The sequence below is a fragment of the Dermochelys coriacea genome, chromosome 16 (genome assembly GCF_009764565.3).
Source record: "Dermochelys coriacea isolate rDerCor1 chromosome 16, rDerCor1.pri.v4, whole genome shotgun sequence".
Lineage (NCBI taxonomy): Eukaryota > Metazoa > Chordata > Testudines > Dermochelyidae > Dermochelys > Dermochelys coriacea.
Window position 1 is genome coordinate 57,080 of NC_050083.1, and position 144,179 is coordinate 201,258.

At 47.7% G+C, this 144,179-nt stretch overlaps 1 protein-coding gene and 1 long non-coding RNA gene across 6 annotated transcripts; one reads left to right on the forward strand and one right to left on the reverse strand.

Moving 5' to 3' along the window:
• Positions 1 to 19,765: 19,765 nt before the first annotated feature.
• Positions 19,766 to 106,347, reverse strand: LOC119844263 (zinc finger protein 436-like). 5 transcript variants are annotated; one of them, XM_038374871.2, is made up of 14 exons: positions 106,218 to 106,347; positions 104,056 to 104,144; positions 103,243 to 103,369; positions 67,216 to 67,325; positions 66,428 to 66,554; positions 55,005 to 55,121; positions 53,972 to 54,670; positions 47,123 to 47,236; positions 46,266 to 46,802; positions 33,818 to 33,925; positions 33,027 to 33,446; positions 26,142 to 26,258; positions 25,131 to 25,769; positions 19,766 to 20,065 (listed from the first exon to the last, which is right to left on the reverse strand). In XM_038374871.2, the coding sequence occupies exons 2-13, from the start codon at positions 104,125 to 104,127 to the stop codon at positions 25,138 to 25,140; spliced, it is 3,180 nt and encodes a 1,059-aa protein (XP_038230799.1). In that variant the 5' UTR covers positions 104,128 to 104,144; positions 106,218 to 106,347; the 3' UTR covers positions 19,766 to 20,065; positions 25,131 to 25,137. The 5 variants fall into 5 exon arrangements, with proteins under 5 accessions (XP_038230799.1, XP_043355058.1, XP_043355057.1 ...); XM_043499123.1 differs by lacking the exons at positions 46,266 to 46,802; positions 106,218 to 106,347 and adding an exon at positions 105,556 to 105,779 and having other exon boundaries at positions 33,818 to 33,916; positions 53,993 to 54,670; XM_043499122.1 differs by lacking the exons at positions 46,266 to 46,802; positions 106,218 to 106,347 and adding an exon at positions 105,556 to 105,779 and having other exon boundaries at positions 33,818 to 33,916.
• Positions 94,650 to 107,574, forward strand: LOC122456941. Its single transcript, XR_006276122.1, has 4 exons — positions 94,650 to 95,124; positions 95,490 to 95,499; positions 100,393 to 100,397; positions 107,565 to 107,574. It is a non-coding gene; the product is annotated as an uncharacterized LOC122456941 (long non-coding RNA).
• Positions 107,575 to 144,179: the final 36,605 nt, after the last annotated feature.

Sequence of the window (144,179 nt, forward strand, 5' to 3'; positions counted from 1 at the left end):
CACCTTCCCTGCAAAGGTCTGTCTGACAAGTGTAACTGTTGGGATGGCAGGCTCTGCCCCATCCCCTATTAAGCAGAACAACACTATGGATTCCTGTGACCCCCACAGCCTGCTGTGAGCTGTTGGGCTCTAGGCCAGCACCGCAGAATACTGTCGTGTTTAATTATGGCTGACAGTGCATGTCCCCCTGGAGCGGCCTGAGCGAGAAGCTGTGCTGGGATATGCACAGATGGCAGCAGGACAGGTCTTAGTGCAGCAAAAGACAGCCAGGTGATTGCTTAATTATAGCAGAACCTCTGTTCTCCTCTGTGCTGCTGAAGGAGATCATTCACTTCCCTTGCCACTGTCAGCGCACAGAGGAACTGAGGGGACCCTCTCCAATTTATCAACATCCTTCTTGAATTGTGGACACGAGAACTGGACACAGGATTCCAGTAGCAGCCATGCCAGTGCCAAATACAGAGGTAAAATAACCTCTCTGCTCCCTCCCACGTAAGATCCCCCTGTTTATTGCATCCCAGGAATGCCTCAGCTCTTTTGGGCATAGCATCATAGTGGGAGCTCATGTTTAGCTGGTTATCCACTGTGACTCCCAAATCTTGTCAAAGTCATTGTTTCCAAGGAGAGAGTCCCCACGTTGTAAGTATGGCCTATATTCTTTGTTCCTTGATGAATACAGTTACCTTAAGCCGTATTAAAATGCATATTGTTTGCTTGCGCCCAGTTTACCAAGGGATCCAGAGGGTTCTGAATCCGTCACCTGACTTCTTCAGCATTTACCGCTTCCCAAGGTTTGTGTCATCTGCAAGCTTTATCTGTGATGATTTTAGGTTTTCCAGGTCATTGATAAAAATGTTACATAGCGTTGGGCCAAGAACTGATCTGTGCGGGATCCCATTGGAAACACATCTGCTTGATAAGGATTCCCCATTTACAGTTACATGTTGCAACCTATCAGTTCGCACCCATTAAATGGACTAAAAAAATGGCTATCTTAAATTTATAGTGTTCTAGGTTTTTGTTTTGTTTTATTTTTTTTAAATCAAAATGTCACCTGGAACCAAATCAAATACCTTACAGAAGTCTATGTTTATTATATCAAGACTATTATCTTTATCAACCAGACTTGTAATCTCATCCAAAAAGATATCAAGTTAGTTTGACAGGCTCTATTTTCCTTAAACCATGGTGATTGGCATCAATTACATTCATTCATGTTCCTTTCCGCCTCTGGCATTTAGGGCAGTGACAAAGCTCCTCCACTCCTGTCTGTTTCTGGCAAATCTGTCAACGGTTCCCCAGCTGTGCCCCAGGTTTTTCAGCTCAGGTTCCACAGCTCTTCACCATGTAGTTTTTGGGCGACCTTGTTTTTGCTTGCCGTCAGGTGTCCGTCTTATTGCTCCTCTGGTGACGGAATTAGTTTCCATCCAAAGCACATGACCAATCCATCTCCAATGCTCCAGGCAACGGTGGTGCTCAGATCCTCTTGGCTGCACTGTGTCAATCTTGGTTTGAGATTGTTCTGGGCCAAAAGATAGGGAGGATTTTTCTGAGGCACGGAATGAAGACAGTTTGGACATGTCATACTTTCTCCTTCCCCAGCATTCTGTACTCTAAAGTAGTCTTGAAAGTCCACCGCTCTGATCTTCAGTTTGGTTTTGGTGTTTGTATTTTAAGGATTTCTAGACTGTATTTAAGCTCCTGAAGGTGTTCCTGGCTTTCCTGATTTGGTTCTAGATGTCCTGGCTTGTCCCACCATCCTGGCTGATGGGGCTGCCCAAGTATGTGAATGTTTCGACATTGGTGAGAACAGAATCCTCTATCTGTACTGGTGATGGTGAGGCAATATTCAAGGTCATGCTATGTGTCTTCTTGCAGTTGATTTTCAGTCCAATTTTCTGGCTGAATGCGTTGAATCAAGTTGTTGTTTTTTTCTTGTCTATGGTGTTGGGTATGTGATAGGAAAGCGATATCATCTGCAAAGTCCAGGTCTTCAAGGGATTAGAACAGTGTCCCATTTAATGCCTCTTGGCATGTCTTCTGTTGCACGCTGCATTACCCAGTCAATGGCAATATCGAAGAGGATTGCAGATATGACACACCCCTGACGTCCTCCTCTTTTGACTTCAAAACTGAGCTCACTGTGATCAACGCTGCATGTCAAGTTGAAAGAGAAGCTTTGGATAACGTTGATCATCTGGAAAGGAATTCCATATGCCCCTAGAATGTGCCCTAAGGTGGTCCTGTGAATCCTATCCAAAGCCTTCTCAAAGTCCTGGAAATTTATGTCGAGTTGCCGTTGCCATTCTAGCACTGTTCTATGATGTTTTGTAGAGGAAAGATCTGGTCTGTGCATCCACGCCCTTTCCAAAAACCAGCTTGTTCTTTTCTCAGAAGGCTATCAACTGCCTCTGATATACACTGGACTGTGAGCTTACACAATACTTTGCTTGGTACAGATAAAAGTCCCACACCAGGCCAGGTATTACAATGACTGAGAGTTCCTTTTTTTGGTATCTTCACTATAACCCCATTGGTCCATTCATCTGGCACCATGCATGATAACTGAGAAAGGCTTGTTGATTTCTGTAACATGAATGACTTAGTCATTGGCGGAACCCTATTTGAACATTGTGAAATTCACAAGGTGACATGGTATCCTCCAAATGGCCGAGATAAGAACCAGATTGATCATATTATGATCAATGGAAATGGCGACATGCCCTGACAGATGTGAAAGTGAGAAGGGGTGCAGATGTTGGCAGAGACTTCCACCTTGTGACAGCCTCCATCAAGCTAAAACTGAGAAGGGACATAGATGTTAGGATCCTGACAAGCTAAAGTCCTTGAACTGCAGAATGAAGGCTTTCTGTCTTTCAAGGACCAGGTTTCAAGCATTTGCAGAGCGTGATGAAGAGGAGGAGAATGCAGATGAGGAGATCAAGAAGAAGAGGGAGAAAGTAAGAGAATATATCAAGAGAGCAATGAGGCCTGTCTAGGCTACAGGCAGAAGAGAAGGAAGGAGTGGATTACACCCAGCACATGGAACGCCAGAGAAACCGGAGGAGTCCTGAAGAAAAAAGTTTTAGAGACAAAGTCCTAGAAGCTAAAGGACAACTATCATGAGCAAAAAGAAAAGGAGTACTTGTGGCACATTAGAGACTAACAAATTTATTAGAGCATAAGCTTTCGTGAGCTACAGCTCACTTCATCGGATGCATTTGGTGGAAAAAACAGAGGAGAGATTTATATACACACACAGAGAACATGAAACAATGGGTTTATCATACACACTGTAAGGAGAGTGATCACTTAAGATAAGCCATCACCAGCAGCAGGGGGGGGAAAGGAGGAAAACCTTTCACGGTGACAAGCAAGGTAGGCTAATTCCAGCAGTTAACAAGAATATCAGAGGAAGGGTGGGGGGTGGGGTGGGGCGGAGAAATACCATGGGGAAATAGTTTTACTTTGTGTAATGACTCATCCATTCCCAGTCTCTATTCAAGCCTAAGTTAATTGTATCCAGTTTGCAAATTAATTCCAATTCAGCAGTCTCTCGTTGGAGTCTGTTTTTGAAGCTTTTTTGTTGAAGGATAGCCACTCTTCGGTCTGTAATCGAGTGACCAGAGAGATTGAAGTTTTCTCCAACTGGTTTTTGAATGTTATAATTCTTGACGTCTGATTTGTGTCCATTCATTCTTTTACGTAGAGACTGTCCAGTTTGGCCAATGTACATGGCAGAGGGGCATTGCTGGCACATGATGGCATATATCACATTGCTAGATGCGCAGGTGAAGGAGCCTCTTATAGTGTGGCTTATGTGATTAGGCCCTATGATGGTATCCCCTGAATAGATATGTGGACAGAGTTGGCAACGGGCTTTGTTGGAAGGATAGGTTCCTGGGTTAGTGGTTCTGTTGTGTGGTGTGTGGTTGCTGGTGAGTATTTGCTTCAGATTGGGGGGCTGTCTGTAAGCAAGGACTGGTCTGTCTCCCAAGATCTGTGAGAGTGATGGGTCTTCCTTCAGGATAGGTTGTAGATCCTTGATGATGCGTTGGGGAGGTTTTAGTTGGGGGCTGAAGGTGATGGCTAGTGGTGTTCTGTTATTTTCTTTGTTGGGCCTGTCCTGTAGTAGGTGACTTCTGGGTACTCTTCTGGCTCTGTCAGTCTGTTTCTTCACCACAGCAGGTGGGTACTGTAGTTGTAGGAATGCATGATAGAGATCTTGTAGGTGTTTGTCTCTGTCTGAGGGGTTGGAGCAAATGCGGTTATATTGTAGAGCTGGGCTGTAGACAATGGATCGAGTGGTATGATCTGGATGAAAGCTAGAGGCATGTAGGTAGGAATAGCGGTCAGTAGGTTTCCGATATAGGGTGGTGTTTATGTGACCATTGCTTATTAGCACCGTGGTGTCCAGGAAGTGGATCTCTTGTGTGGACTGGTCCAGGCTGAGGTTGATGGTGGGATGGAAATTGTTGAAATCATGGTGGAATTCCTCAAGAGCTTCTTTTCCATGGGTCCAGATGATGAAGATGTCATCAATGTAGCACAAGTAGAGTAGGGGCATTAGGGGACGAGAGCTGAGGAAGCGTTGTTCTAAGTCAGCCATAAAAATGTTGGCATACTGTGGGGCCATGCGGGTACCCATCGCAGTGCCGCTGATTTGAAGGTATACATTGTCACCAAATGTGAAATAGTTATGGGTGAGGACAAAGTCACAAAGTTCAGCCACCAGGTTAGCCGTGACAGTATCGGGGATACTGTTCCTGATGGCTTGTAGTCCATCTTTGTGTGGAATGTTGGTGTAGAGGCTTCTACATCCATAGTGGCTAGGATGGTGTTTTTAGGAAGATCACCAATGGACTGTAGTTTCCTCAGGAAGTCAGTGGTGTCTCGAAGATAGCTGGGAGTGCTGGTAACGAAGGGCCTGAGGAGGGAGTCTACATAGCCAGACAATCCTGCTGTCAGGGTGCCAATGCCTGAGATGATGGGGCATCCAGGATTTCCAGTTTTATGGATCTTGGGTAGCAGATAGAATACCCCAGGTCGGGGTTCTAGGGGTGTGTCTGTGCGGATTTGTTCTTGTGTTTTTTCAGGGAGTTTCTTGAGCAAATGCTGTAGTTTCTTTTGGTAACTCTCAGTGGGATCAGAGGGTAATGGCTTGTAGAAAGTGGTGTTGGAGAGCTGCCTAGTAGCCTCTTGTTCATACTCCGACCTATTCATGATGACGACAGCACCTGCTTTGTCAGCCTTTTTGATTATGATGTCAGAGTTGTTTCTGAGGCTGTGGATGGCACTGTGTTCTGCATGGCTGAGGTTATGGGGTAAGCGATGCTGCTTTTCCACAATTTCAGTTCGTGCACGTCGGCGGAAGCACTCTATGTAGAAATCCAGGCTGCTGTTTCGACCTTCAGGAGGAAAAAAAAGCTTCAAAAACAGACTCCAACGAGATGCTGCTTTTCCACAATTTCAGTTCGTGCACGTCGGCGGAAGCACTCTATGTAGAAATCCAGGCTGCTGTTTCGACCTTCAGGAGGAAAAAAAAGCTTCAAAAACAGACTCCAACGAGAGACTGCTGAATTGGAATTAATTTGCAAACTGGATACAATTAACTTAGGCTTGAATAGAGACTGGGAATGGATGAGTCATTACACATGCTCTAATAAATTTGTTAGTCTCTAAGGTGCCTCAAGTACTCCTTTTCTTTTTGCGAATACAGACTAACACGGCTGCTACTCTGAAACCTATCATGAGCAGCATAGCAAGACAAACCGGGAGGTCAAATGTCTTGTGAGAATGGAGAAACGGCATTCTGTCGATAAACTGGCAACACAAGCGGAGGATGGACTTCATCTGAGTAGGGAAGGAAATAGACTTCTAGGATCGAGGCTGGCACAACTGATCAAGAGAGCTTTAAACTAGGAATTCGGGGGAGATGGTTGGGAGATGTCCACGTAATCTCCATACCAGATTTTAGCCTTGAGAGGGAAGAAGACGAAGTAAGAAAGGATACAGCCGTGGGTAGGAGAATGGATATAAGGAGCGAGGGCGGTGTGGATACTAGTCTAATAGGTTCTACTGGCTGTAGAATGACTGTGCCTAATAGGGTACAAAATATGAGCGAGGCCAAACAGCAAAAATGAAGATGTTTGCACACCAATGCGAGGAGCCAAGGTCAGAAAATGGAGGAAGTAGAGCTACTGGTGCAGGAAGTAAAACCAGATAGTATAGGGATAAGAGAAACATGGTGGAATAGTCGTCATGACTGGACTACAGGTATTGAAGGGGATGTGCTGTTTAGGAAAGACAGAAACAAAGGTAAAGGTGGTGGAGTAGCATTGTATATCAAGGATGAGGTAGAATGTAAAGAAATAAGAAGCGAAGCAATGGATAAGACAGAGTGGCAAAATTCTGATTGTCATTCTGGGCAAAAATGACATTGGGGAAGATAACTAGTAAAGCCTCTCCTCCGATAGTGCTTGGGGTGTGCTCTAGACCTCCGGGATCTAATTTGGATATGGATAGAGCCCTTTTTAATATTTTTAATCAAGTAAATATTAATGGAAACTGCGTTATCACGGGAGACTTTAACTTTCCAGATATAGACTGGAGGAGCAGTGCTAGGAATAAGAATAGGGCTCATTTTTTCCTAGATGTGATAGCTGATGGATTCCTTCATCAAGTAGTTGCTGAACCGACTAGAGGGGATGCCATTTGAGATTGAATTTTGGTGAGTAGCGAGGACCTCATAGAAGAAATGGTTGTAGGGGACAATCTTGGCTCAAGTGATCATGAGCTAATTCAGTTCCAACTAAATGGAAGGATTAACACAAATAAATCTGCAAATAGAGTTTTGGATTTCAAAAGGGCTGACTTTCAAAAATGAAGCAATTAGTTAGGGAAGTAGATTGGACTGAAGAACTTCTGGCTCTAAAGGTGGAGGAGGCCTGGGATTCCTTTAAATCAAAGCTGCAGGAGCTATCAGAAGCCTGTATCCCAAGAAAGGGGAAACAATTCATAGGAAGGAGTTGTAGACCAAGCTGGATGAGCAAGCATCTTAGAGAGGTGATTAAGAAGAAGTAGAAAGCATCCAGGGAGTGGAAGATGGGAGGGATCAGCAAGGAAAGCTACCTAATTGAGGTCAGAACATGTAGGGATAAAGTGAGACAGTCTCAAAGTCGAGTAGAGTTGGACCTTGCAAAGGGAATTAAAACCAATAGTAAAAAGTTCTATAGCCATATAAATAAGTAGAAAACTAAGAAAGAAGAAGTGGGCTGCTAAACACTGAGGATGGAGTGGGGGTTAAAGATAATCTAGACATGGTCCAATAGCTAAACAAATACTTTGCCTCAGTCTTTAATAAGTCTAAAGAGGATCTTAGGGATAATGGTAGCATGACAAATGGGAATGAGGCTATGGAGGTAGATATTACCATATCGGAGGTAGAAGCAAAATTCAAACAGCTTAATGGGACTAAATCGGGGGGTCCAGATAATCTTCATCCAAGAATATTGAAGGAATTGGCACCTGAAATTGCAAGCCCATTAGCAAGGATTTTTCATGAATCTGTAAACTCAGGAGTAGTACCGAATGATTGGAGAATTGCTAATATAGTTCCTCTTTTTAAGAAAGGGAAAGAAAGTGATCCGTATAACTACAGGTCAGTTAGTTTGACATCTGTAGTATGCAAGGTCCTGGAAAAAAAGTTGAAGGAGAAATTAGTTAAGGACATTGAAGTCAATGGTAAATGGGACAAAATACAACGTGGTTTTACAAAAGGTAGATCGTGCCAAACCAACCTAATCTCCTTTTTTGAAAAAGGAACAGATTTTTTAGATAAAGGAAATGCAGTGGATCTAATTTACCTAGATTTCAGTAAGGCATGTGATACCGTGCCACATGGGGAATTCTTAGTTCAATTGGAGAAGATGGGGATCAATATGAACATCAAAAGGTGGATAAGGAATTGGTTAAAGGGGAGACTGCAACAGGTCCTACTGAAAGGAGAAGTGTCAGGTTGGAGGGAGGTTACCAGTGGAGTTCCTCAGGGATCGGTTTGGGGACCAATCTTCTTTAATCTTTTTATTACTGACCTTGGCACAAAAAGGGGGAGTGTGGTAATAAAGCTGGCAGATGATAGAAAGCTGGGAGGTATTGCCAGTTCAGAAAAGGATTGGGATATTATACAGGAGGATCTGGATGACCTTGTAAACTGGAGTAATAGTAATAGGATGAAATTTAATAGTGAGAAGTGTAAGGTTATGATCTTTATCCCACCATGGCACTTGGGCTAACCCTAGCCCCATCTCAAGACCAAGACCGTGGCCTTGTCTCCATGTTAGTGCACAGGCTGAGGGAGACAGTAGCAGCAGTCCCAATGTATAATACACAGTTGGGGGCCTTGGAGCAGCTGGCCCCTGCATTGCCCTTCATCTGGGCGAGCTGGCCAGTTCACGTACAGTGTGTACTGGACAACCATGGTCAGTACAAGGAAGAGCCTGGCTAGGAGACAGAGATGATGCTTTCAGAAGCCCCATAGCACCTCCCCTTAGAGGAACCAGATTGCATGACTCGTCCAAAAGGTAGCACCCCAGCAGCACAGCACCCCCTCCCAGTGAGGGGGCATTGGGAAGAGTGCCACTGACTGAATCACCCATGCACACCTTTTCCTAAAGGGGGCCCATGGAAGTCTCCCACTCAAGTATTAAGACCTAACCCGATTTGGCTGATGAGATCTGATAAGATCACAGTCCTAGGTGCTATCTCCTTAAAGGTGGGGCAAGAGGATCTTACTTTTCTAGCACTGAGGTGAAAAACAGTAACAGGATGTATATCCAAGGCACCAAAGCAATACAAAGCAGACTGAGTACAGGTGATGTGTAGCTCTGCACCCAGAGCTATCTCTGTTCCTTTGTCCCGCTTCTGTTCCATGACAGAAGTACTGATTTTTTTTTCTGATTAGAGATGATTAGTCTTTTAACTTCTTCCTGTCTTGAACAAACTTTTGCAAAATTCAGGCTGAGATTTTCAAAGCTATTAAAGGGTTCAGGATGCCCAATTCTCAATAACACTAGTGGGAACGGAACTGGGCATTCAAATCCCCTGGATGGCTTTGAAACTCACCTGTATTTTCCATGGGCTGGGACAGTCCCCAGTGGAGTTCTGGGCAATGGACAAGCCAGTCTATAACATGCATTACTGGGACCTGGCCACACTTAGTGGGACTCGAGAGGAAGGCTATTGGAAACAAAGTCCTTGAGCAGGTGCACCCCAGAGATATGGAGCTCAGTCAGCAGTGTTCAGCTTCCCAGCAGTGTCCTCAGCCCTGGCCTAAAGCGTGAGGTGAAGTGACTTGCTGAGTGGAGCCCACCCCTTAGCGTTCCATCCCCCTTTTCTTAAATCAAGGTGTGTTTCTGCATGTGAAAAAGACTCCCATATACGAAAGCAGCAGAATCAGTTTTACCTAGGCTCCTCTGGCTGCACCATCCCTGAGGAAACTCCTACCGATGGGTGACAAGTGCTCACCGGGGTGCAGGTGAAGCCATGGGACGGAGAGGGGTGTGTGAGAGGAACTTGCAGTCCACTGTTCATCAGGCTCTTGGATATCCTGTAGTAGTGCAGCAACCTGACGCTGGCAGCGGCTAATAGCTGATGGTTTAGAGGACAGTAAAGAGTCCTCACAATGTACCAGACAGTTGTGCAGGGGAGATGAATTCCTTCCAGACACCTACTGGTGATTAATTTGCTCCCTGGTGAAGTACATCACATTCTGCATCTCTACAGTACAGCTAGTGCCGGCCAGTTCCTTTTTAACATCCTTTTAGATAACCTGAAACTGTGCCCATGTGGCAGGGAGTTTCCTTGGCTGATCTCATCATGCACATGAAAGGACAGTATACTCATTAGCTTCTTACAGTGACCCTCCTTCCCTACTATTCCAACTCTGAACCCTGCAGTTTATTCATTTCAAGGTGCACTGCGGTGTCTGATATACTAAAAATATACTTTATCTATCTAATCTATCACATACATGCACATTACAAACTGGATACCTGAATGCAATGGGGAACATTTAATACATAGTACTGTTGCATAAATGAATTTCTGGAGATGCAGTTAGCTCCCCAAACTAAATTATATCAACAAGAGGACTTCTTGCTGGTATAACTGCATGAGCAGAAGGGTTTTTGATGGCACAGCCATACCAGATGGGGTGTGTGTGATATTTTTACACTTCTTGCTGACATAGCTATGCCAGTACAATTTCTAAGTATAGACCAATCTCAAGTAAATTTCTTGATAATTTTGCTAGGATTTGCTAGTTTCCCCCAGGCAAAAACTTTGTTACTAAGGTTTAGGGTTGTAAATATATATGTATTGAGAAAATAATCTTAGGAGGAAGTTGTACATATAAGAAAAACAAGTGGTTTGAAAGCCAGGAAATTCTACATGAAAATGAAAATAAAAGTGAAATAGTTGAATTATGCTGTATTGATGTAGCCATGGGCCCAGGATATTAGAGAAACAAGGTGGATGAGGAACTATCTTTTATTGCACTAACTTCTGGGGTTGGTCTTGTTGGTCTTTTCCCCAGACTGAAGAAGAGCTCTGTGTAAGCTCGAAAGCTTGTCTCTCACCAACAGATGTTGGTTCAATAAAAGATATTACCTCACCCACCTTCTTCTCTATAATATTTGACAGTCTATTATGGACCCAACCTTAGCTCCCCAAGGCTCCTCACCAACCCTCCATCTAATTCAGGGGTGACCCCATCACCCATAAATTGTACCTCTGCTCATTTGCCAAGATATAGCACCCAACTCACTCTTCTACAGGAACCACCCTCCCACGCTATATTTGCTACATGTCTGACCATAGATCACTCTCCAATTCAGCCTCCCTTGGTAGCCAAGCTGCATCATAATTTCATCTCCTCCCCCATGATCACTTGTCTCATTTCTATTCCACCTTCACACTCTAATAAAGAGAATGCAATGTTTTCACTTCTTATCATCTTCATGTATAGAATCATAGAATCGTAGGACTGGAAGCGATCTCAAGAGGTCATCTAACTCAATCCCCTGCACTAAGATTTATCTAGACCATCCCAGACAGGTGATTGTCTAACCTGCTCTTAAAAATCTCCAATGATGGAGATTCCACAACCTCCCTGGGCAATTTATTCCAGTGCTTAACCACTCTGACAGGTAGGAAGTTTTTCCTGATGTCCAATCTAAACCTCCCTTGCTGCAGTTTAAGCCCATTGCTTCTTGTCCTATCCTCAGAGGTTAATGAGAACAATTTTTCTCACTCCTCCTGGTAATATCCTGGTAATAACCTTTTATGTACTTGAACACTGCTATAATATCCCCTCTCAGTCTTCTCTTCTCTAGACTAAACAAACCCAATTTTTTCAATCTTCCTTCATAGGTCATGTTTTCTAGATCTTTAATAATTGTTGTTGTTCTTCTCTGGACTTTATTCAATTGTCCACATCTTTCCTGCAATGTGGCGCCCAGAACTGGACACAATACTCCAGATGAGGCCTAATTAGCACGGAGTAGAGGGGAAGAATTACTTCCCGTGTCTTGCTTACAATACTCCTGCTGATACATCCCAGAATGATGTTTGCTTTTTTTGCAACAGTGTTACACTGTTGACTCATATTTAGCTTGTGAGCCACTATGACCCCCAGATCCCTAGTCAACATACAGTTCCCTACACCACCTAACACCCAGTTATAAACTTATAGTGACATTCTTCCACTGGCCTTCTCTGGCGATGAAAGAATATCACTGTCTCAAAAGATGGGCTCAGTCACAGCACTGACTTTCTCTGCACTGACATCAATGAGGGGAATGCTCCAGTAATTATTCTACCAAGTTTGCCACAGGAGTTAGTGTTACCATGCTTGCAAACAGTGACACAGGATGTCTAAAAGACCATCTCATGCTCCACGATGAAGACTATGGTCAACAGCTCTGTTCCTCTGACACAAGGGAAGTCTCTTCAATAAGAGTAAACGTTGTTTATGTGGAAGACAGACCTTTCTTGGGAGCTGGTCTGGGACTGGAACTAAGGACAAGGACTGGAACTAAGAATTAAGTTTAGGCTTGAACTTAGAGGAGTGAAGTTCTGGAACAGCCTTCCAAGGGAAGCAGTGGGGGCAAAAACCTAACTTGTCTCAAGACAGAGCTTGATAAGTTTATGGAGGGGATGGTATGATGAAGTTGCTTACAATTGCATATGATCCATCAGTGACTGCTATTATGAAATATCTCCAATGGCTGGTAATAGGACATTAGATGGGGAGGGGTCTGAATTGCTACAGAGAATTCTTGCCCAGGTATCTGGCTGGTGGATCTCACTCACATATGGTTTAACTGATATCCAGATTTGGGGTTGGGAAGGAATTTCCCCCAGGTCATATTGGCAGAGACCCTGGTTTGGTTTGGTTTTTTGAGCCTTCCTCTGCAGCATGGGGCCGGGGTCACTTGCTGATTTGAACTAGAATAAATGGTGGATTCTCTGTAACTTGATGTCTTTACATCACGATTTGAGGATTTCAGTAACTCAGCCAGAGGTTATGGGTCTGTTACAGGAGTGGGTGGGTTACAGTGTGGCCTGTTATGTGCAGGAGGTCAGTCTAGATGATCATGATTGTCCCTTATGGCCTTGGAGTTTATTAGTTTATTAGAGATCACCCCAAGCCTCCCCTCCTCCCACTCCAAGTGCAATACACATTTCTTTTACCTGCCTTCTCTAACAAACACAGAACAATTTGTATATTAAAAAAACAAACCAAAAAACCCCATCCCAACCCTACCAAAACAAGTCATTCCACTGAATACACTTCTTCTTCTTTCGGGAGTATGAGGAGAAGACAATGAGACAGATGGTAGGTTGCTTAACATATTGCAAGGGGGCGCTCAGATGCTATGCTGTGGAGTGGTATAAGAGCTTATGTAGCATAGAATAGAATCTTTAACATCAGCATATGATTTAGGATCAGGCTATATGTCTCAGCTGCAAGTCAGCATCTGCAGCACACTGCACCCCTAATGGTTTAGTGCACTGGCTCAACCCTGACTCATAGGGGAGAGTGCCACCTATTGTGTTGCCCACCTTCCATCACACTGCTCCCTTCAGGTTTTCCTTGAGGGGAGATTAATAAGACTAGGACTTTTCAGCTTGGAAAAGAGACAAATAAGGAGGGATATGATAAAGGTCTATAAAATCATGACTGGTGTGGAGAAAGTAAATAAGGATGTGTTATTTACCCCTTCACATAACACAGGAACTAATGGTCACCAAATGAAATCAATAGGCAGCAGGTTTAAAACAAACAAAAGGAAGTATTTCTTCATACGACACTCTGTCAACCTGTGGAACTCTTTGCCAGAGGATGTTGTGAAGACCAAGACTATAACAAGGTTCAAAAAAAGAATTAAATAAATTAATGGAGGATAGGTCCATCAATGGCTATTAGCCAGGATGAGCAGGGATGGTGTCCCTAGCCTCTGTTTGCCAGAAGGTGGGAATGGGTGAGAGGGGATGGATCATTTGATGATGACCTGTTCTGTTCATTCCCTCTGGGGCACCTGGTATTGGCCACCGTTGGAAGACAGGATACTGGGCTAGATGGACCTTTGGTCTGACCCAGTATGGCCATTCTTATGTTCTTATGTTCTCTCCTATCCAAGGACTGACAAGACCCTGCCTGGTGTGGCTTATGAGATTGGATCAAATCATAGTCTGTGGCAGCATCTGCTCACCAAAGAAACAGAGAGAAAGAAACACTGAAGGGTCCTGCTCTCCTGTTTCTGATATTACTAACATTACAAATGAAAAATAATGCACATGCACCCACGTGCACACACACACACACCTGTACATATATGATGGGGAGCTGGTAGGTACCCCTATACTTCAGTTGCCTAACACTTTCCATCAGAAAGGAGACTTGCAGCCTTTTCTTTGAGAAGCTTTCACACCTCCATTGTTAAGACAAAAACTCCCTGGGCTAGAGAAGTGCCTTATTCTATGATTGGATTGAGGACCCACACTGACGGGGACACTGAAGGGAACATTGGAGAGAAATTAAAACCAGTAACTGAACATGTGCTAAGGTTCAGGAAGGAGCTGGAAGACACAATGTGGGTATTGAACAAACCAGACTGTCTAAATAGAAGATAAAGATACTTGGAAATGCCTACCTGTGATGAACGATATGGTGTTACTATTAAATCTCATGATAAAAGGTTTGATACTAATGGTAAACCTTATGACAAAGAATTTGATATTGATGATAAATCCTATAAAAAGGTGCAATATACACAATTTTTGGGAAAAGCTTTTGGACATGCTAGGAGTGGTAAATAAGAGCACAGCCTTTGTTAAGAAGCTTTATGGTAATGCTGCTTCTCAGCTAATACCTGTAAATAGGCTTGAAGCTTGTCATAGCAGAGAAACCATAATAAACTTGGTCTGCTGAGAAAAAGGGGAAACTAAGGCACTCCACCTCATTGCATTGATGGCTAAATGCCAAGATACACTCTAGAAAACATTAATATCTCGTATTGAGCTAATACCAGTTGGAACAGCAGAAGGGTTAACAATGCTGCACAGATACAAAGAGGTACTTTCTAGCAACCCAGAGAAGGCATACTGGCTACCTTTTGAGATCATCAGATTGATCCAGAAAGTGTTAAAAGGTACACAGAACTTTGCAAGAGCACGTGTGGCAAACGCTACAATGTTTAGCAACACTTGGGAGTTATATGGTCAAAACCTAAGACGGACATTGGGCACACTGCCTCTGCATTAGACTGGCTAACACTCCTGTAGTAAACTAAGGAGGGAGGTGTGACACTCTGGACCCAAAAGCAACACCTTGGCACCCCCCCGTATTTACTAGGATGATATGATTATGATATGCTTTGTACAAAGTATACCTTCGGAGGTTCATTTTGAATGTCTTAATCTGTTGAACATTAATATCCTGTTGGATTGTATGAAGTATTGATATATGAGTTACTAAATACTGTTATGATGTTGGGAACACCCACATTACAGTTACAATAAAGAAGTAGCCATCTACAGCCAGAGAGCATTAATGGCTCATTAACGCACAATCCACTATCCCAGAGAATACTTGGAGAAGGCAAGCAGGCCATGGGGGTGGACTACCACTTGTCACAGTAAGGATCTTTCTAGCAAGCTGGAAGAAGGTATAAAAAGAGAGACAGTGACATCATCACTGAGCCTCTCGCCTCTACCCCATCTCAACATCTGGAGGAAGGCCTGGAAGACAGAGACTTTGAACTGGGGAGTTTGGTTCCAGTCTGTGCATTGAGGAACTGTAACCTGCTCGCACCAGCTGTCAGGGCGAGAAAAGCTGTTTGAACCAACTCTTGCTTAGAATAAAAGTTTAGGATTTACAATGGGTGTTTCTATTTTTATTTCTTAAGATAAGTAACTTTGACCTTTATGCTTACCATTTATAATCACTTAAAATCTATCTTTCTATAGTTAATAAACTTATTGTAATGTTTTAGCCTTACTAGTGAATCTGTCTAAAGTGCTTCAGAAATCTGCCCAGGTCGGCATGTCCACTATCCTTTGACAAAGTGGCAAACTAGGTAATGAACTTACACTGGCCAGGCTTCTGACCAGTGCAAAATTGGACTGTTCTGGGGTGCAAGGCTGGAGAGTTGGGGGGAATTGGCTGGAGCCTATTGATCATTCATGAGTGGCTGGGAGATCATTTGTGTAACACAGTTGGGTGTCCCTGCCTGTGGATGGCTGTGTAAGTGCAGTGCCTATCAGAGGCCTGGAGCTTGACATCAGCATCACAGTGTGAGAGGCAGCCCAGGCAGTGCAATCCACACTAAGGCAGTTGAATATTTCAACATCAAAACCAAAACATTGTTCATATTTAAGCTAGATGATCAGAATGGTTCCTTCTGACCTTAGTATCTATGAATCTATCTATAAATCCCAAAGCCAATTAAATCTTCCTCCTCAGATTTCATGATTGGCTAAATCCTTCTCCTTCCGCCTCCAACACAGATCGAAACCTTGCTGGGGCTTTAATAAGCAGTTTAACAGCTTGTCACTGAATAGTTTACAGCTAACAGTTTAGTTTCTTCAGACTTCACAGAATGGGGAGTACACATTTGAGCATTTCAGAGGACAGAGTTTAGGGGATATTTAGATTTGGAGAACTATTCTATCTGGTGCGTTCCCTGTCTGGATTCCACTGGCGATCACTGGTGCACACACTGACACACTACTATGATAGGAAAGCCAGGATATCTACCAGTCAATAAAAATGAAAGAAAAAAAACAGGACAAGGAACGCTAAAATGACAAGGGGTTGGAACTTGCCAGCTCTCGTAGTGTTTGGAATCACATACAGTAGGAGCAGTAGCTGTAGTCAAGAAACTGGGCAGCTGGCCCAGCACTCCACACTGCTGGGTTTTCTCAAGTATAGGGAGATGGAAAAGGCTGCCAGAGCCTGTCATTGATGACATGACTTCCTTCCTTAGAGGGGATCAATCTTTCTTAGAGAGCTTGTTGACTGGAAAGGTAGAAGATTTCAGCCTTTACTTGGTCTTTATGGTTGACAATTCCAGCTTACTCCACTTTAGGGTGTGTCCCCTGAGATCTCTGGGCAAATCAGGGTGAAGTATGCCTTGGACACCGACAACATGACCCAATGCAGTTGGAATGAGGCAAACTTTGGACTAACATCATTTTGGAAAATTCTTCCCTAATCCAGCAATTTTCTTAAAGTACCTGTTCATGAAAACCACATTCAGTATAGATGTGTGAACCAGAAAGATAAAAATGAAAGAAAAAGCAAGGCCAGTTTTAGGATGGCTCCATAGCCTGGCCTAACGGTTCAATAGCTATGCTTTAATATCTAGCTTTTTCAAAAGGAAAGGAAAGGAAAAGGGTCTGACTAACCATAAAAATAACAGGTTGCAGACGTTTTTAATAAAAAGAACAAAACAAAAAAACTAGTAATGGTCTCATGCTTTTTCCACCATCTTTCTTATAAATATATAAAGACATCTCATCACAGAAGTTGTCTTTCCTTTGCTAACGAGAACTAGAGAAACTAGGTAACCCTAACAGTCTAACTGGGTAAAAGGTTACATAACTGTCTCCTTGAGTAGTTGTGCTCCTAACAGAAATTGACTTTAAAGCTTGTCAGAATAAATTCAGTTTGAAATAGAAATAATTAGTCTATACAGATCTGTATTCTCATGCACATTATTACTCTCTCATATTCCATCACCACAACCTTTGGAGTATGGTTTTATTTCAGAATTCCTTAGTAAGAAGGGGTAAAATTCTTCAAATAAGTTTTAAAGGATTAGCTACTGTTTGCTATTTTAGTAATGAAAAGAGAAATATAATTAGAAATATATTGGAAAGATTCAAGTTATCACATAATTAGTCTCTTGTTCGTTAAAGTAATGAACTTCATGTTTAATTTCATTGTCACTGGTAACAATAACATAATCAAAGATTACAAAATCTTATAATATATGGTACTTTCCTTTAATTCCATTTAACACCCATTTCCATCAAATGAACCCTTCTGTAAACTTGTGGTTTACACCCATATAGGTGCCTTCCATTTCTGCAAGTTAATTTATCTGTGGGTTTTCTGCCATAAGTGTAGGTGGAAAGGGTCTCACACTACATGGGAAGGCTTGCAACATGAGTAAAACCATCTCTATTCTATTTTCTCACTTTTTATCTTTCAAAGTAGCTGGAGATGGAGACATGATGCAAAGGCATAAAATACAAGACCAAAACTAAGAGACTAAAGCATAGAATCAGGACTCATCATTCATATATCTTGCAGTCTGAACCTGGAGCTTAACACAGTATTTCCCTAATGGGTTACCAGCACTTGCACAGAAGGAAAGTCCTTATTGTCCAACAGTGCAGCCAGATTGGGATCCATGAGAAAGGAATGTCCTCAGAAAAAGAGTTGATCCTCCACTCTGCCTCGTGAAACTTTGGATTCAAATGGTAAAGGGCAATTTCAATCTTACCATTGCATCCTTTGGGACTCTAATCAATGCCACTGAATTAGGGAGTTATGTTCTAAACATAGTTTTACTTGGACCATAACTCACAACAGCTTTCATCTCTATGGTGAAAACCAACTACTGGGTGTCTGTTGTTTTTACCTGAGTTCTTGCCAAATCCTTGGTCTTGATGAGAGCAAATTTACATTTCTCTGGAGAAGAATCCTTTACCAAACCATCCAAAATCTCAGAAGTGCTAGTGAAGAATGACTTCCTCAAACATGCCCAGTTTATTTCTTTAATCTGATGGAACAGGTCTAAATTAGAAACTAAATAAACGTCTGGATGAGAATCACTATACGATACAAGACGTGGGGGTTTTAATTCAAAAAGAGTAAACTTCCTGCAGTTGTCCCACATTAAACACTCATTTCATTTTATACACATTGGAAGAATTACAGAGGGTGAGTTCAGCAATAACAACAAGACACTTCTATTTCCTCCACATCTGCATTGCTAGAGACAGCACTTCTCTCTGTTAGGATTAGCTAGGAGATATCTTCAGGAGTAATCACCTCTACAGCCTGGGTAACAACTAGGGTTGCCAACCTTCCCACATTGGCCAGGAGTCTCCCAGAACTGGCCTCAATCTCCCGGTGGCTATTACAAGCCATTCGTGAAATTTTAATAGGTTGTTAAAAGTCCAGTGGGCAGTGCAGCAGGGCTAAGGCAGGCTCTCTGCCTGCCCTGGTTATGAGCGACTTCTGTAAGGACCGGCAAGTCCCTCTGTCATAGGCGCAGGGACGGCCAGGGATCTCTGTGCACTGCTCCCGTCCAGAGTGCTGACTCCACAGGTCCCATTGGCCTGGAACTACGGCCAATGAGAGCTGCAGGGGTGGTGCCTGCTGGCAGGGGCAGCGCGCAGAGCCACCTGTCACCGTGCCTCAGTCATAATGGAGAATACCAAATTCAGGACAAAAAAGAAAAGGAGTACTTGTGGTACCTTAGAGACTAACAAATTTATCTGAGCATAAGCTTTCGTGAGCTACAGCTCACTTCATCAGATGCATCTGTAGCTCACGAAAGCTTATGCTCAAATAAATTTGTTAGTCTCTAAGGTGCCACATGTACTCCTTTTCTTTTTTGCGAATACAGACTAACACGGCTGCTACTCTGAAACCTAAATTCAGGACAAACTCAGAAAGAGGCCAGACACACCCCACAACTGGTGGTTATTCTCCCATAAGATATATCAGACCAGCAACAAAAGTAAACTTCTGTTTCACCACTCTGGCTAACAAAAAGTCAGAAAAGCAGGTTCCTAAGGTATTCCAGTCCTTGTATCACCACCAAAAGCACTAAACTTAATGATGAGTGGTTATTTAAAACCAATTTCATCAACCAAAGGGTTCTTCTGATCCCAAAGGACCAGCCACACACCCAGGTCAATATAGAACTCAGATCTTACCCAATAAACATGCTGGTGCCAATCCTTTAGTATCTAAAATCTAAAGGTTTATTTATAAAATGAAAGAAAGAGATGAGAGTTAAAATTGTTTAAAAGAATGAAATACATACAGTAACTGCAAAGTTCTTGGATCAGGCTTCTAGCAGTGATGGAATAAATTGATGGCTTATTAAGTCTCTGGTTGCTTCCAAATCATTGGAAGGTCCTCGGTCCATTGGTTAGAATGCTCCCATTAGTGTAAGTCCATATTCCAGTGGAGATGTTTCCAGGGCTTTTATAGCTTCTGCGAAGTGAAGGGAAACCCATTGTTCTAGTTTGTGGAAAATTACAGGTAACAAGATGGGGTTTGGAGTCACATGGGCAAGTCACATGTCAATGCCTGCTTCGCTTAGTTATAGCAGAGGCCATTACCCATACTTTAGTTAGAACGTTCACAGGAAAATCCATCAGGCATGGATAGGAGTCTTCCACAGTCCACTGTGAGTTCAGTGTTCTTTGATGGGCCATTCAACTTGAATAGTTCCTTCACAGTGTGCTGGCTAAATATCTTGTGGGAGTTACCACAGGAGCAAACATGTAGTAATACAGGTACATAGTTAATATTCATAACTTCAGGTACCAAGACAATACATGCATAGAAATAGCATAAGCATATTCACCAAATCATAACTTTTCCATTGACCCCTAACTTGACACACTTTGTACAAGATTTGTTGCAATTATATAACAGTACAATGATCTATATGAGCATATTTTAATTATATGTCACAGCCTGGCCGCCCCTGAGCCTAGGAGTCGGACACGTCGGCCGCTTCCGGAAGCTATCTAAGGTAAGTACTGCCCAGCCGGAGCCCGCTCCCCATACCCCCTCCCGCCCCCAAATTCCCTTCCAGAGCCCTCACCCCACACCCCAACTCCCCACCCCAGGCCTAAGCCCTCTCCTGCACCCAAACTCCCTCCAAGAGCCCCCTCCCCCTCCCACACCCCAATCCCCTGCCCCAGTGCTGAGTCCCCTCCCACACTCCGAACCCCTAGGCCCCAACTCCCAGCCCATAGCTCACACCCTCTCCCCCTTCCCAGCACAGTGAGAGTGAGGGTGTTAAACAGTGAGCAAAGGAGGGAGAAGGATGGAGTGAGTGGGGGATGGGGACTCAGAGAAGAGGTGTGGCAGGGGCATAGCCTCGGGGAAGGGGCAGGGCAAGGATGCTTGGCTTCCTGCGATTCAATGTCAGCCTAGCAGTATTCAAGGTTATGTGAATATTTTCATTGGTGTAACTATATCAGGAGATGTAACTAGATTGATTTTTCGTTGCCAAGGTGCAGGCTGTCTCATAGATAAGCCTTAGTCAGATAAATCTTGCAGGAGGATACCTTAAACCACTAAAAACCAATGCAAAACCTTGATATAAAATGTCAAGGAGAAGAGTCCTTGCAAGATTCATGTGAGCAATAATTTCGATAGCAAATCCCATAACTGTGGCATTGTATATCAGTGATGAGGTAGAATGTAAAAAATAAGAAGTGATGCAATGGATAAGACGGAGTCCGTCTGGGCAAAAATTACATTGGGGAAGATAAGTAGTAAAGCCTCTCCTACGATAGTGCTTGGGGTGTGCTATAGACCTCCGGGATCTAATTTGAATATGGATAGAGCCCTTTTTAATGTCTTTAATAAAGTAAATACTAATGGAAACTGCGTGATCATGGGAGACTTTAACTTCCCAGATATAGACTGGAGGACCAGTGCTAGTAATAAGAATAGGCTCAGATTTTCCTAGATGCGATAGCTGATGGATTCCTTCATCAAGTAGTTGATGAACCGACTAGAGGGGATGCCATTTTAGATTTAATTTTGGTGAGTAGCGAGGACCTCATAGAAGAAATGGTTGTAGGGGACAATCTTGGCTCAAGTGATCATGAGCTAATTCAGTTCAAACTAAATGGAAGGATTAACACAAATAAATCTGTAAATAGAGTTTTTGATTTCAAAAGGGCTGACTTTCAAAAATGAAGGCAATTAGTTAGGGAAGTGGATTGGACTGAAGAACTTCTGGCTCTAAAGGTCGAGGAGGCCTGGGATTACTTTAAATCAAAGCTGCAGAAGCTATCGGAAGCCTGTATCCCAAGAAAGGGGAAACAATTCATAGGAAGGAGTTGTAGACCAAGCTGAATGAGCAAGCATCTTAAAGAGGTGATTAAGAAGAAGCAGAAAGCATACAGGGAGTGGAAGATGGGAGGGATCAGCAAGGAAAGCTACCTAATTGAGGTCAGAACATGTAGGGATAAAGTGAGACAGGCTAAAAGTCAAGTAGAGTTGGACCTTGCAAAGGGAATTAAAACCAATAGTAAAAGGATCTATAGCCATATAAATAAGAAGAAAACTAAGAAAGAAGAAGTGGGGCCGCTAAACACTGAGGACGGAGTGGAGGTTAAGGATAATCTAGGCATGGCCCAATAGCTCAACAAATACTTTGCCTCAGTCTTTAATAAGGCTCAAGAGGATCTTAGGGATAATGGTAGCATGACAAATGGGAATGAGGATATGGAGGTAGATATTACCATATCTGAGGTAGAAGCAAAACTCAAACAGCTTAATGGGACTAAATCGGGGGGCCCAGATAATCTTCATCCAAGAATATTAAAGGAATTGGCACCTGAAATTGCAAGCCCATTAGCAAGAATTTTTCATGAATCTGTAAACTCAGGAGTTGTACCAAATGATTGGAGAACTGATAATATAGTTCCTATTTTTAAGAAAGGGAAAAAAAAGTGATCCAGGTAACTACAGGCCAGTTAGTTTGACATTTGTAGTATGCAAGGTCCTGTTAAAAATTTTGAACGAGAAATTAGTTAAGGACTTTGAAGTCAATGGTAAATGGGACAAAATACAACATGGTTTTACAAAAGGTAGATCGTGCCAAACCAACCTGATCTCCTTTTTTGAAAAAGGAACAGATTTTTTAGATAAAGGAAATGCAGTGGATCTAATTTACCTAGATTTCAGTAAGGCATTTGATACCGTGCCACATGGGGAATTTTTAGTTCAATTGGAGAAGATGGGGATCAATATGAACATCAAAAGGTGGATAAGGAATTGGTTAAAGGGGAGACTGCAATGCGTCCTACTGAAAGGCGAACTGTCAGGTTGGAGGGAGGTTACCAGTGGAGTTCCTCAGGGATCGGTTTTGGGACCAATCTTATTTAATCTTTTTATTCCTGACCTTGGCACAAAAAGGGGGAGTGTGCTAATAACGTTTGCAGATGATAAAAAGCTGGGAGGTATTGCCAATTCAGAGAAGGATCGGGATATCATACAGGAGGATCTGGATGACCTTGTCAACTGGAGTAATAGTAATAGGATGAAATTTAATAGTGAGAAGTGTAAGGTTATGCATTTAGGGATTAATAACAAGAATTTTAGTTCTAAGTTGGGGACGCATCAATTAGAAGTAACGTAAGAGGAGAAGGACCTTGGAGTATTGCTTGATCATAGGATGACTATGAGCTGCCAATGTGATCTGGCTGTGAAAAAAGCTAATGCGGTTTTGGGATGCATCAGGAGAGGCATTTCCAGTAGGGATAAGGAGGTTTTAGTACCATTACACAAGGCACTGGTGAGACCTCACCTAGAATACTGTCTGCAGTTCTGGTCTCCCATGTTGAAAAAGGATGAATTCAAACTGGAGCAGGTACAGAGAAGGGTTACTAGGATGATCCGACGAATGGAAAACTTGGCTTATGAAAGGAGACTTAAGGAGCTTGGCTTGTTTAGCCTAACTAAAAGAAGGTTGAGGGGAGATATGATTGTCCTCTATAAATATAGCAGAGGGATCAATACAGGAGAGGGAGAGGAATTATTTCAGCTCAGCATCAATGTGGACACAAGAACAAATGGGTATAAACTGGCCACCAGGAAGTTTAGACTTGAAATTAGACGAAGGTTTCTAACCATCAGAGGAGTGAAGTTTTGGAATAGCCTTCCAAGGGAAGCAGTGGGGGCAAAAGATCTATCTGGTTTTAAGATTCTACTCGATAAGTTTATGGAGAAGATGGTATGATGGGATAATGGGATTTTGGTAAGTAATTGATCTTTAAATATTCAGGGTAAATAGGACTAATCCCCTGAGATGGGATATTGGATTGATGGGATCTGAGTTACCCAGGAAAGAATTTTCTATAGTATCTGCCTGGTGAATCTTGCCCATATGCTCAGGGTTTAGCTGATCGCCATATTTGGGGTTGGGAAGGAATTTTCCTCCAGGGCAGATTGGAGAGGCCCTGGAGGTTTTTCGCCTTCCTCTGTAGCATGGGGCATGGTTGACTTGAGGGAGGCTTCTCTGCTCCTTGAAGTCTTTAAACCATGATTTAAGGACTTCAATAGCTCAGACATAGGTGAGGTTTTTCGTAGGAGTGGGTGGGTGAGATTCTGTGGCCTGCGCTGTGCAGGAGGTCGGACTAGATGATCAGAATGGTCCCTTCTGACCTTAGTATCTATAAATCTACGAAACTGTGAATATTCTCTCCAGTTGACTGAATTGCTTTTGAACTTTCCCATTTCTTCATGGAGCGGAGAGAAAAAACAAAAAATAAGGAAGAAATTACCTACTGAAGCAAATGGGAATTTGTCTCAAAGTCCCCAATAAATCTGCTAGAGAAAACTAATATCCAGTTGTGTAACCAAATAGCCTTTAAGAAAGAGAAAAATCTACCAGAGATATAAGACATTTTCCGTTTCAGACAGAATGAGATTCTACAGTAGGTTTCAACTGATGACTCAGAATCAGGGCCACAGATTTTCCCATTGCATTGTCCTCTGATCCACTCAAACCTGCTTCACTCACTGCAGCCTCATTATTATTGAGTTGCATTATTTGCAAAAGTTTTAGCATCATGATAATGGTTTGTCTAGACTAGGAAATGTGGAGTACATTAGGACAGGACAAGGGGAAATATACTGGCTAACCCACAATAGTATACTTGGGCCATGTCAGTATAGAAAACAGCTGTGATTTTACATCTGGGTAGCTCACTGGAGCTAGCTCACTACAAAAACATGCTAATGGAGAAAAGCCTCAGGTAGATTTTACCACAATCCGACTAACTGACGTCATTTGTATTTCACCAACCTGGTGCTGATGTGCATTCCGAATAAGAAGGACTTATGCTCCCATGACTCACAGAACAAAGAAGATGATAGAAAGGGTCTTTGGGGATTCACCCAAAGAAGGGCAACCTGCAAAAAGCAAAACTGGACAACCCACCTGGGGGAGCAGAGGGACCACAATGAAGTAAACGGCACTAACAGCCTAAATACCAAAAATATTAAAGAAAAAAACCACATTTTGTTAGTCCTAGATAAGGTATTTATGGTGTTTATCTCCTTTGTGGCTTCACTGAAGATAAATAACGTGTGACCTCTGATAGAAGCTTTTGTCCCACTCTCAGAACATGTATAAGGTGTCAATCCTGTGTGGACCATTTATTATCTCCTAAGGTCTGAGTGGTAAATGAAAGTTTTCCCGCATTCACAACATTCACAGGGTCTCTGTCCTTTCTGGAATCTCTGACGATTAATAAGGGCTGATCGAACAGAAAATTTTTTCTATACTCACAGCATTCCTAGGGCCTCTCACAAGCATGGATTCTCTGATGTCTACTCAGGGTTGAGCTCTGAGAGAAGGTTTTCCCGCACTCACAGCATTGAAAGGGTCGCTCTTGGGTGTGGGTTCTCTGATGTCTAATAAGATGTGAGCGTCGAGTGAAGGCTTTCCCGCACTCACAGCATTCATAGGGCCTCTCTCCTGTATGGATCCTTTGATGTACAATAAGCTGTGAGCGCCAAGGGAAGATTTTCCCACACTGGCAGCATTCATAGGGGCTAGTGCCTGAGTGGGTTCTCTGATGTCTGATAAGGTCTGAGCGCCGAGTGAAGGTTTTGCCACACTCACAGCATTCATAGGCTGTCTCTCTTGTGTGGATTTTCTGATGTAAAATAAGGTGTGAGCATCGAGGGAAGGTTTTACCACACTCAGGGCATATGCTTTTTCTCTCTTCCATAAGGATTCTCTGCTGGGCTGTGGTTTCCTTGAGGTCCTTGTGATTTTCCTCACAACTGAAGGATTTACTCACTTTCTCCCCTGGTGGGGACATGTTTCGTTTAATTCCTTGTGATAATCCCCCATGCAGTTCCACATGCTCATCATCTTCCTGCTGTGGATTCTGCTCCTTGTTCTCACTGACCATTCCATCATCTGCAAGGACAAAGAGAAACCTCAGAAGAAGAGATGGAAAAGGGGAGAAGAAACCAAAGGAAGTGCTGGAGAGATGGGGGAAAAAATCAGGAAATTACTTCCCCCAAACTCGTTCCCAGAGGGGAAAGAGGAGGGGATCAACTGTTGTCTGAGATCCAATTCCAATGCTCAGGATGAAGGCAGGTTAGGAACTGAACTATTGCCACGTGTCAGCCAGGATGGGTAGGAAGCCATGAGCGATATCTGCTCTGAGGATACGACACATGCTCGGGGACAATCCCCAACTCAAAGAGCTCTCAAGGTCCTGGTAGGGAATCCCAGCTGTATCCTTCAGGCCCATACGGTATTTGAGTTGGTCTAATGATTCCTCACCTGTGCAGGTTTCTGTCAGGATCTCTTTTTCCTCCGAGTCCTGGAGATCTGAGACCCAGAGCTCTTTCCCTGGTTCCAGCTGAGACATCACCTCAGGTTTGGAGACGGGAAACCCTGCTGAGATGAAAGAAAATAAGTGAGATCAAGTGAATTCATGGGACCTTAGTCACAAAGAATATGGCCTTTTTTTTAAACCCCTGCTCATTTTAAAGCACTGAAAATCTCAAGCCAGCTCTCGAGGTGTTCAAAGGCACCAGACACTCTGCTTATAAGGGGATTTACTACTCACCTCTGCTGGTGCACACACAGCCAGACACTCCTCATCAAAGGGGCTCCTGAAACCTAGAGAAAGTAACTCCAACTTATAGAAAGCCAAGGGGAAGAAGTCACCTTGGAACTGCTTCTTACTTAAAGAGAGACCCCAAGGGAATGAGAAAGTCATAGGGGAACTGGGACTGGGGAGCATGGGTTTGTGGGGCTCAGCACAGTAAGGAATGGGAAAGAATGAAAAATCACTGAGTCCAGCATGTCAGGGGTGTTAGGGATCAGGAAAGCACATTTTGAAAACTTAGGGAATATAGCGAGTCAGGTGAAATAGAAAAGAACATGAAAATCTCATAAAGTATAGGCAAGGTTATAGAATGATAGAATCATAGAGATGTTGTGCCAAAAGGGATTCCAAGAGGTCATTTAATCCAGCCCATGCACTGAGGCAGGAACAAAGAAACCTAGACCACCCCTGAGAGGTATTTGTCTAAGCTGTTCTTAAAAGCTTCCAAGATGGGGATTTCACAACTTCCTCTGGAATCTGACTCCAGAACTTAATTATCCTTGTAGTCACAATTATCTTCTTAATATCTAACCTAAATCACCCTTGCTGCACATTAAGATACAGTACAGTCTTTCAACCAGTTTTGTACCCACTTTACAGGGGGGAGCGAGTGCAGGCTATACATCAACGGGAACTGGGCAGGGATTCTCTCAACAGGCTGGGATCCCCTGCAGCTCTAGATCCCTAAAACCACCCCTCCCTTCCCCCTACTAACCCCACCTACCAGGTGTCCCTTAGGCCACTCAAATGTTAAGCTGGTCCATCACTCGGGGGGGGGGGGGTGTGAAAAATCCACACCCCGAGTGACATAATTAAGCTGACTTAACCCCCAGTGTAGACTGCGCTACAGAAACGGAAGAATTCTTCTATCAACCTAGCTAGCACCTCTTGGGGAGGTGGATTAACTACAGCAATGGGAGAATCCCTCCCCCTCGCTATCGTTAATGTCTACACTGAAGTGCTAATGCGGTGCAGCTGCAGCGCTGCGGCTGTGCTGCTGTAGCATTTGAAGAGTAGACAAGCCCTTAGTCCTATTTCTCCAACCCCCCTGTGGTGGAGTTGGAGCTGCTCTGCAATAATTATGAGTACTGTCAGTTGTCCTGGATACTGGGATATTTACTGTATGCGTATTTTGTAGAGCTGTCGATTAATCGCAGTTAACTCACACGATTAACTCAAAAAATTATCAAAAAGAAAAGGAGTACTTGTGGCACCTTAGAGAGTAACAAATTTATTAGAGCATAAGCTTATGCTCACGAAAGCTTATGCTCTAATAAATTTGTTAGTCTCTAAGGTGCCACAAGTACTCCTTTTCTTTTTGCGAATACAGACTAACACGGCTGCTACTCTGAAACCTCAAAAAATTATCGTGATTAATCGCACTGTTAAACAATAGAATACCAATTGAAATTTATTAAATATTTTTGGATGTTTTCTACATTTTCAAATATATTGATTTTAATTAGAACACAGAATACAAAGTGTACAGTGTTCACTTTATATTATTTTTTATTACAAATATTTTCACTGCAAAATGATAAACAAAACAAATAGTATTTTTTACTTCACCTCATACAAGTACTGTAGTGCAATCTCTTTATCATGGAAGTGCAACTTACAAATGTAGGGTTTTTTTGTCACATAACTGCACTGAAATACAAAACAATGTAAAACTTGAGAGCCTACAGTCCACTCAGTCCTATTTCTCGTTCAGCCAATCGCTAAGACAAACAAGTCTGTTCACATTTATAGGAGATAATACTGCCCACTTCTTAATTACAATGTCACCTGAAGGTGAGAACAGGCGTTCACATGGCACTGTTCTAGCTGTCATCGCAAGATATTTACATGCCAGATACGCTAAAGATTCATATGCATCTACATGCTTCGCCATCATTCCAGACGACATGCTTCCATGCTGATGACGCTCATTAAAAAAATAATGCGTTAATTAAATTTGTGACTGAACTCCTTCGGGGAGAATTGTATGTCTCCTGCTCTGTTTTACCCGTGTTCTGCCATATATTTCGTGTTACAGCAGTCTTGGATGATGACCCAGCACATGTTCTTCATTTTAAGAACAATTTCATGGAAAATTTGACTAAAGGCAAAGAAGATACAATTATGAAATTGCTAAATATATCTACAGCACTTGATGCAAGATTTAAGAATCTGAAGTGCCTTCCCAAATCTGAGAGAGACGAGGTGTGGAGCATGCTCTCAGAAGTCTTAAAAGAGCAACACTCTGATGCAGAAACTACAGAACCCAAACCACCAAAAAAGAAATTCAACCTTCTGCTGGTGGCATCTTTCTCAGATGATGAAAATGAACATGCGTCGGTCCGCACAGCTTTGGATCGTTATTGAACAAAATCCATCATCAGAATGGATGCATGTCCTCTGGAATTGTGGTTGAAGCTTCAAGGGACATATGAATATTTAGCACATCTGGCATATAATATCTTGCCATGCTGGCTACAACTGTGCCATGCTAACGCCTGTTCTCACTTTCAGGGGACATTTTAAACAAGAAGCAGATAGCATTACCTTCTGCAAATGTTAAAAAAACTTGTTTGTCTGAGCAATTGGCTGAAAAAGAAGTAGGACTGATTGGACTTGTAGGCTCTATAGTTTTACTTTCGAATGCAGGGGTTTTTAGGTAAATAATTCTACATTTGTAAGTTCAACTTTCATGATAAAGAGATTGCACTACAGTACTCGTATTAGGTGAATTGAAAAATATTATTTCTTTTGTTTTTTTGCAGTGCAAATACTTGTAATGAAAAATAAATATAAAGTGAACACTGTACACTTCGTATTCTGTGTTGTAATTGAAATCAATATATTTGAAAATGTAGAAAACATCCAAAATATTTAAATAAATGGTATTCTATTATTCTTTGACAGTGTGATTAATCACAATTAATTTTTTAAAATCGCTTGACAGCCCTAATATTTTGGTTTACTTTAATAAGCGTCTGTAAAGAAAAGAAGCAGAAAGGGAAGAAGAATGGCTCAAGATGAGCCACAACATGGTAAACCTTGAAGGATTATTGAAGAGACAATACCAGAATGATTAGCTTTGAATATTCTAAATCCTAGCTCCAACCTGGCTTAGACAAACAGGACCAGAAGATCAAACTGACTGGAGCAGCTAAAAAAGGGAATCCCTCTTGGGAGGGGCATGGCTGTTCAGGCGATTGTTTGGGGGAATAGACAGAGTCAACAGGACCCTGCAGGGGTGTCTGAAGAATTTAGACTTGCCTCACTGACCATGGGGAGATGGAAAGTATTTAGGTAAGACACAGGTGTCAAAACTTTGTTATTTTAAAATCCTTTTACTTTTTTCTTTTTGCTCTGCTGCAAAGTAAAACAGCCTTCTTCAAACTCAAGTGGTGTTTGTCACTGCACACCACTAATCCCAGACTCCCAAAGGTGTCCGCACTCAGCCTGACATGCGGGGTAAGCACAGTGGATATGCTGGGTATGGAAGCCAATGGCCCTGTCTAGGAGAGGGAGAATGGCAGAAAACCACTTCAGGAGACGGAAAGGCATAAGGCTGACACCTTGTGGGGGAAGGGGAAAGAGATATAACTAGCCCTGTCACTCACCAGAACACCCATTCCCCTTTCCTCCCACTGCTCTCAGCCCTCCCTCCTTTGTGGTACCAAAGGGTCACCAGATACCCATCATCTCATCCCCTCCACTGCTCCCTGCTCTCCCTTTTCCCAAGGACTCTTGATAGGAACCCCACGCTGTCTTGTATCAGTTGATGGGCCCAGCTGACGGTCACACCCTCCATGGATGTGGGAAGTGATTATTGCAGAGCACCAGCTCTGACACAATTACAGTTCAGCACTACTTTCTGTTTATAAATTGTCAAATCTAACTGCTCTGAAATCCACATGTGTGCTCAGATTATTTTGGCATTTGCTACTCTCCTTGGCAGTGGTTCTGAAACTGGAGGTGAAAACCCCTCAAGGGGTCATGAAGTTATTTTGTGGGGGCCACGAGTACATGCATGAAACAGAGAGCAACTGCTATAAAATATATAATTTAAATCTTGGGTTTTAGAAAATTACACGCACCTTTCTGTTGCAATGTGTATTTACTTCCAAAAGAATTGTAAATATGTAACACAGAAGCATTGTTCCTAAACAAAATAAATATTTGTATGATCATTATTTTAGAGAAATTGGACTCTGCAGATCGTAGTATCGTGTGCAGGTTTGTTGTCTTGAGACGAAAAAGGTGGGTCTGAGACAACATTAGAGGGATTGAGCGTTCAGCAGTTGAAGACGTGCATTAAATTGCAGACCAATCAGAACACAGAGATGGTAAAAAAAAAATAAAGTTAATAATAATTTAACAGTTGGATAGACAGACAAACATGGCACTGGGGTTTTTTTTTGCAGGGGCTATAGTCACCCCAAATTTTGCCTTGGCTCCCCATAGCCACCCCTTCCAATGAAAAGGTCAAACGTTACTAAGAACTAAGGGTGGCATGGTATGACATTGTCATCCTTACATATGCAGTTTTGCGCTGCTACTTGCATCAGCGCTGCCTTCACAGCTGGGTGACCGGCCACTAGCTGCTGCTCTCCAGCCCCCTGGCTCTGAAGGCCACGCCTGCTACCAGCAGCAGCGCAGAAGAAAGGGTGGCAAAGGGGCACTAAGTCTACTGTGAAAAGTGTTATCGACAAAGTTTCTCCCCCGCAACCCTATTATTGAACAGTAACTATTTAAAAGAGTAACTTTTGGACTTACAACAATAATTCTATATAAATGTGTTTTAGTCTGAATTTATAAACAATGAGAACAGATACATTCATTAAATACAATATGGTAATAAATTTAGCATTTAAAATAGTGTTAAATATAAAAAAATGTGTTTTAAATTTATAAGGGGGGAGGTTGCACTCAGAGGCTTGCTGACTGAAAGGGGTCACCAATACAAAAAGTTTGAAAACCACTGCTCTATGGGCAAGCAGAGTATGGTTAGTGTTTACATTTGAGATTATTTGAGCAAGCAGTTCCTGAGATTCATCCCCCAGAACTCCCCCTCTCAGGATCTTTTTACACAACCCTCTTGCTCTTACAACATTTTGCACACACCTAGGCTGAAACCGTGCTAATGGTTCCCAGACTGATCTCATTTACTTGGCATTTATCTCAGCTAGTACAAGGTAACCTCCTGTAGGGCCTGGCTTACAACTATTTTGGGAACCAAATACATGGATATTTTGCCGAGTTCCAAGTAACTTACTGTGGAACTCTCTCTCCAGACATGTGAGATAATACTGACCTACATAACTGAACAACACTGTGATTATGTCCAGTTATGTAGATTAGTTGTACAGATTGGGATGTGCTGTTGTTCACCATTTCGAACTGGAGAGTTCAAACCACTCCTGTTTCCTTGGTAGCATATCCCATAACTAGGAGGATTCTCTCCAGCTGACTGAATTGCATTTGAACCTTCCCATTTCTTCATGGAGCAGAAGGGAAAAACAAAAAAATAAGGGAAGAAATTACCATTGAAGCAAATGGGAATTTGTCTCAAAGTCCCCAATAAATCTGCCAGAGAAAACTAATATCCTGTTGTGTGACCAAACAGCCTTTAGGAAAGAGAAAAATCTACCAGAGATATAAGATATTTTCCGTTTCAGATAGATTGAGATTCTAGAGCAGGTTTCATCTGATGACTCAGAATTAGGACCACAGATTTTCCCATTGTATTGTCCTCTGATCCACTCAAACCTGCTTCACTCACTGCTGCCTCATTATTATTGAGTTGCATTATTTGCAAAAGTGTTAGCATCATGATAATGGTTTGTCTAGACTAGGAAATGTGGAGTACATTAGGACAGGTCAAGGGGAAATATACTGGCTAATGCAGACTAATATACTTGGGCCATGTCAGTATAGAAAACATAGTGATTTTACATCTGGATAGCTCACTGAAGCTAGCTCACTACAAAAACATGCTAATGGAGACAAGGCCCAGGTAGATTTTACCACAGTGAAGCTAACTGACGTCATTTCTGTTTCCCCCACCTGGGGCTGACGTGCATTTCTAGTAACAGGGACTCATACGCCTCTGACTCAGAGCAAAGCAGTTGATAGAAAGAATCTTTGGGGATTCACCCCAAAGAAGGGCAAGCTACAAAAAGCAAAACTGGACCACTCACCTGGGGGAGCTGAGATCACAATGAAGTAAATTGCTCTAACAGCCTCAAGGGCCACGTGTGCGAATTAGCAAAAATATTAAAGAACAAAACCTATTTTCTGTCACCCCTAGCAAAGGTTTTTATGATGTTCATCTCCCTTTGGCCTTCTCTGATGCTAAATAAGGTGCGACCTCTCATGGAAGCTTTTCCCCCACTCAGAGTGTCTCTGGGGAGTCTAGGCTGTCTGGATCATCTAATGTCTCCTAAGGTCTGAGTGGTAAATGAAAGTTTTCCCACACTCACATTTATAGGGTCTCTGCCCTTTGTGGATTCTCTAATGATTAATAAAGGCTTCTCTATCAGACATGTTTTCTCTATACTCACAGAATTCACTGGGGTTCGCGCCTGTGTGGATTCTCCGATGTCTAATGAGGTTTGGGCGTCGAGTGAAGGCTTTCCCACATTCACAGCATTCATAGGGTCTCTCTCCTGTGTGGATTCTCTCATGTAAAATAAGATTTAAGCGCCGATGGAAGGTTTTCCCACATTCAGAGCATATGTTTTCTCTCTCTCCCTTGAAGATTCTCTGCTGGGCAGTGGTTTCCTTGAGGTCCATGTGATTTTCCTCACAACTAATGGATTTACCCACTTTCTCCCCTGGGTGGTTTCCCTGCTGCCTCTCTTCACAACACCTGGACATGTTCCCTTTAGTTCCTTGTGATAATCCTCTGGGCAGTCCCATGTGCTCAGCATCTTCCTGCTGTGGATTCTGCTCCATGTTCCCACTCACAATCCCATCACCTGCTAGGACAGAGAGGAACCTCAGAAGCAGGGACGGAAAGGGGGAGCAAAAGCCAAAAGAAGTGCTGGAGAAATGGGGGGAAAGATCAGAAAATGAATTCCCCCAAACTCTTCCCCAGAAGGGGTGGGGGCAGGGGATCAACTCTTGTCTGAGATCCAAATCAAATGATCAGGTTGAAAGGTAGGTTAGAAATTGAGCTATTGGCAGATGTCAGCCAGGATGGGTAGGAAGCCATGAACAATAGCTGCTCTGAGGATATGACACCTGCTAGGGGACAATCCAGAACTCAAAGAGCTCTCAAGGTCTTGGTAGGGAATCCCAGCCGTGTCCTCCAGGCAAAGACAGTATTTGAGTTGATCTAATGATTCCTTACCTGGGCAGGTTCCTCTCAGGATCTCTCTTTTCTCTGAGCCCTGGAAATCTGAGACCCACAGCTCTTCCCCTCCTTCCAGCATCACCTCAGGTTTGGAGACTGGAAACCCTGTTGAGATGAAAGTAAACTAGTGATCAGGTGATTCATGGCCTTTTAAAAGCCCCTGCTCGTTTTAAAGCACTGAAAATCTTGAGCCAGCTCTCCAGGTGTTCAAAGATATCAGACTCTCTGCTTACAAGAGGATTTACTACCCACCACTCTGCTGGCGCACACACAGCCAGACACTCCTCATCAAAGGGGCTCCTAAAACCCAGAGAAGTAACTCCAGATCACAGAAAGCCAAAGGGAAGTCACCTTGGAACTGCTTCTTACCGACACAGACCCCCAAAAAGAATGAGATGGTTATAGGGGAACTGGGACTGGTGAGCATGGGGTTGCGGGGCTCAGCATAATAATGAATAGGGAGGAGTGGGGAGATCACTGAGTGCAGCGGGGCTCAGGATAGTAAAGAACAGGAAGGAGTGAGAAGATCACCGAGTGCAGCAGGGCTCAGCATAGTGAGGAATGGGAAGGAGTGAGGAGATCACTTAGTGCAGCATGTGTGGGAAGGGGAAGGATAGCTCAGTGGTTTGAGCATCGGCCTGCTAAACCCAGAGTTGTGAGTTTAATCCTTGAGGTGGGCCATTTAGGGATCTGGGGCAAAAATTGGGGATTGGTTCCCCTTTGAGCAGGGCGGTGGACTAGATGACCTCCTGAGGTCCCTTCCCACTCTGATAGTCTATGATTCTGTGTTAGGGATCAGGAAAGCACATTTTGAGAAGTTAGGGAATATAGCGAGTCAGGTGTAATGGAAAGGAAATCCCCCAGTGCATGGGGAAGGTTATAGAATGATAGAATCTCAGAAATGTGGGGTTGGAAGGGACTCCAAGAGGTCATTTAATCCAGCCCATGCACTGAGGCAGGAACAAAGAAACCTAGACCATCCCTGGGAGGTATTTGTCTAAGCAGTTCTTGAAAGCTTCGAATGGTGGGGATTCCAGAACCTCCCTTGGAATCCTATTCAAGAGCTTTACTACCTTTGTAGTCCCCCTTCCCTCCCCAATATGTAACCTAAATCACCCTTACTGCACATTAAGATATAGTATGGTCTTTCAACCAGTTTTGTACCCACTTCATAATAATTTTATCTAGACCAGATTTCTCTAGTTTCCCTATGAGAATGGCATGTGGGACTGTGTCAAAGGACATACTAAAATTAAGATCTAGCAAATCTGCTGCTTCACTGTAATACCCTAGGCCAGTAACACTGTCAAAGAAGGAAAAAAAATTTTGACATGACATGATTTGCTCTTGAGAAATCCATGCTAACTATTGCCCATAATGCTATTATCCTCCAGGTGCTTACAAACTGATTGCTTCATAATATGTTCCAATATTTTTACAGCTCCCAGAATTAGGCTGACTGATCTGTAATTCCTCTGGTCCACTTTGTTCCCCTTCTAAAAGACAGTCCTGTATTTGTCCTTAACCAGTCCTCCAAGAGTTCTCAAAAATAACTGCTAATTTTGCTGAGATTGCCTCAGTTAGTTCCTGAAGTTCTTAGGATGAGGTTGGGGAATTAGATATTATAACTCAGTAGCAACAGACTAATTCCTCTGGAAAAGAGAATATGAAAAGTAAGATTAACACCATGTGATCTCAGGAGCAACTGCCTCAACTATCCAAAGAGCCTGCAGGGAAGAGAGACTGTGGCTGCTGCAGGTAGTGAGTGGGGAGCGAGACCCTCAATTCCCACAGAAGTTTCATTACCAAGCTAGTACATCACCAGATAAAGAGTCACCTTATGTCTGGCAGGAATGTAAGGAATCAGGAACAGTGGCTATGGTGACAATTTGAAGGGAAGACAGGGGAGGTTTGTGTCATGATGGTAGAGACTGAACATTGGAGAGAGAATGAGAAACGTAATATTTGAAAATTTGTAAAATAAAGCAAAAGTGGATTCTAATTAGAATGGAGAGCAGGCTCTACATGAATGGGGACTGGGCAGGGATTCTCTCAACAGGCTGGGATCCCCTGCAGCTCTAGATCCCCAAAACCACCCCTCCCTTCCCCCTATTAATCCCACCCTTCCCACTTACCAAGTGTACCTTAGGCCACTCAAATGTTAAGCTGATACATTGCTCTGGTGTGTGGGGGGGTGAAAACTCCATACCCCTGAGTAACATAATTAAGCCGACCTAACCCCCAATGTAGACCGTGCTACGGAAACGGAAGAATTCTTCTATCAACCTAGTTAGCTGGATTAACTACAGCAATGGGAGAATCCCTCCCCCTCGTAATCATTAATGTCAACACTGAAGTGCTAATGCAGTGCAGCTGCAGCGCTGCGGGTGTGCTGCTGTAGCATTTGAAGAGTAGACAAGCCCTTAGGCCTATTTCTCCAACCCCCCCCATGTTGGAGTTGCTCTGTAATAATGATGAGTACTGGCAGGTGTACTGGGATATTTACTGTATGAATATTTTCTAGGACTGTCGATTAATCACAGTTAACTCACGCAATTAATTCAAAAAAATTAATCGTGATTAATCACACTTTTAAATAATAGAATACCAATTGAAATTTATTAAATATTTTTGGATGTTTTTCTACATTTTCAAATATATTGATTTCAATAACAACATAGAATACAAAGTGTACAGTGCTCACTTTATATTATTTTTTATTACAAATATTTGCCCTGCAAAACGATAAACAAAACAAATAGTATTTTTTAGTTCACCTCATACAAGTACTGTAGTGCAATCTCTTTATTATGAAAGTGCAACTTACAAATGTAGGATTTTTTTCATCACATAACTCATTCAAAAACAAATCAACATAAAACTTTAGAGCCTACAAATTCACTCAGTCCTACTTCTTGTTCAGCCAATCGCTAAGACAAATAAGTTTGTTTACATTTATAGGAGATAATACTGCCCACTTCTTAATTACAATGTCACCTGAAGGTGAGAACAGGCGTTCACATGGCACTGTTCTAGCTGGCATCGCAAGATATTTACATGCCAGATATGCTAAAGATTCATATTCATCTTCATGCTTCGGCCATCGTTCCAGATGACATACTTCCATGATGACGACGCTCATTAAAAAATGTATGCATTAATTAAATTTGTGACTGAACTCCTTGGGGAAGAATTGTATGTCTCCTGCTCTGTTTTACCCGCGTTCTGCCATATATTTCATGTTATAGTAGTCTTGGATGATGACCCAGCACATGTTGTTCGTTTTAAGAACAATTCCACTGCAAATTTGACAAAAGATACAATTGTGAAATTACTAAAGATAGCTACAGCACTTGACACAAGATTTAAGAATCTGAAGTGCCTTCCCAAATCTGAGAGGGACGAGGTGTGGAGCATGCTTTCAGAAGTCTTAAAAGAGCAAGACTGATGCAGAAACTACAGAATCCAAACCACCAAAAAGGGAAATTCAACCTTCTTCTGGTGGCATCTTTCTCGGATGATGAAAACGAACATGCGTCGGCCCGCGCAGCTTTGGATCGTTATCAAGCAGAACCCATCATCAAGCAGAATGCCCTAAGGGTTAGTCCTGGGGCCGGTTTTGTTCAATATCTTCATTAAGGATGGGGGGATGGTGTGGATGGCATCCTCAGCAAGTTTGTAGATGACACTAAACTGGGAGGAGTGGTACATACGCTGGAGCGTACGGACAGAATAGAGAGGGACCTAGACAAATTAGAGGATTGGACCAAAAGAAATCTGATGAGGTTCAACAAGGACAAGTGCAGAGTCCTGCACTTAGAACGGAAGAATCCCATGTACTGCTACACATTAGGGACCAAATGGCTAGGCAGCAGTTCTGCAGAAAAGGACCTAGGGGTTACAGTGGACAAGAAGCTGGATATGAGTCAACAATGTGCCTTTGTTGCCAAGAAGGCTAACAGCATTTTGGGCTGTATAAGTAGGGGCATTGCCAGCAGATTGAGGGACATGATTGTTCCCCTCTATTTGACATTGGTGAGGCCTCATCTGGAGTACTGTGTCCAGTTTTGGACCCCACACTACAAGAAGGATATGGAAAAATAGGAAAGCGTCCAGTGGAGGGCAACAAAAATGATTAGGGAACTGGAACACATGACTTCTGAGAAGAGGCTGAGGGAACTGGGATTGTTTAGTCTGCAGAAGAGAAGAATGAGGGGGGATTTGATAGCTGCTTTCAACTACCTGAAAGGGAGTTCCAAAGAGAATGGATCTAGACTGTTCTCCGTGGTAGCAGATAACAGAACAAGGAGTAATGGTCTCAAGTTGCAGTGGGGGAGGTTTAGGTTGGATATTAGGAAAAAAAATTTCACTAGGAGCGTGATGAAGCACTGAAATGCGTTACCTAAAGAAGTGGTGGAAGAAGAACCTTCTTCCTTAGAGGTTTTTAAGGTCAGGCTTGACAAAGCCCTGGTTGGGATGATTTAGTTGGGGACTCGTCCTGCTTAGATGACCTCCTGAGGTCCCTCCCAACCCTGATATTCTACGATTCTATGATCAGCATGGACACACGTCCTCTGGAATGATGGTTGAAACATCAAGGGACATATGAATCTTTAGCACATCTGGCATGTAAATATCTTGCGACGCTGGCTACAAGAATGCCATGCAAATGCCTGTTCTCACTTTCAGGTAACATTGTAAACACGAAACAGGCAGCATTATCTTCTGTAAAAGTAAACAAAGTTGTTTGTCTGAACAGTTGGCTGAACAAGAAGTAGGACTGATTGGACTTATAGGCTCTAAACTTTTACATTGTTTTATTTTCGAATGCAGGTTTTTTTGGAATGTAATTTTACATTCATAAGTTCAACTTTCATGATAAAGAGACTGCACTACAGTACTTGTATTATGTGAATTGAAAAATATATTTCTTTTGTGTTTTACAATGCAAATATTTGTAATGAAAAATAAATATAAAGTGAGCATTGTACACTTTGTATTCTGTGTTGTCATTGAAATCAATATATTTGAAAATGTAGAAAAACATCCAAAAATATTTAAATAAATGGTATTCTATTATTCTTTAAGAGAGCAATAATTGTGCAATTGATCGTGATTTTTTTTAAATCGCTTGACTGCCCTAATATTTTGGTTTACTTTAAAAGGGGGGGTGTAAGGAAAAGAAGCAGAAAGGGAAGAAGAATTGCTAAACATGAGCCACAACATGGTAAACCCTGAAGGATTATGAAGAGATTATGTCAGAATGATTAGGTTTGAATATTCTATGTCCTAGCTCCAACCTGGCATAGACAAATAGGACCAGAAGATCAAACTGACTGGAGCAGCTAAAGGGGAGAGGCATGGCTGTTCAGGTGATTGTTTGGGAAAGAGACCATCAACACGATTCCACAGGGGTGCCTAAAGAACTTAGACTTGCCTTGCTGACCATCGGGGGATAGAAAATATTTAGGTAAGACACAGGTGTGAAGACTTTGTTATTTTAAATTCCTTTTACTCTTTTTTTTTGCTCTGCTACAAAGTAAAACAGCCTTCTTCAAGCTCAAGTGGTGTTTAATGTCACTGCACACCACTCATCCTAGACTCCCAAAGGTGTCTTCACACAGCCTGACATGCGGGGTAAGCAGAGCAGATATGCTGGGTATGGAAGCCAATGGCCCAGTCTAGGAGAGGGAGAAAAACCGGTTACTTACTTTCTCATAACTGTTGTTCTTTGAGATGTATTGTTCACGTCCATTCCACATTAGGTGTGTGCACGCCACGTGCCCGAGCATTGGAAAATTTTCCCTTAGCAGCTCCCGTCAGGCTGGCGGGGCCCCCGAGTGGTGCCACTGCACCGTGTATATATACCCCTGCCGGCCTGACCCCCTTCAGTTCCTTCTTGCCTGCGACTCCGACAGAGGGGTATGAGGGTGGATGGTGGAATGGACGTGAACAACACATCTTGAAGAACAGTTACGAGAAGTAAGTAACCGTTTTTTCTTCTTCGAGTGCTAGTTCACATCCATTACACATTACGTGAATCACAAGCTTACCTCTGGAGGAGGGTAGGAGTCACAGAACAACTGCTCAGAGGACTGCTCTGCCAACCATCGTGTCCTCTCTGGTCTGCTGGTTAACGCATAGTGGGTCATGAAGGTGTGCACCGAGGACCAGGTGGCTGCTCTGCAGATCTCCTGGATCGGGACCTGTGCCAGGAACGCCGTGGAAGTTGCTTGTGCCCTGGTCGAGTGGGCTGTGACCGCCGGGGCTGGAACACCTGTGAGCTCATAGCACGCCCGGATGCAGCTCGTAATTCAAGACGAAATCCACTGCACTGACACTAGGAGGCCTTTCATCCTCTTGGCTACAGCCACAAACAGCTGCGCAGATTTGCGAAAGGGCTTAGTGCGCTCCAAATAGAACGATAGCGCTCGACGCACATCCAGGGTGTGCAAGCTGCAGTGACTTAGGTCCGTATGGTCCAGGGTGTGCAAGCTGCAGTGACTTAGGTCCGTATGGGGTTTTGGAAAGAACACCAGCAGACAAATGTCCTGGCCCAAATGGAATTCGGAGACCACCTTAGGGAGGAACTTCGGGCGCGGCCGGAGCTACACCTTGTCCTTGTGAAATACTGCATACGGTGGCTCAGAGCTGAGGGCCCTCAGTTCGGACACCCTTCTGGCCGAGGTAATGGCAACCAGAAATGCCACCTTCCAGGAAAGGTGAAGGAGAGAACAGGAAGCAAGGGGCTCGAAAGAGGCTCCCATATAGCCGTTGCTGCTTGAGGTGCAGAAGATACTCCAGGATGGCCTGCACTGGGGCCTGGCACAGTCGCACCTGTCGGGGTTCACAGCAACACGAGAACCTTTTCCACTTGGCCATATAGGCCGCCTTGGTAAAGGACTTCCTACTGCCAAGCAGAATTTGCTGCACTGGAAGGGAGCACTGGCTCTCCAGGGCATTTAGCCACAGAGCCTCCATGCCATCAGGTGCAGTGACTGTAGATCGGGGTGGAGAAGCCGCCCGCCATCCTGTGTAATGAGGTCACGGTGTAGGGGCAGGACTATGGGGCCGCCACTGACACCTCTAGGAGCGATGTGTACCAGTGCTGGCAGGCCCAGACTGGGGTGATGAGGATCACTGCCACCCTGTCCCCTGCGCATCTTGAGTAGGACCTTGTGCACCAAGGGGAGCAGGGGGAAGGCATACATCGAGCCCCCGCTCCACGGGATCGCAAACATGTCCGCGAGAGAGCCCAGGCTGCAGCCCTGGAATGAGTAGAAACGCGGGCACTGGGAGTTGGCCCTGGTGGCAAACAGGTCTACCCGGGGAAACCTCCACCTGCGGAAGAGTGAGAGCACGATGTCTGCCCTGAGCGTCCACCCGTGCATGCGGTACCACCTGCTGAGGGAGTCCACCAGCTCGTTTCATACCCCCGGGAGATAGGACGCCTCAAGGTGAATTGCATGGGCTATGCAAAGGTCCCAGAGGAGGAGAGCCTCCTGACAGAGTGGCGAGGAATGAGCCCCGTCCTGTTTGTTTCTATAAAACATGGCAGTAGTGTTGTCTTTCAGAACTGTCATGCTGTGACCACTCAGAGTGGCGTGAAAGATCTGGGCAGGTGAGACAAACCGCCCTGAGCTGCTTCACATTGATATGGAGCGACCGCTCTGCTCCGGACCACAACCCCTGCATCATGAGGTCCCCCAGATGAGCACCCCATCTGTGGCCTGATGCGTCCGTCACCAGCATCAGGTCCGGTTCTGGGGGAGCAAAGGGGATGCCTTCACAAACCACAGGCTGGGACTGTCACCACAGCAGGGAGTCCAGCATATCCTTGGGGGCTATCACTACCAAGTCCAGGGGGTCCCTGCCTGGATGGTACACTTGAGCGAGCCACGCCAGCAGAGTCCTGAGCCTCAGTCTGGAATGCCTGACCACGTGCGTGCATGCTGCCATGTGGCCCAGCAGCTGCAGGTAGCACCTGGCCGTTGTCGTTGGAAACTGGCGCAGGGAGGCCACCGATTGCTGGATAGCTCGGAATCAGGATACTGGAAGGCTTGCCCTGACCTGCACCACATCCAGGACCGCCCCTATGAATTCCACTCTCCACATGGGTATGAGCGTGGACTTGGGGACGTTGACCAGGAGTCCCAGCTCGTGGAACAATCTCAGGGCCACCTCCACATGGCCCTGCACTTTTGCCTCAGATCGGCCTGCTAGGGGCCAGTCGTCGAGGTACAGGTACATCCGGATTCTCTGCCTCTGTAAGAAGGCTGCCACCACTGCCATGCACTTCGTGAACACCCTTGCGGCTGCGGCTAAACTGAATGGGAGAACCGCAAACTGGTAATGTTCTCGGCCCATGGTGAAGTGTAGGAACCGCCAATGTGTTGGGTGGATGGCGATATGAAAATATGTGTCCTTCATGTCGAGGGCGGCGTACCAGTCCCCCAGATCCAGGGAAGGGATGATGGTGCCCAAAGAGACCATGCGGAACCGGGCTTGACCAGGAATTTGTTGTACCTGCGCAGGTCTAGGATGGGGAGAAGACTCTCTTTGGCCTTGGGGATGAGGAAGTACTGGAGTAGAACCCCTTCCCCCTTAGGCTATGCGGCACCGCCTCTACCGCCCCTGCCTCTAGCAACGAGGAGACTTCCTTCTCTAGGAGATGCTCGTGAGAGGGGTCCCTGAAGAGCGATGGGGAAGGGGTCTGGGAGGGGGGGAAGGAGGCGAAATGCAGCGAATACCCGTTCCGCACTGTGCGTAAGACCCAAGAGTCTGACGTAATGATGGACCATGCACAAGAGAAAGGGGACAGGCAGTTCGGGAAACAAAGGGACGGATCTGGTGACTGGTCTGGTATGCTGTCCTCGAGTGCACCTTCAAAAGCCTGGCTTAGTGCCCGGCTGGGATTTGTGCTGGCCTTGGTTCTGGCCCGGCGCATTATTGTTATTGCGCCGTTGTCTGTTATCCCTGCCTCGCATATGGTAAGGCTCATGCCTATGGTGAGGCTGGTACTGGCGTTGAGGGGGAGGCTGCGGCTTAAACGGCTTCCTCTGGGTAGCCAGGGTGTGCATGCCCAGAGACTTGAGCGTAGCTCATAAGTCTTTGAGCCTATGCAGCCTCGTGTCTGTCTGGTCCGAGAAGAACCCAGACCCTTCCTATGGGAAGTCCTGGAGTGTATTCTGGACCTTGGGGGGCAGGCCTGACTCCTGAAGCCACACCGAGCGCCTCATGACCACCCCTAATTGCTCTAGCCGCTGCTTCTTCCGAATCCAGGGAGGCCTGGAGAGAGGTCTTGGCTACTGCCTTGCCCTCGTCCACCAGGGCCATGAACTCCTGTTGGGAACCTTGCGGGAGGTTGTCCTTAAACTTCTCCACTGCCACCCAGGAGTTGAAATTGTGCCTGTTGAGCATGGCTTGCTGGTTCGTAATCCTTGACTGAAGGCCCCCAGATAAGTACACCTTTCTGCCAAAAAAGGTCCAGGCGTTTCGCCTCCTTGGCCTTAGGGGCTGGGGCCTGCTGTCCATGGCGCTCCCTGTCGTTTACCACTGAAACCACTAGGGAGCATGGACTCGGGTGGCAGATCAGGAACTCATAGCCCTTAGATGGGGCAAAGTATTTACGCTCCACTCCTTTAGCTGTTGGAGCGCTGGAGACTGGGGTCTGCCATATAGTCTTATAGTTGGATTGAATGGTCTTAATGAGTGGGAGTGCTATTCTGGTTGGACCTTCGGGACTCAAAATGTCCACCATAGGGTCCTCCTGCTCAACCCCCTCCTCGGCCTGCAACCCCAAGTTTTGGGCGACCCTGCGCAGCAATTCCTGGTGGGCTCTATAGTCTATTGGCGGAGGGCCGGACACCTCTGTACCTGCCACCACCTCATCAGGGGAAGACAAAGAGGTTAGCTGCTGCTCGACCCCCTCTGGTTGGTCCTCCTGCTCCCCATCTTCCGTGGGAGGGGCCTCCGGCTCAGGTTGGGGCAGAAGTCCATGGGATGGCATCTGGCTCGGTGCTGGTCTCTCTGGTCTATGCTGGGGAGATGCTGGAGGCCTGGATACCACTGCCTCCAGCACTGTCTGGCATCGGTGCTGGGACCGGGACCACTGCACCGAGTAACTTGCCCTGGACGGGGTCCCTTGGCGCTCCTCATAGGCCCAGGAGGTCCAGAAGGGCCAATGGCCTGGCAGCCCCAACTGGGGTTGCCAGCTCCCCTGAGGGTCCCTGCTGTCCGGGGCCCAGTACAGGTAGCTTATACTCTGGGACCGACAGTCTACAGTGCTTAGCTGGTGCCGGGTCTCTCGATGGCTCCGGGGCACTACACACCAAGGAAGCCTGAGCCGGCGTTGGGCGCTCCGGGCCCTGCAGCTGCAATGCGGCCCATCAACAGCTGCTTTAGGTGAAAGTTTCTTTCTTTCCTTGTCCTTGGCTTAAACGCCTTGCCAATCCTACACTGTTCAGTTTGATGTCTGTCCCCCAGGCAATGTAGACACGAGTTGTGGGGGTCACTAACTGGCATAGGTTTGCAGAATGTGGCAAACAAAACGAGTCGTGGGGGTCACTAACTGGCATAGGATTGCGGCACGAGGGCAAGAAAAATGATTAGAGGGCTGGGGCACATGACTTATGAGGAGAGGCTGAGGTAACTGGGCTTATTTAATCTGCAGAAAAGGCGTGAGGAGGGATTTGGTAGCAGCCTTCAGCCACCTGAAGGGGGTTCCAAAGAGGATGGAGCTAGGCTGTTCTCAGTGGCAGCAGATGACAGAACAAGAAGCAACGGTCTCAAGTTGCAGTGGGGAAGGTCTAGGTTGGATATTCAGAAACACTATTTCACTAGGAGAATGGTGAAGCACTGGAATGGGTTACCTAGAGAGGTGGTGGAATCTCCCTCCTTAGAGGTTTTTAAGGCCCAGCTTGACAAAGCCTTGGCTGGGATGATTTAGTTGGTGTTGGTCCTGCTTTGAGCAGAGGATTAGACTAGATGACCTCCTGAGGTCTCTTCCAACCCTAATATTCTATGATTCTATGTTATGCTTTGACTTGTAATCACTTACAATTTATCTTTGTAGTTAATAAATCTGTTTATTCTACCTGAAGGAGTGCATTTGGTTTGAAGCATGTCAGAGACTACCCTTGGGATAACAAGCCTGGTACATATCAATTTCTTTGTTAAATTGATGAACTCATATAAGCATGCAGCATCCAGCAGACATAACTCAACACTGCAAGATGGATGTTCCTAGGGTTGTGTCTGGGACCGGAGATATTGGCTAATGCTATTCGGTTGCACAATCCAAGGAGCAGTTTACATGCCAGAGGCTGTGCGTGAACAGCCCAGGAGTGGCGGTTGAGTGGGGGTTCTCACAGCAGACCAGGGTAAGGCTGGCTCCCAGAGTCAAGAATGTGAGTAACCTAGCAGATCACTGGTCCACATAACACCAGAGGGCAAGCTGCGAAAAGCAAAACTGGACCACTCACCTGGGGCAGCTGAGACCACAATGAATATTAAAGAACAAAACCTATTTATTGTCAGCCCTAGAGAAGTTTTTTATGGTGTTCATCTCCCTTTGGCCTTCTCGGATGCTAAATATAGCGTGACCTCTCATGGAAGCTTTTCCCACACTCAGAGCATCTATAGGGAGTCCATGCTGTTTGGATCATCTAATGCAGAGGTGGGCAAACTATGACCCGCAGGACTGTCCTTGACAGGCCCTTGAGCTCCTGGCTGGGGAGGCTGCTCCTCTGCTGCCCCCTTCCCCCGCAGCCTCAGCTCGCTCTGCGGAGAGCACAGTTGTCTCCATCCGGGCAGCGGGGCTATGAGCTCCTGCTGCTCTGAGTGGCATGGTAAGGGGGTGGGGTTGGATAAAGGTTAGGGAGTCCTGGGGGGCAGTCAGGGGACAGGGATTGGGGGCAGTTGGATGGGGCGGAGGTTTGCAGGGGGAGCGGTCAGGGGATGGGGAACAGGGGGGATTGGATAGGGTGGGGGAGTCCTGGGAGGGCCTATCAGGGGGTGGAGGTGTAGGCCAAGGGAGGGGAAGTCAGGGGACAGGGAGCAGGGGGGTTGGATAGCAGGTGGGATCCTGGGAGGTGCAAATTAGAGCAGGAGGTCCTGTGAGCAGGCAGTCAAGGAGCAGGGGGGTTTGGATGGGTCGGGAGTTCTGATGGGGGCAGTCAGGGGATGGGAAGTGGGAGGGGGCGAATAGAGGATGGGAACCAGGCTGTTTAGGGGCACAGCCTTCCCTACCTGGCCCTCCATACACTTTCGCACCCTGATGTGGCCCTCGGGTCAAAAAGTGTGCCCACCCCGATCTAATGTCTCCTAAGGTCTGAGCGGTCAATGAAAGTTTTCCCACACTCACATTTATAGGGTCTCTGCAATTTGCAGATTCTCTAATGATTAACAAGGGCTTCTCTATCAGAAACGTTTTTTCTATACTCACAGCATTCACTGGGGCTTACGCCTGTGTGGATTCTCTGATGTCTGAAAAGGTCTGAGTGCCGAGTGAAGGTTTTCCCGCACTCACAACACTCATAAGGTCTTGCATAGGTGTGGGTTCTCTGATGGCTGATAAGGGTTGAGCGTCGCGTGAAGGTTTTCCGGCATTCACAGCATTCATAAGGTCTCTCTCCTGTGTGGATTCTCTCATGTATAATAAGGTGTGAGCGCCGAGGGAAGGTTTTTCCACATTCAGAGCATATGTTTTTTCTCTCTCCCTTGAGGAGTCTCTGCTGGGCAGCAGTTCCCTTGAGGTCGTTTTCCTCACAACTGATCGATTTGCCCACTTTCTCCCCTGGCTGGTTTCCCTGCTGCCGCTCCTCTTGACTCCAGGACACGTTTCCTTTAGTTCTTTGTGATAATTCCCTGTGCACTTCCACGTGCTCAGCAACTTCCTGCTTTGGATTCTCTTCCTTGTTCTCACTCGCTATCCCATCATCTCCTGGGACAGAGAAAGAAACCTCAGAGGCAGGAATGGAAACTGGAATAGGAAACCAAAGAAAGTGCTGGAGAGATGGGGGGAATATCAGGAAATGAATTCCCCCAAACTCTTCCCCAGAGGGGAAAGAGGAGGGAATCAACTCTGTCTCCACATCCCATCCCAACGCTCAGGATGAAGGCAGGTTAGGAAGTGAGCTGTTGCCATGTATCAGTCAGGAGGGGTATGAAGGCATGAGCAATATCTGCCTTGACTATATGACACCTGCTGGGAGACAATACTGAACTCAGAGAGCTCAAAAGGTCTTGGTTGCTGTTTCCTTCAGGCACAGACAGTATTTCTTTGGTCTAATGATTCCTCACCTGTGCAAGTTCCTCTTAGGATCTCTCTTTCCTCTGAGCCCTGGAGATCTGAGACCCACAGTTCTTCCCCTGCTTCCAGCTGGGACATCAACTTAGGTTTGGAAACTGGAAACCCTGCTCAGATGACAGAAAACAAGTAACATGAGGTGAATTCAAGGGACATTTGTCACAAGGAACATGGCTTTTCTTAATCCCTGCTCATTTTAAAACACTGAAATTCTGGCGCTAACTGTCCAGTGATCAAAGGTGACAGAAGCTCTGCTTCTAACGGGATTAACTCTCCACCGCTCTGATGCCGTGCACACAGTCAGACACTCGTCATCAGAGGGGCTCCTAAAATGTAGAGAAAGTAATTCCATATCACTGAAAGCCAAGGGGAAGTCACCTTGGAACTGCTTCTTACTGACAGAGAGACCCCAAGGGAATGAGACTGTCATAGGGGAACTGGGACTTGTGAGCATGAGCTTGCAGGGCTCAGCATAGTAAGGAATGGGAAAGAGTGCGGAGATCACTGAATGCAGCGGGCCTCAGCACAGTAAGGAATGGGAAAGAGTGAGAAGATCACTGAGTGCAGCATGTCAGGAGTGTTAGGGATAAAGAAAACACATTTTGAGAAGTTAGGGAATATAGCGAGTCAAGTGTAATGCAAAGGAACATGAAAATCCCCTAGTGCATGGGGAAGGCTATAGAATGATAGAATCACAGAAATGTAGAGCTGGAAGGGACTCCTAGAGGTCATTTAATCCAGCCCTGGCACTGAGGCAGGAACAAGGAAACCTAGATCATCCCTGAGAGGTATTTGTCTAAACTGTTGTTAAAAGTTTCCAACGATGGGGATTCCACAACCTCCCTTGGAATCCTATTCCAGAGCTTAACTACTCTTATAGTCACAATTATCTTCTTAATACCTAAATTAAGTCACCCTTGCTGCACATTAAAATACAGTACAGTCTTTCAACCAATTCTGCACCCATTATTATAATAATTTCATCTAGACCCCATTTCCCTAGTTTCCTTATGAGAATGGCATGTGGGCCTGTGCCAAAGGAGATACTAAAATTAAGATAAGGCAAATCTGCTGCTTTCCTGTAATAAGCTAGGCCAATAACATTATCAAAAAAGGAAATTAGGTTGGTTTGGCATGATTTATTCTTGACAAATCCATGCTGCCTATTCCTCATAATGCTATAATCCTCCAGGTGCTGACAAACAGATTGTTTAAAAATATGTTCCAGTATCTTTCCAGATCTCAATAATAGACTGACTGATCTATAATTTCTCTGGTCCTCTTTGCTCCCCTTTTCAAAGACAGGTACTATGTTTGCCCTTCACCAGTCCTCTGGGATCTCACCTGTTCTCCATGAATCCTCAAAAATAATTGTTAATGGTGCTGAGATTGCCTCAGTTAGTTCCTGAAATACCTAGGATGAGGTTGGCGAATTAGATATTACAAGTCAGTAGCAACAGACTAATTCCTCTGGAAAAGAGAATATGAAAAGTAAGAATAAGACCATGTGATCTCAGGAGGGATTGCCTCAAAGATCTAAGGAGCTTGCAGGGAAAAGAGACTGTGGCTACTGCAGCTAGGAAGGGGGGAGTGAGACCTTCCAAGTCCCCAGAAGTTTCATTTCCAACCTATGACATCACCAAGAAAATGTGCATTTATGGCAGGGAAGGAGCCACCTTGTGACTGGGAAGAATGTGAGCAATCAGGAATTGCTCTTACTGGTGGCTGGGGTCACAGTGTGTAGGGAATAGGTGGGGGGGGGGGCAGGTAAGCACTGATCAGTGGAGAGAGAAGAATGAGAATCATAATAATGGAAATGCTGTAAAACAAAGTGAAAGTGGACTCTAATTAGAATGAAGTGCAGGATCTACAGCAGGGGTGGCCAACCTGAGCCTGAGGAGCCAGAATTTACCAATGTACATTTCCAAAGAGCCACAGTAATATGTCAGCAGCCCCTCATCAGCACCTCCCCCCCCCGCACTGTTCCCAGAGCCTCCCACCCACTGGCAGTGCCGCTGATCAGCACTTCCCCCTCCCTCCCCACACCTTCCTATCAGCTGTTTCTTGGCATGCAGGAGGCTTGGGGGGGAGAGGAGCAAGAGTACAGCAGGCTCAGGGAAGGAGGTGGGAAGGGGTGGAGTGGGGGCAGGGCCTTGGCAGAGTCAGGGGTTGAGCAGTGAGCACCCACTGGCACATTGGAAAGTTGGCGCCTGTAGCTCCAGATCCGGAGTCAGTGCCTAGACAAGGAGCCACATATTAATGTCTGAAGAGCCACGTGTGGTTCTGGAGCCACAGTTTGGCCACCCCTGCTCTACAGCAATGGGGAACTGGGCAGGGGTTCTCCTCTAACAGGCTGGGATCCCCTGCAGCTTTCAATTGCCCGAACCATCCCTCCCTTCCCCCCATTAACCCCACTCTCCCCACTTACCAGATGTCCCTTAGACCACTCAAATGTTAAGTTGACCCATCATTTGAGGGGTGAAAAATCCACAACACTGAGTGATATAATTAAGCCAACCTAACTCCCAGTGCAGACTGTGCTAGGTCAATGGAAGAATTATTATGCCAACCTAGCTAGCACCTCTTGGGGAAGTGAATTAACTACGGAGATGGGAGAATCTGTCCCATCGCTCTACTTAACGTTTATGCTGAAGTGCTACTGTGGCACAGCTCCAGCACTGCTGCTGTGCAGCTGTAGCCCTTAGTCCTATTTCTCCAACCCCCTCTCGTGGAGTTGGAGGTGCTGTGTAATTATGATGAGTATTGTGTGTTGGCCTGGATACTGGGATATTTACTGTATGACTATTCTGGTTTACTTTAATAGGGGGCTGCAAGGAAAAGAAGCAGAGGGAAGAAGAAAGGCTCAAGATGAGCCACAACTTGGTAAACCCTTAAGGACTGTTAAGAGACAATGTCAGAATGATTAGCTTTGAATAGTCTGCTACCTAGCTCCAGCCAATTTACAGACCTGGCTTAGACTAACAGGACCAGAAGATCAAATGGACTGGCAGTTAGAAAAGGGACTTCCTCTCTGGGGGGCATGGCTCTTCAGGTGATTGTTAGGGTAGAGACAGAAAGAAGAGGACCCTGCTGGGGTGTTTGAAGAACTTAGACCGGCCTTGCTGACCACTGGGGGATGGGAAGTCTTTATGTGGGACACAGAGGTGAAGACTATTTGTTATTTTAAAATCCTTTTGCTCTTTTTCTTTTACCCTACTGCAAAATAAAACATCCTTCTTCAAATTAAAGTGATGTTTGTCACTGCACACCACTGATCCCAGGCTCCCAAAGGTGTCTGCACTCAGCCTGACATGCTGGGGAAACACAGCTGATATGATGGGTATGGTAGCCCAGAGCCCAGTCTAGGAGAGAGAGAATTGCAGAAATCTGCTCCAGAAAAGGCATGAGGCTGAAACCTTGGGAGGAGCAAGAGGCACTCAGAGACACTGGGAAGGCGACAGAGATATAGCTATCCCTGTGACTCTCCAGGACATCCACTCCCTGCTCTCAGCGCTCTCTGCTTTGTGGTACTGCAGGCACCAGCTCCCCATCATCTCATCCCCTCCACTGCTCTCTGCTCTCCCTTCTCCCAAAGACCCCTGAATAGAAACCTTACCTTGTCTTTCATCAGTGGAAGACCCCAGCTGTCACACTCTCCATGCGTTTGAGAAGTGATTATGGCAGAGCGCCAGCTCTGACACTGTTACAGTTAAGCACTATGTTCTGTTTAAAAGTTGAGTATTCTAACTGCTCTGAAATGCACATGTGCTTGGATTGTCTTGGCATTTGCTACTCTCTATGTGCATGCAAGGTATGATTAGTGGTTTAAATTTAGGGTTATTTGAGCAAGCAATTCCTTAGGACCCACCCCCCCATCCCAGAAAACACCTACAAAGAACCTTTTTACAAAATCCCCTTGTTCCTACAACATTTTGCACACACACAAGTTGAAACTATGCTCCTAATTGTCCCCCGACTGATCTCATTTCCTTGGCATTTATCTCAGATAGTACATGGTAATCTGCTGTAGGGCCTGGGTTACAATAGTTTGGGGAACCAAATACATGGACATTTTGCCTAGTTCCAACTCCCTTACTGTAGCACTCTTTCTCGAATTATCTGAGATAATATTGACCTAAATAACTGAACATTATGATTATATTAAGCTACTTAAGTTTGTTGCACAGTTTGGGGTGTGCTGTTGTTCACTATTTCAGACTGAAGATTTCAAACCACTACCATTTCTTTGGTAGCATATCCCATAACTGGGAGTATTCGTTCCAGCTGACCGAGCTGCATTTGAACTTTCCCCATGTCATCATGGAGGGGTGAGAGAAAAACATAAATAAAGGAAGAAATGACTATTGAAGTAAATGGTCATTTTTCTCAAAATCCTCAATAAATCTGAACTACATTTTGCCAAAGAAAACTAATATCCAGTTGTGTAACCAAACAGCCTTTAGGAAAGAGAGAAAAGTTTACATCTCAGAGAGGTACAAGACATTTTCCATTTCAGATACAATAAGATTCTAGGGCAGGTTACATCTGATGACTCAGAATCAGGACCACAGATTTTACCAGTGCATTTGTCCTCTGATCCACTGAAACCCGCTTCACTCACTGCTGTCTCATTATTATTGAGTTGGATGATTTCTAAAAGTTTTAGCATCACAATTATGGTTTCTCTAGACTAGGAAACATGGAGTAGATTAGGACAAGGGAAAATGTGTTAGCTAACCCATACTACTCTATTTGGGCCAGGTCAGTATAGAAAACATAGTTGTGATTTTGTACGTGGATAGCTCACTCGAACTAGCTAATGACAAAAAATGTTAATGGACAGAAGGCCCAAGTATGTTCACCACAGTATAGGTAACTGAGATAATTTGTGTTTCACCCACATGAGGCTAATGCACAATTCTAGGAAGGAGGACTCATACTCCCATGATTCAGAGAAGAAAGCACAAGTCCATGGGGCCGGATGCGCTGCATCTGATGGTGCTAAAGGAGCTGCGGATGTGATTGCAGAGCTATTGGCCATTATCTTTGAAAACTCATGGCAATCGGGGGAGGTCCCGGACGACTGGAAAAAGGCTAATGTAGTGCCCATCTTTAAAAAAGGGAAGGAGAAGGATCCTGGGAACTATAGGCCAGTCTGCCTCACCTCAGTCCCTGGAAAAATCATGGAGCAAGTCCTCAAGGAATCAATTCTGAAGCACTTAGAGGAGAGGAAAGTGATCAGGAACAGTCAGCATGGATTCACCAAGGGCAAGTCATGCCTGATTAACCTAACTGCCTTCTACAATGAGATAACTGGCTCTGTGGATGAGGGGAAAGCAGTGGACTTGTTATTCCTTGACTTTAGCAAAGCTTTTGATATGGTCTCCCACAGTATTCTTGCCAGCAAGTTAAAGTAGTATGCGCTGGATGAATGGACTATGAAGTGGACAGAAAGCTGGCTAGATTGTCAGGCACAATGGATAGTGATCAATGGCTCCATGTCTAGTTTGCAGCGGTATCAAGTGGAGTGCCCCAAGGGTCGGTTTTGTCAATATCTTAATTAATAATCTGACGGATGGCGTGTATTGCACCCTCAGCATGTTTGCAGATGACACTAAACTTGGAGGAGTGGTAGATATGCTGGAGGGTAGAGATAGGATACAGAGGGACCTAGACAAATTAGAGGACTGGGCCAAAAGGAGGTTGATGAAGTTCAACAAGGACAAGGGCAGAGTCCTGCACGTAGGACAGTAGAATCCCATGCACTGCTACAGACTAGGGACCGAGTGGCTAGGCAGCAGTTCTTCAGAAAAGGACCTAGGGTTACCGTGGATGAGAAGCTGGATATAAGTCAACTGTGTGCCCTTGTTGCCAAGAAGGCCAATGGCATTTTGGGATGTATACGTAGGAGCCCTGCCAGCAGATGGAGGAACGTGATCATTCCCCTCTATTCGGTGTTGATGAGGCCTCATCTGGAATACAGTGTCCAGTTTTGGGCCCCACACTACAAGAAGGATGTGGAAAAATTGGAAAGAGTCCAGTGGAGGGTAACAAAAATGATTAGGGGGCTGGAGCACAAGATTTATGAGGAGAGGCTGAGGGAATTGGCATTATTTATTCTATGGAAGAGAAGAATGAGGGGGGATTTGATAGCTGCTTTCAATTACCTGAAAGGGGGTTCCAAAGAGGATGGATCTAGACTGTTCTCAGTGGTAGCAGATGACAGAACGAGGAGTAATGGTCTCAAGTTGCAGTGGGGGAAGTTTAGGTTGGATATTAGGAAAAAAAATTTCACTGGGAGGGTGGTGAAGCACTGGAATGGGTTACCTAGGGAGGTGGTGGAATCTCCTTCCTTTGAGGTTTGCAAGGTCAGGCTTGAGAAAGCCCTGGCTGGGATGATTTAGTTGGGGATTGGTCTTGCTTTAAGCAGGGGGTTGGACTAGATGACCTCCTGAGGTCCCTTCCAATCCTGATATTCTATGATTCTATGACCTTTTGATTTCCTAGATATTAAATATTCTATGGATAAATACTATTCAATACTATATAAATACTATTCATACTATATAAATTAATGAATATAGGTATAAATATTAAATATCATGCTCTTTATCTCCCTTGTGGATTCCCTGATGATAAATAAGATGTGACCTCTGATGTAAGCTTTTCCCAAAATCAGAGCGTCTAGGGTGTCTATCTTGGGTAGATCTTCTGATGTCTCCTAATATCTGAGCAATAAATGAAGCTTTTCCCACACTCACAACATTCATACGGTTGTGTCTCTCCTTTTTTTGATTCTCTGATGCTTAATAAGGTCTCAGAAAAGTTTTTTCAGTACTCACAGCATTCATAAGGGCTCGCACCTTTGTGGGTTCTGTGATGTCTGATAAGGTGTGAGCGCCGAGGGAAGGTTTTCCTGCACTTGCAGCATTCATAGGGTCTCTCTCCTGAGTGAGTTCTCTGATGTCTGACAAGGTCTGATCTCTGAATATAGGTTTTCCTGCACTTGCAGCATTCATAGGGTCGCTTTCCTGTGTGGATTCTCTGATGTACATTAAGGTGTGAGCGCCGAGAGAAGTTTTTCCCACACTCACAGCACTCATAGGGTCTCTCTCCTGTGTGGATTCTCTGATGTACAATGAGCTGGGAGTGCCAAGAGAAGGTTTTCCTGCACTCACCACACTCATAGGGTCTCTCTCCTGTGTGGATTCTCTGATGTCTAATAAGGTGTGAGTGCCAAGGGAAGGTTTTCCCACACTCAGGGCACATGTTCTGTCTTTCTCCCTTGAGGATTCTCTGCTGGGCTGTGGTTTCCTTGAGGTCCTTGAGATTTTCCTCACAACTGATAGATATACCCACTTTCTCCCCCGATTTGTTTCCCTGCTGCCTCTCTTCATGACTCCTGGACATGTTCCCTTGAGTTCCTTGTGGTAAGTCCCCATGGAGTTCCATGTGCTCAGCATCTTCCTGCTGTGGATTCTGCTCTTTTTTCTCACTCACCATCTCATCATCTTCTGAGACAGAGAGAGAAACCTCAGAAGCTGGGATGGAAAAGGGGAGAGGAAACCAAAGTAAGTGCTAGAGAGATGAGGGGGGGAAGATCAGGAAATCAATTCCCAGACACTCTTCCCAGAAAGGGGTCCAACTCAGTCTCCACATCCCATCCCAATACTCAGGATGAAAGGAGGTTAGGAACTCCGCTATTGTTACGTGTCAGCCAGGATAGGTAGGAAGCCATGAGCGATAGCTGCTCTGAGGATATGACATTGCTGAGGGACAATCCTTAACTCAAAGCGCTCTCAAGGTCTTTGTAGGGAATCCCATATGTTTCCTTCAGCCACAGGCAGTATTTGAGTTGGACTAATGATTCCTCACCTGAGCAGGTTCCTCTCAGGATCTCTCTTTCCTCTGAGCACTGGAGATCTGAGACCCACAGCTCTTCTTCCCCTGGTTCCAGCTGGGACATCACTTCAGGTCTGGAAACTGGGAATCCTGCTCAGATGACAGAAAACAAGTAACATGAGGTGAATTCATGTGACATTTGTCACAAAGAACATGGACTTTTTTTAATCCCAGCTCATTTTATATTCTGGAGCTAACTCTCCTGGTGCTCAAAGGTGCAGACTCTGCTTAGAACTCTCCACTGCTCTGCTGGTGTCACACACAGCAAGACACTCCTCATCAGAGAGGCTCCTAAATCCAGGGGAAAATAACTCCGTATCACAGAAAGCCAACTGGAAGTCACCTTGGAACTGCTTCTTACCGACAGAGAGCCAATCGTAATGAGACAGTCATATGGGAACTGGGACTGAGGAGCAAGGGCTTGCGGGGCTCAGCATAGTAAGGAATAGGAAGGAATGGGGAGATCACTGAATGGAGTACATCGGGGTGCTAGATACCAGGAAAGTACATTTTTATAAGTTCAGAAATATAGCAGGTCAGGTGTAGTGGAAAGGAGCATGAAAATCCTCCAGTGCATGGTGAAAGTTTTAAAATGATAGAACCACAGAAAAGTGGGGCTAGAAGGGACTTGGAGAGGTCATTTAATCCAGCCCATCCATTGAGGCAGGAACAAGTAAACCTGGGCCATCCCTGATAGGCGTTTGTCTAAGCTGTTCTTAAAAACAACCAATTATTGGGATTCCACAATCCTATTCAAGAGCTTAACTACCCTTGTAGTCACATTCCCCTTCCCCGCCCTCTCCCTCCCCCCCCCGGTATCTAACCTAAATCGCCCTTGCTGCAGATTAAAATTGAGTATGGTCTTTCAACCAGTTTTGTACCCACTTCATAATAATTTTATCTAGACCAGATTTCCCTTGTTTCCCTATGAGAATGGCACGAGGGACTGTGTCAAAGGACATACTAAAGTTAAGATCTAGCAAATCTGCTGCTTCCATATAATACCCTAGGCCAATAACACTGTTAAAGAAGGAAATTACGATTGATTTGGCATGATTTGTTCTTGACAAATCTGTACTGACTATTGCCCAAAATGCTATTATCTTCCAGGTGCTGACAAACTGATTGTTTCATAATATGTTCCACTATCTTTCCAGCTGTCGAAGTTAGGCCTGATCTATAATCTCTCAGGTCCTCTTTGCTCCCCTTTTTAAAGACAGGTATTGTATTTGTCCTTAACCAGTCCCATGGGAGCTCACTTGTCCTCCATGAGTTCTCAAAGATAACTGCTAATGATTTTGAGATTGCCCCAACTAGTTCCTGAAGTACCTAGGTTGAGGTTGGGGATTAAATATTATAACTCAGTAGCAACAAACTAATTTCTCTGGAAAAGGAAACTATGAAAAGAATAAGATCATGTGATCTCAGGAGGGACTGACTCAAATACCCAAGGAGCCTGCAGAGAAGAGAGACTGTGGCTGCTGCAGGTAGTGAGGGGGGGGAAGTCCTCGGAAGTTTCATTACCAGCCTATGACATTACCAAGAAAATGCACATTTATGCCAGGGAAGGAGTCACCTTGTGACTGGGAGGAATGTAAGGAATCAGAAATGGTGTCTGGGGTCACAGTTTGTAGGGAAGAGTTGGGGGTGGGGGAGTAGACACTGAATAGTGGAGAGCAAAGAATGAGAATCATAATATTTGACAATATGTAAAACAAAGTGAAAGTGGACTCTGATTAGAATGGAGTGCAGGCTCTACAGCAATAAGGACTCGGCAGGGATTCTCTCATAATAGGCTGGGATCCCTGGCACCTCTAGATCCCCCAAACCACCCCTTCCCTGCACTAACGCCACCCTCCTCACTTACGAGATGTCCCTTAGGCCATTCTAACGTTAAACTGACCCATCATTCTGGCAAGTGGTGAAAAATCCACACCCCTGAGTGACATAATTAAGCTGACCTAACCCCAATACAGATTGCACTAGATCAATGGAAGAATTCTTCCATCATCCTAGTTAGCTCCTCTTGGGTAGGTGGATTCATTACGGTGATAGGATAAGCCCTCCGATCGTTCTCGTTAATTTCTACACTAAAGTGCTACTGCAGTACAGCTGCAGCATTGCGGCTGTAGCATTTGATGAGTATTGTGACAGGGTCGGGCCAGATGGCTATCGGAGAGTAATAGAAGGCAGATATATTAGCCCCAGGCTAAGTAGGTCCCTTTTCCCTGGGTAAGGTAACAGGGAAGGTTCCAGAACAATCAGGAACCTTCTGGAGACAATTAAGACAGGCTGATTAGAACACCTGCAGCCAATCAAGAAGCTGCTAGAATCAATTAAGGCAGGCTAATCAGGGCACCTGGGTTTTAAAAAGGAACTCACTTCAGTTTGTGGTGTGCGTGTGAGAAGCTGGGAGCAAGAGGCACTAGGAGCTGAGAGTGAGAACATGGACTGTAGGAGGACTGAGGTGTACAAGCATTATCAGACACCAGGAGAAAGGTCCTATGGTGAGGATAAAGAAGGTGTTGGGAGGAGGCCATGCGGAAGTAGCCCAGGGAGTTGTAGCTGTCGCACAACTGTTCCAGGAGGTGCTCTAGACAGCTGCATTCCACAGGGCCCTGGGCTGGAACCCGGAGTAGAGGGCGGGCCTGGGTTCCCCCCAAATCCTCCCATCTCCTGGTCAGACACAGGAGGAGTCGACCTGGACTGTGGGTTCAGAAAAACGGCCAAGCTGAGGGCTGCTGTGAAGTTCCAAGGTGAGCAAATCCACCAGTAAGTGCAAGACCCACCAAGGTAGAGCAGGAACTTTGTCACAACTGGTGTCGAAAGTGGGATCTAGTGTCCACAGCGCAGCAGAAGAAGGTTGTTTGGGAAAAAAAAAAAAGGGAGAGGGTCTATTTTTATTTTTTTTTTCCCCACAATGGAGGAGGTAGTGCGGGCACTGATACAAGCCACAGCTGCCCAGCAGGAGGCTACTCGTGTCCAGACAGCCGCCCAACAGGAGGCAGTGCGGCTGCAGCAAGAGACTAATCGCCTGCTGATGGACCAGGCTGCTCAAGACCGGGCTATATTGCGGGAATGGGTAAACCAGGTAAAGGCCCTTACAGAGCTGAACTGCGGCCATGATGGGATGCAGATCATGCAGGCCAGCAATTGGCTGCAGAAAATGACACAGGAGGGTGATGTAGAGGCATACCTCCTGGCCTTTGAGAGGACAGCCCTGCGGAAGGCTTGGTCCCGAGAACAGGGGTCTGACATCCTCACTCCATTCCTGTGTGGGGAGGCCCAGAAGGCCTACTATGATTTGCCTGAAGAGGCTGTGGCAGACTACCCCCAGCTGAAACGACTGCAGTGTGGGCTCAGCGATATCATGAGTGGAGGTACCAGGAAAACAAAACCCCGCGGTCCCAATTATATGACCTCATCCATCTCGCACGAAAGTGGTTGCGAACTGAGTCCCGGAATCCGGAGGAGATACTAGAGGTTCTGGTCATCGACCGGTACGAGAGGACTACCGCCAGACCTTCATGCCTGGGTAAGCCAGAACGAACCCTCCACCTACAACGAAGTTGTCGCGCTGGTAAAAAGGCGAAGGACAGCGAGGGAGCTGACCCAACCAGTTAAGGAAGAAACACCCCAGGTTAAATTAGCAGCACCAAGCCCTAGAGCTCGGGTGACTGGGCCACCAGGAGAACCCAGGTGGAAAAAGAAAGGGGCTGAAGGCCCACCCGTAGCCACAAAGAGTCGGAGCACTGAGGGGGAAGAGGATCGTGATGTTAGACTACCCAAACCAAGAGACCGGGGAATGCCTAAGGCTCCATACAGATGTTACGCCTGCGGGGAGTGGGGACACATAGCTGCACAGTGTCCCAATGCCGAGGAGCCTATGCAGTGTAACCTGGGGAACTGGGCAGACCCATGCTCCCTAATCCACTTTGTGGGGGTCTCACTAACCCCACATATGTACACTAGACCAGTGAAGCTAAATGGGGTAGAGACCACAGCACTGGTTGATTCTGGGAGTGTTATCACGCTTGTCTCGGGGAAGCTCGTAAAGCGTAGTCAACTACTGTGGGCTAAGCATACGGGGATAACATGCGTCCATGGGATAGTTGGTTATTACCCTACCATCCCAGTAAAAATCAAGATTTAGGGGAACACTACTGAAGTCCCTAAACTCCCATACCCAGTGCTCATAGGGAGGGACTTCCCAGGGTTTGGAGACTTATTCCCAGTAGGGGAACTGGAGAAAGGGGGAAGTCCTGAAAATAGTGAGGCATCCACAGTAGACTGTCAACCCCCAATCTTCTCTGAAATATCCCCAAATTTGCTCTCCACTCCCAGACAGTGTAGAAAGATGAAAAGGGAAAGAAGGGCAGCTAAGGCCTTCGAACCCGAATACTGGCCCAAAGCCAGAGGGTCACTCTCGTAGGTAGGCAGACCCGAGCAGCTGAAAAGGAGGCCACCCTGGAGGGAGAAGCACCCAAGTCTGACCCACACCCTAACGCCTCTGAACCAGTAAAGGCAACAGAGACTGGCCCCCTAGATCTCGGGCAGATTAGCCCCAGGAGAGGAAATTTTGGACGGGACCAGGCTGAAGACCCAAGGTACGACAACATTAGGAAGGAGATGACTGAAATAGATGGGGTCCCCGTGGAAGGGAAAACCCAGGGACCAGGACTCTACTTCATAATGAACAAGAATCTCTTATACTGGGTTGCACCAGTACAGGGGCAGAAGGTACAGCAGATTCTAGTACCTCAAACACACCAGAATGCTGTATTAAGTCTGGCCCATAGTCATCTTTTCAGGGGGCATCTGGGGGTAGAGAAGACCCTGGCATAGGTCCTGCGACGATTCGTCTGGCCCGGAGTACATGAAGAAGTGGGGAGGTACTGTGCGTCCTGCCCGGAATGTCAGCTGTACAGTCCTCTTCCCCACTTGAGGGCACTGTTAGTACTCCTTCCCATCACAGAGGTCCTCTTTGAGCGAATAGCCATGGATCTAGTGGGACCCCTGGAGAAGATAGCCCGGGGCCACCAATATATACTTGTCGTTCTGGATTATGCTACTTGCTACCCAGAAGCCGTCCCCCTGAGGAACACGGCCTCTAAAACGATAGCTAAAGAGTTGGTGGGGATCTTTGCCCGAGTGGGGCTACCAAAGGAGAAATTAATAGACCAAGGTACCCCATTTATGTCGAAGCTAATGAAGGTAAAAGAAGCTAATGTATGCTTCTCCATATCCAGACCCTGAGAACTTAGTCTATCATCCGCAGACCAATGGGCTGGTAGAAAGGTTTAACTGAACCCTCAAGGCAATGATAAGGAAAGTGGTAAGTCGAGACAGAAAGGATTGGAACACCCTACTACCCTACCTTATGTTTGCAATCCGGGAGGTACCTCAGGCCTCAACTGGGTTTTCCCCCTTTGAATTATTATATGGATGCCACCCCCGTGGCATACTAGATATTGAAAAAGAAATCTGGGAAGAGGAACCCAGTGAAGGGAGAAATATAATCGACCATGTGTTGCAGATGCGAGAACGGATAGCCCGGGTCACCCCTATTGTATGGGAACATTTGGAAAAGGCACAGGAGGCCCAGCGAATCCATTACAATCGCCAGGCAAAAGTCCGACAGTTCCAACCAGGGGATCGGGTAATGGTGTTGGTACCCACAGCGGAAAGCAAGCTTTTGGCCCAATGGCAGGGGCCCTATGAGGTGGTTGAACCCGTGGGGGAAGTAACCTAGTGCGACAGCCAGGACGCCAGAAACAAGAACAAATTTATCAGATTAACCTCTTAAAACCTTGACACCAATGAGAGGCGTGTGTAGTGGCCCAAGAGACCCCAATCCAGGGAAATAAAATGCAGGAGCAGATCAGGATATCGACTGATCTGACACCAAACCAAGAAGAAGGAGGTAACTGAGATGATCAACCGATACCAGGACGTGTTTTCAACCAAACCAGGCCGGACAACTGAATCATATCACCACATTATCACAGATCCTGGGGCAAAGGTAACTTTAAGGCCCTATCGGGTCCCAGAAGAAAAAAGGAGGGAAATCAAGGCAGAGGTAAAAAGGATGTTGGAGCTGAGAGTCATCGAAGAGTCCCACAGTCAGTGGTCAAGCCTGATTGTGTTGGTGCCTAAACCCGATGGCACCACTAGGTTTTGTAATGACTTTTACCGGCTGAATGAGATATCCAAATTCGATGCATACCCCATACCCCCTATCGATGAGTTAGTTGACCGCCTGGGCAATGCCCAATTTTTGACCATCCTTGATTTAACAAAGGGATATTGGCAGATTCCCTTTGCCAAAGATGCGAAAGAAAAGACAGCATTCTCTACACCAGAGGGTCTGTTTCAATATACTGTTCTTCCTTTTGGACTGCATGCGGCACCTGCCACCTTCCAGCATCTTATGGACAAGCTCCTACGGTCCCATACCAGTTATGCAGCGGCATACCTGGATGATGTGATTATTCACACTCCCGACTAGGAAACCCACTTAGGAAAGGTGGTAGCGGTTCTGGACATGCTAAGACAGGCTGGCCTCACAGCCAATCCAGCCAAGTGTGCTATAGGGCTAGCCGAGGCTAAATACCTTGGCTACATTGTAGGAAGCGGCATGGTCAAGCCCCATCTAAACAAACTAGAGGCTATCCAAAATTCGCCCTGGCCAAATCAGAAAAAGCAAGTCCAGGCATTCCTGGGAGTGATGGGATACTACCAACGATTTATTCCCCATTTTGCTACCAGAGCGAGTCTCCTGACTGACCTGATAAAAGCCCGGGATCCAGACATGGTAAAGTGGACAGATGCCGCAGAGAAAGTCTCAGTCCCTGGAAAAATCATGGAGCAGGTCCTCAAGGAATCAATTCTGAAGCACTTAGAGGAAGGGAAATTGATCAGGAACAGTCAGCATGGATTCACCAAGGACAAGTCATGCCTGACTAATCTAACTGCCTTCTACGACAAGATAACTGGCTCTGTGGATGAGGGGAAAGCAGTGGACATGTTGTTCCTTGACTTTAGCAAAGCTTTTGACACGGTCTCCCACAGTATTCTTGCCTGCAAGTTAAAGAAGTATGGGCTAGATGGATAGAAAGTTGGCTAGATTGTTGGGCTCAACGGGTAGCGATCAATGGCTCCATGTCTAGTTGGCAGCCGGTATCAAGTGGAGTGCCCCAAGGATCGGTCCTCGGGCAGGTTTTGTTCAATATCTTCATAAATGATCTCGAGGACGGTGTGGATTGCACCCTCAGCAAGTTTGCAGATGACACTAAACTGGGAGGAGAGCTAGATACGCTGGAGGGTAGGATAAGATACAGAGGGACCTAGACAAATTAGAGGATTGGGCCAAAAAAAATCTGATGAGGTTCAACAAGGACAAGGGCAGAGTCCTGCACTTAGGCCGGAAGAATCCCATGCACCGCTACAGACTAGAGACTGAAAGGCTCGGCAGCACTGCTGCAGAAAAGGACCTAGGGGTTACAGTGGATGAGAAGCTGGATATGAGTCAACATTGTGCCGTTGTTGCCAAGAAGGCCAATGGCATTTTGGGATGTATAAGTAGGAGCATTGCCAGCAGATCGAGGGATGTGATCATTCCCCTCTATTCGACATTGGTGAGGCCTCATCTGGAGTACTTTTTGGGCCCACACTACAAGAAGGATGTAGAAAAATTGGAAAGAGTGAGTGGAGGGGAACAAACATGATTAGGGGACTGGAACACATGACTTATGAGGAGAGGCTGAGGGAACTGGGATTGTTTAGTCTGCGGAAGAGAAGAATAAGGGGGGATTTGATAGCCACTTTCAACTACCTGAAAGGGGGTTCCAGAGAGGATGGATCTAGACTGTTCTCAGTGGTAGCAGATGACAGAACAAGGAATAACCATCTCAAGTTGCAGTGGGGGAGGTTTAGGTTGGATATTAGGAAAAACTATTTCACTAAGAGGGTGGTGAAGCAATGGAATGGGTTACCTAGGGAGGTGGTGGAATCTCCTTCCTTAGAAGTTTTTAAGGTCAGGCTTGACAAAGCCTTGGCTGGGATGATTTAGTTGGGGATTGGTCCTGCTTTGAGTAGGGGGTTGGACTAGATGACCTCCTGAGGTCCCTTCCAACCCTAATATTCTATGATTCTATGGATCTATGAACAGCCCTCTGCAATAACCCTGTGCTTATAGCCCCAGACTTCAACAAAGAATTCATTTTACAAACAGATGCATCTGAAGTAGGATTGGGAGCTGTCCTATCGCAGATGGTCAGAGATGAAGAACACCCAATCCTCTACCTCAGCAGGAAACTCCTCCCGAGAGAGTAGAAGTATGCCGTAGTTGAAAGAGAGTGCCTAGCTGTGAAATGGGCCATGGAAACCCTACATTATTACCTTCTCGGATGACGGTTTACCCTTGTGACCGACCGTGCACCCCTCCAGTGGATGCAGCGAAATAAAGAGAAGAACGCAAGGATGACCAGATGGTTCCTGTCCCTACAACCTTTCCAATTCACCATACAACACTGGGCTGGAAGCCACCATGGCAATGCAGATGGCTTGTCACGAGTACACTGCCTGACGTCCCAAGTTGCCCAACCCTATAGTGTTGAGCGGGGGGGGGGAGGCGGATATGGGACAGGGTCAGGCCACATGGCTATAGGGGAGTAATAAAAGGCAGATATATAAGCCCCAGGCTAAGTAGGTCCCTTTTCCCTAGGTAAGGTAACAGGGAAGGTTCCAGAACAATCAGGAACCTTCTGGAGACAATTAAGACAGGCTGATTAGAACACCTGCAGCCAATCAAGAAGCTGCTAGAATCAATTAAGGCAGGCTCATCAGGGCACCTGGGTTTTAAAAAGGAGCTCACTTCAGTTTGTGGTGTGCGTGTGAGGAGCTGGGAGCAAGAGGCACTAAGAGCTGAGAGTGAGAACGAGGACTTTTGGAGGACTGAGGAGTACAAGCATTATCAGACACCAGGAGAAAGGTCCTATGGTGAGGATAAAGAAGGTGTTGGGAGGAGGCCATGGGGAAGTAGCCCAGGGAGTTGTAGCTGTTGCACAGCTGTTCCAGGAGGCACTCTAGACAGCTGCATTCCACAGGGCCCTGGGCTGGAACCCGGAGTAGAGGGAGGGCCCGGGTTCCCCCCAAATCCTCCCAACTCCTGGTCAGACACAGGAGGAGTTGACCTGGACTGTGGGTTCAGAAAAACGGCCAAGCTGAAGGCTGCTGTGAAGCTCCAAGGCGAGCAAATCCGCCAATAAGCGCAAGACCCACCAAGGTAGAGCAGGAACTTTGTCACAGTATATATACCTTTAGTCCTGTTTCTCCAAACGCCTGCGGTGGAGTCGAGCTGCTTTGGAATAATGAGTGTTGTACAATGATTATAGCACAATTATGGTGAGCGCTACTTTCTGTTTAAAAGCTGACTCTTCGAACCACTCTGAAATGCAGAAGCGCTCTCATATTATCATGACATTTGCTACTCTTTGTGGGCATGCAGGGTGTGGTTTGTAGTTTACATTTGTGTTATTTTAGCAAGGAGTTCCTGAAATTCCCCCGACTCCCTCCAAAAAAGAACCATTTTAGAAAATCCCCACCCTCTCACAACATTTTGCACACACCTAGGATGAACGAGAGGTTCTAATTGTCCCCGAAGGATCTCAGTCACTTGGCATTTATCTCAGCTAGTATAGGGCACCCAATGCTTCTCTGAGGAAGCAGTATTGAAAAAGTGTAAAATTGGGAATTTCAGATCTGTAGGAGCCAAACTGATAAATGAAAGAGACTGAAATGCACATGTGTAGGAAGACTAAGGCTTTTTTAACAGCAGGGTTTCTTGCAATCAGCTGTCACAGTATTTGCTTGTCTCTAGCGGACATGCTGGGGCCATTGCTGAACCTGAGCTACATTTGAATTTGAGCCCTACCATTGACAGCTTTCAGACAATCTGTGTTGAGTTTTATTCTTGCATTTTATAGGGGTCTCCTTTGGAAGATTTGCCCTGATGCCAAAATTTCTGGGGGGAAAAATATTTTAAAATACTCAAATCCAAATGCAGATTTTCATTTTAGCTTTGCCAGCATAGCTGTGTCAGTTAGCTACGTGACAAACCTGTATGTGGAGAGATTTATAAGTCTGGGACTTTTCAGCTTAGAAAAGAGATGGCTAAGGGGAGATATAATTGAGGTTTATAAAATCATGACTGGTGTAGAGAAAGTAGATCAGGAAGTGTTGTTTACTACTTCTCATAAAACAAGAATTAGGGTTCACCAAATGAAATTAACAGGCAGCAGCTTAAAAACAAATAAAAGGAATTATTTCTTCTTACAACACACAGTCAACCTGTGGAACTCCTTCCCACAGGATGTTGTGAAGGCCAAGACCATAATAGGTAAAAAAAAGAACTAGATAAATTCATGGAGGATAGGTCCATCAATGGATATTAGCCAGGATGGGAAGGAATGGTGTCCCTAGCCTCTGTTTGCCAGAAGCTGGGAATGAGCGACAGAGGATGGATCACATGATGATTACCTGTTCTGTTCATTCTCTCTGGGGCACTTAGCACTGGCCACTGTCAGAAGACAGGATACTGGACTAGATGGACCCTTGGTCTGACCCAGTATGGCCATTCTTATGTTCTTAGGTAAACTGAGAATGTATAGAAAGGACACCAGAATATATTTTTCTGAGAGAATGTTCTTGTCAACGAGGCTTCCTTTGTCCAAAACTCTATATAGTGATACCGATATGGGAATTTAGCTGGGGAATGAAAACTGTGCATCCCTTCCAGATGAAGGAGAGACACAGATCCAGCTCTTAGTCTCACAACAAAGGGTGGTAATGTATCTATTAGGGCTAGTTATTGAGCAGAACCTCTCATCAGCTTGGAAGCATGTCCTCTGCAATGGTGCCAAAGCATGAAGGGGCATACCAATGTTTAGCATATCTGGCACACAAATACCTTGCAACACCAGCTACAAAAGTGCCACATGAATGCCTGTTCGCACTTTCAGGTGACACTGTAAGTAAGAAGCAGGCAGCATTATCTCCTGTAAAGAGGTGGCAACATTTTGTAAGTCTGAGCTGGTTTGTATGAAGTAGGCTCAGTGTTTGAGTGGTGGCCAGGCGTAGGCAACTTCTGTTCTTTATGCCAGACCTAAACCCACATTTTGCCTTTGCAAAGAGAAGACCTTAGACTTTGTGCTATACTGCTCCTGTGCTCTGTTCCCAGAGTGTTCTCTAGCAGGGGAGGGAGAGTGCTAGTATGTGTGTCACTGGTATGTTGGGGTGTTGCTGAAACAGGGCAGAGTTGAAGTTCCACTGCGGAGTGATGTGAACCTCAACTCTTCATTTCCCCTTCTAATAATGGAGGGGACAGAAATCCTTACCCAGTAAGGTCACATTCTCACAGTTCTCCTGCATGACATCCCAGTACAGGTCTCTCTGAGCAGGGTCCAGCCGAGCCCACTCTTCCCTGGTGAAATACACCGCCACCTCCTCAAAGGTCACTGGCTCCTGTAAGAGCAAGAGTCCAACACTCAGTACCTTCTGCTCCACTGACAACCCCACGATTCATAGGGGCACAGGGTCCATCAGATGGAAGGGATGCACACAGTCAGCAGAGTCCAATCTGCCCCCTGCTCAGAGCAGCCAGTATACATCAGGGTAAAGGGAGAAAGAGAGCCCTTGTCCCTCCCCTCTCTCTGCTGTGGGAGGATATTGTCTTTCCTCATAGGCTGTCATAGGACAGGGAGCCCCCAGCAGTGTCCAGGGACAGCTCCCTGAGAGGAATCCAAACACCCTCCTCATTGCCATCAGCTGAAGTGAGAGGATGGGCACCTCCCCTAAGCCCCTTCATACCTCCCTGCAGCCTCTGGTCAGTAGGTTCAGGCTGCAGCACTGGCAGTCTGGTAATTTCTCCAGCCCTGTCTGAGGGGGTGTTTCCTGTCCCATAAATTGGGCTGTTTCCTCTCCCAACCCCCTTAGGTTTGTTTCTAGAACCTAAGCCCCAATTTAAACAAATTCCAGCAGGTTTGTCACACCCTGTCTCCCTGCTTTTCTCCAACCTGTGGATTTCATGCCCCCTCCCACCTCCAGACTAAACTTCCCAGAAGCTATGGGTTTACTGCCCGTCAGTGCAGAGGGAACCCATCAGCAACTCCCTGATAATCCCTACCTGAGCCAGCTCCACAGCAGCCATTTTCCTTCCCCGTCCCCTAGGAGGCTGGGCCCATCTGGAGTGAAATGTGGATGTCGTTCTGCAGCCCATCAGGGTGAGAAGGGGGACTGAAGAGATTTCATAACCAGCTTTAGTGAATTTCACAGCACATTCCCCCAGGCTCTTTCCCTGCAGAGAAATGTTCTTCTCTCTCCTATGGCAAAACACTCAGTCACTTTCTTGCAGTGCAGACCCGACCCTTCCCACCAGGGCTAAACCCACTGAGATCCTTTAACACCCTATCTGCTGCTTATTAATTTCATTGGGTGACTCCTGGTTCTTGTGTTATGTGAAGGGGTTAATAACACTTCCTTAACCACTGTCTCCACACCTTTCATGACTTTATAGTCCTCACAGGGGAGCTTTTCCATACCCCTAATCCTTTTTTTTATCCTTCTCTGCACCTTTTCCAATTCTAATGCATCTTTTTTGACATGGGCTGACCAGAACAGCATACAGTACTTAAAGTATGGCATACCATGGATTTATAAAGTGGCATTATGCTATTTTCTGGCTTATTACTTATCACTTCCTGAACGGTTCCTAATATTCTGTTATGTATTTTGACTGCCACTGCACACTGAATGGATGTTTTCAGAGAACTATCCACAATGAATCCAAGATTTCTTTCTTGAGTGGTAATAGCTAATTTAGACACCATACTTTTGTATCTATAGTTGGGATTATGTTTTTCAATGTGCATTACTTTGCATTTATCAATATTAAATTTCCTCTGGTTCTTTGTTGCCCAGTCACCCAATTTTGTGAGTGTCCTTTGTAACTCTTCAGTTTGCTTTAGACTTAACTATCTGGAGTAATTTTGCATCATCTGCAAACTTTGCCACCTCATTTCCCCATGTTTCCACTTCATTTATGAACAACAATGGCCCTAGTATAGATTCCTGGGGGACCCCATGATTTACCTCTCTCCACTGTGAAAACAAACCATTTATTCCTACCCTGTGTGTTTCCTGTCTTTTAATCAGTTACTGATCCATGAGAGGACCTTCCCTCCGATCCCATGACTGCTTACTTTTCTTAAGAGCCTTTGGTGAAGGACCTTGTCAAAGGATGTCTGAAATTCCAAGTACACTATAGCCACTGGATCACACTTGTCCACATGTCTGTTGACCCCTTCAGAGAATTCTAATAGATTGGTGAGGTACGATTTCCCTTTACAAAAGGCATGTTGACTCCTCCTCAACAAATCATGCTCACCTTTGTATCTGATAATTCTATTATTTACTATAGTTTCAAAAATGTGCCTGGTATTAAAGTTAGGCTTACTGGTCACTAATTGCCAGGACTGCCTCTGCAGACTTTTTTAAAAAATGATTGTCATTAGATGCCCCTAATTATCTGGTATAGAGGCCGAGTTCAGTGGTAAGGTACATATCAGAGTCAGTAGTTCTGAACTTTTCATATCCGAGCCCCTTCAGTATTATTAGGTCAATACCATCTAGTCCTGGTGACTAATTAATGTTTAAATTATCAATTTGTTCCAAAACCTCCTCTATCAGCACCTCAATCTGGGACTTTTCCTCAGATTTGCCAATTAAAAAGAATGGCTCAGGTGTAGGAAAGTCCCTCACATCCTCTGCAGTGAAGACTGATGCAAATGATTCATTCAGCTATGCTGCAATAGCCTTGGCTTCCTTGTGTACTTGTTTAGCATCTCAATCATCCAGTGGGCCCACTGATTGTCTGGCAGGCTTCCTGCTTCTGCTGTGCTTCAAAAAATTGGTGTTAGTTTCAGTGACTTTTGCTAGTTGCTCTAATTCCTTTTTTGGCCTGCCCAATTATACTTTTACACTTGATTTGGCAAGTTTATGCTCTTTTCTGTTTTCCTCAGTAGGGTTTGACTTCCAATTTTTCAAGGATGCCTTTTTTGCTTTTAACTGCCTTAGCCGTCATGGTATTTTTTTTATCCTCCTACTGTTTTTTCCCCCTTTTGGGATACACATTTATTTTGAGCCTCTATTGTGGAGTTTTTTTCAAGTTTCCATGCAGCTTGCAGGTATTTCACTTTTGTGAGTGTTCCTTTTCTATGTAACCAGCTCTCTCAATTTGGTATAATTCCCCTTTCTGAAGTTAAATGCTACTGTACTGGGCTTCTTTGGTATTTCCCCCCTCACAAGGACGTTACATTTATTTACATTATGGTCTCAATTACCAAGTGGTTCAGCTGTATTCACCTCTTGGACCAGATCCTGTGTGCCATTTAGGACTAAATCAAGACTCGCCTCTCCCCTTGTGGGTTCCAGAAGCAGCTGATCCAGCCATTAATGGTTTCTAAAAACTTTATCTCTGCATCCCGTCCTGAGGGGACGTTTACCTAGTAAATATGGGGAGAGTTGAATTCCCCAGTTATGGAGTTCTCTATTTTTATAGCCTCTCTCATCTCCCTGAGCGTTTCATAATCACCATCACCATCCTGGTTAGATGGTCAATGGCATATTCCTACGGCTATACTCAAATTATTCAAGTGTGGAATAATCAGTAGAGATTCTGCAGCACAGTTTGATTCATTCAATTTTATTATTATTTTTTTTTACTATATTTGACTCTATGCTTTCTTTCACATTTAGTGCCAACTACCCATTGTTGGCCTGAGACCTGATAACCACCTCGCCCCCATATTAAACCAGCCTTGGGTAAAACTCAGGGTGTTCACCACTAAAATTGAAAAAAAGAATGTTCTGCTACTGATAAAGCACCCCCACCTCAGGAATGTCCCTTAAGAGAGTTATAACCACCAGGTTGTAAAGTAGAGATGCCCAGGTGCTGGGAAATTAGAGAGGATACAGAAAGAGACTCAACAAATGTTAAGATAAGCTCTGACCATCATTTTTATGCTGACTATCTGCACAAATAGAGAAGGTCACAACTAAGTTACAATTGGGGTATGAAAGATACAATGTAAAAAACGTGGTCAGGAATGAGGACAGTGTGTAATTGGTTAAAATCTCTCTTATTTAGGGGTTAGGATAATGTGATATGTTTAATAAATTTGAAGGCGGTAGCTAGTTTTACTCATACAATGTAAATGAAAAATGTTCTTTAGGAATCAACCTCAGACTGCAGTACAACAAGCAGCAAAACATCGTACCCACTACACGACCATGCCATGTATGAGCACTGGGAACCTCCAGATGAGTGGATCCTGACTGGCCATTGGCTGAAATTTGTCTGTATATTGGGATTGGTGAGCATTAAAGATTTTCTTGGTATTTGTGTTCTCTGTGTGTTGCTAGTAAATAGATGTTTAGAGCACAGCTTTGTAAGACACTTTGTAGACCCGTAGAGCCCTGAGGGAAAGGGCAGGCACTTAAATTGACCAGGTTTCTTCCTGGACCCCATAGGTAAGGATAGGTGTCTTACACCCCAAGCCCTCAGTAGGATAGAGGTTGGGTGCCCTAGATTATGCGAATAAAACCACAAGCACAACCTATTCTGTTATTCCTATACATTTTGTATTGTGATATTACCATGTTCCATTGATTATCATCATCCCAAGTTCAATAATGCCTATTATATCAGTATCCTCATTTAAAACCAGGCATTCAAGCACACTCATTTGAGAATTTAGCTTTTCTGCATCTGTATACAAGAACTTATAAATTTTGTCAATATTTAGTTGTCTGCCTTCGTCTGATATAATTAAATAAGACGCTTTCATTTGACAGGTTTCAGAGTAGCAGCCGTGTTAGTCTGTATTTGCAAAAAGAAAAGGAGTACTTGTGGCACCTTAGAGACTAACAAATTTATTTGAGCATAAGCTTTCATGAGCTACAGCTCACTTCATCAGATGCATTTGGATGAAGTGAGCTGTAACTCACAAAAGCTTATGCTCAAATAAATTTGTTAGTCTCTAAGGTGCCACAAGTACTCCTTTTCTTTTTTCATTTGACAGTTTCTCTTCAGCTACTACCTGTACTTTATGAACTTCTATCTTCTCCTCTTTAGTAGGAAATAGAGAATCCCCATTAAGAGATCCTCCCCTAAAGGATGGCTCTGTCCAAACCATTTGTTTCTTCACACCTATTGCCGTTCCCCCAGCCCTTAATTTAATATCCCCTTTATGAACTTTTTAATTTTACATGCCAGAAGTCTGGTTCCATTTATGTGGAGCCCATCCTTCCTGTACAGGCTCATCCTTTCCCAAGAGGTTCCCCAGTTCCTAATAAACCTCAAACCCTCCTCCCTACACCATCATCAAATGACGAGTCAAAGAGACTGAAATTCATATTTGCAGCAAGATGAAGGTCTTTTAAAGCTAGAGGGCTTCCAGCCATCTGCTGTCACGGTAATTGATTGGCTCAAGAGGACATGCTATGGCCATTAAACCTAAGCTATATCATGCATTTGAGTCTGAGCTCTATCACTGACAACTTTCTGAAAAGGTGTGTTGTAGATTTTTCTTACACTCTGCAGGAGTTTCTCTTCAAAATCTTGCCTTGATACCAACATTTGTCATAGGCCTGGTCTATAGTACGCGGTTATTTCGGAATTAGCCGAGTTACCTAGAAATAAAATTGGTTCCATCCACACGACCAAACCAATTTTTTCGATTTAAAGGGCTCTTTACTCCGATTTCTGTACTCCACCTCGGCAAGTGGAGTAGTGCTAAAATTGAGATCACAGTTCGGGGTTACAGGTACTGTGGACGCAATTCGACGATATTGGCCTCCGGGAGCTATCCCAGAATGCTCCCTTGTGACCGCTCTGGACAACACTCTCAGCTCCAATGCACTAGCCAGGTAGGCAGTAAAAGCCCTGGGAACTTTTGAATTTCCTGTTTGGTCACCATCAACACAGGTGACCATAAGCACAGGCAACCATGTAGAGTCCACCATCTCAAGAGACCATGGAATCCTGGACTCGCAGATGAGCTCCAGCATGGTCTGAATAGAAGGTACTGGATCTCACTGCATGTTGGAGAGATGAAGCTGTTATGGCAGAACTACGTTCCAAAAAAAGGAATGCAAATACGTACACTAAAGTCTCCAGGGCCATGACAGAAAAAGGCTACTCCAGGGACACAGAGCAGTGTTGTACAAAAATCAAGGTACTCAGGCAAGCATACCAAAAAGCCAGGGAGGCGAACGGGTGCTCTGAGTCACTGCCCCATACATGCCACTTCTACTGTGAGCTGCATGCAATTATGGGGGGTGACGACAACACTACCCTACCACTGTCTGTGGACACCTGCAAGGGGGGAGTAGCAAGGAGCAAGGAGGATGAGTTTTTGGAGGACGAAGAGGAGGAGGAAGAGGACGGTGCACAGGCGGCAAGTGGGGAATCTGTTTTCCCTCCGAGCCAGGAACTATTCTTAACACTGGAGCCAAAAGCCTCCCCCCTACTCCCAAAGCATGCTCCCGGACCATGACCTTGGAGAAGGCACCTCTGGTGAGTAAGAGCTTGGTCGGAGCCATGCAGTGGGGGGAAACCCAGCCGCGCTGGGCTGTTCGCATTTAGTTTAAAGGGCTCATCCCTGCTCAGAGCCTCATCGGAGCCATGCTGAGCAGTTCGCGTTTAGTTTAAAGGGCTCATCCCTGCTCAGACCCTCATCGGAGCCCCGTGGTCTGTGTGTGTTTGTGTGCTGTGGTGGGGAGGGTATTGTGTGAAGCGATCATCCCAGAGAGCCCACAAGCTGCCTGCAAGCTGAATTCTATTGCCTGGCCGCATGTGATGGTTTACTCACACAAAAGTGGCAAGCACTTCAATATAAGAGGCAAAATGCGACCTTGTACAGAAAGAACATGTGCTGTGTACTATGAATTGCCTGTTTCACTGAGAAACAGTGCCCCCTTTGTTCTCTAAAATGTATCTTTTAAAATACTACTCTCCCTTTTTCTCCTCCCACAGCAGGTGCAAATGTTGCAATGCCGCCTCTATCTACTCCGTCCCAGAGACTGTCCAGATTAGAAGGCAGAAAAAATGAACTTGGGACATGTTTGCGAGCTCATGCACTGATAGGGCCCAGTTAAATGCATGGAGGCAAACAACTGCAGAGTCGCGTAAAACATTACTTGAATATTAAGAGAGGAGGGACGTGCGCGATGAGAGCAGGCAGGATGCTATGGTCAAGCTCATGGGGGAGGAAACTGACATGCTCTCCTGTATGGTGGATCTAATGCAGGAAAGGCAGCAAGACCACAGACTGCTGCTGCAGCCCCTGAATAACCGCCTTCCCTTGTCCCCAAGTTCCATAGCCTCCTCACCCAGATGTCCAAGAACACAGGGCAGGAGGCTACGGGGACCCACACAGTCAACCCCAGAGGATTGCACAAACAGCACAAAGTTGGCATATCCTAAATTTTGATTTGGTTTCTGGACTTGTCCTTCCCTCCTCCTCCTCCACTCCCCTAACCTAATACCCCCCGCCCCCCATCTAGCTTCTGATTTCTCTCAATGTTTTGTGCAACAAATAATAAAGAATGTTTATTAAACAATTGTGACTTTATTTCCTTTCATATGTATATATATATGGGGGGGGGTAACTGTAAGAGAAACAAACACAACTCTCACACCCTATCCTGGCCAGTCATGAAATTGGCTTTCAAAGCTTTTCTGATGTGCAGCACACCCTGCTGTGCTCTTCTAATCGCCCTGTTGTCTGGCTCTGCAAAACTGGCTGCCAGGCAAGTTGCCTCAACCTCCCACCTAACCATAAACATCTCCCCCTTACTCTTACAGATATTGTGGAGCACACAACAAGCAGCAATTACAATTGGAATATTGGTAGTGCTGAGATCTAACCGAGTCAGTAAACTGCACCAGCGCGCTTTCAAACATCCAAATGCACATTCTACCACCATTCTGCACTTGCTCAGCCTCTAGTTGAACTGCTCCTTACTACTGTCCAGGGTGCCTGTGTATGGCTTCATGAGCCATGGAATTAAGGGGTAGGCTGGGTTCCCGAGGATAACTTTAGGCATTTCAACATCCCCAACAGTAATTTTCTGTTCTTGGAAGTAAGTTCCTTCCTGCAGCTGTTCAAACAGACCAGAGTTTCTGAAGATGCGAGCATCATGCACCTTTCCCGGCCATCCCACATTGATGTCGGTGAAACGTCCCTTGCGATCCACCAGTGCTTGCAGTACCATGCAAAAGTACCCCTTGCGGTTTATGTACTGGCGCCCAGTGTCCAGGGCCAAGATAGGGATATGAGTTCCATCTATCACCCCGCCACAGTTAGGGAACCCCAGCACATTAAAAACATCCACAATGGTCTGCACATTTCCCAAAGTCACTACCCTTGATAAAAGCTAGTCAATGATTGCGTTGGCTACTTGCAGCACAGCAGCCCCCACAGTAGATTTCCCCACTCCAAACTGATTCCCGACTGACCGGTAGCTGTCGGGCATTGCAAGCTTCCACAGGGCTATGGCCACTCTCTTCTCAACTGTGAGGGCTGATCTCATTTAGGTGTATTTGCGCTTCAGGGCAGGGGACAGCAAGTCACAAAATTCCATGAAAGTGGCCTATGCATATGAAAAAAGAAAAGGAGTACTTGTGGCACCCTAGAGACTAACAAATTTATTAGAGCATAAGCTTTTGTGAGCTACAGCTCACTTCAGAAGTGAGCTATAGCTCACAAAAGCTTATGCTCTAATAAATTTGTTAGTCTCTAAGGTGCCACAAGTACTCCTTTTCTTTTTGCGAATACAGACTAACACGGCTGCTACTCTGAAACCTATGCATATGAAAATTTCTCAGCCACTGGAAATCATCCCATACCTGCAACACTATGCAGTCCCACCAGTCTGTTCTTGTTTCCCGGGCCCAGAATCAGCGTTCCACGGCATGAACCTGGCCCATGATCTCCCAATCGCCACATGCTGTGCTGTCTGTGTCCATGTCCTCATCAGTATAGCAATCGCGCTGTCGTTGTTTCCTCACCCGGTTTTGTAGGTACTGCACATACTGCTGGATAATGCGGAAGGTATTTACAATGGTTAAAACTGCAGCGGAGATCTGATCGGGCTCCATGGCTATGGCACCTGCACGGGTAATCCTGGAAAAAGGGCACGAAATGTAGGAGAGCAGAGTGGCAGCGGAAGCTGTGCTCTTCGGTTCACGGTAGCTGAACAAAGGCTGAAAATGGTTGTCTTCTGCGGCTTTCACGGAGGTGGGAGCCCAGGACAGACTACCTGGAAAAGCTCGGAAGCGTGGCAATAGTGGGAGAGCAGAGTTGGCAGCGGAAGCTGTGCTGCTTGTTTCACGATGGCCGAGCAGAGTTGGCTGTGCAAACGTTCAATGAGGAAGAGAAAGAGTAGATACTAGAGATTACATACGAAGATGAAAGGAAATGAGAGGTGGATTCATAGTAGCAGGAGAGCAGCGGTGCACCATCTGCTGAAATCAGTATGGCGTCTGCATGCCAAAAAGGCACGAAACGATTGTCTGCCATAGCTTTCTGATGACACACACCCAGAAACACCCGCGAGAATGTTTTTCGCCCATCATGCACTGGGAGCTTAACCCAGAATTCCAATGGGTGGCAGGGGCTGCGGGATAGCTACCCACAGTGCACCGCTCCGACATTCAATGCTAGTCTTGGTACTGTGGACGCAATCCGCCGAATTCACATGCTTCAGTGAAGACACAGAAGACCAAATGTATAAAATAGCTTCCAAAAATTCAAATGGAATAATTTCAAAATAATTTCGTACTGTAGACGTACCCTTAGAAACACTATTTTCAAGTGCTTTCAAATTTACATATAGATATTGGACTGGTAGCTAATTCAGAGTTTTGAGAGCATTGCTGTCAGCTATTGGTGTGGTAAAAAAACAACACATCCCTATCTGACATAGCTTGCTGGCAAAAGGTCTAATGTAGACACAAAAAGAAAAGGAGTACTTGTGGCACCTTAGAGACTAACAAATTTATTAGAGCATAAGCTTTCGTGAGCTACAGCTCACTTCATCGGATGCATTTGGTGGAAAAAACAGAGGAGAAATTTATATACACACACAGAGAACATGAAACAATGGGTTTATCATACACACTGTAAGGAGAGTGATCACTTAAAATAAGCCATCACCAGAAGCAGGGGAGGGGAAAGGAGGAAAACCTTTCATGGTGACAAGCAAGGTAGGCTATTTCCAGCAGTTAACAAGAACATCTGAGGAAAAGTGGGGGGTGGGGGGGGTTGGGGGGAGAAATAACATGGGGAAATAGTTTTACTTTGTGTAATGACTCATCCATTCCCAGTCTCTATTCAAGCCTAAGTTAATTGTATCCAGTTTGCACATTAATTCCAATTCAGCAGTCTCTCGTTGGAGTCTGTTTTTGAAGCTTTTTGTTGAAGGATAGCCACTCTTAGGTCTGTAATCGAGTGACCAGAGAGATTGAAGTGTTCTCCAACTGGTTTTTGAATGTTATAATTCTTGACATCTGATTTGTGTCCATTCATTCTTTTACGTAGAGACTGTCCAGTTTGACCAATGTACATGGCAGAGGGGCATTGCTGGCACATGATGGCATATATCACATTGCTAGATGCGCAGATGAACAAGCCTCTGATAGTGTGGCTGATGTAATTAGGCCCTATGATGGTGTCCCCTGAATAGATATGTGGACAGAGTTGGCAATGGGCTTTGTTGCAAGGATAGGTTCCTGGGTTAGTGGTTCTGTTGTGTGGTGTGTGGTTGCTGGTGAGTATTTGCTTCAGATTAGGGGGCTGTCTGTAAGCAAGGACTGGCCTGTCTCCCAAGATCTGTGAGAGTGATGGGTCGTCCTTCAGGATAGGTTGTAGATCTTTGAGGATGCGTTGGAGAGGTTTTAGTTGGGGGCTGAAGGTTATGGCTAGTGGCGTTCTGTTATTTTCTTTGTTGGGCCTGTCCTGTAGTAGGTGACTTCTGGGTACTCTTCTGGCTCTGTTAATCTGTTTCTTCACTTCAGCAGGTGGGTATTGTAGTCGTAGGAATGCATGATAGAGATCTTGTAGGTGTTTGTCTCTGTCTGAGGGGTTGGAGCAAATGCGGTTATATTGTAGAGCTCGGCTGTAGACAATGGATCGTGTGGTATGATCTGGATCAAAGCTAGAGGCATGTAGGTAGGAATAGCGGTCAGTAGGTTTCCAATATAGGGTGGTGTTTATGTGACCATCGCTTATTAGCACCGTAGTGTCCAGGAAGTGCATCTCTTGTGTGGACTGGTCCAGGCTGAGGTTGATGGTGGGATGGAAATTGTTGAAATCATGGTGGAATTCCTCAAGGGCTTCTTTTCCATGGGTCCAGATGATGAAGATGTCATCAATGTAGCGCAAGTAGAGTAGGGGCATTAGGAGACGAGAGCTGAGGAAGCGTTGTTCTAAGTCAGCCATAAAAATGTTGGCATACTGAGGGGCCATGCAGGTACCCATCGCAGTGCCGCTGATTTGAAGGTATACATTGTCCCCAAATGTGAAATAGTTATGGGTGAGGACAAAGTCACAAAGTTCAGCCACCAGGTTAGCAAAAACAAGTTTCAGAGTAGCAGCCGTGTTAGTCTGTATCTGCAAAAAGAAAAGGAGTACTTGTGGCACCTTAGATGCTAACAAATTTATTTGAGCATAAGCTTTTTTGAGCTACAGCATCCGATGAAGTGAGCTGCAGCTCACAAAAGCTTATGCTCAATAAATTTGTTAATCTCCAGTGGCAAAAAAGTCTATTAAAGAGAAATCAAGACAAAGAAATGCCCATAAACTACATTAAAGCAGAGTTAAGGTTGCCCTGTGCTGCCTCATGCCCTTCCAGCACGTGTATAGTGGTGAAAGTAAAAACAAGGAAATGAAATAAGGATGGCAGTGGGGCACTAAGTATACTGTGAAAAGTGATATGGACAAAGTTTCTTTCCCACTCTTCACCCCATTATTGAACAGTAACTATTTAAAAAAATGCCTTTTGAACTTACCACAGTATTTCTATACAAATGTGTTTTAGTCTTAATTTATAAACAATGAGAACACATCAGCAACACAAGAACAGGGGACAGTTTGACAGTGTGCTTGATTGGTTGTTTGAAAAGTGTGAATTGGGAGTGCTTTGTTCCAGGTGAGCCTTGAGTGGGCCTGACTGTTGTAAAAAGCCAGTCAGCTGCGAACCAGCTGAGCAGCGAGGAGAGGCTGACAGAGGGAGTTTGCCTGGGGAGAGCCCACTGAGGCTTACATCTTGCCGGCTTCTCTGAGTAGTTACTACAACTCCTGAGGAAGCTCCTAGAAGGAAGGTAATATGAATGGGGAGTGCACTGGATGTGCCATGTTTGTCTTTCTTCCACAGGACAGAAGCAACTTTGTCTGTACAAAGTGCAAGCTGCTCTCCATATTGGAAGAGAAGGTTCAAGGTCTGGAGCAACAGGTATCGACCCTGCGTTGCATAAGAGAAACTGAAGATTTCCTGGACAGACATCAGGATATGCTTCTACAGACACAACATTCTGAAGATTCAGAGCAGGCTGCACTGCGGGGACAGGAGGACAGTGAAGAGATTTGGCAGCATGTGACCTCCAGAAGAAGAAAGGGGAGCGTCCATGTACCAGCAACACAGATACAGGTAAGTAACCATTTTCATGTTCTTTCCACAGGTACTAATGCGGAGAGTGGACTAAATGACACATCTGAGGGAAGGGAACAGAAGGAGACTCCGCCAATTGGACAGCATGAGATGCACTGTCCTACGGTTGGGGGTTCCAAGACCACCGCTCACAAGAGCAGGAGGTGGGTGGTGGTGGTTGGGGACTCTCTCCTCAGGGGGACTGAGTCATCTATCTGCCGCCCTGACCGGAAAAACGAAAAAGTCTGCTGCTTGCCAGGAGCTACGATTCACGATGTGGCAGAGAGACTGCCGAGACTCATCAAGCCCTAGGATCGCTACCCCTTCCTGCTTCTCCACGTGAGCACCAATGATACTGCCAAGAATGACCTTGAGCGGATCACTGCAGACTATGTGGCTCTGAGAAGAAGGATAAAGGAGTTTGAGGTGCAAGTGGCATTCTCGTTCACCCTCCCTGTGGAAGGAAAAGGCCTGGGTAGAGACCGTTGAATCATGGAAGTCAATGAATAGCTACGCAGGTGGTGTCGGAGAGAAGGCTTTGGATTTTTTGATTATGGAATGGTGTTCCAAGAAGGAGGAGTGCTAGGCAGAGATGGGCTCCACCTAACGAAGAGAGGGAAGAGCATCTTCGCAAGCAGGCTGGCTAACCTAGTGAGGAAGGCTTTAAACTAGGTTCACCGGGGGAAGGAGATCAAAGCCTGAGGTAAGTGGGGAAGTGGGATACCGGGAGGAAGCACAAGCAGGAACGCGCGAGAGGGCAGAGCTCCTGCCTCATACTGAGAAAGAGGGACAATCAGCGAGTTATCTCAAGTGCCTATACACAAATGCAAGGAGCCTGGGAAACAAGCAGGGAGAACTGGAAGTCCTGGCACAGTCAAGGAATTATGATGTGACTGGAATAACAGAGACTTGGTGGGATAACTCACATGACTGGAGTACTGTCATGGATGGGTATAAACTGTTCAGGAAAGACAGGCAGGGCAGAAAAGGTGGGGGAGTTGCACTGTATGTAAGGGAGCAGTATGACTGCTCAGAGCTCAAGTATGAAACTGCAGAAAAACCTGAGAGTCTCTGGATTAAATTTAGAACTGTGAGCAACAAGGGTAATGTCGTAGTGGGAGTCTGCTATAGACCACCGGACCAGGGGGATGAGGTGGACAATGCTTTCTTCTGGCAACTCACGGAAGTTACTAGATCGCAGGTCCTGGTTCTCATGGGAGACTTCAATCACCCTCATATCTGCTGAGAGAGCAATACATCGGTGCACAGACAATCCAGGAAGCTTTTGGAAAGTGTAGGGGACAATTTCCTGTTGCAAGTGCTGAAGGAACCAACTAGGAGCAGAGCTCTTCTTGACCTGCTGCTCACAAACCAGGAAGAATTAGTAGGGGAAGCAAAAGTGGATGGGAACCTGGGAGGCAGTGACCATGACATGGTCGAGTTCAGGATCGTGACACAGTGAAGAAAGGAGAGCAGCAGAATACGGACCCTGGACTTCAGAAAAGCAGACTTTGACTCCTTCAGGGAACTGATGGGCAGGATCCCCTGGGAGAATAACATGAGGGGGGAAAGGAGTCCAGGAGAGCTGGCTGTATTTTAAAGAATCCTTATTAAGGTTACAGGGACAAACCATCCCCATGTGTAGAAAGAATAGCAAATATGGCAGGTGACCAGCTTGGCTTAACAGTGAAATCCTTGCTGATCTTAAACACAAAAAAGAAGCTTCCAAGAAGTGGAAGACTGGACAAGTACTATAAAAATATTGCTCGGGCATGCAGGAGTGAAATCAGGAAGGCCAAAGCACACCTGGAGTTGCAGCTAGCAAGAGATGTTAAGAGTAACAAGAAGGGTTTCTTCAGGTATGTTAGCAACAAGAAGAAACTCAAGGAAAGTGTGGGCCCCTTACTGAATGAGGGAGGCAACCTAGTGACAGAGGATGTGGGAAAAGCTAATGTACTCAATGCTTTTTTTTGCCTGTCTTCACGAACAAGGTCACTCCCAGACTATTGCACTGGACAGCACAGCATGGGGAGGAGGTGACCAGCCCTCTGTGGAGAAAGAAGTGGTTCGGGACTATTTAGAAAAGCTGAACGAGCACAAGTCCATGGGGCCAGATGCGCTGCATTCGAGAGTGCTAAAGGAGTTGGCGGATGTGATTGCAGAGCCATTGGCCATTATCTTTGAAAACTCATGGTGATCAGGGGAAGTCCCGGACGAATGGAAAAAAGCTAATGTAGTGCCCATCTTTAAAAAAGGGAAGAAGGAGGATCCTGGGAACTACAGGCCAGTCAGCCTCACTTCAGTCCCTGGAAAAATCATGGAGCAGGTCCTCAAGGAATCAATTCTGAAGCACTTAGAGGAGAGGAAAGTGATCAGGAACAGTCAGCATGAATTCACCAAGAGCAAATCATGCCTAACTAATCTAATTGCCTTCTATGACGAGATAACTGGCTCTGTGGATGAGGGGAAAGCAGTGGACGTGTTGTTCCTTGACTTTAGCAAAGCTTTTGACATGGTCTCCCACAGTATTCTTGCCTGCAAGTTAAAGAAGTATGGGCTGGATGAATGGACTATAAGGTGGATAGAAAGTTGGCTAGATTGTCGGGCTCAACGGGTAGTGATCAATGGCTCCATGTCTAGTTGGCAGCCGGTATCAAGTGGAGTTCTCCAAGGGTCGGTCCTCGGGCCGGTTTTGTTCAGTATCTTCATATATGATCTGGAGGATGGTGTGGATTGCACCCTCAGCAAGTTTGCAGATGACACTAAACTGGGAGGAGAGGTAGATACGCTGGAGGGTAGGGATAGAATACAGAGGGACCTAAACAAATTAGAGGATTGGACCAAAAGAAATCTGATGAGGTTCAACAAGGACAAGTGCAGAGTCCTGCACTTAGGACAGAAGAACCCCATGCATCGCTACAGACTAGGGACCGAATGGCTCGGCAGCAGTGCTGCAGAAAAGGACCTAGGAGTTACAGTGGACGAGAAGCTGGATATGAGTCAACAGTGTGCTCTTGTTGCCAAGAAGGCCAATGGCATTTTGGGATGTATAAATAGGGGCATTGCCAGCAGATCGAGGGACATGATCGTTCCCTTCTATTTGACATTGGTGAGGTCTCATCTGGAGTACTGTGTCCAGTTTTGGGCCCCACACTACAAGAAGGATGTGGAAAAATTGGAAAGAGTCAGTGGAGGGGAACAAAAATGATTAGGGGACTGGAACACATGACTTATGAGGAGAGGCTGAGGGAACTGGGATTGTTTAGTCTGCGGAAGAGAAGAATTAGGGGGGATTTGATAGCCGCTTTCAACTACCTGAAAGGGGGTTCCAAAGAGGATGGATCTAGACTGTTCTCAGTGGTAGCAGATGACAGAACAAGGAGTAATGGTCTCAAGTTGCAGTGGGTGAGGTTTAGGTTGGACATTAGGAAAAACTTTTTCACTAGGAGGGTGGTGAAACACTGGAAAGCATTACCTAGAGAGGAGGTAGAATCTCCTTCCTTAGAAGATTTTAAGGTCCAGCTTGACAAAGCCCTGGCTGGGATGATTTAGTTGGGGATTGATCCTGTTTTGAGCAGGGGGTTGTACTAGTTGACCTCCTGAGGTCCCTTCCAACCCTGATATTCTATGATTCTAACCTTTTCCATTTGGCCATATAGGTCGCCCTGGTAGAGGGCTTCCTACTGCCAAGCAGAATCCGCTGCACTGGAAGGGAGCACTGGCTCTCCAGGGCATTTAGCCACAGAGCCTCCATGCCATCAGGTGCAGTGACTGTAGGTCGGAGTGGAGAAGCCGCCCGCCGTCCTTTGTAATGAGGTCCTGGTGTAGGGGCAGGACTACTGGGGCCGCCACTGACAGCTCTAGGAGCGATGTGTACCAGTGCTGGCAGGCCCAGGCTGGGGTGATGAGGATCACTGCCACCCTGTCCCTGCGCATCTTGAGTAGGACCTTGTGCACCAAGGGGAGCGGGGGAAAGGCATACATCGAGCCCCCCCTCCATGGGATTGCAAACGCATCCGCAAGCAAGCCCGGGCTGCAGCCTTGGAATGAGCAGAAACGTGAGCACTGGGAGTTGGCCCTGGTGGCAAACAGGTCTACCCGGGGAAACCTCCACCTGCGGAAGAGCGAAAGCACGACGTCTGCCCTGAGCGTCCACCCGTGCACGTGGTACCACCTGCTGAGGGAGTCCACCAGCTCGTTTCGTACCCCCAGGAGATAGGACGCCTCAAGGTGAATTGCATGGGCTATGCAAAGGTCCCAGAGGAGAGCCACGCGACAGAGTGGCGAGGAATGAGCCCCGTCCTGTCTGTTTCTATAAAACATGGCAGTAGTGTTGTCTGTCAGAACTGTCACGCTGTGACCACTCAGAGTGGCGTGAAAGATCTGGGCAGGTGAGACAAACCGCCCTGAGCTGCTTCACATTGATATGGAGCGACCGCTCTGCTCCGACCACAACCCCTGCATCATGAGGTCCCCCAAGTGAGCTACCCAACCGTGGCCTGATGCGTCCGTCACCAGCGTCAGGTCCGGTTGTGGGGCGGCCTTCGCAAATCACAAGCTGGGACTGCCACCCCAGCAGGGAGTCCAGCACATCCCTTGGGGCTGTCGCTACCAAATCCAGGGGGTGCCTGCCTGGGCGGTACACCCGAGCGAGCCACGCATGCAGAGTCCTGATCCTCAGTGTGGCATGCCTGACCATGTGCGTGCATGCTGCCATGTGGTCCAGTAGCTGCAGGCAGCACCTGGCCGTTGACATTGGAAACTGGCACAGGGAAGCCACCACTTGCTGGATAGATTCACAGATATTAAGGTCAGAAGAGACCATTCTGATCATCTAGTCCAACCTCCTGCACAGCGCAGGCCACAGAATCTCACCCACCCACTCCTACGATAGCTCAGAATCAGGATACTGGAAGGCTTGTCCTGGCCTGCACCGCGTCCAGGACCGCCCCTATGAATTCCACTCTCTGCGTGGGTACGAGCGTGAACTTGGGGATGTTGACCAGGAATCCCAGCTTGCGGAACAATCTCAGGGCCACCTCCACATGGCCCTGCAATTCCGCCTCAGAACAGCCAGCCAGGAGCCACTTGTCGAGGTACGGGTACACCCGGATTCTCTGCCTCTGTAAGAAGGCCACTACCACCGCCATGCACATCATGAACACCCTTGGGGCCACTGCTAGAACGAATGGGAGAACCGCAAACTGGTAATGTTCTCGACCCACGGTGAAGCGTAGGAACTGCCGATGTGCTGAGTGGATGGCGATATGAAAGTATGCGTCCTTCATGTCGAGGGCGTACCAGTCTCCCGGATCCAGGGAAGGGATGATGGTGCCCAGAAAGACCATGCGGAACTGGGCCTTGACCAGGAATTTGTTGAACCTGCGCAAGTCTAGGAAGGGGCGAAGGCCCCCTTTGGCCTTGGTGATGAGAAAGTACCGGGAGTAGAACCCCTTCCCCCTTAGGCTATGCGGCACCGCCTCTACGGCCCCTGCCTCTAGCAGCAAGCGGACTTCCTTCTCTAGGAGATGCTCGTGAGAGGGGTCTCTGAAGAGGGACGGGGAAGGGGTCTGGGAGTGGGGGAGGGAGACGAACTGCAGGGAGTACCCGTTCCGCATCGTGCGTAAGACCCAACAGTCTGACATAATGGTGGACCATGCACGACCATGCGGTTCGGGAAACAAAGGGATGGATCCGGTGACTGGTCTGGTACGCTGTTCTCGAGTGCACCTTCAAAAGCCTGGCTTAGTGCCTGGCTGGGGTTTGTGCTGGCCTTGGTTCTGGCCCGGCGCATTATTGTTATTATTGTTGTTGCGCCATCACCTGTTATCCCTGCCTCGCATACGGTAAGGCTCATGCCTATGGCGAGGCTGGTACTGGCGTTGAGGGGGAGGCTACGGCTTAAAGGGCTTCCTCTGGGTCTCTGGGGTGTGCATACCCAGAGACTTGAGCATAACTCATGAGTCCTTGAGGCTATGCAGCCTCGGGTCTGTCTGGTCTGAGAAGAGCCTGGACCCTTCCAAGGGGAGGTCCTGGAGTGTATTCTGGACCTTGGGGGGCAGGCCTGACTCCTGGTGCCACGCCGAGTGCCTCATGACCACCCTGACGCGATTGTTCTAGCCACCGCATCTGCCAAATCCGGGGAGGCCTGCAGAGAGGTCTTAGCTAGTGCCTTGCCCTCGTCCACCAGGGCCGTGAACTCCTGTTGGGAACCTTGCGGGAGGTTGTCCTTAAACTTCCCCACTGCTGCCCACAAGTTGAAATTGTGCCTGTTGAGGATGGCCTGCTGGTTTGCAATCCTTGACTGAAGGCCCCCAGATGAGTACACCTTTATGCCAAAAAGGTCCAGGCGTTTCGCCTCCTTGGCCTTAGGGGCCAGGGTCTGCTGACCATGGTGCTCCCTCTCTTTTCCTATCCCTTTCTGGATAAGCTGAAACCACTAGGGAGCATGGACTCGGGTGGCAGATCAGGAACTCATAGCCCTTAGATGGGGCAAAGTATTTACGCTCCACTCCTTTAGCCGTTGGAGCGCTGGAGGCTGGGGTCTGCCATATAGTCTTATAGTTGGATTGAATGGTCTTAATGAGTGGGAGCGCTATTCTGGTTGGACCTTCGGGGCTCAAAATTTCCACCATAGGGTCCTTCTGCTCAACCGCCTACTTGGCCTGCAACCCCAAGTTTTGGGCGACCCTGCGCAGCAATTCCTGGTGGGCTCTATGGTCTATCAGCGGAGGACCGGACACCTCTGTACCCGCCACCGCCTCATCAGGGGAAAACGAAAAGGTTAGCTGCTGCTTGACCCCCTCTGGTTGGTCCTCCTGCTCCCCATCTCCCATGGGAGGGGCCTCCGGCTCAAGCCGGGGGGGGAGTCCATGGGACGGCACCGGGCTCGGTGCCTGTCTCTCCGATCTATGCTGGGGGATTGCTGGAGGCCTGGATACTGTTGCCTCCGACACTGTTTGGCAAGGATACGGGGACCGGGACTGCTGCACCAAGTTACTTGTCCTGGACAGGGCCCCTTGGCACTCCTGATAGGCCCAGGGGGTCCAAAAGGGCCAATGGCCTGGTGGCCCCCACTGGAGTTGCCAGGTCCCCCGAGGGTCCCTGCTGTCCGAGGCCCGGTGTGGGTAGCTATAGCGGCCGGAGTCAGCGCCGGACTGCAGTGATGCTGATTGCGAAGACCATGGCGGTGCCAACGATCTGCACCGGGGGGAGAATGAACAGCTCCTGGATAAGCAGAAGTGGTACCAGTATCCCCGGGGCCAGGGCCGAGACTGGGATCTGGACCAGTGCCGGCGTTCCCTGGACTGGGACCTTCGGTGGGAGTCCTCTGGCGAGGGCCCATCTCAACTCCTCCTGTTGCTGGTGTCTGGGTCGTGCCAGAGAGCAGTGTGCCCCTTCTGGTGCTTCTTTGCGTCAACCCGCTGCCGGTGCCGCAACCTCCTTCTGGGCCGCTGGCAAGTGTCAGTCCACAGAGTCGGAGCTCGACCAGGACCAACTCTAGGAGCAGTGCCGGGAGGGTGTCCTCGAGCGGCACACCATTGCCGGTGTACCCCTCAACGGCACCCGAGGCATGGGTGTTGGAGGGTTCTCCCCATACGGGAGGGGGCTCGCCACTGATAGCTCGATGAGGTCCTTTGCAGCCTCAAAGGCGCCAGGCGTAGAGGGCTGATCCGTTATGCCCTCGAGCCCATCGTCCGCACTGAGCTCACTTAGGTCTGGGCTCGGTGGGGCTTGTGCTGCCAGGACCACCAGTGTCAGCGCCGGTACCGCAATCTTACCGCTCTTATCAGTGCTCAGGGCCTTGGGAGGCGCTGGCCTCCTGTATGGGGAACGACCGCGCCTTCCTTTAGGCTGCGCTGGGGGCCACACCGGGGAGGACGAGTGGTGTCGGGGCCTAGCCTGGCACTCCGGGGCCGACAGTTTATGGTGCTTAGCCGGTGCTGGGTCTCTCAACGGCTCCGGGGCACAATGCACCGAGGAAGCCTGAGCCGGCATCGGGCGCTCTGGGCCCGGCAGCTGCAATGCGGCCCATCAACAGCTGCTTTAGGCAAAAGTCTCTTTCTTTCCTTGTCCTTGGCTTAAACACCTTGCAAATCCTACACCGTTCAGTTTGATGTCCGTCCCCCAGGCAATGTAGACACAAGTTGTGGGGGTTACTAACTTGCATAGGTTTGCGGCACATGGTGCAAGCCTTGAAGCCGTGGGCCTGTGGCATGCCCCGCGGCCCGGGGCAGGTGCTGGAGGCCTCCAAGCACCTAATGACTTAAGTGTCCACAATCTGTATGTAAACGAACTGATAACAGCTACTCTAAAGACTAAGGGACTGCTCTTCTATGAGAGAGAGAGAAAGAGGTTGTTCCAACACGCCATGGATGGTAAGAAGGAACTGGAGGGGGTCGGGCCGGCAGGGGTATATATGCATGTTGCAGTGGCGCCACTCGGGGGCCCTGCCAGCCTGACGGGAACCACTAAGGGAAAAAGTTTCCGATGCTCGTGCACGCGGTGTGCACACATCTAATGTGGAATGGATGTGAACAAGCACTCGAAGAAGAATGGCAGAAATCCACTCCAGGAGATGGAAAGGCATGAGGCTGTCACCTTGCAGGTGAAGGGGAAAGAGATATAACTAGCCCTTTCACTCACCAGGAAACCCAGTCCCCTTCCTCCCACTGCTCTCAGCCCTCCCTCCTTTAGTGCAGGGTCACCAGATCCCCATCATCTCATCTCTTCCACTGCTCCCTCTTCTCCCTCCTCCCAAGGACTCCTGATAGGAATCTCACACTGTCTTGTATCAGTGGATAGGCCCAGCTGATTGTCACACCTTCCATGGATGTGGGAAGTGATTGCCGCAGAATGCCAGATCTGACACAGTTACAGTTCAGCACTACTTTCTGTTTATAAATTGACAAATCTAACTGCTCTGAAATCCATATGTGTGCTCAGATTATTTTGGCATTTGCTACTCTCCTTGGCAGCGGTTCTGAAACTGGAGGTGAAAACCCCTCAAGGGGTCATGAGCTTATTTTGTGGGGGCCACGAGTACATGCATGAAACAGAGAACATATATATTTATAAATATATATTTATATATTATTATAAAATATATCATTTGAATCTTGGGTTTTAGAAAATTACACACACCTTTCTGTTACAATGTGTATTTACTTCCAAAAGAATTGTAAGTATGTAATACAGAGTTATTGTTCTGAAACAAAATATGTTTGTATTATCACCACTTTAAGGAAATTGGACTCTGCAGATCATAGTATTTGTGCAGGTTTGTTGTTTGAGACTAAAAAGGTGGATCTGAGACAACATTAGAGGGATTGAGCATTCAGCTGTTGAAGACCTGCATTAAACCGCAGACCAATCAGAACACAGAGATGGGCCAAAAAAAAAAAAGGAAATAATTTAACACTCAGACACACAGACAAGGGTGGTGCTGAGGGGTGGCTAGTGGGGGCTATAGCCACCGCAAAATTTGCCCGAACTCCCCGCTCCCCCGCCCATAGCCACCCCTTCCAACGCAAAGGTCAACCATTACTCAGAACTAAGGATGCATAGTATGGCATTGCCACCCTTACTTATGCAGTTGTGTGCTCCTGTTGGCAGCAGGGTTGCCTTCATAGCTGGGTGACCAGCTGGCAGCCGCTGCTCTCTGGTCCCCAGGCTCAGAAGGCAACGCCTGCTGCCAGCAGAGGCCCAGAAGTAAGGGTGGCAATGGGGCACTAAGTATACTGTGAAAAGTGATATGGACAAAGTTTCTTCCCCCCACCCCACCCCACCCCATTATTGAACAATAACTATTTAAAAAAAATACCTTTTGGACTTATAACAGTATTTCTATACAAATTTGTTTTAGTCTTAATTTATAAACAATGAGAACAGATATATTAATTTTAAACAATATGGTAATAAATTTAGCATTTAAAATAGCGTTCAACATAAGAAAATGTGTTTTTAATTTATAAGGGGGGGAGGTCACAATCAGAGGCTTGCTGTCTGAAAGGGGTTGCCAATACAAAAAGTTTGAGAACCACTGCTCTATGGGCATGCAGGGTATGGTTAGTGGTTTACATTTGAGGTTATTTAAGCAAGACGTTCCTGACATTCCTCCCCCAGAGATCCCCCCAAAAAGAACATTTTTATACAATCCCCTTGCTCTTACAACATTTTGCACACACCTAGGCTGAAACCGTGCTTCTAATGGTTCCCAGACTAATCTCATTTCCTTGTCATTTATCTCAGCTAGTACAAGGAAACCTCCTATAGGGCCTAGGTTTCAACTGTTATGGAAACCAAATACACAGGTATTTTGCCTAGTTCTAAGACACTTACTGTGAAACTCTCTCCCCAGATATCTGAGATAATACTGACCTACGTAACTGAATAATGCTGTGATTATACCCAGTTACGTAGGTTAGTTGCACAGATTGGGGTGTGCTGTTGTTCACCATTTCAGACTGAAGATTTCAAACCCCTCCCAGTTCCTTGGTAGCATATCCCATAACTAGGAGAATTCTCTCCAGTTGACTGAGCTGCATTTGAACGTTCCCCAGTCATCATGGAGGGGTGACGGGAAACCAAAAATAAAAGAAGAAATGACTATTGAAGCAAACCGTCATTTGTCTCAAAGTCCTCAATAAATCTGAACTACATTCTGCCAAAGCAAACTAATATTCAGTTATGTGACCAAACAGCTTTTAGGAAAGAGAGAAAAATCTACATCTCAGAGAGACAGAAGACATTTTCTGTTTCAGATAGAATGAGATTCTAGACCAAGTTACATCTGAGGACTCAGAATCAGGACCACAGATATTCCCATTGCATTATCCTCTAATCCACTGAAATCCGCTTCACTCACTGCTGTCTGATTATTATTGAGTTGTATTATTTGCAAATGTTTTACCATCATGATAATGCTTTCTCTAGACTAGGAATGCGGAGTAGATTGGGACATGTCAAAGGAAAATATATGAGCTAACCCAGACTAGTATAGTGGGGGCATGTCAGTATAGAGAACACACCTGTGCTTCTACATCTGGATAGCTCAATGGCACTACCTAAGTATAAAAACATGCTAACGGAGACCAGGCCCCAGTAGATTTTACCACAGTAAAGCTAACTGATGTCATTTCTGTTTCCCCCACCTGGGGCTGACGTGCTGTGATGTTTGGTACTTCGTGGGAACACTCTACATCCCCATGTTCATCCTTATAAAATGACTGTGTGGTATCCAATGCAAAATTTGTCATGTTGGGTGTCTTGTGAAGGCTCATGATGCACTGAGCATTGTTGTTACGGTGATGTTATAGTAATTGTTGTTGCAGTAATGTATATAGTTATGAGGCTGAAAATGTATCCTCGTGGCTTAAAATAAGACCAGGCAAAAACACGCTAAGAGCAGAGGGGCAGTTCACACCTCATCAAGGCATGTATGGGACAAACCCAGCCCAGCCTCACAGGAATAAAGGACGCTGGCCTAGACAGTAACAAAAGGATCTGTTGGACTCTCGAGTGAGTCACCCCCCTTCCTTTGGTCAGTTTGGGACCGCGAGGAGGTAATGCTCATCTGACTCTGAAGGGGGGGGGGCAAAGCCAAGAGGGAAGAAAGAACATGGTAAAAGGGAGAGATGGTTGCCATGCTCTCTCTCTCTTCCACCTACATCTACAGACACCACACCAAGAGACTTAAGCGCTGATTAAAGGGGACAGCCTAGCTGAAGAGCAACCAGCCAGCCTGTGATGAGAAGCATCGAAGTTTGTAAGGGCACTGGAAGTGTTAAGATCAGCTTAGAATGCGTTTTGCTTTTATTTCATTTGACCAAATCTGACCAGGTCACAAAACACAAGGAGGAGAGTACAAGACGGGGAGCCTCCTGATTCATACTGAGAAAGTTGTGTGGAAGTAAATAAAGGGAATTTGGATGCAGGTCTCTGAAATAAGCAGGAGTCAGGCTAACTCTAGCTTTAATAACGCGAGATTTGTAGAAGCGGGGATAGTGAGAAGCAAGTGGAAAACAACTGTGAAAGAGGCTGTTGTGACCTTGTATTAGATAAGAATAGAATGCAGACTATAAGAGAAATGGTAAGAAAAATAAGATATCATGAAGGAATATGTATAAACAATATGCAGTTGTTGCTTATTATTGTCTGTAATAAAGGCATAAATACTTGCTCAAATTGTTTATCTGGGAGAGACCTGCCTAGGTGGGGGAAACCCTATGTCCTAGTGCACTCTCTCCCTCTGTACAATTGCTTGAGCTAATAAACTGTGTCCGACTTGCTGCATCCAACCTGAGACTGAGAACTGTGTTTTTCTCCGACAATCTGGGGGCTCGTCCGGGATGGCAATGCCTGCAGAGACAATGGCAGCTGCTGCGGACCGTTCCTCTTCGAACCCCATGGCACCACAATAGAGATAAGAAACCTTTTCAAATATGTATTGGGGTATCGGAGGAGGACTGCCCGTGAGGCTGTCTGTCCCTTTTCAGCTTACGCCATCCAAACTTATTGATTGTGCAGCAAGATCAGATACAGAGCGGTGCTGGGGAACTGTTTTGCCACCCCCAATAAGGTTAATGTACTGGTACTGAGGGGTTGTTACTGCCTCACATAAAGGAAAGGTTGTATTAAGTCCAGATATAAGATGCATCATGGTACGCAGGAATAGAGGCCTTGGTGTGTGGGTGTGGGTGTGTACCAGTGTGAATGAGGGTCGCTGGAGGACGCCCAGAGCACCCTGCGAAGCCAAAGGCTCGTGACCGGGGCTGTCTCTAATGCAAGCCCAGTGGACTGCATCTCAGTAAAAGATTCTGACTGCGGGGCTGTCTCTGCATGGCATCGCCTGGCAAGCAGCCTGCCTGGGCTAGGGTTGTGTGCCTCTATCCATCTTGTCCCTTTCTCCCATGCTTACGAGCCACTGACTGGTCTGACCATCTCACTGGAAGCAATCAGAGTAAGTTGCGCCATCCCTCTGAGAGTAGCTGATGCTCTTTGCTGAAGGGAGGTGTAGGAAGGTCGTGGACATCCTCAATAAATCTTTCCTGTGTGAGTGATCCAAGCGGAAGAGATATTCTTAGCTTATCAGCTCCCTACTGTGTGTCTAGAAAATGGGTGGGGGACAGTCTAAATATTCCCCCGTATCCCCTAAGGGTATGCCAGCATATCACATGTATGTACATTATGGTCCTAGGACCTGAAGGTATTTGGAAAATTGGAATCTTCACACGCATGATAATCCATCTAAACAATTCCTACTAGAAGGTACCTTCGATTTATATAAAATCATACACCTCAGAGGAAGCCACAAAGAGACTCCACGAGTCTCAGGTGCGGAGTCTAAAGGACCCCAAGGAAAAATTAAAAACTCAAGTACAGGCTTTGAAACGAAATGTAAAGCATCCAGATGCCTCCCAAATTATTTTTTGTTAACCCCTCGGCTTCTTTATATTCCCAATTAGTTAAGGCTGAAGTCAAGGAGGGAAAGGAATGGGTTAATTTTAAAAGTTAGCTTGGCCTAGAGATAAGAAGAAAGCTGCTTTGCGTTCAAGATCAAGAATCGACACAGACCATGCCAAGCACAAAAAAAACCCCTCCTTTCAGTCCCAGCTGGCTGTGAAGAAAATATAGCAAAGGTAAAACAAAGGGAAATAAGTTGCAAGACTGAGATTCTATTTGCGAAAGTTAGCCACCCGGTGAGACCCAACAGTCTGCCTTTGCAACCCTGGAGCCGATGTGGTTTGGGGATGCTAAAGAAGCCACAGGCAGCCGGCCTGGACTGGAATACCTCCCAAAAGCAGAAGCAAGTTGGAAATTTTTACAGCGTATCTTTGGACAATCTGTAAAAAAGAAAAGGAGTACTTGTGGCACCTTAGAAACTAACAAATTTATTTGAGCATAAGCTTTCGTGAGCTACAGCTCACTTCATCGGATGCATTTGGTGGAAATACCGAATGCATCCGATGAAGTGAGCTGTAGCTCACGAAAGCTTATGCTCAAATAAATTTGTTAGTCCCTAAGGTGCCACAAGTACTCCTTTTCTTTTTTGCAAATACAGACTAACACGGCTGCTACTCTGAAACCTGGACAATCTGTGCACAGGATAACCTCCCATCCATCTCCCTCTCCCTGTCTCTCCTACCCCCTGGGCATGGCCAGCCCGGGAAGTGTGTTTGTGAGTATAAAAGGGGGTCAGGGTTTGAGCATTAACGTTTTTTCTTCCCTTGACTGTTATTTTATTAATTAATGCTTTAAATTCAGTCACATGGTGTGTTCTCTTCATCTCCGCACTACGATCTTGTGGTTTTAGCCAGATCAGCTAAGGCACAGGCAAACTGGTAATGAAAATCTGTCACAGTTGTAATGGAAAATTGAGGATGGGGAGAACCCTGCAGAGTGCACACCATCTATCTGTTTTGCCCTTGATATTTTACATTTGCTTTGTTTGGCACAATTGGTATTACATGTTAAGAATTGCATGATTAAAGGTGAGCCCCACTCTCAGCCGCAGTAGATCTGAGAACCGGAGGGGTTTTAGCATTCCTCTCTCCACCCCAAGTGGATGTAATCCTGGTTGTAGAAGTCCAGGTTGGTGGAGGGGAGGACTTGGGGAGTCTCGCTTCACGCATATAATCCTTGGCGCATACGACCTTAACCATCGAATGCCTGAGTACAAAGAGGAGTTGGGGATAAGGAAAGAGATGTGTACCTGACAGCTAGAACTGAGCAATTAAAAGTATAGATTATGAACCAGGCAGCAACTCAAACCTATGCCCAGGACCAGTTGCAATCTTAAGACAGGACTTCCAGGCAGAAAAGGAATTACTGGTTAAGCAAGTACCAGTCCTTCAGAGACTTGTCAAAATTTAACTATTTGTGCTCAGCATACGCAGTAACAGCAAAAAGAAAAGGAGTACTTGTGGCACCTTAGAGACTAACAAATTTATTAGAGCATAAGCTTTTGTGAGCTACAGCTCACTTCATTATGCTCTAATAAATTTGTTAGTCTCTAGGATGCCACAAGTACTCCTTTTCTTTTTGCAAATACAGACTAACACAGCTGCTACTCTGAAAGCTGTAACAACAGTGTGTCTACCATAAGAGGAAATTAAATAGTCAAAACATCAATTGGCCGTACATTCTGTCCAGGTGACAAGCCTCATGGGGGAGGACTTGGGTAGCCCTTGTGAGTGAGAATATTTAAGAGAAGAGACCAGAAGAGCTGGGGGCTAGTTAAGAAGCCCACCCTCCTTGTTAAATTGGTAGTGGGACAAAGCTGGTGCCCATGGAAGGGACAGTTCAGAGAGAAAAACAGGATCAGGGCCAACTGGGCAGGCAACAGATAGAGATTGGAAAACAGGTTGGAAACTTGGAGGGCATAGTGAAAGAAAAGGAGTAAATAATTACAGGAATGGGAAGCTTAAATCCCGGAATAAGACTTGGAATGGTAAAATCTGAGTTGATTGGGTGTCGTTTTCGGTGATAAGCAAGTGATTTAAGAAAGGAAAGTGCGAAGTTAACTCTGTAGTTGCTGGAGGGAATTAAGCAGTTGAACTTTGTGACATACTAGAAAGAAAAAGAATTCTTGGTTTCTTTGCAGCCATTTTGAAAAAAATGCACCCTTTTCCAAAGGAATTCAATTATACAGTGCTACTTAATTAATATCTTATTAGGCTCCAACGGACTACAGTAGGTGGTGTCTTCCTTTTCAGATTGCTGTGTGTTTGAAAGCAGGAGTTAAAAGTAAAAGGCAATCAAAAGTCTGGTAACGTTTATTGTGTCCTTTATAAGTAAGGAGTCTCTAAACTGTGGATAGCTTTGGATCCAAAAGCAAGCTGCAAAGCATCTGTTTTCATGTATATTACCTAACTGATAAGGTAGAAGCCACTGAAACCTGGGCTGCCTATGAAACAAATACAAGAAAATATGGGTAATTCCTCTGTTTTGCCTGCAATTAACAAGGGTATTTGTATAAAAAGGAAATATTTTAAGCAATGACTGACTGCCCAGAAGGGGTAGATCTATGTTCTTTTTGTCTTTCAGAAAATCAGAGAAAACTGATGCCAGCTGAAAAGCAATTCAACATATCATGAATTTACTGGCACAACAGGAATTATGTTCTGTGTTCGATGTCATGTTTTGTGATGTTTGTCTTGTGGCCAGAATTGCTGTGTTTAATTTTTCATAGGACAGTTTAGTTTAAAACTAAATAGAAGGGTTAAATCAAAATGCAGATACTTGTTTTATTCAACTTGGCATACAAAGTGTTTGGATAATATCAGGAAAATGTGATATACTAAAGTTTAATGCATTTGCTTAAGTCAGATCTTTTAATTGAAAAAATTGTTAAAATTTGCACACCAACAGTCTTTGGAAGCAAGGACATGAAAGGTTAACCCACTCCCCATACTGCACATGTGATCCTTCTGGCTACCTCAAATTTCTAGCCAGAGGGCTGGGGAGGGAAGAAAGCTATTGGACACCAGAGGTTGTACCAAGTGGACTCCTCAAAAAGGGGTGTGCTTGTCCTGGCTTCTTGCTCCAAAGCTCTGTAATAAAGTCATTTTACTAGAAGGGTGTAAGTGGCATACATTGAACAATAAGATTAAAGTGCTGTATAATGGGCAAGGTATATGTGTTCATTTTACAAAGGTATATGAGTGGAAAGTGAAAGTTCCTTTGTAGGTTAAAAGAAGTCAAAAAGGGGGGGGGGGGAAGAACTGAGGACGAGTTAACTCAACGCTGTAGCTGGCAGGCTCGGTCCAAAGATAAGACGCTGGCCCGCCTAAGGACAGTGCTCACAGCTAAGAGTTGGCTGACAGCCAAGAAACTTAGGGGGGCTTGAATGTGCCCAAACAGCGTGAGATCTGCAAAACACCATCAGGCACTAATGAAATATGTTAAATCTGTTTATACACAGGTGAAAGAAGCACTACCCAAGGATCCTGAACAACCCTGCCACTCACTAGAACCCAGTCTACATAAAGGTCCATCAGCAAAAGACTGCCCTGACTCCGTGCTGGAAAGACCCTTACCAAGTCCTGCTAACCACCAACACTGCTGCGAAGTGCCCAGGACTGACTACCTGGACCCATGCTTCTCACTGCAAAAAATCCCCTCCACCTCGGGATGACTCCCCAACTGATGATCACTATCTCTCCACCTGATGCTGCTGTTCCATCTGGACAGCAGGAGAAAAGAACACGGTGAAGTGCTAGTAACCTCTCCCTTGTCCACAGACAGACCTACTGTACCTTTGAATTTTGCTAGAAAAATCAAAGCATTTCAGGATGATGTGCTAGTAACCTCTCCTCTGTATAATGCAAAACCACAACTGTTCCAAGAGAGAAGAAGGAACGTCCACTCTGCTGAAACCACCAAGATCCAAGGATTCCTGACTACAAAAGACATTGAGAATTGGCCTTGGTGGCGAAGACAGAGCATTGTACATTGGCAGGGAAGGAGTTGCGGGATGTATTCTTGGGAATGTGGAGTGAAGTGGTGGGGTGGGTTTATTCCAGGGGCTGGAATCTGTGCTTATGGGCAAGTACCATCAGAATGCACTGCCCTCCCTAATTGTCTTCCGGATGATGAATACCAAAAATGCCTTTCAGCCACGAAAGTTACTCCCACCTTCCCTCCACCTTTGCCACCACTCCTGTAAGATACTCCAATACAAATGATACTGTATATTCTAACGAAACCTATTGGCCAAGACCTTCACATCTAAGTGATTTATTTATTTTTTTAAGGTTCAGAATAGTTCATGAGAACAATTGAATGGAAAATAAATGGATCAGTGGAAATAGAAATATATGATATAACTACAGATGAACCCCAAGAATCAGAAATTGAGATTAGTGGGTTCTATAGCGAAGTGGATATGATGGTCATTCCTGGAGTCTGTAAAATGTTAGATGAAAGAGGTCCTCATTGTTACCTGTACTGAAATTATTCCAGTAACTAATAATTTAACCTGTACCATATTGCAATATACCCCCCTATTATGCCATTGATGCTAATGCCTCTTGGAAGTATATGAAAGTATTTAGCCAACAGATGTGGTATAGTACTGTTCCAGAAAGAGATGTAGTAGGATATCGATGGATTGTGATTAATGCTACATTAGGGACTATAAAATTCACACTGCCCTTGTCCAGTTTTCAAATTACCTCTACATATCCAAATTGATCAAGAGGGGCTGCCATTAGGTTAACACAACAAAGGTTTCCTCTAGAAAAAAGAGGGACTTAGCTGGATCCCTGTGGGATGGGGCCAATAGTGCAGAAGCAATTTGGAAATATTTATAGAAACCAAGAACATGAAGAGAAATTAGGACAACTGGAAAAAGTCACTGGCCTTATAACTGGAGCACAACTAACCCAGGTTCAAGCTGGAGTGGGTGAATTACGTGTTATCTCCACCCTTAGTTCAATGACCAAGAAGCTGTTAACAGAGATGGTACTCAGAGTAGCAGCCGTGTTAGTCTGTATTCGCAAAAAGAAAAGGAGTACTTGTGGCACCTTAGAGACTAACAAATTTATTAGAGCATAAGCTTTCGTGAGCTACAGCTCACTTCATCGGATGAAGTGAGCTGTAGCTCACGAAAGCTTATGCTCTAATAAATTTGTTAGTCTCTAAGGTGCCACAAGTACTCCTTTTCTTTTTAGAGATGGTACTGAATATCACTGAGGCTGGGAAGGCATTGCAGTGGGATCTAGCTTGCTCAGAAATTCAGGATTTCCTGAATGACCAGTTGATGGCCATTCGGAGTGATCTTGAGCATCAGGCCTGGCCTACTGCCCTTACAGACACTTCATGATTATCATCTGAGCTGTGGCCATGGAGACACACTTGGAGATATTCTTGGTGGAGGTGCAAACGTTTGCAGCTATCCTTTCAAGTATACGGACCGGTTGGAGGGATGTGGGCTCCCGCATACCATATCCTGCCTGGTCCGTGGGGAGGATGCATGTGGACTGGGTAATTCACAGACACATTTGGGAACTTAGACTACCTGGTATGCCTAATAGATTTTTAGTCCGTGCTCCCAGAATAACACCCAACATTTGGATAGGGAAAGGGAGTTAATGGACATTCTGGCCATTAGAACCCACACAGCTTCAATGTGTACGTAAACTGAAGCCAGGGGAAGTTGTCACTGTTCATGACAATGTTTGTTGGGAGGGTATGGGACAAGGAACTACCCTGACAGGACACCTACTCTTCCAAGCTACTGATAGCTGTGTGCATATTGAGGCCAACATATTACAAGATATTCATTTTTATCTCACCACTGCTGCAGGCCTGCAGATAGAATTTTTCAATCAGCCCTTAGTTTTCAGATACCCTTTAACTGGGATCACCCTAATACCTGATCAATTCCAAAATTTACTTTCACTCGTACCAGAAATTTTCTGAATCTCTGAGTCACAAGGGCAACTTCATATGCTTCAAAATATATATCAAGTTGAAAAGTATGCCATACATACCACTTATAGAGTGTCTACCTTACGTAGTAAGTATGATGTATTGTGTTTTGTGACTAAAACTGTGCAACAACCCCATTATAGTATTATTGTGGGCATGTTATTGCTTGTACTGTTGTTATTTGGTTTAGGGTTATGTTATCGTTGTTGTAAAGGATGTAATAATAATACTTTTCATGTCCATACTAACCATGCATTGTCATTGTATCCAATTAAAACCCCTAATGTTGAAGTCTTTGATGCAGAGTTTGAAATACAAAATTTAATGAAAATGGAAGTTTAAAATTGATAGTTGTGCTGGAAGCACAAAAGGGGAGAGTGTGGAAATAGATAAAGGGAATTTGGATGCAGGCCTCTGAAATGAGCAGGAGTCAGGCTAACTCTAGCTTTAATAATGCGAGATTTGTAGAAGCGGGGATAGTGCGAAGCGAGTGGAAAACAACTGTGAAGAAGGCTGTTGTGACCTTGTATTAGATAAGAATAGAATGAAGACTATAAGAGAAATGGTAAGAAAAATAAGATATCATGAAGGAATATGTATAAACAATATGCAGTTGTTGCTTATTATTGTCTGTAATAAAGGTTTAAACACTTGCTCAAATTTTTTATCTGGGAGAGACCTGCCTAGGTGGGGGAAACCTGTCTCCTAGTGCACTCTCTCCCTCTGTGCAATTGCTTGAGATAATAAACTGTATGTGACTTGCTGCACCCAACCTGAGAGCGAGAACTGTATTTTTCTCCAACGGTAGGGCAATCGGCTAGTTAGCTTAGGTGCATGTACACGAATGCAAGAAGCCTGGGAAACAAACAGGAAGAATTGGAAGTCCTGGCACGATCAAGGAACTATGACGTGACTGGAATAAAAACTTGGTGAGGCAGTTCACATGACTGGAGCACTGTCATGGATGGGTATAAACTGTTCAGGAAAGACAGGTACAGGAGAAAAGGTGGACGAGTTGCATTGTATGTAAGAGAGCGGTACGATTGCTCAGAGCTCCAGTTTGAAACAGGAGAAAAGCCTGTTGAGAGTCTTTGGGTTAAGTTTAGAAGCGAGAGCAACAAGGGTGATGTCGTGGTGGGCGTGTGCTATAGACCACCGGATCAGAAGGATGAGGTAGACGAGGCTTTCTTTGGACCACTAACTGAAGTTTCCACATCACAAGCCCTGGTTCTAATGGGGGACTTCAATCACCCTGACATCTGCTGGGAGAGCAATACAGCAATCCAGGAAGTTTTTGGAGAGTTTTGGGGACAACTTCCTAGAACAAGTGCTAGAGGAAGTGACTAGCGGCCGTGATCCTCTTGACCTGCTGCTAACAAACAGGGAAGAATTGGTAGGGAAAATAGAAGTGGGTGGCAACCTAAGCAGCAGTGACCATAAGATGGTTACGTTCAGGATCCTGACAAAAGGAAGAAAGGAGAGTAGCAAAATATGGACCCTGGACTTCAGAAAAGCAGACTTTGACTCCCTTAGGGAACTGATGGGCTGGATCCCCCAGGAAGCTAATATGAGGGGGCAAGGAGTCCATGAGAGCTGGCTGTATTTTAATGTTCTCTGAGCTTGTGACGCAGCAGGGAGGGGGGAGTGTTGACCTGGAAATGTCGCAGGGGAGTTTCATTGGGGATGGGAGACCTGAGAGCCTGTAACCTAAGCCAGGAGGGGGTTAGGGCCAGGTGACACCTTTGCCCGGGAAACTGGACAAAGGCTGGAGGAGGAGCTGGGGGGAGGCTGGGTGGGACGCCGAAGGGTTTTTCTTTAAGTTTGGCGTGGGCTAGGGAAGAGCCCCAGAGTGGGGGTCTAAGCTCTCTACCCCACACAAGGACCTGACTAAGGAGTCCTGTTCATGCCTGCAAACTCGGCGTTGGATTGTGTTCCTTGTCATCTCTAATAAACCTGCTGTTCTACTGGCAGGCTGAGAGTCACAGTGAATGTGAATCACAGGAAACAAGGGTACAGGACCCTGACTCCCCCACGCTTCGTAACAGAACTCATGCAGTCCTCCCGCATTGAAAGAGCTCAGCAAAATGCGTGGAGGTAAGCAATGTCAGAATTCAGGAAAGCACAAAATGAACACAAGGACAGGAGGGACGCGCAAGAGAAAAAGTGGCGGGAGCCAGATTGCAATGCTGAGGCTACTAGAGGATCAAACTGATATGCTCCTGCGTATGGCTGAGCTGTAGGAAAGGCAGCAGGAGCACAGACCGTCGCTGCAGCCCCTTTGTAACCGCCTGCCCTCCTCCCCAAGTTCCATAGCCTCCTCACCCAGATGCCCAAGAACACGGGGGTCGGGCACGCTCCAGGCACCCAACCACTCCACCCCAAAAGATTGCCCAAGCAACAGAAAGCTGGCATTCAATAAGTTCTGAAGTGCAGTGTGGCCTTGTTCTTCCCTCCTCCCCCACCCCACCCGGTGCTTCCCTCCTCCCCCACCCATCCCGGCTACCTTGGCAGTTATCCCCCTATTTTTGTGATGAATTAATAAAGAATGCATGAATTTGAAACAACAATGACTTTATTGCCTCTGCAAGCAGTAATCGAAGGGGAAAGGTCTGTTGGCTTACAGGGAAGTAGAGTGAACCAAGGGAGCGGGTTTTCATCAAGGAGAAACAAACAACTCTCACACCCTACCCTGGCCAGTCATGAAACTGGCTTTCAAAGCTTCTCTGATGTGCAGCGTGCCCTGCTGCACTCTTCTAATCGCCCTGTTGTCTGGCTGTGCGAAACTGGCTGCCAGGCGAGTTGCCTCAACCTCCCAACTCTGCCATAAACGTCTCTTTTGCGAAGCACACAACAAGCAGCAGTTACAATTGGAATATTGGTTGTGCTGAGATCTAACTGAGTCAGTAAACTGTGCCAGCACGCTTTCAAACGTCCAAAAAGCACATTCTACCACCATTCTGCACTTGCTCAGCCTATAGCTGAACAGCTCCTAACTACTGTCCATGGTGCCTGCGTACGGCTTCATAAGCCGTGGCATTAAGGGGTAGGCTGGGTCCCCAAAGATAAATATAGGCATTTCAACATCCCCAATGGTTATTTTCTGGTCTGAAAAGTAAGTCCCTTGCTGCAGCTGTTCAGACAGATCAGAGTTCCTGAAGATGCAAGCATCATGTACCTTTCCCGGCCATTTCCGCTGATGTTGGTGAAATGTCCCTTTTGATCCACCAGTGCTTGCAGCACCATGGAAAAGTACCCCTTGCATTATGTACTGGCTGCCAAGGTGGTCCGAGGCCAAAATAGGGATATGCGTTCCGTCTATTGCCCCACCACAGTTAGTGGATGGCTTTGCTGCAATGGGGATTCCCTATGACCCGCACATTTCCCAGAGTCACTACCCTCGATAGCAGCGGCTCAGTGATTGCATTGGCTACTTGGATCACAGCAGCTCCCACAGTAGATTTGCCCACTCCAAACTGATTCCCAACTGACCGGTAGCTGTCTGGCATTGCAAGCTTCCACAGGGCTATTGCCACTCACTTCTCAACTGTGAGGGCTGCTCTCATCTTAGTATTCTTGCACTTCAGGGCAGCGAAAAGCAAGTCACAAAGTTCCATGAAAATGCCCTTTTGCATAAAAAGTTTCACAGCCACTGGGAATCGTCCCAGATATGCAACACTATGCGGTCCCACCAGTCTGTGCTTGTTTCCCGGGCCCAGAATCGGTGTTTCACGGCATGAGCCTGCCCCATTGCCACCAGGATGTCAAAATTGCCGGGGCCCGTACTTTGAGAGAAGTTTGTGTCCATGTCCTCATCACTCTCGTCGCCACGCTGCCGTCGCTTCCTCACCTGCTTTTGTAGGTTTTGGTTCTGCACATACTGCAGGATAATGCGCAAGGTGTTTACCCTGCTCATAACTGCCATAGTGATCTGAGCAGGCTCCGTGATTGCCGTGATATGGCGTCTGCAGGAGAGCAGAGTTGCAGTGGAAGCGGTGGTTCGATGACAACAGTTAACAGTCCTACTGCACCATCTGCTGAAAGCAGTATGGCGTCTGCACGGAAAAAAGGTGCAAAACGATTGTCTGCCGTTGCTTTCACGGAGAGAGGGGCAACTGACATGTACCCAAAACCACCTGCGACAATGTTTTTGCCCCATCAGGCATTGGGAGCTTAACCCAGAATGGGCGGTGGAGACTGCAGGAACTGTGGGATAACTATCCACAGTGCAATGCTCCGAAAGTCGACACTAGCCACGGTACTGTGGACGCACTCCGCCAACTTAATGCGCTTAGTGGGGACACACACAATCAACTCTATAATATCGCTTCTTAAAAAAATCTACTTCTATAAATTCAATCTAATTCCGTAGTGTAGACGTAGCCTTAGTGCAAGGCTAATAGGGTGGTAACATTGTAAAAGTCTGAGATGGACCGTGTGCAGTAGGCTCGGTGTTTGAGTGAAGGCTACGGGTAAATAGACAGTGATGAGCTGCCAAAAGCTGAAGAACCGGTTCCTTCAGTCGCTCCGGGTCTTTAGCGGCACTGAAGGACCTGCCGCCGAAGACCCGGAGCACCACCAGATGAGTAAAAATTAAAAAGGGATTCTCAGGGGAGCCTCCCCAGATGACAGCTCAGGCGGCCCGGACAGGATGTGGCCCGCGGGCCGGAGTTTGCCCACCCCTTTAACAACCGGTTCTAAACCGGCTTCAAAATTTAACAACCAGTTCACACGAACCAGTGTGAACCGGCTTCAGCTCACCACTGTAGACAGCTTCTGTTCCCTGCACTGGAACCCCAAGTTTTGCCTTAGCAAAGAGAAGGTGTTAAACTTTGTGCTATACTGCACTTGTGCTCTGTTCCCAAAGTATTCTGTAGTCGCCAGGGTAATGTTTGTCATTGGCCAGTTGGGGTGTTGCTGAAACAGGGCACAGTTGAGTTGCATTGCGAGATGTCGTGAACCTTAACTTCTCCTTTCCCCTTCTAATACCTGGGGGAATAGTAATCCTTACCCAGCGAGGTCACAGTCTCATAGTTCTCCAGCATTACATCTCTGTAGAGGGTTCTCTGACCCGGGTCCAGAAGAGCCCACTCTTCCTTGGTGAAATATACAGCCACCTCCTCAAAGATCACCAGCCCCTGAAAGAGCAAGAGCCTCCTGACAACCCCATCGTTCAGAGGGGAGGAGGGCCAATCACATGGAAGATCTGGGAGACAGGCTATCAGCATAGTCCTACCCCCATCCCATCAGAGCAGCTAGGAGGCATCAGGTGAGGGGAGAAAGAGAGAGTTCTGCACCCCTCCCAGCAGAGAGAGGGGGCAGGGGTCTTCACATTCATCACTCACCTATTAGCCAGAGGCTGATACAGGAGATGGAGACCCCAGCAGGAACCAGGGACAACTCTCTGGTGAGAATCAGAACACTCTCCCCATCGCCAGCAGGCGGGATGGGGTATCTTCCCTGGGCCTTACTGGTGGGTTCCGCTTTAAATCTCACAGGGGCCTCTGGCTAATAGATTCAGGCTCCAGTATTGGAGTCTAGTAAGTTTTCTCAGCCCAGTCCAGAGTGTTTGCTTCCTGTTTGTCAAATTAGGAAATTCCCACCCACAAACTCCATGCATCTGTTGCTGGGATCTAGGTCTCACAGTAAACAAATCCCAACAGGTTTGTCATCACACTGCCCCCCTTCATTTCTCCACCCTGAGTACTTCCTAACCCCTCAAACCTTCAAACCAACCCCCCACCCAGAAATGCCAACCTCCTCTGTATTTACTGCCCTTCTCCCTCCAACAGGAAACCACCAGCAACTCCCTGATAATCCCTACCTCAACTGGCTCCATTGCAGCCACTTCCCTTCCCTGGTCCTTGGAAGGATGGAAAAACCTGGCAGAAAACATGGATATTGCGCTGCAGCCTGTTAGGGCAAAAAGGACAATTGGGGACATGTCAGAACAGGAAATAATTTCACAGCACAACTCCCCCCAGACTCTTTCCTTGCACACTGATGTTCTAGACTGTCCTGCATGTAACAGAAAAATTCAAAACTAGAGCTGTCAATCGCAGTGAACTTTTGCAATTTCTTTCAGTTAATTGCAATTAATCAGAGTTTTAATTGCACTGTTAAACAATCCCAATTTAAATTTATTGGAAATATTTTTGGATGTTTTTCTACATTTTCAAATATATTGATTTCTATTACAACACAGAATACAAAGTGTACAGTGCTCACTTTATATTATTTTTTCTTACAAATATTTGCACTGTAGAAAAGATAAAATACTGTAATGTGATCACTTTATCATGAAAGTGCAACTTACAAATGTAGATTTTCTGTTGTTACATAACTGCACTCAAAAACACAACAGTGTAAAAAGCGTAAAAGCCTACAAAGTCCACTCAGTCCTACTTCTTGTTCAGCCAATCGCTAAGACAAACAAGTTTGTTTACATTTACTGGAGATAATGCTGCCCACTTCTTACATACAATGTCACCTGAAAGTGAGAACAGGCATTCACATGGCACTTTTGTAGCCAGCACTGCAAGATATTTATGTGCCAGCTATGCTAACTTCCATATACCCCTTCATACTTCAGCCATCATTCCAAAGGACATGTCTCCATGATGACGATGGTTGTTAAAAAATAACGTATTAATTAAATTTGAGACTGAAAAATCTTGAGTGAGAACATTATGTCTCCTGGTCCATGGTTTTATCTGCATTCTGCCATATATTTAGTTTTACAGCAGTCTCGGATGATGCCCCAGCATATGTTGTTTGTTTTAAGAACACTTATACTGCAGAGTTGATAAAATGCAAAGAAGGTACCAATGTGAGATTTCTAAAGATAGCTACAGCACTTGACCGAAGGTGTAAGAATCTGAAGTGCCAAAATTTGCCGAAATCTGAAAAGGCCAAGGTGTGGAACATGTTGTCAGAAGTTGTAAAGGAGCAACACTCTGATGCAGTCCGCACTGCTTTGGATCGTTATCGAACAGTACCCATCATCAGCATGGAAGCATGTCCCTGGCTGGCCTGGCCTGGCCTCTGGGTGCCAGAAACTGGAAGCCCTCCCTGCCCTTTTGGGAAGGTGTGTCTCAGGGCTTTGCAAGCTGCTGCACCCATTAAAACCCATCCCAGCTGGGAAATGACTCCGGGCAACAATTTCCTATGTAAACAAAGAAAGTTTGCTGCACATCAAATGAGTGGGCAAATATCCCAAATCTGAGATTTTAAATTGAACTAGAGAAAAGGGGAGAAATCAACACGGATTTTACATCCATTGGTGACAATCAGGGAGAGAAATCAGAGAAAAAGGGGGTAAAACCTGAAAAGGAAAAGAGAGAGAAAGGGTCCATAATTGCTTCGTCAGCACCACCCCTTCATGGCTGAATTGCCGCCTTCACCCCCGAAAGGAAACGTCCTTTCTTCGACTCCTGTCCCTGGGGGGCTGGGGTGCAGGGGGCGGCAGGAAGGGACCCCAGGAAGCTGATATGAGGCTAGCACAGGGCACCCCAGGAGCGAAGCTGAACCAGCCCCCAGCCTCGGCGGTGGGGGGCGGGGAGGCGACCCGGCGTCTGTCCCGATTTTCCGGCCTTTGTCCCTTGCCCGGCGGTGCGCGCTCAGGACGCCATTTGTCCCGACATCGCGGCGCTGGCCGCCCCGGCCGCTTTTTGTTTTGCTTCGCCAGGCGCCCCGATATTTGGTCCGTTTCATCTGGTCAGCCCAGGGCCGGGGCACGTTACCGGCTGGTGCCGGGGGAGCAGCTCGGGCCAGGTCCACGTGTGGGCGGGAGGGGGGCGGCCGGACGGGGCGGGACGCGGCAGGTCGGTCCCCGGCACGGAGGCTCCCCTGCCCCCCCGGCTCCCCACAGCGCAGAGTGCCGAGGACCGGGCTCCGCCCCCGGGACGCGAGAGTTCGCCCTAGAAAGCGGGCGGAGCGAGTCTGCGAAACGCCGGCTGCGGGAGAGGCGCGGGGCCAGGCCCTTACCTGGGCTAGACAACACGGAAGCGCCCCCCAGGGCAGCCTGGGAGATGTAGTTCCTGACTCTCTTGGGAGCGGAAGTGACGTTGGCGGGGATGAGACGCAGGGGGGAGCGCTCCTGCGCGCCGCTGGAGCCTCTCCCAGGCGCGGGGAAGTGTTTTGTGCAGCTCGAGAGCTTGTCTCCCCCCCTCCGACGCTGGTCCTGTGAAAGATGTGACCGCGCCCCACCTTGTCTCTGGTTCTGGGCATGCGCAGATTCGGGGGGAGGAGGGAAGAGTTCCGCATGCGCAGATGGCGGGAGGGTGGGGCGGAAAGAATCCCGCATGCGCAGGTGGCGGGGGTGGGAGACTCCTGCAAGCCCAGAGGCAGAGCTCCCAGAACTCACTTCCCAGGGCGCCTGGGGCTCCCCCCAGGAGTTGCCCCTCAGTCTTTCGGCTCAAGCAGCCCTGCCCGGGGGCTGGGGAGGCAGGAGTCCGGGACGACAAAGGAAGGACTAAGGGAACGTCTACAGTACGAAATTATTTCAAAATGATACTATTCGAATTTTCGGAAGCTATTTTATACATTTGGTCTTCTGTGTCCCCACTAAAGCGCGTGAATTCGGCAGAGTTTGTCCACGGTACCAAGGCCAGCATCAAATGTCGGAGCGGTGCACTGTGGGTAGCTATCCCACAGTTCCCGCAGTCCCCGCCACCCATTGGAATTCTGGGTTAAGCTCCCAGTGCATGATGGGCCAAAAACATTCTCGCGGGTGTTTCTGGGTGTGTGTCATCAGAAAGCTACGGCAGACAATCGTTTCGTGCCTTTTTGGCATGCAGACGCCATACTGCTTTCAGCAGATGGTGCACCGCTGCTCTCCTGCTACTATGAATCCACCTCTCATTTCCTCTCATCTTCCTATCTAATCTCTAGTATCTACTCTTTCTCTTCCTCATCGAACGCTTGCACAGCCAACTCTGCTCGGCCATCGTGAACCGAGCAGCACAGCTTCTGCCACCAACTCTGCTCTCCTGCTAGTGCCGTGCTTCCGAGCTTCTCCATATAGTCTGTCCTGGGCTCCCACCTCCGTGAAAGCCAAAGAAGACAACCATTTTCAGCCTTTGTTCGGCTACCGTGAACCGAACAGCACAGCTTCCGCTGCCACTCTGCTCTCCTACATTACGTGCCCTTTTTCCAGGATTTCCCGTGCAGGTGCCATAGCCATGGAGCCCGATCAGATCTCCGTTGCAGTTTTGACCATTGTAAATACCTCACGCATTATCCAGCAGTATGTGCAGTACCTACAAAAGCGACGACAGCACAATTACTATACTGATGAGGACATGGACACAGATGGCATGGGGTAATTGGGAGATCATGGGCCAGGTTCATGCCGTGGAACGCTGATTCTGGGCCCGGGAAACAAGCACAGACTGGTGGGACTGCATAGTATTGCAGGTATGGGATGATTTCCAGTGGCTGAGGAACTTTCATATGCGTAGGGCCACTTTCATGGAACTTTGTGACTTGCTGTCCCCTGCCCTGAAGCACAAATACACCAGAATGAGATCAGCCCTCACAGTTGAGAAGTAAGTGGCCATAGCCCTGTGGAAGCTTGCAACACCCAACAGCTACCAGTCAATCGGGAATCAGTTTGGAGTGGGGAAATCTATTGTGGGGGCTGCTGTGCTGCAAGTAGCCAACGCAATCATTGACCAACTGCTATCAACGGTAGTGACTTTGGGAAATGTGCAGACCGTTGTGGATGTCTTTAATGTGCTGGGGTTCCCTAACTGCGGCGGGGTGATAGATGGAACTCATATCCCTATTTTGGCCCTGGACCACCGGGGCTGCCACTACATAACTGCAAGGGGTACTTTTCCATGGTGCTGCAAGCACTGGTGGATCACAAGGGACATTTCACCAACATCAGCGTGGGATGGCCGGGAAAGGTGCATGACCCTCGCATCTTCAAGAACTCTGGTCTGTTTGAACAGCTGCAGGAAGGAACTTACTTCCAAGAACAGAAAATTACTGTTGTCAGAGAAGCTTTGAAAGCCAGTTTCATGACTGGCCAGGGTAGGGTGTGAGAGTTGTGTTTGTTTCTCTTAAAGTTACCCACTCCCTATATATAGGAAAGGAAATAAAGTCACAATTGTTTAAAAATCGTTCTTTATTATTTGTTGCACAAAACATTGAGAGAAATCAGAAGCTAGATGGGGGAGAAGGGTAATAGGTTAGTGGGGTGGAGGAGGAGGAGGGAAGGACAAGTCCAGAAACCAAATCAAAATTTAGGATATGCCAGCATTCTGCTGCTTGTGCAGTCCTCTGGGGTTGACTGTGTGGGTCCCCCACCCCCGTGTTCTTGGGCATGTGGGTGAGGAGGCTATGGAACTTGGGGAGAAGGGGGGGCGGTTATACAGGGGCTGCAGCAGCAGTCTGTGGTCTTGCTGCCTTTCCCGCATTAGATCCACCATACAGCGGAGCATGTCAGTTTGCTCCCCCATGAGCTTGACCATAGCATCCTGCCTGCTCTCATCACGCACTTCCCTTCTCTCTTCATATTCATGTAACGCTTTACGCAACTCCGCAATTGTTTGCCTCTATGCATTCAGCTGGGCCCTATCAGTGTGGAAGGACTGCATGAGCTCGGCAAACATGTCGTCCTGAGTTCGTTTTTTCTGCCTTCTAATCTGGACCAGCCTCTGGGACGGAGTAGATAGGGGCCGCGTTGAAAATATTTGCACCTGCTGCGGGAGGAGAAAAAAGGAGGGTAGTATTTTAAAAGATACATTTTAGAGAACAAAGGGGGCACTGTTTCTCAAAGAAACAGGCAATTCATAGTACACAGCACATGTTCTTTCTGTACAAGGTCGCATTTTGCCTCTTGTATTGAATTGCCTGCCGCTTTGGTGTGAGTAAGCCATCACATGCGGCCGGGCAAAAGAATTAAGCTTGCAGGCAGCCATGGTAAGTCCTAGGGGCATGCGGGGTTCTGCTTCTTCCGCATTCCTTTCAATGCTTTCAGACTGCCGGGCCCCCTTTCCCATAGCAAGCAATGCCTGGTGGGTTTGCCATATAAAAGGAGGGCCTGCGGGCTCTCTGGGATGATCACTTCACACAACACCCCCACACACACAAACACACACTGCGTGGCGCCGATGAGGCTCTGAGCAGGGATGAGCACTTTAAGCTAAACGGAACAGCCCAGCGCGGCTGGGTTTTCCCCCACCCCACACTGCGTGGCTCCGATTAAGTTTTCACTCACCAGAAGTGCCTTCCCCATGGTCATGGTCCGGGAGCATGCCTTGGGACTGGGGAAGGCTATTGGCTCCAGCGTTAAGAATCGTTTCTGGAAGGGGGGGAAACGGATTCCCCATTTGCCACCTGTGCACTGTTCTCCTCCTCCTCTTCAGCCTCCAGAAACTCATCCTCCTCGCTCCGTACTACTCCCCCCCCTGCAGGTGTCCACAGACAGTGGTGGGGTAGTGGTGTCGTCACCCCCCAAAATTGCACGCAGCTCACGGTAGAAGCGGCATATATAGGGCTGTGACCCAGAGCGCCCGTTCGCCTCCCTGGCTTTTTGGTATGCTTGCCTGAGCACCTTGATTTTTGTATGACACTGCTCTGTATCCCTGGAGTAGCTTCTTTCCGTCATGGCCCTGGAGACTTTAGCGTACGTATTTGTGTTTCTTTTTCTGGAACTTGGCTCTGCCATAACAGATTCGTCTCCCCAATGTGCAATGAGATCCAGTACCTCCTCTTCGGACCATGCTGGATCTCATCTGTGAATCTGAGACCGTGTGGTCTCTTGTGATGGTGGACTCTGCATGTTCGCCTGTGACAGTGGACTGTGCTGATGGTGACCAAACAGGAAATTCAAAAGTTCCTGTGGCTTTTACTGCCTATCTGACTAGTGCATCAGAATAGAAAGTGTTATCCATAGCGGTCACAAGGGAGCATTCTGGGATAGCTCCCGGAGGCCAATAACATTGAATTGCATCCACAGTACCTGTAACCTGGAACTGCAATCTCAATTTTAGCGCTACTCCACTTGCCGAGGTGGAGTAGAGAAATTGGATTAAAGAGCCCTTTAAACCAAAAAAAAATGGTTTGGTCATGTGGACAGAATGAGTTTTATTTTGAAGTAACTCAGTAATTCTGAAATAACCGCGTACTGTAGACCAGGCCTTAGTGTGATCAGCTTCTGGGTGAGTGCCACGCTGTTGCTTCCATTGTGATGTGGAGGCCCAGGCTGAGCAGAAGAGATCTATGCTGGGAGAGACCTTCATTACCCCCCTGTGCCCAGTCTGGGGGACCTTCTCCAGCTCGAGCTAACCTGAGGTACAGTCCCGGGCTCTGCCCGCCTCCACTGCGGAGCTGGAGCCTCCAGGTAATGGAAAGAGACCTGGGGAAGGTGCTGAGGATGGGCAGGAAACTGACTATGCGCCAGTGTCCGTGAGAACCTGGGAGCTCGCAGCTGCTGGGATCTGCTCCCTGGAGTGACAACCAATGCCCCGCCTGGCCCTGCCAGTTTCTGTCTGCCTTGGGGAACAACTGGGAGATTCAGGAGTGGAGGGAACCAGTCCCCACTGGGTTTCCTGTGTGTGGCTGGGCAGGAGGGTGGAGGGAGACCTGGGAAAAGGGGCAGATGGAAAAATTTCTGTACAGCCAGGAAATTGCAGGGAGAGGAGAAGAGAAGGTGACCCCCAAGGAGTGGGGAGAGAAAGCGGGGGAATGAGATCCCCTCTGATTTACCACTGCCCTATCCCATGGTGATACCATTCTCTCCAGTCCTTCCCCTCTTCTCTCTAGATAACAAAGATCAAAATCCATGGTGATCCCCCCACCTTCCCTCAAATTCCTGAGAAGTTCTTTGTTCTCCTCCGCCGATTGTACCCCATTTTCTCTCCACTTCTCTAATGTCCAGTTCAAATCTCAGATTTGTGGTGTTCCTCGCATTTTTAACTGCAGTGAATTGTCCTTATTTAGGTGGGAAATCGTTCCCCTGAGTGATTTCTGAAATGGGAAGAGGGTTAATGGGCAGAGTCTGGGAGAGCACTGAGATGCAGATTCCTCTGTGCTGGACTGGGGTGGCTATTCTCTGTTGGCAACAGGGCATGGAAAGGCACAGAAAGGGAAGGGAGGAGCAAGCATCCCCCATGGAGATTGCCCAGTCCCAGGTTTCTCAGTCCCAGTCCCCTCCTGCGATGGATGTGTGACCCCCATGCTGCAACTGTGGAAACTGAGGCCCGGGGCAGTCAGAGCCACAGGGCTCCATTGGATCCACCACGTCCTGCAGAGCCTTGGCTTTCACAGGTTGCAGAAGCTCCAGGCCTTGGTGGTTTGACCCAAGGTTCCTAGGGCTGCTGTGAGCCTGCGCACATCTCTGGGAGAGGGGGAGCTTACCCATGTGTGACCAACGCAATGATGCAGCCTAGGGCTGTTGAGAGCCTGTGCCCATAGCTGGAGTGGGGGAGAGATGCAGCAAATGCATCAATGTATGAGCCCAGCTCCCCTAGAGGGGCCAAAGCTCCAGGGCCACACAATCCCCTCAGTGGGCTGGAACAGATCTCACCACTAGAGCTTTGTGTGGTAAGAGCTTCTGTGAGTCCCAGCCCCCTACTCCACCTCCAGTACTGCCCCCATCTCTATTACAGGGTTGCTGGGGTGGGGGCACCAGCGGGGCAGGGAGTGAATCTGGCTGGACCAACTTGGCTGGATGGGGCAGGGAGGGGCCCCTGCACTCCGCCCAAGTGCTGTGTTTTATTGAGAGCAAGACCAGATACCCACTGTCAGGGGACATTCTTTGTAGACCCAGGCATCCTGGCTCTCAGGCCTGCCCCCACCCCCACCTCTCTAACCACCAGACCCACTCCCCTACCAGAGCCAGGGACAAAAACTAGGAGTCCTGATTCCCAACACCCCCTTCCCCCACTACTCTAACCACCACACCCCACTTCCCTCCTGGACCCAAGGACAGAACCTAGGAGTCCTGGCTCCCAGCCCTACCCCTGTAACTCAGTAGACCTCCCGCTCCCCTCCCAGAGCCTGGGACAGGCTCCCAGCCTGCTTTGTCAGTGGGACCCCTGCCCCTTTGTGCAGTTTGGGATGCTGGCTGGGGCAGTGTGAGAAAAGTGCTCAATGTCAGCCCCTGGGGGCCTAGTTTTGCCAACGGGAGGTGGGGGGTGGCTGTGGGGTAGGGCCAGACTCCCCTCCCCACTCCACCCCACCCCACCCTACCCTCGTGCAGCGGGGTGTGTATGTGCAGGCCCCATCCCTCGGCAGTGGGAGTGGTGTGACAGCCAGTCCCAAAGCCCTGAGCCCCAGGCAAAGCAGGGCTCTGCCTGGTACCCCACTTGTCAATTAGGAGTCACAGCTCTCACCTACCTGGGGAGTGAGTCAGCTGCAGGCCCCAGCCCTGGCAGGGGAATGGGGTCTATGGTTAGAGCAGATGGGCTAGGATCCAGGACTCCTGAGTTCTCTCCCCAGCTCTGGGTTTGGGGGTCCAGAGGGTTAGAACAGTGGGGCTGGGAGCCAGGACTAATCCCTATCTACCATGTCATCTTGGCTGCCTCTCTAGGCCTCATTTTCTACTCCTGCCCTTTATCTGTTCAGACTGTGAGCTCTTTAGGCAGGATCTGTCTCTTGCTGTGTCTGGGCAGCGCCTGACACAACAGGGCCCCCCAATCTCAACCGGGCAGGGCCTGTCTCTTGCTGCATATGGAGCAGCGCCCAACTCAGATAGAGTCAATTAGGACAGTTGCCTCGGAATATGCAGGCTCCAGATCGATCCCCAGGAAACTGCCCCAACAAAGCCCAGCAGCACCCTGCAAATCAAACAATTCCCCTGCGCATGTCCAAGACATCACTGGCCAAAGAGCCAACAGGACCGCACTCTCATTGCCAAGGCTGCTAATTCCCCACAGCTCAGTCACAGCCTGGCCAGTTAAAACATCCTCTTGCCGGAGTTCTGGCCAGAGAACCGGGTGTGGGGGTTCTAGCATCCTCCAGGTGCAGCAGCTTTCGTCCAACAGGCCCAGATCTTCCCAGGCATTTCAGTACCTCACTGCCACTGATTTCCAGGAATGATGGTGGATCAATATTAATAGACCTTGCCAAGAATGACCTTGAGTGGATCACTGCAGACTACGTGGCTCTGGGAAGAAGGATAAAGGAGGTTGAGGTGCAAGTGGTGTTCTCATCCATCCTCCCCATGGAAGGAAAAGGCCTGGGTAGAGACCATGGAATCGTGAAAGTCAACGAATGGCTACGCAGGTGGTGTCAGAGAGAAGGCATTGGATTCTTTGACCATGGGATGGTGTTCCAAGAAGGAGGAGTGCTAGGCAGAGACGGGCTCCACCTAACGAAGAGAGGGAAGAGCATCTTCGCAAGCAGGCTGGCTAACCTAGTGAGGAGGGCTTTAAACTAGGTTCACCGGGGGAAGGAGATCAAAGCCTGAGGTAAGTGGGGAAGTGGGATACCGGGAGGAAACACGAGCAGGAGTGCGCGAGAGGGGAGGGCTCCTGCCACATACTGAGAAAGAGGGACAATCAGCGAGTTATCTCAAGTGCCTATACACAAATGCAAGAAGCCTGGGAAACAAGCAGGGAGAACTGGAAGTCCTGGCACAGTCTAGGAATTATGATGTGACTAGAAAAGGAGTACTTGTGGCACCTTAGAGACTAACAAATTTATTAGAGCATAAGCTTTCGTGAGCTACAGCTCACTTCATCGGATGCATTCATCGGATGTGACTAGAATAACAGAGACTTGGTGGGATAACTCACATGACTGGAGTACTGTCATGGATGGATATAATCTGTTCAGGAAGGACAGGCAGGGCAGAAAAGGTGGGGGAGTTGCATTGTATGTAAGGGAGCAGTATGACTGCTCAGAGCTCAAAGTATGAAACTGCAGAAAAACCTGGAATTTCACCATGATTTCAACAATTTTCATCCCATCATCAACCTCAGCCTGGACCACTCCACACAAGAGATCCACTTCCTGGACACTACGGTGCTACTAAGCGATGGTCACATAAACACCACCCATTATCGGAAACCTACTGACTGCTATTCCTACCTACATGCCTCTAGCTTTCATCCAGCTCACACCACACGATCCATTGTCTACAGCCAAGCTCTACGATACAACCGCATTTGCTCCAACCCCTCAGACAGAGACAAACACCTACAAGATCTCTATCATGCATTCTTACAACTACAATACCCACCTGCTGAAGTGAAGAAACAGATTAACAGAGCCAGAAGAGTACCCAGAAGTCACCTACTACAGGACAGGCCCAACAAAGAAAATAACAGAACGCCACTAGCCATCACCTTCAGCCCCCAACTAAAACCTCTCCAACGCATCATCAAGGATCTACAACCTATCCTGAAGGACGACCCATCACTCTCACAGATCTTGGGAGACAGGCCAGTCCTTGCTTACAGACAGCCCCCCAGCCAGGGCTTATAGTCCATTCATTAATATGGCTGATGTGATTAGGTCCTATAATGGTGTCCCCTGAACAGATATGTGGACACAGTTGGCAACGGGCTTTGTTGCAAGGATGGGTTCCTGGGTTAGTGTTTTTGTTGTATGGTGTGTCATTGCTGGTGAATATTTGCTTCAGGTTGGGGGGGCAGTCTGTAAGCAACGACTGGCTTGTTCCTCAGGAAGTCAGTGGTGTCTCGAAAATAGCTAGGAGTGCTGGTAGTGTAGGGCCTGAGGAGGGAGTCTACATAGCCAGACAATCCTGCTGTCATGGTGCCAATGCCTGAGATGATGGGGTGTCCAGGATTTCCAGGTTTAAGGATCTTGGGCAGCAGATAGAATACCCCTGGTCAGGATTCTAGGGGTGTGTCTGTGAAGATTTGTTCTTGTGCTTTTTCGGGGAGTTTCTTAGAGCAGATAGTGTAGTTTCTTTTGGTAACCCTATCACGGAGTATGGGAGAGTCTGGGGCCTGCACCCCTCTTCCTGGGATTCACTGTGACTCTCAGCCAGCCAGTAAAATGGAAGGTTGTTTGGACAATAGGAACACAGTCTAAAACAAAGCTTGTGGGTACAGCCAAGACCCCTCAGTCAAGTCCTTCTGGGGTAGCAGGGAGTTTAGACCCCAGCCCTGGGGTTCCCTGTGTTCCACCACCCAGCACCAAACTGAAACTAAACCCCCACCCCCCACCCCGAGCAGGCTCTCTCCTGCAGCCTTTGTCCACATTCCCAGGGCAGAGGTGTTACCTCCCACTCCTGGCTCAGGTTACAGGCTCTCAGGTATACCATCCCCAGTGAAACTCCCCTGCCACATTCCCAGGTCAACACTCCCCCCTCCCTGCTGCATCACATCTCTTCCCCCCTTCAAAACTGAACTGAGCGGGGTCACTCTGACCAGTGACCTGGGGAAGTTCAGGGCCTCCTCTCTGGGACAACGCATCCGCTCTCATATTGGCACTTCCCTCCACATGGACCACGTCCATGTAATAATCCTGCAGGAGTAAGCTCCACCTCAGGAGTTTGGCGTTGGCTCCTTTCATCTGGTGCAGCCAGGTCAGGGGAGAGTGGTCGGTGTACACAGTGAAGTGTCGCCTGAAAAAATATTGCTCTAGTTTCTTAAGGGCCCACACCATGGCCAGGCACACCTTCTCAATGGCCGCGTAGTGTTGCTCCCGGGGTAGCAACTTCTTGCTCAGGTACACGATGGGGTGTCTCTTCCCCTTTTCATCCTCCTGCATTAACACCACCCCCAGTCCCGTGTCTGAGGCATCGGTGAACTCCAGGAAGGGCTTGTCAAAGTCTGGGTTTGCCAGAATTGGGCCACTGACCAGAGCCTCCTTCAGCGCCCGGAAAGCCTCCTGGCACTGCTTGGTCCAGACCACCTTGTCTGGCTTCCCCTTCTTCCATAGCTCAGTGATGGGGGTGGCTATGGTGCTAAAGTGGGGCACAAACCTTCGGTAGTATCCTGCCAACCCAGGAAAGGCTTGGACCTGCTTTTTGGTATGGGGAGCGGGCCAGTCTCTGATCACCTCCACCTTAGCTGGGTTCTGGCTTTAGGCAGCCACTCACCACCCGATGGCCCAGGTAAGATACTTCAGCCATCTCCACCTTGCACTTCTCCGCTTTTACAGTCAGCCCAGCCTCCTGGAGTCGGTCCAGCACTTGTCTAACCTGGGACACATGGTCCTCCCAGATCTGGCTAAAGACACAGATGTCATCAATATACGCCATGGCAAAACTCTCCATCCCCCTCAGTAGCTGATGCATCAGGCGCTGCAAGGTGGCTGGCGCTCCCTTGAGGCCAAAAGGCAGGGTCAGGAACTCATAGAGTCCCAGAGGGGTGATAAAGGCTGATTTCAGCTGGGAATCTGCATCCAGCGGCACTTGCCAGTAGCCCTTTGTAAGGTCCATGGTGGTAAGGTATTTAGCTCCTCCCAATTTATCTAGGAGCTCATCAGGCCTGGGCATGAGATAGGCATCAGATACAGTGATGGCATCGAGCTTCCGATAGTCCACACAGAACCTGATCGACCCATCCTTTCTGGGGACCAGCATCACCAGCGAGGCCCAAGGGCTGGCAGATGGCTAGATCACCTCCAAAGCCAGCATGTCCCTGACCTCTCTTTCCAGGTCCTGAGCAGTTTTCACTGTGACTCAGAAGACGGAGCATCTTATCGGCAGGTCCGATCCTGTCTGCACCCGGTGGACAGTCAGATTAGTGCATCCAGGCTGGTTGGAAAACAGCTGTCGGTATGGATGCAGCACCCCTCTGATCTCAGCTTGCTGGGCAGTGATTAGCTGATCCGAGAGGGGAATTGTTTCCAGGGGTGAACCAGCTCTGGTTCCAGGGAATAGATCTACTAAAGGGTCATCTCCCTGCTTCTCCCAATGTCCACACACGGCCAACACCACATTCCCCCTGGCATAATATGGCTTCATCATATTCACATGGTACACCCAGCGGTGGTGCGCCCGGTTAGACAGCTCCACCACAGAGTTTACCTCATTTATCTGCTTGACAACCTTGAATGGGCCCTCCCAGACAGCCTGTAGTTTGTTCTTTCTCATGGGGATGAGAACCATCACCGGATCCCCGGTCACGTAGGCGCGGGCCCGCGCCGTGCAGTCATACCAGACCTTCTGCTTCTTCTGGGCTCTGGCCAGATTCTCCCTGGCCAGGCCCATGAGTTCAGAAAGTCTCTCTCGGAAGATCAGGACATACTCCATGACTGACTCTCCATCGGGAGTGGCCTTCCCCTCCCATTCGTCTCTCATCAGGTCCAGGGATCCCCTTACCCTCCTTCCATATAACAGTTTGAAAGGTGAAAATCCAGTAAACTCCTGGGATACCCGGTACGCAAACTGAAGGTGAGGTAAGTACTTGTCCCAATCCTGCGGGTGCTGGTTCATAAAGGTTTTCAGCATCATCTTTAGTGTCCCATTGAACCTCTCCACCAGCCCATTGGACAGGGGATGATAAGCTGAGGCCCAGTTGTGCTGGACCCCACATTTCTCCCACAAGCACCGGAGCAGGGCCAACATGAAGTTGGATCCTTGGTCTGTCAAGACTTCCTTGGGGAACCCCACTCAGCTGAAAATGGTCAGGAGCGCATCTGCCACGGTGTCTGCTTCAATGGAAGCTAAGGGCTCTGCCTCGGGGTAGCGGGTGGCAAAATCTACCACCACCAAAATGTATTTCTTCCCCGACCAGGTCGTCTTGCTGAGAGGTCCCACTATGTCCATGGCCACCTTCTGGAAAGGTTCCTCTATGATGGGCAAAGGTCTCAAAGCCGCTTTCCCCTTATCCCAGGCCTTCCCCACGCTCTGACAGGGGTCACAGGATCGGCAATACTGCCGGACAGTGGTAAAGACCCCAGGCCAGTAAAAGTTCTGTAGCAGCCTCTGCCAGGTGCACCAGATTCCCTGCTGCCCTGAGAGGGGGATGGCATGGGCCAGGTAAGTAGCTTGCAGCGATACTTCTGGGGTACCACCAGCTGCCTCCTGATCCCACAGGACTCCACTTCCCTTGGGGGAGCCCATTCTCGGTACAGGAACCCCTTCTCCCACAGGAACCTCTCCTGGCAACCTCTCCTCATGGTCCATACCACACTGAGGTCGGCCAGGTCCCTGAGTTTCCACAAGGAGAGATCTTTCTGCAACTCGGCCTGGAACTCAGCGGCTGGGGAAGGGATGGGGCCCGGTTCCCTCTCATTGGCCGGGTCTGAGGCCACAGCCTCTCTGAGCCGTGCCCCTCGGCACTCCCTCCCTACCAGGGTAGGGTTCTGCGCCTCCGGTGTGGTACCCTCCTCAAGGTCAGGGTGCATTGCCCCTCGCCGGCTCTGGCTATGGGTCACAACCAGGACAGTCTGGAGGTTGCTTGGCCAGTCCTCTAGATCCCCCCCCATCAAAACCTCAGTGGGCAAATGGTGGTGCACCCCCATGTCCTTGGGGCCCTCCTTGGGCCCTCCATTTCAGGTGTACCCTTGCCATGGGCACCTTGAATGGGGTTCTACCCTCCTCCGTCAGGATCAGGTAGGTGTTGGGCACCACCCAATCTGGGGCCACCACCTCAGGCTGGGTCAGCATCACCTCCGCGCCCGTATCCCAGTATGCATTGACCTTCCTCCCATTCACCTCCACGGGAACAAGGCACTCTCTCTGGAGGGACAGCCCCCACCCTGTAAACCGAGAACTCTGAGTCCAGAGCCTCCAGCCCTCTGGCGGAGCTGGCCGGGGGTATTCTTCCCTCCTGAGCAGGTGGTAAACTCGCAGCCCCCCTTGCCTGGACCATCTGCCCCTTATTCAGCTGGGTCCCTACCCAGTTAACCCTGGGTAGGTTGGGTCTGCTCAGTCTGTCCCTGAACCTGGGGCACTGGGTCCATACATGACCTCTCTGGCCACAGTGATAGCAGCTCAGGTCACGTTGGTCCCCTCTAGCAGGTTGGAGGGTCCCGACGCCAGGCTTTCCCCTTGGGAGGGGGTTCTCCATATTTCCCCGCTGGGAGGTCCCATGGTGACTCTCTCTCTCTGCATCGTGGGGGGCCTGTTCTTTTGGGACTCCTCCCTGCTACCCCCTGACTGACTGTTCACAAACTCGTCGGCCAGCTGCCCTAGATGCTGTGGGTTCTCCAGCTTTTTGTCCACCAACCATAGCCTCAGGTCGGAAGGGCACTGTTCATACAGTCGCTCCAGTACAATTAGGTCAAGCAGGTCCTCTTTAACTTGGGCCCCAGCTGTCCACTTGCGGGCATATCCCTGCATTCGATTGACCAGTTGTAGGTATGTGACCTCAGGTGTTTTACGATGACTCCAGAACCTTTTCCGGTACATCTTGGGGGTCAGCCCAAACTCACGGAGCAGGGCCTTTTTGAACAGTTCGTAGTCCCCTGCCTCCGCCCCTGTCATTCGGCTGTACACCTCCACGGCTCTGGGGTCCAGTAAGGGGGTGAGAAACTGGAGCCTGTCTGCAGTGTCAACCCTGTGCATCTTGCAGGCATTCTCAAAGGCCATCAGGAAGCTATCTAAATCCTCCCCTTCCTTACGCTGGGCCAGGAAGCACTTATCAAAGCTCCTTGCAGTCCTGGGTCACCCCTCACTCACCGCAGCTGGGGCCCCACTGCTCCTCAGCCTGGCCAGCTCCAGTTCATGCTGTCTCTGCTTCTCTTCCTGCTGCCTCTGTTTCTCCTTCTCCTCCTTCTCTTCCCACTCATGCTGACGCTGCTTTTCATGATCCTTCAGCTCCCTCATTTTCATCTCCCTCTCCCATTCCAGCTGCCTCCACTCCAGGGATGGGGAGTTTCGCCGGGAGGATCCCTGCTGGCTGCTGGGGTCAGGGTGCCCTTGGTATTCACTGGGCTTCCCCCAACCCCTCCCCCAGGCATAGGTAGGAAGGGTCTCGGGATGTCCTCGGCAGCAGTCTGACCCCTCCCATCCCAGTCAGGCCCCAGGCCCCACGCTGCATCCACTGGGCGGCTTCCCTCAGGGACAGGGATCGGGTCATCCAAGCAATCCCTCTCCTCCAACTGGGCAATCAGCTGTTCCTTGGTGGACCTCCCAATGCGCAGCCCCCTCTGCCTGCACAGCTCCACCAGGTCACTCTTAAGGCGTTTAGCAAACATCTCCCTACTGGCCACTCACAGACCTGGGCAACTTTCCACGGTTTCCAGGAAGAAACCCTAGGGTGCCAGTCCTTCTTGAGGTCACCACCTCTTTGCCAGGGTCGAGCTGCAGACTCCTCCGCCCCTGGGACCACTCACTGCAATTCCCCGGGGGACCCTATTACTGCAAAAGTCCTTTTCTCTGGTCACACACTCCCAGGGGTTAACCGGCCCTGGAAACAGTCTCTCTCTGAATCTTCAACACACCTGGTCCCCGTCAATCCCCCTTCGTTTTACTGTTCCCCAGTCATTTACTGCAGGAAGCGCCGTTCACGGGGTGCAGTACATCCCACCGCTAACACCAGTTGTCATGGAGTGTGGGGGAGTCCGGGGCCTGCACCCCTCTTCCTGGGATTCACTGTGACTCTCAGCCAGCCAGTAAAATGGAAGGTTGTTTGGACAATAGGAACACAGTCTAAAACAGAGCTTGTGGGTACAACCAGGACCCCTCAGTCAAGTCCTTCTGGGGGGCAGGGAGCTTAGACCCCAGCCCTGGGGTTCCCTGCGTTCCACCACCCAGCACCAAACTGAAACTAAACCCCCACCCAGCAGGCTCCCTCCTGCAGCCTTTGTCCACATTCCCAGGGCAGAGGTGTTACCTCCCTCTCCTGGTTCAGGTTACAGGCTCTCAGGTATACCATCCCCAGTGAAACTCCCCTGCCACATTCCCAGGTCAACACTCCCCCCTCCCTGCTGCATCACATCCCCTCAGTGGGATCAGAGGGTAATGGCTTGTAGAAAGTGGTGTTGGAGAGCTACCTAGTAGCCTCTTGTTCATATTCCAACCTATTCATGATGACGACAGCACCTCCTTTATCAGCCTTTTTGATTATGAGGTCAGAGTTGTTTCTGTGGCTGTGGATGGCACTGTGTTCGGCACGGCTGAGGTTATGGGGCAAGTGATGCTACTTTTCCACAATTTCAGCCCGTGCACGACGGCAGAAGCACTCTCTGTAGAAGTCCAGTCTGTTGTTTCGACCTTCAGGAGGAGTCCACTCAGAATCCTTCTTTTTGTAGCGTTGGTAGGAAGGTCTCTGTGGGTTATTATGCTGTTCAGAGGTCCCGGCCTGCCAGCCTCAGCCAGGGAACCATCCCCACTGGCGGGAGCCCAGGGAGAGTGGTGGGTCAGACATGTCAGTGACATGATGCCTTTAGGACGCAAGAGGCTTCTGGGCAGGAGAGGGTCAGTTGTGTTAGCCCAGAGACCCTGCCTATGGGCTGTCTGCATGTGACAGTGACCAGGGATCCTTTCTAGCCCTATGTGGGGATGGGGAGGAACTGTGGGATGCAGAGATGGAGAGTTTGGCCCAGGGCAATCTGATGAGGTTTGGGGGAGAAAAGTACCCCCCACCCCCACCCCGTGAGTAATGTACAGCTCACCCCTGCCCTGATCCCTCCACCTTTCCTGGGGTTCATAAACTTCCCATCCCCCACTGCAAGAGTTCCTGTGCTCTGGTAAATAACTCCCACACCCGCCGGGAGGTGTATTTATGATTCTCCGTTACCAACCTGCCCTCTCCCTGTGATTGCAGAAACAGACGGAAGCCGAGAAGCAGAAGATCCTCTGGGAATGGAAGGATCTGCGCGGGTTTCTGGAGGAGCAGAAGCAGTGGCTGCTGTCTCGGCTGGAAGAGATAGAGAGAACCATTGTCCAGAGAAGGGATGAGGGCATCTGCAGACTGTTCAGGAAGATTTCCAGGCTCAGTGAGAGGGGGAGGAGACAAGGAGAAGCAGCCTCTGAGCCAGGCCCTGCAGGTCAGATTGTGTCATTGCAATATGCAATGCTTCTACAGGAGCGTTTTTGCCCTGACCCCGCTTTGTAAAGTGTTTTGGAGTCTGGGGCTATGTCCCTATTTCACAAATGTGGAAAAAGAAGCAGAGGAAGGGGCAGAGCCCTGACCAAGGTCACACAGTAAATGCCCTGCCAATGTCTAACTGCATTTGGGCTTGAGGGCGATATCCCCTCCCTGCCATGCAGAGGCCCTAAGCCAGGCCTAAGGCCCCTTGTCACCCCAGGTGAATGGATTTAATGGGGTAGGGAGCTTACAGGGTGCTCAGCACTAGTGGGAATTTCACTGTCAAGGCAGATGAATATTTTCTTCCTGTAAAGTGCCTGGGCAGAAACTTCCCCCGATGGCGACATCCCAACAGGAATTCCTGGGGGATGGCAGCTGCTCTCTGAACATGAACCCAAGTCTCTGAAATGTCCCAAACACCCAACACTCTAATGGTGGCTGCCCTGCAGAGCAGGAGGCCTCCCCTGCCTGGGACACTCCCCTGACTGCTTCTCCTTTCTCTCCCTCTCAGGTTACTGGGAGCAGATGAGTCTCTGGCTCCATTTCACTCCCCCTCATGCTTAGTTGCACTTGGAAACTGCAGTAAATAGGGAGCTTTCCCCTGGCCCTGCAGTGCAACACGCCAGCTTGGTGCCTGTGATCACATATCCCCTAGTAGCTGCTTCACCATGGGAAAGAACTTGCTACTCTCCGACAGCTAATGTGGTCCCACCAGGGCTGTGAGACATATGGACCAGACCCACTCTGTCTGACGTGTTTATGTGGCCACCTCACCTATTCACGGTGTGCAGAATCTCAGCTTTCCATTTTATTGTAAGTAGGCCTCATGGTTGCAAAAAACTCCTCCCAAATGCAGAAAGGGATGCTGTTGTCTTTGTGTCTGCCAGTGGTCTGAAGCCACGGCTCAGACGGGTGTAAACTACCCTGTCCTCTGTTAATCTCATTGGAGGGTCAGCTGAAATAATGACACTTTAATGTCAACATTCAATATTCCATGGCTGATCACTGATGGAATGGGGATGGGGCTGAAGTGAAGCCTTTGAAGGGTGGGAACAAAGTAGGGAGTTTCTATAGGGAGGGGAGAATAGAGGGGAGACAGAACAGCAAGGAAGAGATGGCGAAAGAAGGGTGGAAAGGAAGGGAAACAATGAGTAGAAATAGCAGAAGCCCTAGCAGGTTTAGGAGGGGGCTATTTTCCCACAGAGTGATACTGATTGTGTCCATAAAGGACTTAATAAAAATGAAGTTTATTTTCTCTCCAAAGGACAGACTCTCCCCTTGATATCTGTGCCTGGGTGTCCCACTGAGAGCGGTGAGTGCCCTGCTCTGAATGGAACCATGTATTGTGACAGGGTCAAGCCAGATGGCTATAGGAGAGTAATCCTATTGGGATCCAGGAAGTGGGCGGGCGAGGCCCGTCCACTGCTAAAGGATCCCCCCCAGCCTAAAAGGGGGATCCACAGGACCTAGATACCAAAAAATTCCGGGGGACAACTAATGAAATAACAGGGACAGGAGTGTGGTCAAAGGGTCAAACAAAGGGAACTGGACAGGGACACCGAGCAGAGAGCCCCGGACAGCTCTCACTGCTCCTCAAGGCGTCAAGGGAGTCAGTGGACGCCGCCCAGAGCAACTCTGCCCGGATATGTGAACAGACCGAGGATCGGAAATAGGCCCCACAGTCACAGGAGACTCCATCGGCCAACCTCCTCACTCTGGTTTTATAGATGGCCATTTTAGCTAGGGCCAGGAGGAGGTTGACCAGGAGATCCCGTGACTTTGTGGGGCCACGGATAGGGAGTACATAAATAAAAAGGTGAGGGGAAAAGTGCAACCAAAAGCGTAATAAAATATTGGTGAGGAGCCAGAACAGGGGCTGCAGCCTGGCACACTCCAGGTATATGTGTGCCAGGGTTTCCCTCATGCCACAAAAGGGGCAGATGTCTGGGATTGAGGTGAACCGCACCAAGAACACGCCCATGCTCACGGCTCCGTGAAGGAGCCGCCAACTGACATCCCCAGCAGGCCTCGGCACTAAGGTGGAATATAGGTTGGCCCATCGGGACTCCTCACCCTCCAAAGATGGCAGGAGGTCCCGCCATTTTGTATCGGGGCAGGACACGAGGGTGAGGCATGAAGGGTGTGGAGCATGAGCGTGTATAGATGTTTCCTTGGCACGGTTTGAAAGCAGACCGGCTGCATCTTGTGCAGCCAGCTTACAGTGAAGGGGCCACAGTTGGGGCCACAGGGCAGGGGTCCAATTGAAAGGTCCAGTGGGCCTGGGATAGAGGGTGAGCGGGGCGTGCCCTCGTGCAGGACCCGGTCGAGATAAACCCGAGCAGCGGGCGGCAAAGCAGCCTTCACCTCCTGAAGTATGTGCTGGGGAGTACAAGGTCTGTAGAGCCCCATGCGCTGAGCGAGCATCAGGGGATCCAGCCAATCTCCCCGGTCATAGTCCAGGAGGTCTCCGACTCTTGTGACTTCTGCCAGGACGAACCTCTGGTGCACCGAGCGGGACTCCACCACCTGCATGCGGAGCTGGGGGTTCTGTAGCAGGGGCTCTGCGAGGAGATCTGCCCCCTCGGTGGCCGCCACGGACCTGGTCGTTGAAAAGAGTTTCCAGGTCCGGAGGATGTCCTGGTAGAAGACCAGCAGCCCAGAGAGGTCTTGCAGAAGACCTCTCGGATGGAGATAAAGGAGCTGCCGGTCGTATCGGAGCCCTCAGAAGTGGCGCAGGAAGGCGTGGGCCAGTATGCTCCATGCCAGACTACATGTACCATAAAGGAGCCTCTGCAGGGCCTGGAGGCGGAAGACATGGACCTGAGTAAACGGACATTTCAGGCCCTGCCCTCCCTCCTCCAGGGGTAGATGGAGAACTCCTGCAGGGACACAGTGCAGTCCTGACCAAAAGAACTCCAGAATCGATGTCTGGAGGTTGGCCAGGAAACCCGGGGCCAGGACCAGGGTGTTGAGCCGGTACCAGAGCATGGACAGGACTAGTTGATTAAGCACCAGCGCTCTCCCTCGAAGGGAGAGGCACCGGAGTAGTCCTGTCCATTTCTGGAGCCGCTCTGTCACCCCGCCCTCTAAATTCTGCCAGTTTTCCGGTGGAGAGGGATGTGTGGCAGAAAGGTAAACGCCGAGATAGAGCGGCTGACCCATGCTCCACCGGATGGCCTGAAGCGCGGGTGGGAGGGAGCTCACCTGCCACCAGTCCCCTACCACCAAGCCAGAGCTCTTGAACCAGTTGACCCGCGTGGAGGAGGCTGCCGAATAGATGGCCTGGCAAGCTTCCACCCGCGCCAAGTCTCCCGGGTCCTGGACCACGAGGAGCACATCATCAGCGTACGTCGACAGGACCAGTTCCTGCAGTTCCTGCAGCACCAACCCTGTCAACCTCCTTCGGAGGAGACAGAGGAAGGGCTCGATCGCCAGAGTGTACAGCTGGCCTGAGAGGGGGCACCCCTGCCATACTCCTCCCCTGAAGTTGACCGGTTTGGTCAGGGTCCAGTTGAGCCTGACCAGACATTCTGCGGAGGCATACAGCACCTGGAGAAAACCCACAAACTGGGGTCCGAAGCCAAACGCCTGCAGAGTGCTCAGGAGATACCCGTGATCCACCCTGTCGAATGCCTTCTCCTGATCTAAGGACAGGAGGGCGAACGACAGACCATCCCTACACACGAGTTCCAAAAGGTCCCGGACCAGATATATGTTGTCGAAGATGCTGCGGCCCAGGACAGTGTAGGTCTGGTTTGGATGGACCACGTCCACCAGCACGGACCCTAGCCGCAGTGAGATGGCTTTTGCCACGACTTTGTAGTCTGTGCTGAGGAGCGAGATGGGATGCCAATTCCGTAAATCGCGGAGGTCCCCCTTCTTCGGCAACAAAGCAAGCACAGCTCACCTGCACGAAAGAGAGAGGACCCCGCTCTGCAAAGACTTGGCCCAGACGGTGACTAGGTCTGGGCTGAGGACGTCCCAGAACACGCGGTAGAACTCCATGGTCAGCCTGTCCATGCCCGGAGATTTATTGGTGGGCATGCGACAGAGGGCTTCCGAGAACTCGGGCAGAGTGAGAGGCAGCTCTAGCCAGTCTCGGTCGCCCATGCTGACTGTAGGGAGCTCCTCCCAGAGCACTCTGCAAACATTAGGATTGGTCAGATCCGGGGAGAAAAGGCTTGCGTAGAAGGCTCTCACCCTCCCGCACATCTCTACCGAATTCGTGAGGGGGGTGCCATCTTCTGCCAGAAGGCAGATGACATGTTTCTTGGCCCCCCTCTTTCTCTCCAGGGCATAGAAGTGGGAGCCGTGATCCATCTCCCAAAGGAGACGGATGTGGGATCGAGCAAAGGCACCCCGGGCCCGATGGTCCTCGAGGGCCCGGAGCTCCTCCCGCTTCTCCCGACATGCTCCGCCGAGGGGCGGATCCTTGGGACTGACAACCAGACGCCTCTCCAGCTCTAAGACCTCCCATTCCAACTGCTCTATCGCCGCATCCCTCTGTCGGCTGGCGCCCCGGGTGTAGTCACAGCAGAAGAGCCGGGCGCGCACCTTCCCTAGGTCCCACCACCGCCGCGCGAGGGAAAGACACGCTGCTGCTCTCGCCAGGCCAGCCAGAACTGCCGGAATGACGCCACGAAGCCCGCATCCTCCAGCAAGCTGTTGTTGAAATGCCAATAGGCCGGCCCCGGCCTCTCTGCACAGATGGAGGCTGTCACGGTGGCTAAATGATGGTCAGAAAATGGGGCTGGACAGATGCTGGAGGAGTGGGCTCGTGAAAGAGAGAAGTGTGATAAATAAATGTGGTCCAACTGGGAGTGGCTCGACCGATGGAGCTCCACCTGGACAAAGGTGAAGGTGGAAGCATTGTCCGGGTGGTGGTCACGCCAGACGTCCGCCAGGGAGTGGTGTTCGACTATCTCCTGGAGGATGGCGGTGGCAGCCGGGTTCTGCTCGGTCCCCGAGCGGTCCCGCTCCTCAAGGGTGATGTTAAAGTCCCCTCCCAGGACCAGGCACTCATGAGGATCCAAGGTGCTGAGGAAGGCAGACGCCTGCTGATAGAATTGTAGCCGCTCTGGGCTCGCTGCCAGGGCATAGATGTTAACGAGGTTGACTACGAGCCCCTCCATGCGGACCTGGAGGTGTAGCAGGCGGCCCGGCACAGCCTCAGCAACCCCCAGCACCTCGGGCCGTAGGTCGGGGGAGAACAGGGTCGCCACTCCAGCCGTACAAACTGTGAGATGGCTAAAGTAGACCCTGTCTCCCCAATCCAGCTGCCAGCTGTCTTCAGCGGTCGGCTCCGTATGGGTCTCCTGCAGGAAAACCAGAGAGTACCTCCCCTCCCGAAGGAAGGAGAGCACCTGGCACTTGCGGAGACCTATCCTACAGCCCTGAGTGTTCAATGTTGCAAAGATGATTGGTGCCATGAGGAGGACTGGGGGAGATCTTCACCGGCAGGGATGCTCACGGCCCCCATTGGGCTGCACAGCAAACTGTGACCTCCCTCACCCCCCCCCCCACCGCCAGGCCCTTCTCCATTGCCTTCTGGGCGGCAGCCTCCGATTCTAGGAAGAACATGACCTTTCTGTACATTTTGGAGGCCACCACAATGGCTGTGGGCCCCACCACCCTTGCCAATGCCCGCATTTAGGCTGCAAGGGGCAAATGGGGCAGGTAGCAAGGGGCAAAGTTGTGAGGTGGGCAGTCCAGAGGGTTACAGGAGAGTGTTAGAAGGGAGAGATCTTGGTCGCAGATTAAGCAGGTCCCTTTTCCCTTGGTAAGGTAACAGGGTGGTTCCAGAACAATCAGGAAGTTGCTGGAACCAATTAAGGCAAGCTAATTAGGACACTTGGAGCCAATTAAGAAGCTACCAGAATCAATTAGGACTGGCAGGCTAATCAGGGCACCTGGTTTTAAAAAGGACCTCACCTCAGTTAGTGAGGTGCATGCGAGGAGCTGGGAGTAAGAGGTGTAACGAGCTGAGAGCGAGAAGGCGTACTGCTGAAGGACTGCAAAGTACAAGCATTACCAGTCATCCAGAGGAAGGTCCTGTGGTGAGGATAAAGAAGGAGTTGAAAGGAGGCCATGGGGAAGTATCCCAGGGAGTTGTAGCTGTCATGCAGCTGTTACAAGAGACATGGTAGACAGTTGCACTCCATAGGGCCCTGGGCTGGAACCCAGAGTAGAGGGCAGGCCCAGGTTCCCTCCATCCCCCTCAACTCCCTATTTGAGACAAGAGGAGGTGACCTGGACTGTGGGTCCCACCAGAGGGGAAGGTCCATGGCCTATCCCCTGACCCACTAGGTGGATCAGCAGAGACTGCGGGGATTGTTCTCCTCCCTTTTGTTATACAGATAAAACTACACAGGATCGTTTCAGGGGACAAGACAAGATGTCACGTTTATTATAATACAATTTGATTTATGACCAATAACTAATATCTAAGGCCTATGTGCGTGCGTGTGCATGTGCGCGCACACACGCACACACATCAAATATTCTGTAGCTGCTAGATAGTTACCAGTCCTGAATGTAGCTTGAGTTCCTGGCTTGGGTTCGTAGCTTGTGGCAGCTAATTGGCCAGGAAAGCCAGGCACAAGGAAGAGCTGGGTCTGTGCTGGGCATGCACCGATGCCCTTCCATGTTGGCAGCAGAATGTTACCCTCCAAAGTCTTCCATCTCACCCATCCTTTTTATAGGCTTTAGTTTGAATCCAGAGTCTATAGGTCTTGCTGTGTCACACTGCCTCTGGGTTCAGTGTGATTGATCACCCATCAACTGCAGACATGACTTTCAGTCTGGGACCTGGCTTTGATGTTTCTTCAATTCTACTTTTGTTCTTTTCTTTTTAGGGTGGACTCTTCTTGCTTTGTCAAGGCTGTTGTCTGCATCTTCAGCCCTTGGTGTTGATACTTTATTTCATCAGGACAGGCTAGGGTTGGAGGTTGATTCCATCATCTATACATACCATATCATTCACACATCTAAACTAAACTAATAAGATTACAGCAGGGTTTTGCAAAATGAAGGTTGTAGCAAGCTTTTACAAAATGGAGTAAGCATTTTAAAATGGAGTTTAGGACAAGTTAAAATGGAGTTTGAGTTACAATATGGACAAGTGTAAGGAATGGCAACAGTGAGCAGAAGTTACACTGTTTGAACATTGTAAGTTTCAGTGATTTAAGCGGCAATTGGATTGAAAGTGAAACTCAATTAGCCAGTTATTGGAGTAACTGGTTTTATGAATAAATGTTGTTTCATTAATAAAACTTTGCTTATGGAATTATATTAATAAAGTGAATAAGTAAAAACAATTTCATTGATCAGTTCTACACTTTCCCCATGCTGGCCAGTGATGAGGTTAGCTGAGTGAACGGCAGATTTGAGTCACTAGCAAGAGTGGCCAAACTGAGGGCTGCCATGAATCTCTGAGGCAAGCAAATCTGCCAGAAAGTGCAGGACTCACCAAGGCAGAGGAGGAACTTTGTCACATCGCATATTCCTCATTTTCATATAATCATGATCTTGCATATAAAACATGCCTTGTAAGGTATCAGGGGAGAGGTTATGATCTGCTGAAAGACACATATACGGATGGAGAAATGAGTCATTCATGCAGATAAAGTTATGAGAATTATGTTGTATGGTGATCACTAAAACATGCTGTAAGTTGCAGGAATCAGCCAGGTATTAGCTTCCTAGAGACAACAGCAAGGAAAGTAACCAACACCTGGGCTGGGTGTCAAACAACCATCAACAGCCATTGTCCAGCAAGAGAGCTACAATGCAATGACTCATCTGCAAGAGGCCCCACCAGGTGAATTGCTCAACCTTGCTTGGAGAAAGAAAAGGAGTACTTGTGGCACCTTAGAGACTAACAAATTTATTTGAGCATTTGCTTGGAGAGACTCCACAATGGCCCCCCAGACACGCCTGGACTTGTACTGAGGGTATAAAACAGACAGAATGGACACATACTGGGCTCTTCTCCTGCCCCCACCTATACTGCAAGCAACCAAGACACTGAGAAGAAGACAAGACTCCAACACAGGAGATTGGCCCAGGTTTAAGGAACAAGCCTCTATATTAAAGACTGCAGTATCCAGTGGGGTGAGAAAAACTGCTTAATCTAGATGTTGCCCAGTCTAATAGGGTTGAGAGTTTAGACTGCATGATTATATTTTATTTCTTTTGGTAACTAACTCTGACTTCTTGCCTATCACTTAAAATCTATCTTTGTAGTTAATAAATTTGTTTGTTTGTTCTACCTGAAGCAGTGTGTTTGATTTGAAGTGTGTCAGAGACTCTCCTTGGGATAACAAGCCTGGTGCATATTGATATTTTTTTGTTTTGTTTTGTTTTGTTTTTTGTTAAATTGATGAACTCCTGTAAGCTTGCAGCATCCAGCAGGCATAACGGGACGCTGCAAGACAGAGGTTCCTAGGGTTGTGTCTGGGACCGGGGATATTGGCTAGTGTCATTCGGTTGCACAATCCAAGCAGCTTACATGTCAGAGGCTGTGCGTGAACAACCCAGAAGTGGGGGTTCTCACAGCAGAGCACGGTAAGGCTGGCTCCCAGACTCAAGGATTGGAGTGACCTAGCAGATGACCGGTCCAGAGAACACCAGAGGGGAACGTACCACACTGGCAAAACTAAAGTGAAAAGCTGCATTTGGATTTGAGTACTTTAAAATATCCCCCCCCCAGAAATTTGGGTATCAGGGCAAATCTGATTTATAGGGGTATAATATAAATGCAAGAAAAAAGCTCAACACACATTGTTTGAAAGCTGTCAATGGTAGGGCTCAAATTCAAATGTAGCTCAGTTTCAGCAATGGCCACAACATGTCTGCTAGAGACAACCAAATATTGTGACAACTGATTGCAAGAAACCCTCTGCTGTTAACAGAGCCTTAGTCTTCCTGCACATTTGCATTTCAATCTCTTTGATTCATCATTTTGACTTCTGATCTGAAATTCACAATTTTACACTTCACTTTTTCAATACTGCTTCCTCAGAGAGGCATTGGATGCCATGTACTAGCTGAGATAAATGTCAAGTGACAGATCCTTCAGGCACAATTAGAAGTTCATGTTGATCCTAGGTATGTGCAAAATGTGGTGAGAGTGTGGGGATTTTGTTAAAAAGATTATTTTTGGAGGGAGTCGGGGGTGGGGGGAGAAGAATCTCAGAAACTCCTTGCTCAAATAATGCCAGATTTAAACTACGAACCACACCCTGCATGCCCACAGAGAGTAGCCAATATCAAGATAATCCAAGCACACTTCTGCATTTCAGAGCAGTTCTAATAGTCAACTTTTAAACAGAAAGTAGTGCTCACCATAACAGTGGCAGAACTGGAGTTCTGCTATAATCAATACTCATCATTATTCTAGAGCAGCTGCCCCTCCTCCACCACAGGGGGTTTGGAGAAACAGGACTAAGGGCTTGTCTACTCTTCAAATGCTGCAGTGGCACTTTGGCATAGACATTAACTAGACTGATGGGAGGGATTCTCCCACCACTGTAGCTAATCCACCGCTCCAAGAGGTGCTAGCTAGGTTAAGGGAGAGATAGCTCAGTGGTTTGAGCATTGGCCAGCTAAACCTAGGGTTATGAGTTCAATCCCTGAGGGGGCCATTTAGGGATATGGGGCAAAAATTAGGGATGCTTTGAGCAGGGGTTTGGACTAGATGACTGCCTGAGGTCTCTTCCAACCCTGATATTCTATGATGGAATAATTCTTCCGTTGACCTAGCACAGTCTGCACTGGCGGTTAGGTCGGCTTAATTATGTCACTCAGAGGTGTGGATTTTTCACCACCCGCCCAGAATGATGGGTCAATTTAACATTAGAATGGCCTATGGGACACCAGGTGGGTGGTTTGGGGGATCTAGAGCTGCAGGGGATCCTAGCCTGTAATGAGAGAATCCCTGCCCAGTCTCTGAGGCTGTAAAGCCTGCACTCCTTCCTAATTAGAGTCCACTGTTCAGTGCCTATTCCCCTGCTGCCCGCCCCCCACACACACCCCTCTTCCCTACAAACTGTGACCCCAGTCACCGTTCCTAATTCCTTACATTCCTCCTAGTCACAAGGTTGCTCCTTCCCTGGCATAAATGTGCATTTTCTTGGTGATGTCATAGGCTGGTAATGAAACTTCTGAGGACTTCCCCCCCCTCACTACCTGCAGCAGCCACAGTCTCTCTTCTCTGCAGGCTTCTTAGATATTTGAGTCAGTCCCTCCTGAGATCACATGATCTTATTCTTTTCATATTCTCCTTTTCCAGAGGAATTAGTCTGTTGCTACTGAGTTATAATATCTAATTCCTCCACTTCATCCTAGGTACTTCAGGAACTAGCTGGGGCAATCTCAGAAACATCAATCCTAGGTGAGATAATAGAGTGGCTGATATGGGACTCAGTTTGTAAAGGAGCATAATTAATGTAAATTAACATGGATTCATGGAAAATAGGTCCTGTCAAACTAACTTCATATCTTTTTCTTTTCAATGAAATTAGAAGTTTAGCTGATGTAGATAATCATGGGTGGCGGGTGAAGCTTCCCCTTGTAGAGGCTAATCCCATTCCCCTTCCTCTTCTGTCCAAGCCACTTTCCTGCTTGCCGCTCTCAGACCTCCCCGCCCCGCCCCCCCATAGCCCAGGCTCGGAGGGCTGAGCTCAGTCGGAGCCCTGGCTGAGGGGAGGAGAGGACTGAGAGCTCAGCCCTGGCCAGTGTTGAGCTCTCAGCCCTGGCTGGAGTTCCCAGCCTGGAGTCTCTCTCCAGTTCCACTCCTTCCACCTGCAGCTCCACCCACAGCTCCACCCCTTCCCCCAGGGCCCTCCTCTATTCCTCCCATGGCCCCAGCTTCCTTTGCCTCCCACGCCACCTCTTTCTCCCACCCCACCCCTGGGTCTAGAGAAGCTCTGTGCCCCCGTTGTGACCCTAGGGCTGTGGAGGGGAGTGAAAGTTCCTCCAGGCCCAGAGCTGTGATGGGGGAAGATTTTTCTGGGGGCCCAAATCCACCACTCCCCCCCACCGGCATGAGATTTGGCTTAGCCTCCCCAGCCTCTAGTACATGCCACCTATGCTGTTGATGTAATAGACTTCTCTAAGGTGTATGACTTGGTACTACACAATATTTTTATTAAAAACCCTAGAACTCTCTTTAATTAACATGGCAGACATCAAATGGATTAAAAGCTGGTAAACTGATCTGTCTCAAAATATAATTGGCAATGGGGAATCATCACTGAGTGGGTGTGTTTCTAGTAGGCTCCAGCAAGGATCTGTTCTTGCAATGGTCACCTGGGGACATGTATAAGCCTAAACATAGCTGTGCCATTGGAGATGTCCCAAGATGTTGTGGTTTTTCTGCAAAAGCCTTTGTGACATCACTAGGAGAGCTGTGTGGTTAAGATGTGTGTCTTGGCCTTTTAATAGGCATGGGTTCAAATCCCACTTCTGTAGTGCATGGCTCTCCTAGTTGGGAGCTGAAGGTTGGTGCTGTTTCTCCTTCGGGCTACCCTGGGACCTTACCATATGAGTCAGCTGGCTACTGCCCCAAGTGACGATGTGCAGGAGGGACCAGTGTGTTGTCAAGGCACTTGGTCACAAGGGGTTTGTCTGTTTCTTGTTTGCTATTTTTGTTTTAAAGTGAGCAGGTGCCAAGTCCATAACCCAAGGAATCTCACAGGGCTGAGCTTCAGGAGCTCCTGCTGAGCGGGGTCATTTTTATCCTTGTTTGGCCTCCAATGGTCAGAAGCCTGGCAGTTCCATATGGGTCTGGTGTGTGCCCAACATCTGTACCTCAGTGCAGGTCTAAGTGCAGACACAAGCGATGGAGTCGCAAGCTGAGGCACAGGCAAGGGCAGGAGGGGTTTCATCTTCCTTTGCTGTGCTGCCATTCACTCTGTGCGGTGACTTTACAGTCTCAGGCCTGCCTTGCACACAGAGTTTCAGCAGGTTACCTATGGTGCAATCTGAATCCGAGTTAGTGAAAGCTCTGAAGCCTTGGATGTGGACATTCTTACATCATTTGAAATCTGGTTTATGTCAGTTCAGCTTGCCTCTGCAAATATAGAGGTGCTATATACATATAAATATACTGGCAGCCCCCTTTGTTCTGTTCCACCCCCTTTCATGGCTTTGGCACAAGGCAGGAATCTTGTCTCTCTGGGTTCTCCACTCCTCCTTCTAAATGGAAAAGGACCAGGTTTAAGATGGATTCCACTACCAGGTGAAATGGTTACATGTCCTGCAAGACCCTAAGCCTTCATTCTTTTCAGCCTGACTCACAGGAAGGCTTACAAGTAAACAGAGCCATTTACAACCAATTGTCCTAGTCAATGGGAGCTGTCAAGGTTCCTTCCCCACTCTGAATTCTAGGGTACAGATGTGGAGACCTGCATGCAAGACCCCCTAAGCTTATTCTTACCAGCTTAGGTTAAAAACTTCCCCAAGGTACAAACTATGCCTTGCCCTTGAACCCTATGCTGCCACCACCAAGCATGTTAAACAAAGAACAGGGAAAGAACCCACTTGGCAACGTCTTCCCCCAAAATATCCCCCCAAGCCCTACACCCCCATTCCTGGGGAGGGCTTGATAAGAATCCTCACCAATTTGTACAGGTGAACACAGACCCAAACCCTTGGATCTTAACAATGGAAAATCAATCAGGTTCTTAAAAAAAGAATTTTAATTGAAGTAAAAGAATCACCTCTGTAAAATCAGGATGGTAAATATCTTACAGGGTAATCAGATTCAAAACAGAGAATCCCTCTCGGCAAAACCTTAAGTTACAAAAAAAAACACAAACAGGTATATACATTCCATCCAGCACAGCTTATTTTAACCAGCCATTAAACAAAAGGAAATCTAACACATTTCTAGCTAGCTTACTTACTAAGCTAACAGGAGTTATAAGGCTGCATTCCTGATCTGTTCCCAGAAAAGCATCACACAGACATACCAACCCTTTGTGTTCTCCCCCCCTCCAGATTTGAAAGAATCTTGTCCCCTCGTTGGGCATTTTGGGTCAGCTGCCAGTGGGGTTACCTTAGCTTCTTAACCCTTTACAGGTGAAAGGATTTTGCCTCTGACCAGGAGGGATTTTATAGCACTGTATACAGAAAGGTGGTTACCCTTCCCTTTATATTTATGACAGGAGCCATCAAGATTCTAAACCATGATTAATGGCCACACTTTGCATAACACGACTTGTCCAACTTCCTCCTTTGCTTCAAATTAACTAGCTAATCCCTTTTTCCTGTTACCTTCTGTTACCCAGACACTCTAGGTCACCCTCACTAGTTAATTTAGGCACCCCCACTCTTTCCCAGTTCCTAGGGCTCCAGGTGAAAGGGACATATCCTTACTCAGGTCCTAGGACTCAGGGTGTAATCTTCTGCAGATTACAGAGTCTAGGGTGACCAGATGAAACGGACAAAATATCAGGACACATGGAGGAAGCAAAAAAAAACCCACACATACACAAATGCCATAGCCGCAATATTGGGACACCATGCATCAGTCAGGGCACAGGACAAAGAACTAAAAATCGGGACAGTCCTGATTTTATCAGGACATCTGGTCACCCTAACAGGGCCCCTTCCTGGTGAAAGTGCCTGTGGCAAGGTGAGACTCACTGGTGCAGCGCCTCCTGCTGGTTGTGCAGGGAATTAGCTCTTCCAGCCCAAAGCACCCTCTGCAGGCTGGTGTCTTGCCTGCAGCTGGCCCCCATGTCCCTCCCTGACCCTGGTGCCCCTCTACATCAGGGTTCTGTCTCCAGCAGTAACCCACAATCTGGGTCTCTGCACTCAGGGGAACCCCCAGCCCTCTATCCCCACCTTGCCTCAGTAGCTACTATCAGTCACCATCTAGCCCCCGCTCACTGGGGTAGACTGCAGTCTGTAAACCACTCATCACTGGCAAGGGGCTTGGACCTGCTGCCTCTGCCTATTCCCAGGCTACACCTCTCTAGCCCCAGTATCTTTCCTGGCCTTCAGCAAGGCCTGCCGCCTGGGGGTTTTCCAGGCTGGAGCTCCCCAGCCCAGCCCAGCTCCGCTCCGCTCCACATACCCTGCTAGACTCCTAGGCAACCAGTCCTTCTCTCCCTACAGCTAGAAAGAGAGTCTCTAGTTCCTGGCTCACAGCCCTTTTATAGGGCCTGCTGTGGCCTGATTGGGGCATGGCCCCAGCTGTGGCTGCCTTCCCAATCAGCCTAGCCTTTTCTCTCAGCCCCAGCCCACTCCAAGGGCTGGCTTTAACCCTTTTTGAGGCAGAGCAGGGTGACCACTCCGCTACAGTGCCTTACACAGTAATATCCTTAACCTCTAGTTATTAACAATCACCAAGCAGATTACACACCTAAGCATACAGTGCTACGCTCACCAATCCTGATCACACAGGAGGACTTTCCCTGTTGGCCAGGCAAGGTCAGTCTCATCTGGGTTCTGGTTGATGCACTTCACATCATGTGGAGGATTCTAGCAGCTCTGATCTTGGGCTCTGTCTTGGAGGTGAATTCTTCTTCTTCTTCTTCTTCTTCCAGGTCTTTCCTTCTTATTCTTCATTTTTCCTTTTCCTTTCTTTCCCAGTTGATCTCCTCCTTGGACCCCAGTTTATATAGTGAAACTTGAGTCCTGCTTACCTTAACCAATCATTTTATTAAAATATCACAAAATAATTCTCTAACCAATCCTAACATGTTGCAAAACAATTCTTTACCCAATCATACCCCACCACCTTAGTTGATTTAAATCTTGATAATCAGTTATGCAACAGACATAGACAACCAAAGAACCAGACAGAAACCATACAGATAAACAATAGAGAAGTAGGGACCAGAAAGGCAAAACAATAAAGAAGTAGATATTTCACAGTCACAACTCTTAGTATTCTGTCTCACAAGGAATAACTTTTCAAACAAAGTTTTCTTTAAACATCTTAAGATCTGTTTCTTTATCTGTTATCAGGTTAACAGCCTGATAATGTGAGGATGTGACTGTCTGCTTTTAGCTCATGGCTGCTGTCCTACTGTGGCTGCAGAAAAAGGCCTCAGACCTACACAATGGCGAGGGTTGCCAGGTGTCCGGTTTTCGACCAGACACCCAGTTAAAAAGGGCCCCAGCAGTTCCAGTCTGCACTGCTGACCAGGCCTTTAAAAGTCCAGTTGGCGGCACAGCGGGGCTAAGGCAGGCTCCCTGTGTGCCCTGGCTCCATGCAGCTCCCGGAAGTGATACGTCTCTGTGGCCCCTAGGTGCAGAGAGGCTCCACGTGCTGCCCCTGCCGTGAGCACCGGCTCCACAGGTCCCATTGGCTGGGAACCACAGCCAATGGGAGCTGTGGGGGCGGTGCCTGTGGGTGCGGGCAGCACACACCACGCAGAGCCTAGGGGCCAGACATGCAGGCTGCTTCCGGGAGCAACGTGGAGCCAGGGCAGGCAGGGAGCCTGTCTTAGCCCCGCTGTGCCGCCGACTGGGAGTTACCTGAGGTAAGCACCACCTAGACTGAACCCCCTTCTGCACTTCCTCCCAAAGCCCACACCCTTCCCCCCCTCGCACTCCTGCCCCAGCCCTGAGCCCCCTCTCGCACCCAAACTCCCTCCTGGAGCCCGGATCCCAAACCCTGTCCTGCACCCCAACCCCATGCCCCAGCCCTGAGCCCCCTCCTGCACTCCAAACCCCTCATCCCCAGCCCCACCCCAGAGCCCACACTCCCAGCTGGAGCCCACAACTCCTCCCACACCTCAACCCCCTGCCCCAGCCCTGAGCCCCCTCCTGCACTCCAAACCCCTTGCTCCAGTCCAGAGCCACCACCTGCACCCTGAACCCCTCATGTCTGGCCCCACTCCAGAGCCTGCACCCCCAGCTGGAGCCCTCACCCCGTCCCATACCCCAACCCCTTGCCCCTGCCCAGTGAAAGTGAATGAGGGTGGGGGAGAGTGAATGACGGAGAAGGGGCTGGAGTGAGTGGGGATGGGGCCTCAGAGAAGTGGCGAGGCAGGGGCAGGGCAGGGGTGTTCGGTTGTGTGCAGTTAGAAAGTTGGCAACGCTAACTGTGGCTGCTGCACTTAATCAGAACCCTGGTCTACACTAGGAGTTGAGGTCGAATTTAGCAGCGTTAAATCGATTTAATCCTGCACCCGTCCACACGACAAAGCCCTTTTTTTTTTACTTAAAGAGCTCTTAAAATCGATTTCCTTACTCCACCCCCGACAAGGGGATTAGCGCTGAAATCGGCCTTGCTGGGTTGAATTTGGGGTACTGTGGACACAATTAGATGGTATTGGCCTCCGTGAGCTATCCCAGAGTGCTCCATTGTGACCGCTCTGGACAGCACTCTCAACTCAGATGCACTGGCCAGGTAGACAGGAAAAGGTTCACGAACTTTTGAATTTCAATTTCCTGTTTGGCCAGCATGGCAAGCTGCAGGTGACCATGCAGAGCTCATCAGCAGAGGTGACCATGATGGAGTCCCAGAATCGCAAAAGAGCTCCAGCATGGACCTAACGGGAGGTACGGGATCTGATCGCTGTATGGGGAGAGGAATCAGTGCTATCAGAACTATGTTCCAGTTTTCGAAATGCCAAAACATTTGTCAAAATCTCCCAGGGCATGAAGGACAGAGGCCATAACAGGGACCCGAAGCAGTGCTGCATGAAACTTAAGGAGCTGAGGCAAGCCTACCAGAAAACCAGAGAGGCAAACGGCTGCTCCAGGTCAGAGCCCAAAACATGCCGCTTCTATGATGAGCTGCATGCCATTTTAGGGGGTTCAGCCACCACTACCCCAGCCGTGTTGTTTGACTCCTTCAATGGAGATGGAGGCAACATGGAAGCAGGTTTTGGGGATGAGGAAGATGATGAGGAGGAGGAGGAGGTTGTAGATAGCTCACAGCAAGCAAGCGGAGAAACCGGTTTTCTCGACAGCCAGGAACTGTTTCTCACCCTGGACCTGGAGCCAGTACCCCCCGAACTCATCCACAGCTGCCTCCTGGACCCACCAGATGGAGAAGGGACCTCTGATGTACCTTTTAAAATACTATACATGGTTTAAAAGCAAGCATGTTTAATGATTAATTTGCCCTGGCATTCTTGGCTCTCCTGGATATACTCCCAAAGCCTTTGCAAAAGGTTTCTGGGGAGGGCAGCCTTATTCCATCCACCACAGTAGGACACTTTACCACTCCAGGCCAGTACTCGGGAATCATTGTAGAACAAAGCATTGCAGTGTATGTTTGCTGGCGTTCAAACAACATCCATTCTTTATCTCTCTGTGTTATCCTCAGGAGAGTGATATCATTCATGGTCACCTGGTTGAAATAGGGTGCTTTTCTTAAGGGGACATTCAGAGGTGCCTGTTCTTGCTGGGCTGTTTGCCTGTGGCTGAACAGAAATGTTCCCCACTGTTAGCCACGGGGAGTGGGGAGGTGCTAGCCACGCGCTGGGGGGAGGCAAAATGCGACCTTGGAATGAAAGCACATGTGCTATGTTTGTAATATTAACAGCAAGGTTTACCGTGAAAAAGAGCACCCACTGTTCTATAAAATGTGTCTTTTCAAATACCACTGTCCCTTTTTTTTTCCTCCACCAGCTGCATGTGTCTCAAGGATCACAGGATCTTCTCCTTTCCAGAGGCTAGCGAAGATCAGAAGGCAAAAAAAACACACTCGCAATGAAATGTTCTCTGAGCTCATGCTGTCCTCCCACATGACAGAGCACAGATGAATGCATGGAGGCAGACAATGTCAGAGTGCAGGAAAGCACAAAATGACCGGGAGGAGAGGTGGCAGGCTGAAGAGGGTAAGTGGCAAGCTGAAGAGAGGGCTGAAGCTGAAAGGTGGTGGCAGCGTGATGAGAGGAGGCAGGACTCAATGCTGAGGCTGCTGGAGGATCAAACTAATATGCTCCAGCGTATGGTTGGGCTGCAGGAAAGGCAGCAGGAGCACAGACCACCACTACAGCCCCTGTGTAACCAACCACCCTCCTACCCAAGTTCCATAGCCTCCTCACCCAGAAGCCCAAGAACGCGGTTCGGGTCAGCCTCCAGCCACTCCGCCCCAGAGGATTGCCCAAGCAACAGAAGGCTGGCATTCAATAAGTTTTAATCTTTTAAAGTGCTGTGTGGCCTTGTCCTTCCCGCCTCCACCACCCCTCCTGGTGCTTCTCTCCTCCACCACCCCTCCTGGGCTACCTTGGTAGTTATTCCCCTATTTGTATGATGAATTAATAAAGAATGCATGAATGTGAAGCAACAATGACTTTATTGCGTCTGTAATGGGTGATCAAAGGGAGGATGGGAGGGTGGTTAGCTTACAGGCAAGTAGAGTGAACCAATGGGCAGGGGGTTTCATCAAGAAGTAACAAATAGAACTTTCACACTGTAGCCGGGCCAGTCATGAAACTGGTTTTCAAAGCTTCTCTGATGCGCACCGCGCCCTCCTGTGCTCTTCTAACCGCCCTGGTGTCTGGCTGTGCGTAACCAGCAGCCAGGCAATTTGCCTCAACCTCCCACCCCACCATAAACATCTCCCCCTTACTCTCTCAGATATTGTGGAGTGCACAGCAAGTAGTAATAACAGTGGGAATATTGGTTTCACTGAGGTCTAACCGAGTCAGTAAACTGCGCCAGCGCACTTTTAAATGTCCAAATGCACATTCTACCACCATTCTGCACTTCCTCAGCCTGTAGCTGAACAGCTCCTGACTACTGTCCAGGCTGCCTGTGTATGGCTTCATGAGCCAGGGCATTAAGGGGTAGGCTGGGTCCCCAAGGATAACTATAGGCATTTCAACATCCCCAACGGTTATTTTCTGGTCTGGGAATAAAGTCCCTTCCTGCAGCTTTTGAAACAGACCAGAGTTCCTGAAGATGCAAGCGTCATGTACCTTTCCCGGCCATCCCACGTTGATGTTGGTGAAACATCCCTTGTGATCCACCAGTGCTTACAGCACTATTGAAAAGTACCCCTTGCGGTTTATGTACTCGCTGGCTTGGTGCTCCGGTGCCAAGATAGGGATATGGGTTCCGTCTATGGCCCCACCACAGTTAGGGAATCCCATTGCAGCAAAGCCATCCACTATGACCTGCACATTTCCCCGAGTCACTACCTTTGATAGCAGCAGCTCAATGATTGCGTTGGCTACTTGCATCACAGCAACCCCCACAGTAGATTTGCCCACTCCAAATTGATTACCAACTGACTGGTAGCTGTCTGGCATTGCAAGCTTCCACAGGGCTATTGCCACTCGCTTCTCAACTGTGAGGGCTGCTCTCATCTTGGTATTCTTGCGCCTCAGGGCAGGGGAAAGAAGTCAGAAAGTTCCATGAAAGCGTCCTTACGCATGCGAAAGATTTGCAGCCACTAAGAATCGACCCAGACCTGCAACACTATGCGGTCCCACCAGTCTGTTCTTGTTTCCTGAGCCCAGAATCGGCGTTTCACTGCATGAACCTGCCCCATTAGCACCATGATGCCCACATTGGCAGGGCCCGTGCTTTGAGAGAAGTCTGTGTCCATGTCTTCATCACTCTCATCACTGCGCTGACGTCGCCTACTCGCCCAGTTTCGCTTTGCCAGGTTCTGGTGCTGCATATACTGCTGGATAATGTGTGTGTGGTGTTTAATGTGCTCCTAATAGCCAAAGGTTTCAGAGTAGCAGCTGTGTTAGTCTGTATTCGCAAAAAGAAAAGGAGTACTTGTGGCACCTTAGAGACTAACGAATTTATTTGAGCATAAGCTTTCGTGAGCTACAGCTCACTTCATCGGATGCATTTGGTGGAAAATACAGTGAGATTTATATACACACACAGAGAACATGAAACAATGGATTTTATCATACACACTGTAAAAAGAGTGATCACTTAAGATGAGCCATCACCAGCAGCAGGGGGGAAAGGAGGAAAACCTTTCATGGTGACAAGCAAGGTAGGCTATTTCCAGCAGTTAACAAGAACATCTGAGGAACAGTGGGGGGTGGGGTGAGGGGGAGAAATAACATGGGGAAATAGTTTTACTTTGTGTAATGACTCATCCATTCCCAGTTTCTATTCAAGCCCAAGTTAATTGTAACCAGTTTGCAAATTAATTCCAATTCAGCAGTCTCATGTTGGAGTCTGTTTTTGAAGTTTTTTTGTTGAAGAAGGATAGCCACCCTCAGGTCTGTAATCGAATGACCGGAGATATTGAAATGTTGTCCGACTGGTTTTTGAATGTTATAATTCTTGACGTCTGATTTATTCTTTTAATTAATTAATTAATTTGCAAATGCATCCAATGAAGGGAGCTGTAGCTCACGAAAGCTTATGCTCAAATAAATTTGTTAGTCTCTAAGGTGGCACAAGTACTCCTTTTCTTTTTGCTAATTGCCAGAGTGATCTGAGCTGGCTCCATGCTTGCCATGGTATGGCGTCTGCACAGAAAAAAGGCGCGGAACGATTGTCTGCTGTTGCCCTGACGGAGAGAGGGACGACTGACGACATGGCTTACAGGGTTGGCTTACAGGGAATTAAAATCAACAAAGGGGGTGACTTTACAAGAAACTGAATGGCCCCCTCAAGGATAGAACTCAAAACTGGGTTTAGCAGGCCGTTGATTTCACGGAGGGAGGGAGGAGAAAATGAATACAAAAACAAAACTGGTCTATTTCTTGTTTTGAGCCATTTCATCTATCTTTACATAGGCAGGAGACTGTGCAGTATGACAGCTAGCCATCATCATCTCCTGGGTGCTTTGCAGAAGACGGTGCAGTATGACTACTGGCCATCGTCTTCTACTGGCTGCAGATTAAAAGACAGTGCACTGCCGGTAGGACTCAATCGCCATGAGATGAAACTTAAAAGGGAAATGACCTGGCTGAGTCACTGCCATGTTTGCCCAGGCACCCCTGACCTCATTGAGGTCAGTTAAAAGAGCACCCAGGACTATATCAACAACCGCACTGTCTACTGCCAAAAGGCAATAAACTGCTGCTGTGTAGCAATGCAGTACCACGTCCGCCAGCACCCAGGAGACATACGGTGACAGTTAGCTGAGCGGGCTCCATGCTTGCTGTGGTATGGCATCTGCACAGGTAAACCAGGAAAAAAGGCACAAAACAATTGTTTGCCCTTGCTTTCACAGAAGGAGGGAAGGAAGGGGGGCCTGACGATATGTACCCAGAACCACCCGTGACAATGTTTTAACCCCATCAAGCACTGGGATTTCTATCCAGAATTCAAATGGGTGGTGGAGACTGCGGGAACTGTGGAATAGCTACCCACAGTGCAAAGCTCCGGAAGTTGACAGTTGCCTCGGTACTGTGGACACAGTCCGCCAACTACATGCACTTAGAGCATTTGTGTGGGGACACATACAATTGACTGTATAAAAACGATTTCTACAAAACTGACTTCTATAAATTCGACCTAATTTTGTAGTGTAGACATAGCCTTAGCCTGAGCACCACCAGGTAGAGACGTCGACACCTGTGGTTGGACTTTAACGACAGCAACAACAGCGCCTGCCAGCTCAGCAAACTTTCCCTTTTTTTCCCCCCAAAAGGGACAGCTAATGCTGCCTTAGATCCCGTTTAACAGGCTCTCAAAGCTGGGGTTTCCTCCTTCGAAAACTCTCTGCAGCTAAAGGGAATGGAAACAAAGGACGCTGTTCAAACAAGAGCCACGCGTAATACTTTACATTTCAACCGGCTTTCCAGTATCTCCGCTCACAAGCTTTGAAGGGTTGTTATGGTGTGTTCGCCACACAGGGAGTGGGCTGAGGGGGCGGCACGGGGGTTGGGGTGCAGGCAGTGCGCGATACTGGGGAGCAGCACTGGGGGCGGGGGATGCCCGGAGGTGGGTAGTGGGGGGGCGCACAGGGGGCGGGGACAATGGGGGTGCCCGGAGGGGGGGCGCACAGGGGGCGGGGACAATGGGGGTGCCCGGAGGGGGGGCGCACAGGGGGCGGGGGGTGCCCGGAGGTGGGTAGTGGGGGGCACACAGGGGGCGGGGACAATGGGGGTGCCCGGAGGGAGGGCGCACAGGGGGCGGGGAC

Coding starts and splice junctions, on each gene's coding strand:
- LOC119844263 (XM_038374871.2), bottom strand. CDS start 104,127: ATGTTTTCTGCCAGGTTTTTCCATCCTTCCAAGGACCAGGGAAGGGAA. Junction 103,370..104,055: donor CTGCAATGGAGCCAGTTGAG/GTAGGGATTATC, acceptor TTGCTCTTTCAG/GGGCTGGTGATCTTTGAGGA. Junction 26,259..33,026: donor CGCGAACCCCAGTGAATTCT/GTGAGTATAGAG, acceptor CTTTCATCTCAG/CAGGGTTTCCCGTCTCCAAA.